Below are 106396 nucleotides of genomic sequence, written 5' to 3'. Positions count from 1 at the left end.
ATGACGCGAGATGAGACTCGGGCAAACTGCTCCTACTTCAATTATGGTTCTGAATATTTTTTCAGCTGCCTTTAGAGACACAAATAACGTGATGAGCCGGGGCATAAATATTGATGTGTGCGGGACAAACCGTTGTGTCCGACACTGAAACCAAAGTCAGTCGGGTTCATAACGGGCGTCGTGATGGAACTACTCACAAGTGGAAAACAATACTGCTTACTAGTCTGCAGGGCCCCACATTAATGCCGCCCATTATGGTGATAACAATAGAAGTGGTGTTTCAGAGAACCTCTCCTTCCAAGCGGGGGCCGAGGTTTGATTCCGGGAAAATTCAGTAACCTTTTCAACCTCAATCATATCGGGGCGAGAATAATAACAATTGCCCTTTCAATTGCAACACATCATTGATCGCTCAGGGGTGAAGTCCACACCTTCCATGTGGGGGGTCTGCATGGCCATTCTGGGCCAAAGCAATAACAAAACCTGCCTGATGTATAAGCAGAATGAAAAAGGTCTGTCCTTAGCGCTGATGGCTCAGTGGTAGATTTAAAACCAGGGTTTTCTTTTCAGGTAGAAGCTCCATTTCAGATTCTAGATGAAGACCTTGGGAAATAAAGGGGTTCTGGGTTGAACCTTCCTGGTGGGTCCTTGGAGAACGTCTGGATCAAACCTCTTGTGTTTAATTGAACCGTTTAATTGGACCAAAACACGTCTCAACACATGTGAGGTGAGACACTGTAGCTTCTTATCCCCAAAAGTCATTCTCTCACGCTGCATATGTGCTGATTAACCCAGCCGTGTCCTTTCACACGATCTTATGTAATATTTAGAGAGAAGCAGCTCTGATTCTTCACTTCACTGAGAAGCTGCAGCCCGCCAACTTCTAATAGAAATGTCAAACAGAAGGGCAGCGACGTACAGCAGAGGAGGGAGGAATGGTCCCCTAATGGGGACGGGAACCTTTGTCTCACCACAACCAGACAAACTAATGTCCTCATAGCTTGTCAGGAAGATGAAACGACACCAATGAGATGTCCTTTTGATGACGAGTCAGCGCGTCCACATGGATGCACGCACACACTTTTGTAGGAACGGATGAAGTTCTCGCTGAGTATTAAAGACTCTTTAATGGAATCAGCAAGCGTTTCCCCAGCAAAACAATGGCTGCGTCTACTTGAACAAATTGAGTTCAAAGTGCTTAACAAAATAAAGGTGAGCATGAACAGAAGGAGCATGAAGAGAAGAAGCTTTATTAAAAACAGAAGAGACGGAAACAAATGCTCAAAAAACGTAGGAGAAAAACTATTTAAATGATCAACCGGATTAAAATATCATGAGGATGCATTCAAATGTTATGTTGTATGTTATTGATTTCCCTCTTACGGGCTTTTTATTGTTGTTGTATTGCGATTAACGTGCTCCAGCTCCAGGTGTTGTTAGCAGAGAGAAGCACAGAGGAAATGAGTCATGACGACGGCCCTCTGATAGCAGAGTGTTGCACTGAGAGCATCTGCTGTGCTCTCCGGAGCTGGAAACACAATCCATCAATCACACACACGCACGCACACACACACACACACACACACACACACACACACACACACACACACACACACACACACACACACACACACATTCGGTTTGAACTCACAGCCTGATTATCTGGCCTCTGCGATTCAACCCGCTGATCCAGAGCTCATTGCAGTCAAATGCCAAAAAGCAGTAAACATACAACATTTATTACACAACACCCAAATTAAAACATTTGCTCACAAAGTCAGCAGTGTTCGTCTTGTCAATCAGATCTTTGACGGGTTTGGGTCATCTCTGCAAACGGATTCTTTTATCAGCGCTATCATGTGAGAAGGCGAATGCAAAACAGTTTATTCTGCTGTGAAAATGGGTTTCATGCGAGAGAAAGTGGAAACCTTTGTGCTCTCCCACCTGCTGGTCTCTGATAACTGATAACCAGAGGTGGGATCAAGTCACTGTTAGGCAAGTCACAAGCAAGTCTCAAGTCATTGCCCTCGAGTCCCGAGTCAAGTCGAGTCAAAGACGAAGCAAGTCTCAAGTCGAGTCACAAGTCGTACCATTTTAATTTCGAGTCATTTCGAGTCATTTTATTATAGTGAGGACGGGGAACCCTGGGTGATGGTGCGCTGCCTCACAGACCTAGACTACGAAGGGAAGGGTAATGGTGGATCGACTGTGACTGTGTTATAGTGCTGTAACGCTCACCCCAATGCTGCAGCGTAAATAAGGAGGCGATGACTGGCTTGCAACTCCGCTGCATTTATTTATATAAAACAACTCAACTTCGGTCACTGTTGGCCGTCACCACGCCGAACGAACACTTCCGCATACACGGCCCCCCAAAACTCGGGTTGTCTCGCGTAACTACAGCTGGTAACAGAGCATAACGTGAACACATGCAACATCTGCATAACTGATTAACTAATAACTTTAACTCAGCTCATTACACTACTTTAAAACGGACGTTGACATAATGTTGGCGAGGATTTCCATCGGAGTCTGAATCCGGGTTCAAAAATCCCGATTTTTGTAACCATGAACGAGCTGTCTCGTTGATACGGTCAAATGGACTGCAGTGATTGGATGTCGTGCAGGCAGCGCTCTCTGCATACAGGTGGCGCACATTTTTTTGACAGATGCAGATAAACAGAGCGGCGCGGTGGTGTGAAAAAGTTTTCCCCCAGTTTTCATGGGAAGTAGCAAGTCTTCTCGAGTCAAAAGGCTCGAGTCCAAGTGAAGTCACGAGTCATCGATGTTCAAGTCCAAGTCGAGTTGCAAGTCTTAGTACGTTTTGTCGAGTCGAGTCTCAAGTCATCAAATTCATGACTCGAGTCTGACTCGAGTCCAAGTCACATGACTCGAGTCCACACCTCTGCTGATAACTGATATCTGATAACTCATAACTGATATCTGATAACTCATAACTGATATCTGATAACTGATAACTGATATCTGATATCTGATATCTGATATCTGATAACTGATATCTGATATCTGATAACTGATAACTGATAACTGATATCTGATAACTGATAACTGATAACTGATATCTGATAACTGATATCTGATAACTGATATCTGATATCTGATAACTGATATCTGATAACTGATATCTGATAACTGATATCTGATATCTGATATCTGATAACTGATATCTGATAACTCATAACTGATATCTGATAACTGATATCTGATAACTCATAACTGATAACTGATATCTGATAACTGATATCTGATAACTGATATCTGATAACTCATAACTGATATCTGATAACTGATAACTGATATCTGATATCTGATAACTGCGGTGCATCGCGTCCACAGGAAACACATACCTGCTCTCAGAGGAACGAGGGAGAAAAGTGTCAGACTCTCCTGCCGCCTGCAAAGACATCTAAGAGGCTCCAGCTGTCAGACGATTGTGGTTTTTATGATTTGAAATCTCTCGGAAAGGCTAAATCTCTGGGAGGGGGCTGATGAAACTGGAAGCTGGTGGCCTCCTCAAAGACAGAAGTCACTCCTCCCATCAGAGCAGTAAGGGAGGCAGGCGAGTGAGAAGAAGCACGTTGAGATGTGCAAACATGAAGCTCTCATCCCGCTTCCAGCCTCGTGAGCTGTTTTCCTCACAAACACCAGCTGATGTGATTGTTGTCACTGTGGGGTTCGATCCAAGTGGTAATTGCCTTCACTGGTGGGGCTGTAATCGCGGGAGAGTGAAATTGATCGAGAAAATGTTTTAAATGCATTCTCTAAGCAGGCTGCCAAGCGACAGAATACTGAAACAACAACACTTTGGAAACATTTCACTTGAAAGAAGCGGTTCACCCAAATTACAAACAAATACTTCCATATTCTGTAGATAGTTTGAGTTCAATCGTTATGGTTTTTAAATTTCAAATTGGGGACTATTTGTTTGGGTGAGCTGTCAGGGCGTCGATGTTGTTGGTGGAGTGGAAGCAGAACCCTTAGAAGCCTTAAAATAATAAAAATAATCTATCATAGCAGCAAATAGGGTGACAGCAGCCTTAAATAAACCTCTCATTCTGGAGCTTAACCCTCCTGAATTCAGTAAAAGTAAAGTCTTAATCCTTTACTTCAAAGAGCACACATCTGTTAGAAAGCCGATGATGAGGAAAGCTAAAAAAACAAAATGGTTAATGAGGGTTGTTTCTAAGGGCATGCCAAAAATTGTGTTTATTTAAGAAATCAAGAAAAAGGTCAAAAGGAAATTAAAGAATACTTCTTCAGGGACGCCAGTCACTTTACTCCCTTCAAAAGTCAGTCAAAAACTTTAATGTTGAAAAAAAGTCAAAATATTTTAAAATGTTTAAAAAAAGGTCTAAATATGTTGGATAAAAAACGGCTAAATTTGTTATCTCTAAAGATTTTCTCAAAAAAGTCACAAATATTTAAGCTCCAAAATATATTGGAAAAAAGTCACAAAATATTTTCTCAAAAACTGTCATGGGAAAAACGTCAAAAATATTTAAGCTCCAAAATATATTGGAAAAAACATCACAACATATTTTCTCAACAAATGTTTTTTTTTAAGTCACAAAATATTTTCTCAGAAAATGTTTTTTTTAAAAAGTCACAAAATATTTTCTCAAAAAATGTTTGGAAGAAAAGTCTAAATATTTAAATATGTTGGATAAAAAGTCACAAAATATTTTCTCAAAAACTGTCATAGAAAAAAAGTCAAAAACATTTAAGCTCCAAAATATATTGGAAAAAACATCACAAAATATTTTCTCAAAATATGTTTTTTTAAAAAGTCACAAAATATTTTCTCAAAAATTGTTTTTTTAAAAGTCACAAAATATTTTCTACAAAAATGTTTTGAAAAAAAGTCTAAATATTTAAGCTCCAAAATATGTTGGATAAAAAGTCCCAAAATATTTTCTCAAAAGATGTTTTTTAAAAAGTCACAAAATATTTTCTCAAAAAATGTTTTGAAAAAAATGTCATGGAAAAAAAGTCAAAATATATTGGTTGAAAAAATGTTTTGAAATAAAAGTCAAAATACTCTCTGAATATTTTCTATATTTTAAGATATAAGCTTCAAAGTTCAAAAATATGCCAGTTTGACATCACACACTCTGCATACACAAGCTTCAAATTCAAGTGACATGTTGCCTTCAGCGGGGACGATCCCTTGAGGAGCTGCTGCTGAGCACCTGTTCCGCTTCACCCTCAAACCTTTGTGGCTCTCGTTGATAAGGCCTTGCTTTTATCTGCTCAGAGCTGCGTGGGGAATGGAGAAACACAGGATGAGCCGACGTCCACTCCGCCAGGACAACACGAGTTGGAGTCTAGGCCGCGGGCTTTTGTTGTTCTGCAATAGATCCTGGCCAAGTACTTGAAAAAAACCCTAAGACAATGAGGGATGACATGTTGACTCCTTGGCAACAACAGCCTTGCAATGAACAAAATGTCAGGGTTTCCGCCCCTGCTGCCGTCTGTGTCCGGAATGCTTAAAATGTCCTCAAGAAAGACCAAGGTTCTTCTGCAATTAAAGTCGCTCCAGATAGTGGAAGCTGAAAAGAAAATTTCCATCGCAATGATGCCTTATTGGGGCTGGGCGTCGGTAATCAGTACCTTTAAGTAATTAGCCAAAGTAATTTATTAACAATAGTGAAACTGTAGTCAAACAACACCCAAAGGGAGGGTCTGTTTGGTGCTGAAGGCGCTCACTTCTCCTCATGTCATTACTCCAACCATGAAGTCACGCAACGTCATTATTAACGGAACATTTTCATCAATTGCTTCATTGAAGTCGATCTCAAGATTTCATAAAGCTACTGAGCCTTAAAAGGCCTCAGTGACTTATAACCAGACATATGATCGTATTAGTGGATGGTAAACACATTTCTGTTCCCTCACACACACACACACACAAACACACACACACACACACACAGACATTCTTTCTACCAGCTCTGCATGGTAATCACACTCTCCTTAATCACCAGAACACACTCGCACACACACGTGGAGGCGAAGGCGTCTGTGCTGACTCCTGCTACGAGACCTGCGTGGTGATTACGCTGCCACAGCGAGCGGCGCGTCCACACGCTGGTACTGAGAGTCATCTCAGATGTATTCACGTTGCTCCTTCACACCATTTGTAATCCTCGCTCCTCTGTTGACTATTGGTGAAAGGATGGAAATGAAACATTTTGGGGGGAGAAATCAACAGAAATAGATTTGTGGAGAAGTGCTGCTGTGGTGTAGCCAGAACAAGATGTATGTGGAAGCTACAAAATGAGATAAAAACCCATTTAGGATCCTCAGCTTCCAACCATTGATCTTTGATAATAATGTAAAATAGCAAAAAAATTACTTTCCAAAAGGAACTTTGTCTATTTAAATATTTGACTCTTACTACTACTACTCTTAAATTATATGAGAGTCAAGTCACCCGCAGTCTTTGAAATTCATGGTCTCAATTCACTGCTTAATTAATGGTAATTCAAAGCTCAGCATAGCTCCACTTCCCCGTCTTTACTAAGTGAACCTACTTCACTGTGAAGCCCACAACCTCCGATTCATCTCTGCGTGTGTGTGTGTGCGTGTGTGTGTTTGTGTGTGTGTGTGTGCGTGTGTGTGTGTGTGTCATTGAGTCACACAGTCGTAAATGTTCTTGGAAGCTTTGCCTCCAGGAAAGCAGTTCGGCTCCATTAACCTTTTCACCTGCAATGTTTCTCCCTAATTTATTTCAAAGTGAGATAAACTCACAAAATCCTCAGTGTCATTTAATCCTCTTTATCTTCTTTTCCCGGGTGCTTTTTCAGCACCGTGGTGTCGGGACGCTACGACTACAATACGACTGGTTCTACTAAGAGCCGGTCCTCATTAGACTAATTGACTGTTTGCAAAACCTCAATTTACCTAAAACGCAATGTCATCCCCGTGCATCTAAACTGCAATCCCATTTATGATTGGATAATTTGATGAAATTGAAGAAAAAAAACCCCACTTTTGCCAGCCAAATTTTAAATTGACGTCAATATCAGATGAAATCCATGAAGAAAATGCGTTTCCCTCCAAGCGTATTTTACGATTCAGTTTGTTTGGAGAACATCTGCTGCAGAGCAGAGACAACGACAGGAGCAGAAAGAAGACAAAAACCTCTTCACCTTTGCATGTTCGCAGAGGCTTTTTTTTGCATACATGATTTTCAATGCGTTGAAGTTCTACAGCCTTTTCACCCCATCTGTCCCTCCTCCTCCCGACACACACAGACACAACAAGAGCTATGGCCCCAAGAGATGCCTCTCATTTACCAGTTAGAATTTGAGAAGAACACAGACCTAAAAAACATAACACCACTGAATGAAGCCTGTGTGTGATGATGATGTAATGTTTCATCATGATCTCTTAATATGAAGAGAAATCAGGCGCACGAATGAAGAAATGATGAAGAAGCAGCTCGGGGTCTGTTGCCACACTTCAGCTGAACACAACATCGATTCAGTGCTCAAGACAACACGAGGAGAACGAGGATGCTTTTCTGTGAGGGCTCAATAAACGGCGGCGACCCTGCTGAGGCCTCGCGGCTCGGTTCCTCCTCGGGGAACCAAAGCAGGAGGAAGCGTGCGTCTGTGCTTCCACTCGCTCGGTTAAGTTGGAACCACCGCGTCGTCTCGCCCGATTCCCCCCCAGCGAGTTCCGCCTGTCCACTCGTTGGTTCCCAGCAGAAAGCCTCACACGCGTTGATGTCTGACGTCATTCACATAACGGCTGCCCTCTCTGAGGAAAATCCACTTTTCTTCTGATCCTCCATCCTGCTTCTCGGACTTTGTGCTGTGGGAAAGAAATGGTCATTTTTCTCTCCACATCATTTCCTCTTATATAAAAAAAACATCCTTGTGTGGCGAGGACGGTTAAAAAAAGGGAACCAGTTGCCTGTGGCGACGGAGGAGGCCTGTTGGCAGCAAGTGGAGATGTTTCTGTTTGGAGGAGACAATGTTTCCTCCATGTTTCCATCACTAATCGCCGTCTTACCCAGAGCTCCACAACAGCTGTAGAAACCACAGCAGCGTGACTCGCTCCGCTCTGTGTAAGACGCTAACAGGCTTAACTGCAGCTGAGAAGGACGGCGGGACGCTGCAGGACTGAAGACAGACGAATGCAAAGAGACGCAGAGATGAGACAGAGAGACGGACGGCCCCGCTGAGTTCTGCACATTTCCAGGAGCCTTTTCCAGGGATGCTTTCCATTGTAGATTGTGGTGTAATTGTGCAGCTGTTTTCTGCTGATAAACCTCTGGAAGAGTCCGGTCTCCGCTGGATTCTATCAGGAGGCCGTCAGACACAAAGTTCTGGCTTTTTTCCTGGTGGCGTCAGCTTTTCCTCTTTGACCGTCTGCACCGAGAAGGAGACGGAGGCAGCAGACGGAGACAGATACCAGCGCCTCGGTGTCTTCACGTGCACATGCAGCTCTTATCTGCAGCGGCCCACAGGGCCGAGCGGGCACCGACTCCGGTATCTTTAAAAGTTTTAAAAACTCAAGGTAAAGACCGGAATAGTTCAAGTCGTTTGAATGAAATGACGTACATCTATAGAGAGCGACTGGTTCCTTACTGTGTGTTGTGGAAGTGAAAGTAAAGGTCCATAAATATTTACTATATAGATCAGATATTCCACCAGGAGTTGGTGGAGACCAAAACAGAGTTTGAATTGAAATATGGCCCTTAAGTTGAAGTTGCTAACACAACTCATTATGAATGCTTTTATCTGCATGTTCAACCTTATGTTTCAATGCAGGTTTATTCTACTTAACATAATCTCCTTCTTGGTTAATCAAGCACCAGCGTGGCTCTGTGCTCAATCAAGAGGTTGTGTGTGTTTCACAAGACGCACAATTTTGTTCATTTAATGTGAACAAGTTTCCAACTCGTATTTCAGAGTTAATCTGCCAAATAATAATCCGTCACCAATCCAAAATGAGAAAAACATCCATTTATTTATACTAAACAAAGAATTACATTAAGCGTCTAAAAGTTGCAGTTCTTTTTAATGATGGTTATGAGAATAAATCCCCAAAGGTCCTTTGTATCTGCGATGGTTAAGAACCAGTTTTCAGTGTCTACTCCTTGGATTTCATTTAAACAACAATTTGTCCAAAGGATTTGACATATTTTCTTTAAGCTTAATAAACTTCACGCATTGCAAGCGAATAGTGATTAAAATGTGAATAAGCAGTGATTACAATTATTCACTAGACTAAAGCGAGACACCGCCACCTCTTCAGCTCTTCATTAAACGCGCTTTAATCATCTGCTCTAATGGGGCTCCTCTCCTAATACGTTTACGCTCCCTCCTCTCGGGGTTGGCTCAGAAGACGCAGCTGTTTGACGGCTAAAGCATCTCTGAAAGAGGAAGAGGAGGAGGGACGAAAGACCAATACTGAAATCACACAGCCAACGTATAAAATATTTATTTATGAAAAGGTTTAACATTTCAGAAATTAAAAAAACAATTAAATGATAACATATTTAAACTCATGTGTTTGTTGTTCTACTGCTGTTGTTCTCATAGGCATCAACAAATGGAGTTCAACAACCCTCTAATCTAATCCGAACACATGCAGGCTGTGGCCGGTCTGAAACTGTTGAGAGCTGAAGCTGAAATCCGCACACACACACACACACACACACACACACACACACACACACACACACACACACACACACAGTGTCTGTAGAGTCCATTAATCAATGCAGAGGACTCCCTGAAGGCTCCCTGTGAGCTGAAGCCGAAGCGCCCGTTAATCAGCCACCGGGTCCAGGCTGAGTGACAGCCGGGTTGAAACAGAGGCAACGTGGGCATTGGCCCATTAACGGGGTCATTTGGGGTAACTAAGAGCAACTCAGATATCTCTCATTTCATCAGAGTAAATCTCACCCTCTGAATCTCTCTCGGAAGCCTCCGAGATGTTGTGCCACATTTTTTTTAAATACATTTACTATAATTGACGTATACATATGCCATTTGGGGCACCCTCATGGGTGATGTCACCACAAGCACTCAACTATACCGCCTAAAAGTACCTCCCCTTAAAAGAAACTCTAAATAGAGTTGGAAATCCCAACGTGATGGAACTCTTCATCAAGTCCTTCTCAGTTAACGTTACTCCTGGGGCATTTGAAAGCGATCGCAGCACTTCAGAACCACGGACAGCGACCGCCCGGACGCGGCGGACACACATGCCTCTGAGCGTTTGTTAGCCGGATAACGAAGTCACGGGGGGGGGGGGGTGGGGGGGGCGAAGCGGCTAACGAAGTGGCCCTGTGACGACACAATGTACCTGCAGCTCCACTCCCAGAGAGAAAAGCCGCCTGGCTCTCTGAGGACGCTTGATCTGCCGCGGGTGAACGCCGATAGAAACAAACAAACAAAAAAATCCTCAAAAGCTTTGTTTGGAATCCTCGGCAGCACAACAAGTGCAAGGTCATTTCATCGCTGCAACAACAGCGGGAGGTGTGTCCGCCCGACGGGGATTGGATTAATCGGGACTTGACTGGAACTCGAAGGAGCTGAAGGACGTTCTTCAGCTAAATTCCAGTTTCAGACGAGATGAGCAGTGAGCTGTGATGAAAGAGGAGCTGTTAAAAGTCATTTCATAGACTCCAGAGACACTTTATCTGTTGTTTACGCTCTTTGTCACTGGAACTCTGGATAATGAGAAGAAAATCCCCAACAAAAGATCACTTTTATCAACATTTTGGAAACGAGTGTTGTGGTGCAAAGCTGTTCATCCTTTATGAGCTGCGATAAATGAAACAGAGTCTCTAGCTCTGGAGAACAGAAGGAGGACGGTAACACATCCCAGACCGGCTGTGTGCCCAAAGGCAGCCGGAGGCGTGTTGCTGTTCCCCTCGGGGCAAAGTCATTAACTCGCAATTAGCTCCTGCATAAAACTGTGTTAAAAACACTAAATTAAAGAGCTGATTTTTTATGAGACCATCTGATGCGTTTCTAAGTTTCGGGTCTGATACAAAATTCCGGTCTTGCAGTTCAGTTTCCTTTTGGCCAATGTCTGAAGATCTGGTGTAGAAAGTTTATTTTAACATTGAACAGTGAAAATGATCCTTGAGTCTCCAATACTCTTCTATTGTCTTTAATTGGGTTCTTCATACGTACATACATCTTGTTTCTTTTCCACACTCATGCTCCTGTCATGTTGTCACGTTATCCCATTCTCCCAAAACTCACGTTCACACGTTCTCTCTTAGATCCTCCACCCTGAGACGTCAGGAGGCGACGAGAGGAGAGAGCAGCCTATGAGTGTTTAGTGAAATGAGCGGTCCTTCCCTCAGAAAACTCAAACAAAATGAATTGGGGATTTTATTTCAAAACCACATTTAGCACTAAAGTGTCCATTTCATTTATCATTTACTCATTTAACATCACCACTGTGATGGTGAAAAGAAAATCAGCCAATAACTCAAAACATGGAAATGTGACCGTTGAAAATAGTTGCTTGTTTTTCAGCGACCGGGAAAGGCATTTAACACTGGATTCTAGGCACAGACAATCCAATTCAGAATATAAGGTTGAATCAGATGCATCCTTTGCTCTAATACACTTAAATTGAATCAATGTAGCTTATGTTGCATTTTTTTCCCTCCAAATAAATATACTTAATATTCTCTATACATGTCAAGTTCTACTCCTGCTCACGGTCCAAAGGACACAAGGACAACTCAATTTGCGACTCACTTTTTAATTTACTTTTTCATTTAAACATTTAATTAACATCATATACTTATAATTTTGAAAAATGAAATAATTAAGCAAAAATCCTTTAATACAAAATCAGGGAATTTAATGCTGCAATGTTTCTCCCCCAATCTACTCAGTAGCGTACCTTGAACATATTGAGCAACATTTTAAACACAATAAAAGTAAATAAAAATATCACCGATTGGCGTCTTTGGGCTGAACCATAGAGTAACTTGGAGCCTCTTCTCTGCTGGGTGTCTGTTTTGAAGGAATGAAGACCTTCAACTCTACACAGGTGCTCCACAATGACAATGATTGGCTCCTGGTGCACTCTGGGAAGTGTAGTTCTGTCAAGTTCTTTAGTACGTATATACAAATATATAGTATTAGTATAATCTAAGTGGAAATAATGTAAATATAAATAAAGCGTAGATTTGGTGCTCATGCTGCATTTTTTTACATCATTAACCGTTTGTTTTATTGCTTAAATTCTATTGGAGGAACCGTCAGTTATATTAGTTTTCAAAAAAAGGGACCTATAATATAAGACATAATTGTACAAGAGCAGGTAATTGCCCCATTATATTTACAATTGAACCCAGACCCCTCCCACAGTACTGCTACACCTAGCAGATTCACTTAGTACTTTACAGTTACATGATCCACAAGATCCTCTCAAGGACAAGATGTCACAATGTGTCTCTGTTAGTGCCATCATGTCATTATGATGTCGTATATTGGTATATGGTTATATTTCATTTCATTTCTTTCTGTCTAACTCTTACTTTAAACAGCACGTTTTCCCGATGAACAGAATGAACAGTACTGACTTTCTATATGCAGAGACACTCGAGACTGATTATATTTGGAATGGTAATCAAGGTCACATGTCCCATTATGAGAAGAGTCTAGTGTTTGTCCAATATGTCCATTGCACATGCACACATATACAAAAACTATTGTTATTGAGCAAAACATTACAACTAACCCTCCGCGTGTGAGTGACCATCACCACTCCGCTCCGGCCCCAAGCTGTGTGCACGTTACAATCCGCGCAAACAGAACCACGGAGATCGGACACGGTCCTCGTGTTGTTTCCACCTGCTCTTTGTAATCATCGTGACATTCCCACTGCGCACCAACGTCCCCTTTACTTCCATTTCTAGGTTCTCTAATTCCATTTTGGCTCAGTATCAACAGGAGCTTTTCCTCGGCGTCTCAATTGTTGGAGACGGGGGGGGGGGCCTTCAACCCTTGAACCGCGTTTAACGTGTGTGTGTGTGTGTGCAGCAGGTCCTTTTTAAGGCTGTGGGGGACGTTCTGCCAACGGCGCAGTGGGGAAAACATCTGTCAGCATCAGGCAGACGTCCCCCTGAGCCCCTTAAGGAGCCGCCGACACAACCCAGACCTCCATGTAGGTTTCTGTCAAATAGGACTTGGGACTAAAGCCAAAATACGTTTCATAATGAAACAGACAATGCCTCGTCATCACCGCCGTTACTCAGCTGGTGGATGAGGTGGATGAACGTGTCCCAATCAGAGATTTACGAAGTGCAACATGCAACTAAATCCGAAGCGGTTCCTCAGAACACTCCATGAGGACCTTTTGGTCTGAGGTCTCGGATTCTAAAATGCAATCAAAGTTCTGTGTTCAAAGACGCAGCTGCAACAAACTGTGGTGGAGGACGTAATCCCATCAGAGCAGATTCCGTGGTTCCTTTCTTCCTGTGAGTGACCCTCCGATGTGCAGCAGGAGGACTTCTCACAGAGCAGGGATGCATTAAACAGGCTTTCAGTGTGGGGAAACGTCTTTAATCCGCTCCTCACCGCATCCTCTTAGTGCGGGAATGTACATAAATGCTCCAATTAGAGTGCTTTATGTGATATTTAACCCCCGAATGTCCGCGTTGGACTTGCTGAGAGAGGCTACAGCATCAGAAACACGTACTCCTCTCGTTAAAGTAAATTACCTGAGGAAGTAATTACCCGAGGAAGGCGAAATGTTTTCATTTATTTACATATTGTAGATCATTTAACTTGTGTAATACTTTTGCACATTTAGTTTGGGTTTTAGAAATGCATATTTCTTCAGACCAGGTGTGTTGAGATGTTGGTAGATGTTTGTTAGTTTAGATGTTGAGGGTATTTTTTTATCAGAAATCTCTTATCATGAAAACAACACATTAAAACATCAGCCAACCTTCCTTCATGAGGTCGTTCACACAACATCTCAACACCTCGGACCTTGATTTAAGCGTGATGTCGTGCTCTTTGCACCCCTCACCATTACGTGCACAACCTTTGTGCGTCTGATTCTCTCCTCTCGCTGGACGGACAGCAGGTGCAGACGATGCTCCGTGGGCTGCAGGCGTTAAAGGTCACGATGGAGAAGGTTTACTTTTGTCTCCCTACGGCGTTCGACCTGTCTGAGAGTATTTTTGAACTCCTCCCACAGAAGAAGTTGTCGGTATTGTCAGTTTTGCTGGAAACTCGTCAACAGTTTAATTAAGGAGACGGAAGCCTTAATCCGTCTCTTGAGTTATTTTTGTAATTTCTCTCCATCAGCTGGATGTGTTGAGTGTAATCTGTGTGTCAGCGCAGAGGAATTCATCCTATTTCTAAACTTCTTTATATACAGCTACAAAATACAATTTACTTTACATGGTCCATCTTGTTTTATTGCAATTACTGTGACTGCTTGACATGAGGAACTTATGATTTTCAGTCTCGGGAGAAGAGGCATACGAGCAACGATTAGCAAGCAGGGCCATTAGCCGGCCTGTCAGGCCTTGACAAGTCCAATCAGCAAAGGCCTTCGGCCGCTTCTCCACTGAAGGGCGTAATGAGGCTTGTCAGAGCCGAGGGCGGTTCAGCAGACAGAGGAAACCATACGATTTATTTCTTCTAAACTTAACAGTCAGAGATGGAAAAAATCGTGGCTATGATGATCAGGGTAAATTCATATTTATATTTTGTTAAGCTTTTAAAGGTAAATAAGGAAGTCCCTGCGTTCTCAAGAGTGGGAATAAATCCTCTCTGAAAATACCAGGGATACGAGCTATTTTTTTTTAAACACCTCCTTCAACCTTCAGGGCCAGGACCGCCGAAGCAATTAACACGCTTTCCTTCCGTTACCTCGCCTGCGTTTTAGTTCCCTTTGTCACGTATCGGCCTTTGGACGCAGCTGAAAGGAAAGGATTGCATTTGGTTCACAAGGACGTCTTTGTGTATTTTGGGACGAAGGTCGAGGCTAAAGAGGGTGTTTGAAAGGCTGCATTTCTACTTTGTTTTTTATCAAAGGTCTGGACCAAACTAGCGTGTCTCCAGTCCCCGAGAAGAAGCTGGTTACAGCATGGGAGGCAGCTGAAGCATCAGTTTTAGCTCCCTCGTGAAGACGCTGAATGGTCGTGTGATTGCTTGACCTTTGGTAGCAAAGTGCTGATGGGAAATGAGCTGCTTAAGTGACTTTATTTCCGTCTGAGCTTTGCAGTCAGCCTAGATTGCGTCTGACCCTTGACACCAGGGAAAAAACCTTATGCTCGGGTGTGGACATTTTCTCGTGTTCCTCCTTTAAGGAACGTTGCCACACAAGGGCTCATCGGTTTGGTTTTGTGATGCCGAGTAGAATCTACCGTCCGTTTACATCTGATGGAGCTGAACGCAACTCTGGTTTTGTGCTGCAGGAAGCAAATGGGCCCCGGTGGGATTTCCGCAGATCGCATCGGCTTCTTCTCGCCGCTTCGAAGTCGCCAGCAGACGTCTCGTCCTGTTGTTGGAAGCACCGGGGAGGAGTTTGCCTTCGGGGCATTTTTCTTTTTTTTGTTTCGACAGAAAAACTCCTAAGAGACGTACTTAGTTAGGGTTTAGGAAAAGATCTTTGTGTTGAAACGAAGCCGCTCTGGCGGACAGCCCCCCCCAAAGGCGCACTTTCTCCTTTGTGCCCGTTTTGTTTTGTAACAGAAGCCGACTGCTGCATGAAATTGGCCCCCACTGTCGGTGAATCGAGGTCAAAGATTGGCTGGTGAATGCAGCGACTCTGCGGCGCTGCATTCGTCTCAGCGGTCAGCGATAGATGCTCACATCAGAGAGACGGTTCACCCCTGTGCTGTCTGCAGGAGACCGGTGAACCGGTAACAGGTGCCGGCTGTGACGGGAAGGAGACCCGCAGAGAGGATTCACACCGACAGGAAGGAAGACGGAGGGCGAGAGAGAGAGAGAGAGAGAGAGAGAGAGAGAAATGACATGCACTGTATGAAGAAGAAACTTAATCCAAATGGAGAATGTAGCCCGAGGCGGCGCTAAATGCATTAAGAAGCAGTGAAGAGCAGGAAATGATATTATCACCAAGAAGTGTGAAGCGGGTTATTAGAAATGAATAATTGTCCAAATGTATATGTGTGCAATTTCCCTTTTTATAGTTTTAGCAAGTGGAACCAGAACAGCAGAGCTGCAGTATTTTATAAAATGATTCCAACAAACCAGTGATTCAAAACCCTCGGACCAGGCCGCCCCCTTTAATCCCACATTTTACTTTTGACGGACAATGACCGTAATTTGAAAATCCATCTTCTGGTAACACTTCCAGAAAGCTTTAATCCAACAGTAGAATCGTTCAAATGTCCAGTTAGAGCAGACCACTTAGGACCAAAACCCAGACTTCAATAGCTGAAGCATCCCGAGCTCCTCTTCATCACAGCTTGTGGTCCTTTAAACGAAGGGTCTGCTTAACTTTCAGAAGGTTCGTTTCCACGGGCCTCATTGAACCAAGCTGCGGACCTTCGCCGTTTAGGTATTCGAGCTGTCGATGATGCAAGTCAACCCCCACAGCGCCCCCCGGTCCATGTGGGGGTTCTGGAGGGTGAACCCAACCGGGGGAGTGTTTCTCTGAGGCCGAAGCCGCTTCATTTCTCTCTGGTGCCTCTGTGAAGCCAACCTGAACTTGGAATTGTGTCATCATGTTGTCCACTGATCTGCGGTCAGTCACTCTGTGCTAATAGCCGGTCGAGCCCCCCCCCCCTTCATCATTTGGCACTGTTGAGGCAGCTTCTCTCTCCTGGCAGCGTTTTGTTCCAGACGAGGGGAAGCTGTCAATCACAGCTGACGGCGGTTAGGACTCTTCAGTCCCCCCCCACCTCCCCCATTGTGGAGTTCAGGGTTTAATATCACGCTTCACAACACGCCTCTGGGATCCCGCAGCTGGACACAAAGCCCCGAAAATCAGTCAGTCCAACGGTCGTTCATTCGGACCCGCGGTGAAGCTCGGGGCTAATCTCAGCCCCCACAACGCTTATCGCCCCCCCCCCCCCCCCCCATTAGTCAGGCCGACACCACAGCACAAACTCTACAGCCACGGCCCCGACGGTTTGCTCTGCTGGAACACACGAACACGATGCTTTTTAAGTGCTTTTTAAAAAGCTGAGATGTTAAAAAGCATCAGCACACAGAGGATCGTACGCTGAGCATCAGGTCCGCTTGTTTAATTCACATCGGTTATATTTTTAAGCAACATTCAGTCTACCTTGTAAAATAACTCCTTCACACCCAGAGGAGGACATAGGTGTTCTGCAGCAGCACATATTCATGCTGTAAAGCCTCGCTGACTCCATTTCTGTCAATTCAAGAGGGTTTGATCCTGCTGTCACTTGAAAAGCGAGTTTACCAACAAAAAAAAACAAAACACATGATGTTTTAAACAGCTTTTCTGGATTCGGGAGGATAAGAAACGTATAAATAGTCTTAGTCTGAACAACTTCCTGTTGAGTTTGCACTCACGCAGTCTTTCACACTGGGAGAAATGAAAGGAGCGATTCAGAGATAAGCTTTGGATCAACATGATATTTCAATGAAAAGGTATTTACCAGACACTCCGTCGCCATGTCGCTGCGCCTGACCCCAGATAAACAGTAATTGAATATCCTTCATATATTTGAGAAAGCTTAAGGAGCTCGCGTGTCTCTTATCGTGAAAGCGGCCGCGTGTCTGTCAGGTGAGATAAAACCAAACACAGCTTCAGAGGTTTAAATAATTCACACTATTTTCATGTATATTTTTTGCTCCTGTCTGACATTGTTGTGAATAGATCTAAAGATCTGAAGCACAAGTTTTACAAAGAAAGGGAGAATATTTCCATTTCTGAGACGGTTCAATTTAAATCAGATACACTTCAAAAAGGTGCAGACGTTTCATGCTTTATTCAGGCTTTGCGCATAGTTCAATACACATGCCTATAAATATTCTCTGGTAAAGAAAAAAAAGAGTTTCATCTTATTTTAAAAGTTCTTATCTGTAACGTCTCCATATTTCCACCTCTTCAGCGCCATCACTGTGAGGCTGGTTTTACGCCCTTATCCGCAAAAAATGTGCCCATTAAAAGCCAAGACGAGATATCATGTGATATCGGGCTCAGGTCGTCCCTTTGTCTGCCGATATCATTGATTGGTCGATCCGATCGGCGGAGCTAATCAATCCTCGGCCAATGACGTCCATCCACGACGGACCGTCGCCGTCTCTCCGCAGGCCGAAGGGTAATTATTACACCTCCATCAGCTGAGCTGCTGCTCTCCAATAACGGATGATGTGGAATCTGATGACACCCCCCCACAACGTTTTTTAATGAGGGAGGTGAATTGAAATGCTATTTTCAGGCTTAATGGAAGCCTATTTCCCTTTTTTTCCCTCAAATGAGTTCATTAATAGATAATGAAAGAGGAATCATTGCACAAGAAGACACAACTGTTACTGGACAATTATTTTATTTTATTCAGTTTTTTTAATATGTCTAGCTATAAAACTTATTGTAAAATCCAACATAACATTTCTGAACTATTGTGACCATATAATTGGTACTGTTGTCAATCATTGTTCTTAACAGAGTCAGAGCTTCCATATTTATATTATTACAGGTTAACGGAGCATTTAAACAACAGCTACTGTGTGTAGAATGAATGTGAGTTGTTATTTTAAACTTCTCCTTGCTTAGTCTGCACATTCGGGACCATCTGTGTGTGCTTTTAGTGCACGTTTAAGCATCTTAGCTGCTTTTTAGTGCACGTTCTGGTGTCCGAGGGCCCCGCTGGCTGTAGCCACGGACTCAACGCTCATATGGCGGATAAAGCTGTTTTTATTGAGGCGCTAAACCCCCCCCCCCCCTGGTTCTTCTCAGGTGTACATTGATAGCTGGGTCAGCACTTTGGAAAATGGAGCTGTTAGTAAGTATCTCAGTGGAGAGAAATGCTGAAGAAAGGGTCCAAGGGATTAACAGGGATGATAGCGTGTTAATTATAATGAATGGTTGTTGTCTGATTCCCTTCAAGTCGAAGCAGGGCAATAAAACGACAAATATCTCACAATGTAGAGAAAGACGTGTGATGGAGAGGACGTCAGTCAGGGAGGGGGGGAGCACTGCTCATCGTCTTTGGTACGATTTTCTCTTTGCTTCAAGTTAGAAAAATGTCAGAAAAAAAAAAAGATTCTGGCGAAAGAAGCGTTCTCAGAATTTCAAACAGCAATTTTATCGACGTGCGTCGGCTGCCAGCATCACTGCAATATGCAACGAAGACGAATCAATGAACACTTTAAGCACTTCTGCCCCCCCCCCCCCCCGACATGCCGAAGTACACGTGAGGATGCTGACTCTCATCGTCTCCGCCACTCATCGGCCTTTAAACACATTTAGATGTGCATCATCATCATCATCATCGGGCCCTCTGCAGGCCGCCTGTCAGCCGCTCGCTGCTCCGGCGCCGCGCTCCTGGCACTTAACAAGTTGTTAAATCCACTCGGGCGAGCAAACGCCGTCTGAACGAAGGTGTGCGTTGGCCGCTCCCAGCAGATAGACAGGGCCCGCTTCCACTAATCACAGGGACGGACACTGATGAAGAGAAGAGGTTGGAGACGGATGGACGGACGACCGTCTGGGCTTCAACATAAACGCCAGCGTGAACAAGTGACACTTTGAGCCGCCGAAGCTTCAGTGCACTACATTAATTCCCCACCAACTGCAAACAGAGAGCTCACAGTGGGCTTTGAGGCACTTGGATGTTCTTCTGTATTCTGCTGCCTTCAGTTGAATAATTTAAACCCTTATTAGCCCACGGAAGGATTTACACAGAACAGAATATGCGGTAAAAGCGCTTTGCTCTGGGTTTGTTTGAAAGCTCCTGTTTTCATTATTACACACAGACATGATCACAGAATCCCATATTGACATAATTGAGATCTCCCAGTATACAAAGCAGTGAGTTACCACCACTGAATCAAACATAATTACTAACAAATCCTGAGTCAATGTTTTCTCAGACATTCACAAAGCCCGAACATGAATATTTAGTTATTATTTTAACAGCGGGAACTGGGAACATTTCCACTGTTGATAATTGATGAGAAGACTCGAGGCAGATGCTGTAACTACAGATGTACGACGCAGCATAAAATCATAATTATGCCTCAGATGAGACCCTCATCACATTATTAAAACCTGCCTCTTCAAGCTGCTTCCTGCTGCCGTCGCCTCTCGTGTTCAACAAGTCGATCTGCGAGTCAATTGATGAACAAGTGCCGAATCATTTACTTATTTAGCCTGGTTCCTTCGACGACTTCAGTGACGCCGCTTGGAATCTGAGGGCATTAATTAACAGGGAAATTACTTCCACTCCACAACAGAAGACCCCCCCCCCACACACACACTTTCAAACTCAGGGCTTCTTTTTGGACTCTAACACAATAAAGCTGACAGAAAAAGCTGCATCAGCATCTCCGGTTTGCATATTATTATAGATTCGGACAGCCGGCTGGTTTCTCTGTGTGCGTCGAGTCTGCAGCTCCACCCAGGTGTGTGTGTGTGTGTGTGTGTGTGTGTTATCTGATTCTCCCGCTGTGCAACAGGTTCTTTACCCCGCGATCCCCCTGCTGTCTGCACACCGCAGGTTTCACTATCAGGTTCCCTGCCGACTCGCAGTCTGTTCCCAGGGCTTTTTTTCTTTCATCTAACCCCCCCCCCCCCCCCCCCATCCTATGAGGATTTACTGTTACCCCCCAGTCGATGGGCAGGAGCGTGCCTCCGAGCTACCGTGCTTTATTCAGGTTTTAATGGACAGCTGCATGTGTTTGGTGAGCTCGTTTTTTGTTTTGCTGAAAATAAAAGACAGGATGAAAGCCTTTGCATAGTATTGTATTTTCTATTGTGCCTCAGAGTGCATTTTCAGGTTTTAACATGGCCACTTGTCAACATTTCAATTGTCACCTTTTCTTAAACGTTGATGAGGTTTACAGGGTTCTGCAAAATACGCACTTTTTGAATTGCAGGTAACGATGGCTACCTGCAATTCAAAAAATGCCATCTTTCCCCAAACCCCGTGTGGTGAGGATCAAACACCTCCTGTTGCCTGAGATGCAATTGTTCTTTTTAAGGTCGAGTTCCAATAGAAGGAAACTCACATTCTGTAGTTTCTATTGGACACACAGATGGATGGCAGAGACGTGTATTTGGTTTGAGTCTCACTACTGGAATCAGATCAATTTGAAGTCTCTTTCCCTTCTGGATGTGGAATCTTTTCAACACGGTTAATTGAGAACATTGTGTCCATAATGTACTTGTAAAATTGTTCACCGGCCAGCCAATGAAAGTACAACATACTTGGCAGAAGAGGAACCATATGTCATTCAAACTCTCACCCAAAGTGAGTCGGGGGAGCATCAGAAAACATATTTTCCACAAAGAAGAGCCGAACAGTTCTTTGTTCTCTCTGCAATGACAAATTATGAATTACACACCTGCATACGCATAAGCCCCGCCCCTATCTGCCGGCGCCTCACAGGATGCTGATTGGCCCGTGCCGTGTCTTGTGGGACACAGACAGCCTGACTTGAGGAATGATAGGATGGATTTGTGTGTGATACGTGATTCCGGGGAAACAATCTGTGGCCAGACGTCTCCAACCCCCACCGAGCGGATGCCACTGGCCTTGTGTGCGCTGCCTGTTCACCCTTCGTGTCGTCAAGAAAGGGATTCCATCAGATCAGAAGTCAATCAAGGAGAGACAGAAGAAGGGAATACAACCTTACAACAGCCCCCATCCCACTTGGCCCTTGAATTCACACAATCCTCCGCAAAAGTGGGTTTGGCAGCCGTTCTCGCTTCCCCATCTGGTGAATTGCATTCTGATTTTTATTCATCATCGTATAAAACAGGTCTCGTGACCTGGATAGGATCACGTATGTCTCCGCGTATCTATTCTGGGCCCTCGTTATCTGCCGTAGTGCACCTGCATTTCTCTTCTTTCACTCTGCGTGCTTTCGTCAGTCAGACCGAGCTCTTCCTGTCAACAGCTAGGAGCCTCTGGGAAAGGATGGCCATGTGCTCCCAGGGACGCCTTTGTACCATCGGAGGCTGTATCTCCATTTAATCTCTGTCCATCCTTCCATCTCTGATTCTGACGTTGTGTTTGTTGTTTCAGGCTTTTTGCCTTTGGTGTCTTTGATTTTGATGGATTTGCTTAATCATAGTGGACTTTACCTCAGTATTCTGAGCCTATTGCTAGCTTTGATTACAGCAGGACTTTGTGTTGCTCTTCTCTTCGCACATGAACTTTGACCTTCAGCGGAGCGTTGAAAACAGGGAGCCACCACGAGGAGGAGGTCATTCCTGATTCCAAAGGCTGCTTCAGGGACACGTTTTTCAGCCGATCTCTCTGACTGGTGGGTCTATGAGGATGGCACTGTGGGTCAGTCGGTGCACGACTTTGGTCCAGACTTAAATACCTCAGAAGATATTGGATGGATTGCCGTGACATTTTGTGCAGACTTCAGTGATCCACCGAGGAAAACTCTTATTGACTTTGGTGATCCCCTGACTTTTCATCCACCTCCAGCAGGTCAGTTCAATTATCTGTGAAATCTCAACCTCACGAGAAATACGGGTCCAAAAAGGTTCTTAACAAGGGGCTGAAGTTCTTCCCTTCTCATCTATTTACTTATCAGGCAACCCAGAAGAAAAGGTTCCCCCTGAAACTATGATTACCAGCCAAAACAGTTGTGAGTGACGATGCACCACATCAACGCCCGTGTTCCCTGTAGAAAGGGTTCTCAGAACTCCAGAAGGTGGAAAGGTGGCAACCATGCCATCGGGTATCCCTGTAAAACCTCTCATTGGGGGTTGGATTATAACCCTTTGTGTTGGAGAGAGACATAGAGAGGGAGACAGAGAGAGAGAGAGACCACGCTCCAATCACAAAGCTGCAGAATAGCAGGAAACAACAGAGATGAACACCTCTCTCTCTCTCTCTCTCTCTCTCTCTCTCTCTCTCCCCCTCCCTCTCCATCCCTCCTCTCTCCCTCCTGTCGGGTTTGAGGAGATCTCTCTAGGAGCTGGAGAGGAGAAGTTGTCCGTCTCTCTCTCTCTCTCTTGCTTCCTCACCATGGATTCTAGGAGTCATTCTAGGAGTCATCCTAGGAGTCATTCTAGGAGTCATCCTAGGAGTCATTCTAGGAGTCAAGGAGCCGCTGGGATTATCGCTCACGTCGCGCTGCTCCTCTGCAGCTCGTGCGGGACAACCGGAGAAGGTGAGCAGGCGATGCGGCTTTTTCTTACACTTCTCCCGGGAGGAGACGCAGCGAGTCCGGGCAGCGCGCGGCGGGAGGGTCCCGGTGCGCAACGCGTCCGTCCTTCAAGGATTCTGCTTTCCGATGCAGTGATATTCGGTCTTTGGTTTAGTTTGGTGGTTATTTGGATAACGTTCGGAGATGCGCTTCTGTGCGTCTCGTTTTTACGGACCCGCGTCCAGCTGTACAGGAGAAGTACAAGTGTTTCCAGTCGGTATACGGCTCGGTATAAGGGTCTCATATCCAAATCCAGCAATCTTTGTCGCAGTTTAATTAGTCATGAATTTTCTTTCCGGGGTTAAATGATCAAATCCCCTAACGTTGAGCTCACTTTACTGTTGGTGCTCATGAAGCCATCGTAGAGACAAAAGCATATAATTCCCAAACAAACCTGTCTGAGGACGAGTTGATCCGCTGTGTGCGTAAAAGAGCCCCATCGCTTTGTTTTCTAGTTAATTTGCTGCTGGGACTGAGCCAAGGTTTCCTGTTCTAACCTGATGGAGGAATAGAGGAGAAGCTTTCCTGTTTAGTTATTTCACACTAAATGAGTGTACATCGGAAACAAATGTAATGTTGGATGAAAGAAGGATAAAGATGGAGATGATGAGACATTCTTATAAGTTATGGAAGCAGGTGCTTAGGAGTCATCCTGACTTATTGTCACCTTTCTTCTCTCTGCTTTCGTGCACGTCAACCATCCTTTCTGGCTGAGTGATACTCTGCTTCAGTCTCTCTCTTCTTTCCCTCCTCTTCCTCACGGCTGACTTTAGAGCTTCAAGGCCCAAAGCGATGCTTCAGTTGTGTCCTGCGAGGGTTTAAAAAGCATTTAGATTACAAAGGGATCCTAAGAGGCTCCACGACGCTCACACTGACCTCGTTTCAGGGTTTGCATGTTCACCCACCACGACTCTTCACTGGTCCATCCGCATGGTTCCCTGTTTGTCCTAAAGCACTGTGGTCACAGAGGAATCTTAATCTAAGTAGGTTAATGTCTTTTTTTTCTCCTGTAGGTCCAGTTTTATGGGGGCTATCTGTGGCTCTCACTGCCAGGTCCATTTTCTCTGCTTCCCCCTCACCTCTTTGCATCTGTCTGTTTATCTCGCCGGGCCTCACCCAGCAGCACACACACAGACCATAAAACCACAGCAGCCCATTAACAGCAGGCCTGCAGACGGCTCGCTGTTCACCTCGGTGCTACTAAATGATAGCGAAGCAGAAATTCATATTTAAACAGCCACAGATGGCGCTGCATGCGAGGACTTTGCGTGATGAGATGGCAGGACGTCGGCGTGTGAAACAGATGCCCGCCGGACATTAAAGTCTCTGTGCGTTTAATCTCCTTCTGACGCAGACAGCGTGACAGAGTCACATTGTGGTGGGAACCGCCTCCAGCCCAGTGTGTGCACAGAAAGGTCGGATCTCGTGGGGAGTTCAGGCGAAGAGGGGTGTATTTTGTGGCCACTAGGGGGCAGCAGAACAAGCTGGAAATAGAAGTGAAATATCATTTTTTAATATAATAAAAAATGAATATAACATTGCAGTTTTTATTTAATGTTTGATGTACTGATGAACTCTCAAAGAACAAATGAAGAACCTTGTTCACGTCCACTGAGAGATAATGGCTTTTGGTCCGCTTTTGCTTTTGTGCAAATTACAGGTAAAATACCCTAACCCTGCAGGAAACGGTGTTGTGTGCTGAATAAAGCGTCGTAGTTATGGTTCACAAGCGAGTGCTCATACACTCAGGCAACCATTTACTGCACAACTCCAAATGTGACTGTTGTGTTTCTGAGGAGTTCCTTTTTCGGGATCGCACATTATGTCACAGTAAACAAAAGTGGTGGATTAAGCTGAAAAGAGCAAAACAATAAAGCCGGCTTCATTACTCTGACAGCAGAGAGACTTCATCGGTGTCCTGCTGCGTCTCTAATTGTGCCCCTCAGAAAGTTTTGATCTCATGCGTGTTGTTTTGTTCTGCTTTATTTCTCTGGATCTCAAAGCACAATTTAGGGACAACACTGCCTCCAGTTCATCCCTACATTAATTAGTGGAGCATTTGATTATCCGCGCTGTGGCGTCTGTGCTGCATTCAGAAACTCTCCTGCTTCTTGCACCGGTTATGATGTTTCCCAAAGCAGAAATGAAGCACATCAAAATATGTCCAGCTTGGTTATGTAATTCAACACGCTGGTTGTTGATTGTTAGCTGCACCGTGACACTATGCATGAAGGCTAAAATGCACTATAAAGATCAGCTTGGAGACAAAGGTATTGATCAAAAGGGTTTGATTGGCTTGTGATGCAGCTGTAATTAAAGGACCAAAGGCCCATTGTGTTCACAAGTGGATCTAAGATCACGTTAAACAATCAGAAATCTTTGCTGTGTGATGTCCAACCCACTACCAAACATAATCAACTCTATTATTCTGCTTTACTGTGTACTTCACATATTCATTGTGTATGATGTTAGGATGATGCTTCTTAGCAATAAGCTGCTATTGAGCATCTGTGTCAGGTTTGAAAAAAAATCAAAATAAAGTGAAAGCACCAGGACACCAATGCACCTGATGTGTTAGCACCTATATGTGTGCAGCCCCGTATCCACTGCATCCTGAATTTCCCACAATGCAACTCAAACTGTTTAATGAGGCCTTCCCTCCGAGAGAGATGTCACCACACCTGAAATAATGTTTCTGTTACTGTTGTCATTGCCTCTGCATTGAGCATGGCAAAAAGCAAACTGGTCCTCCTCCTGTGTGCGTGCGTGTGTGTGTGTGTGTCTGTGTGTAACTACCCCCCCCCCCTGTAGGTTGAAATTAATTGGATTGGCCCTGGGTGTTTCAAGCAAACATGGGGTTAAAGTTTATGTAAGCGCATTAATATGAAGATGTAGCTGCCTGGAGTGAAAGAAACACATCTGACCTTCTGTTAAACAGCAACGTTGCTCTGTGGAGGAGAGACCCCCCCACACCCCCCCCCCCCCCCCCGATCTCCCCCGATCCCCCACAACATGCTTTCTCAGGCCGAGGCTGTCAATTAGAGAGTACTCCCGGTCTAAAATGCTTGCTTAAGTGCCGAGTGGCGCGGGGGGGGTGACGTGCTTGGATGTACACACAAGACGAGATGAAACGTTACTGATGGCAAATTCAAAGAATAAATAAAGTATAGAAAAAAGAGACTTAATGTGCCAACAGTCACAGACCAACACAACGCTTTGGTGACGTCGGTTCAGTTAGTGCTACTAGCAGGACTCATCATCCACACATGAAGGACACACTCCTCACTTTCCTTCATCTTCAGGTCTGCTCGGTCTTTCCTCCTCTTCCTCTCTCTTCCTCCCAGCCGATTCCGAGCCGCGGCGGTATAATCGTAGCCTAGCGGCAGATAATATCAATAACACTTAACGACTTTTAATCCCAGCCTAATGGCAGATAATACCACTTGCACTGGGGGTGTTGAGGTGTACCCCCCCCCCCCTTCAGTGAGAGAACTTTTGAAGTGTTATTACTGATGAAGGCGGTTCCAGTTGGATATTTAAACTGTGCTCGTGGGGAATGTTGGTGGCCCTAGATTAAATCTCATGAATCATAAATAATTAGTCATAAATCTTTGAGCTGACGAGTTCCCCCTCATCTGGTCCAGGATTAATCTGCTGCAGAAAATACACAGGAGGCTGCAACTTCAGCATCTGCTTCATGTGCTGCGCTGCCCTGAGTCATGTGGATTTATTGCGTTCCAGTGAGCGGACTGTTTGCAACGAGAACAACCCGTGAAAATAAAGTATTCAAATCCCCCCCCCCGTCTCTTCCTTTATGATTCACGAGGGGGCAGCATCAGAATGAGGGAAAGGGAGAGAAGCCGAGGATACCCCCCCCCCCCCTATATTTCTTCTTTAGTGTCATTTATAGAAATGTGTGCTGGCATAATGGAGCCGTGAGCAGGACCCGATGGAGTCGAGGTTCCCCGATGCCCCCCCCACCCCCCCCACCCCTGGTCATGAATCTGGATCCATCGACCCAGATGGTGAAGTGAGGGAAAAGAGTGAATCATTTCAGCCTTCTTTGCACGACCCTGTTTACACTGTGAAGACGTTAACGCCTTTGCAGGAAGAGGAAGAGCTGACGGAGGGGAGGGGGGGCGGGGTCGAAACACAGGCTCCACATGAGGTCGGGGCGAGGCGCCATCGCACAGCGCCGCAGAGCCGGACTGCTGTTGGAAGTTTGTCATATTTTCATACGTCCTCCACGCTTTAGAATAACACGTCCATCCTTCACCGCACCGGTTACCGAGGGACTCCTCTAAACTCCAGGACCCGACACCTTCTCAGACCGGCTCTGAGGGCCGACCACGGGCCCCACGCGGCCGTCGGACACCGGGGCGCCAAAAGGGGAGGACGGGGGCCACTAAAGGCGGCCGAGGCCGAGCTAAATCAAAGCTGAGCACATCGAGGCGAGACGAACGAGGGGCGGGGGGGGAGAAGTGGGGGAAGAGCGGTGTGAAGGGATGAAGGGAGAAAGGACAGAGTTTAGGAGTCGATGCGTGCAGGCTGTCTGGCAGCAGCTTTCCCATTTTATCCCCCAATGACCTGCTGTGTGTGTGTGTGTGTGTGTGTGTGTGTGTGTGTGTGTATACGGGTCACCATCTGCTTTCTGGACACGCCGCCTCACACCTTTGAGATGATTTGACTTCAGGAGGAGGAGAAATATGCAGGTATGAAAGGCAGCGAGGAGAGGGAGGAGGGGGAGAAGGGGAGTAAAAGGAGAAAGGGAAAGGATAAATGTAGAAGAGAAGGGAGAAAGAAAGAAGGACAATGAAGATAATTCAGTTGTTTCCCTCCTGTGACATTCTCAGCCGCCTCTAGAATTTCACCACCAGCTGGCGTTTCAGTGTGTGTGTGTGTGTGTGTGTGTGTGCGTGTGTGTGTGTGTGTGTGTGTTTGTGTGAGAGTTTTTTGTGTGCAGTCCCCGGTTTTGCAGAGCTCTGCAAGTTGTGCGTTTTGCAAGATTGCAGTGGCGTTAATATTAATGCCTGGCCCATAAAAGTTGGTTGGTTGAACATAGTTGAAATTTAAAGAAAGAAACATTTTCAAACTCTCTCTCTGTTTTCCTCACATGCTGCTCTCACATCATTATACGTTTTCATGAGTAATGTAGACCCAACTGGAGAATAAGGCTATGCCATGTGAGAATCACAAGCCTAAATACCTAAATATCACATCTCAAAACTAGAAATCTCCAGATTTTTCTACTCATTAAAGTAAATGTGCGTGATACTAGTCTGAAGCTACAATCCTCAGCTTCCAAATCCCCAGCCGGAAGCCAGAGAGTCTCCTTGGTGTGAAGAACGTCGTGAGTCGTTTTAACGTGTTGTCTGTGTTCGGCCTGCTGTGTCGTCCATCTGCTCCATTCTTTTTTAAATAGTAGAAAGTTTGACTATCCGTGTGTCAGTCTGTTCGTGCCTTGATGAGATATTCAGCACCACATCTCATATATCGGGCCGATGCCCTAATTGCAGTCTGTCGTGTGCCGACAGTTCAGCGCAGCGGCGCTCGTCTCTTCTGGACGGGACAGAAAGTCCTCTGTTAGTTGGTGAAAGCCGCAGCCTTTGTGTCTCCAGCCTCAGGAGAAGCTGCCAGCGGGAGAAGATGGAGAACTTCAAAATTACTTGCAGAGAAGGCTGTAAAGTGAGCCCATCGATGTGGTGACCGGCGCTCCTGTTCGATGAAGGTGTAAAGTGACTGGACCCTGACTCAGTCCTACACGAAAAGGACAAAGAAAGACCGAGCTCCATTTTAGCCGCTAAAAGGCTAACGGCTAAAAGCGTCTGATTGAAACTCACACTCGATGGTCATCGGTCAGCGTGCACTGCGTGCACACACCTCGTGTTCTTTCTTTTGGAAGCCAGTGGTGCACCAAACATCTGGGAGGTGTAGGAGGAAAGACGGCGGTTCAACGTGTCTCAGGCACCAGGGTTGAAAAGAGTCCTCTGACAGCCCTTTAATCTAAATTAAGAACACGTCAGCCTCACATCAGTGAAGTGACTCAAAAAGAGGCGCATAATCAGCTGTGTTTAATAACTCCTTCGATTGAAGCGGTGCTGATGTCCTTTTTTCTGAATTGTATCCGCAGTGTCCCGTTTGATTTAAAGTCTCACTTGTAAAATAAAATAATTGCACTAAGCTGTCTGCAGGATGTGAGTATTTCTGTGCTTTTTATTTTTTGATGTGTTGATGCTTTCAATTAAGAGGCAAATATATTCCAGACACCTACTTAGTGCAGCGGGTAGATTAGAAGGTATTTAATGAAATCTCCCTCTGGAGCGATTAGTACAAGTGATGTAGGCTGCTGCCTTCCCATTGCATAATTGTATTGTTATGATTGACAGTTAATGTTTGGGGCGGAGCAGAGTTTGTACTGCACCCTGGGTAATAAACAGCTTCTATCGATCCTCTTGTCTGACTCATTGATTTTTTTTTTTTGACACACAGGGAAACTTTCTCTATTTTCTCTGCAAAAAGGAAAACAACCCACCGCTGCATACTTTCTATGGGAATAGTTTTTGACATTTTGGGAGGAAAAAGTTTTACAGAATGTAACAGGAATGACTTAACGTCTCACTGCTTAATTAAAACCATGAAAAAGTATGACGCGTTGATTTTTCACTAGAGTCGAAATATGTTAATTATAAAACCTCAACATTGCTTATTGACGAATTTTGTTTGTCAGAACCGAGCTAAGCTAACCTGCCTCCGACTGTAACGTTATATTTAGTCTTTGTACCCTTTCTAAATATGTTTGATATTTAACAGGTAACAATGAAATAGCATCCAATTCAGTACTCACTCTCTTAAACTTTAAATCTTTGTCGTTTGTGAATGTGAACATGATCAGTGTGGTGAACGTAATTATTTGTTTCTAATGGACAGTGTGGTGGGAGGCTTTGAGTGAAGAATAGTGTCGTTTTTGGCTGAACATAAATCATGAAGTGCTCTTTGAGAAGCTATTCACAACATGCTATGGTTTCAGTTAAGAATTAGTATAATACCATTCTAATCAAAATATCAATCTACCCACCTAGGTCCAATCTTAAACACTGGTCTATGAATAAGGCTTACATGTGGTCATTTAGACAATAGTTTTAGAACATTCGTTCAGCTCAAGTCTAGAATGCTGAAGATGAATCAGAAGTTCAGGTATTGCAGGTTTAGCAGACCACTCAAAATCCACTAGAATGCAGGAAATCACATCTATATAAACTATAAGGGATAGGTTCAACACACCTTTTTAGACTCTACCTTGACTAAAACACTAGCAAACCGTAGCACTAACAAATGGCAGCACTTAAATTGTACTTATAATGGCACTTTCTATAACATGTTTTGAAACTGCTTATTTGATGAAAAATGTACTTTCTTGTTAATTGTTCTTCTGAGTTTGTATCTCTATGTGGAAATGCACTTATTGTATGTCGCTTTGGATAAAAGCGTCAGCTGAATGACATGTAATGTAATAATGTAATGTAATGTAATATAATCGAACATGTCATGGGGGGGTGGACCTTCAGCTATGTCTGCTTCACAAAATGTAACTTAACATTGTCCATCTCCAATAGGCTGCCCCTATCAATGGCTTTGTGCCTCCCCACAAACCACCAGAATACAGGGTACAACATGGGTTCAACAGCAAATTAATTCCAATTCTCTGATATATGAGCCACCAACTTGTGTGGCTGTGTGCGTGGCAGGATTTTAGTCACCCCGACAAAATCTCACTCGTCCAAAAAGTTGGCAGGTATGCAAAGGTACGTTAACTAGGTTAAAATATTTTGTTGGATTAATCGTGGCCTCATTAATCGCATAGATTAATGCATTTATGTTGACAGCCCTAGTTTTTGTTGATGGAGGAATGTGAAAGCTAAAAATGCATCTCTTTCAAGAATATGATGCTCTTTTGGTGATGTTCCCATTTTCAATCTTTCTATTAACAACGTAGTTGTTGCTGTGATTGATCCTTATCCTTGTGGTGGCCGAGTGGTTAAGCTGTTGTACTTAAGTTCCAATGTGCATTGGCCCGTGTGGGTTCAAACCCCATTCCTGGTAGAAAACCAATAATGGCCCAAAGGATAATTCCCTGTTTCTGCTCCGCCAGCTGTGATATGGTGTCATTACAGCTGGCGTCGTCCAGAAAGATGAGCACCCCCCCCCCCCCCTTGCAATGCAGTGGTGATGCTCCTACACACTTGCTCGATCTCTAAATAACAAAAACCAGGTGATACATGATTTGTGTCCCCGTTGTAGTCGAACCCTTCTTCGTTTCACTGGGTTTGAGATGTTCAGCTTCTCTCGCTGATATCCTTCTTGCTTTCTGACTCTCCTTCTTTGGTTGTAAGAAACCTCGTCGGTGTTTTTTAGGTTGGCCTTTCCACTGATTAGAATGCGCTGAAGTCGTTCACTCTGTGATGATAAATAAGGAGACCTTTTAAACGTGATTGCCGGCGTTCTGTTTCTATTAATGTCTGTTCCCAGCGTGAGGGTAAACAATCTACAGATCGGGTGACATGATTTATGTTTATAGTATTCTAAAATATGTAAATGAATTCCCCCCGGTGTCAGTGGACTGTATTCTGAGGATGGGTGGGGTCTGTAGATGGACGGCGCCATATGTTGCTGTGAAGCCAGATCAGATTCTCTCATCCTGTGCTATTAATTATGTGTCAAAGCGATGCTAATTAAACTAGGAGAGGAGAGCTGCTGCCATGTCCTTACCTTCAGGGTATTAGTTAGCAAAGTACGCTGCTCTGCATTTCAATTAATCAATTAAGTCGGGCCACGGGCAGCTCGAGAACAGATACGGGCTCCTGCTCAATAATTCAGCCGTTTTAATCAGCTTGTTCAATCCATCACGGACAGAATATCAATCCAGCGCGAAAAAAACGAAAATGAAACTGGTGTTTTTGGTTTGTTGTTCATCTTTACAGCTGACGCATTTTGTCACAGATCTTTTAATGAGGTCATTATTTCTGTTTTTCTCATTAGTTTTGGTCTAGTAGCCACCGTGGGGCACAGTCTCTCATTACTGAGGGCGGAGGCGCCTTGTGTCAATCATCCATATATGAGTTTTACTTTATTTTAACGCGTATTCTATTTTCTATATATTTTCTATATTTCAACATCTGCTATTATAATTATTTTATATTTATATTATAAAAATTATTTTATAAACAGATCCAGCTCCGCTCGCCTGATTTTATTCACCGCGGTGACATCAACACGTCGTCATCACATCCTGTCAGAATCTCTTCTGGTCGACCCCCCGGAGGTGGACATTGTGCGGATTAGTGAAATGAACACTGACGTTGGGGCTCCGCAGCGGAAAACAACCGTTTTGGCGGGAGCCTCGTTATCCCGCTCGCGGCCTCGTGCTCCGACTCGCCGAGCCACGCCGGAACCCCCCCGGGGCGCGGGACCTCCTGCTCGCTGAACTGTTCGTGGAGGTGATGGATGGACGCGTCTCCGTGGGCGCTTTGTTATTCAGAGGAACAGGAACGAAGGGGTCGGCGCTGGCGGGGCGAGCCGTGGCCTCCCGCTCCGTCTCTGCCGAGTTCCGAGTCCACCCGTCACGTCGTCAGCCGGGATTAATGGAGCTCGACGGCGCCAAGGCCTCGGCACTCCAAAGATTGTTTTTTTACTGACTTTTTACTGCCATCGTTTATTCATGAATGATAGACGTGACACTGAGGATGAATAGATGGACTCGAGGTTTGACTCTCTCCCCCTTTAAATCCTCCTCAGGTACAAGAAACGATGAAACATTCATTTGGTGGGAGGATATTTTTTTTTACATTAAAAGCCATCACATCACATCACTCAGATGTCAGGAGAACGGTTGTGCTCTTGTCAGTGAAGTTCTGCATTACACTTATCTTATCTTCGCTCTTCTCTAATAGGTCAGTAAACACCGTTTCTATCACAGCAGACTTAAAGAGACCCCTTTCACTATATTTGTCTTCTGTATTTTCATCTGACTTAATTTCATTTTTTAAGCCGAAAAGCTCTAAATTTACAATGATTATTCTTCAATATAAGTCAAACAAATTCTAAGGCCCTCCTGTTGGTTTCAAGTAATGCTTCTCAGTAAACTTCTTTCTTCAGTTAATCCGGAAGACTAAAAATAAAAATGCACTGTGAAAACCCTCCAAGTGGTTGTCTCCTGCGAGGTGAAGCTGCAGCACTTTAATATTCACAGGACGTCTCTGTCCAACGCTGCCGAGGTCCAGCAGCTTCTCAACATCCGGCTCCATCTCCCTCCGAGTCGTCTGCTTGTTCTTCACGATGTCGGCTCTTAGGGGCCAAAGCCCGGCTGAGAGGAACCGTTCCCCTCATCTCCTCAGAGGTTTGGAGAGCCGCCCCTCTCGTCTCACCTCTTCAGACTACTGTAATTCTGCTGCTCCTCCCGCAGAGCGCCCCCCCGTTCACCGCCCACAGCAGCAGGTGGGAAAGGGTTTCAGGAGCAGAGGAGCAGAGAGCTGGAGGCCTTCTGAAGGCTGCATTTAAAGCCGAGGGTTTAATTATGCACCGAGCTCAAAGCCGCTCTGTTACCAATGATAGAGATGTTAAAGGCGTGTTCATAGAGAGCCACTGAGGAGCACATAATACGCCTAGACTCGATCATACCGGATCATTTCATCCTCCAAGAGGAGCCACTCAGAGCTGAAGGCCTTCCTGGTGTTTTCAATAGGCTGGTCTGAATATTCAAAGGGTTTAAACTCTCCATATTCATGTATGAACCATTTTAAAGGCTCTTAGTGAAGTGATTTAACATCAGTACAGCATTAAGCTCCACACCTGCATATACTGTGATTCCAACCTGCTCTCACCAGATTGCCTTTCTGATGTTGAATGCAGCCTGATGCAGATCTAATGCAACTTTTAACATCATGTGAAGACATTTAGATTTTTGCCCTCTTTGGGTAAACTAAATATTGAATACATTTTGGGAGATGATTATTCATCAGTATCAGAGGATGGAGAGAGGAAGTGACGATTTTATAAATTGAAGAAGCTCTGTGATGATCTAACTCTTAAAGTGGCCTTTAGAGGTTATAAACTCAAGATAAACGATGCAGCAATGTGGTGAAACATGTTGGTTTTTAAATGTTGTTATTTTCTATCACGTGGAATCCTGCGGCTGTGGCGCACGTCGAGGGTCGGACGAAGGCCTCGTGCTGAAGGGCCGTAACGCTGACACAATAATCGAAGCTAAAAGCCTGGTTGTCAGAGTGGCGTGCTCGGATCGGACCGCCGCATGAGTCATAATAATCGTCCGCTATCTCGCCGCTGGAGAATGACATCCATTAACAGAGAGGCTTTCGGATGGAGGCTGAGAACTGACGATTCTGCTTGAACGCAACGTTTGTAACGACTATAAAGTGTAGTTATAGTCAGGGGGGGGGTTGCAGGGGCTTAATATCATTCTTTATAATTAAGACCCCATTACCAGGTTATAATTGCAACACCCTCAAGATAACTGTATGCAAACACCTGTATATCTGTCATGTACAGTCCATTTAAAAGAGGCCATTAGAAAACAAAAACAATTACGGGGCTACAGATCATTTATGACATTATGCAAATGTATGTAAATATGACTGCAGCCAGTCAGTCAGACCCGATTAAAGAGCGAAATGTGAGGGTTTCTTCTGACAACGCTGATTCGTCTCCATCAGGGTCCGCTGGTCAGGACGCCGTCCATCTCCACCCACACGGCGCGATTACTACGTTCATTCATCCACATTATTACAGCGTTCGCTCATCCATTACGACGCCATCAGAGCTGAAAGGCCTGGTCCCACCTGGGAGCCATTACACCTGCATCCCAGAGATCAGACTTCTACCCAACAGAGACGGAGCCGTGCAAACCTTCTGTCTCCGCTTTGAGGGCATTTGCTTCTCATGAATAGATGCTGAAATGCATGATGGGGGAATCAAAGGCGAGCGCTGGTGACTTTCACCTCCCAGCATGAGATCCTCAGCAGCCTCCAGCTCTGTGACACTGTGAGGTCCTCAGAGTGATTCAAGCTGCTGTGGTGATCCATTGAGATGCCAAAGGCCTGAACATCTCACGCATAACTGTGTGATTCTATTTCTAGTGTTTGTTGCTTTAAATGTTCACACACATCAGCAGCGGTAGAGTCTCCCCGGCAGCACCAACACAGTATTGTATTCCTGCCGGAGTAAAAAACACCACCAAGCAGGGTTCTTCTTTAGGACGGATCTGACTTGTGATTGACAGGTCGCTTCCACGACCTTCTGCGGCCTACAAGTGGTTTTACTGTTGAACTGTAATGAATTATGAAAGTTAATTACGTGTGTGTGGGCCTAACCGTCTAATGCTTTCTTCTTCTTGTGATTGGTCCACAGAGGTGTGCGACGGCACGCTGGTGTCCAATCTGCCGCCGGCGTCCTTCAGAAGCTCCTCCCAGCTGTCCAGCAGCCACGCACCCAGCTTCGCCAAGCTCAACAGGAGGGACGGTGAGGAATGAGTGACAGAGAAAGGGTGCAGAGTGGGAACTAAACACACATCTTACCTTTTCACGACAAGTAGTTATGCTTAAAATATGGCCCAAGTGTAACTGGTTTATAGCTTCTACCCGTTTTAATGTATTTCTTTGAAGCATATTTTTTAATGGTATTTCTTGCCCCTATTCAATGGAGACGGATAACAACAGAACTGTCTTACTACCAGTTAGATAAATGCAGCTAAACGTTATGATTCAAACTGTTTTTGTGTGTAAAGCCTCTTGTGTAAAGTCACGCAACCTGACAAAAATATTTCACTTGATCTGCAAAAGACTGACAGACTGTCAGAGGATCAGCAACATTTCTGAAAAAAAACGAAAGCAGGGAACGAGAACTAGCGGCGTTTGTACTGCAGCTTCAGAAGGATGAAAGCGTCTGTCGGCCCATTAAAGGCCCAGCAGGGAGTCTGCTGGATGTGAGATCATGGTTTTTGGTGAAGCCAACATTGTAATTAACGGAAAATGATTCTCTAGTCGTGACATTTCCCCCCATGAAAGCGGCTCATCGCACTGCACCGTGTTGGTAGATCGGACGCAGCCGGCTTCCAGGTGTTTGCCGAGGAAATCGAAGAGCGGATGAACGTCTCTGTCTCTCCTCCATCTCCCGCTGACTGTGGCCTCCTTTGACCCGCTGGATGAGCGGAGCGTCAGGGCCCCGTTGTACAAGCTGTAGGATCAATGCGGGTCTTTTCTGCATAAAGGCAGCAGGGGGGTTCTGTGCGTCCAGGGGATTTACCTGGTGGTGTTGGTGTTTACACGGTTGCTTTTCCTCTGAGATGCATCTGAAACGTGGATGATGCAGAAAACTGTCAAATAACCCCAAGGGTCTTCCTTCACACACCGGGGGGGATTGTTCTGAGTTCTGAGTGGTTCATGAGCACGTCGCTGACATTTGAATGACACGAAGGACACAAATATAATGCTTCAAAAAGAGCGACTCGTTGCCTTCACGGACCTGCACACAGCAAACAAACAGCAGAATGGGTTGATTTGTGCCCATATTTATATAAATGTATTATTACCCTTTTTCAACCTTGAAGAAGCAGCACAGAGCCGATGCACTCGTTCCATTCTTATCTTGCAACACAAGAGCCTGAGGCAAAAAAATATTTTTGCTTTTTTTCGCGTAGATTATTCGTCACCCACCTGAGGTGAGGAAAGGCCTTCCGATCTCTTTTAAACCTTTGCAGTGTTTCCCTGGCGTGAGGTGAATAAACGGGATTGGTGCATCTGGTGATAAGAGACATGCTTCAGTAGAATAACGACTTTTGTGTCCAATGCACACATTCAGTGATCATTATGAACCTGGGTTTACGGCCTCAATCTCTGCTTTCATGGCTCCATCTTACTCCTCCAGAATCAGAGATGGTGTTTCCTTGGTCTGATAGTGATTCACAGCCTTGGTTGGGACCTAGAGTATGCCGTTGTTTAACAGATTATGAAGGGCTTAACAGGCAAAGGCTTCGGCTAAGAAAGTCCTCAGATTCCCTCCTTGAGGTTCTTTAGTGCCGCACATGAAGCAACGCTTATCACACAAAGCTCACCAGTGATACATGTGTTTTTTCAGTTTAAAGCGTGCTTGGAAAATCTCTTTTATATACAGAATTTTCTGTTGAAATGTGGCACAATCCATATTTTTGCACATTATTTTGACTGGTCTGATCTGGTCCCGGGATTGGAGTTCTCTGGCAGGCGGCTAATAGGAGATTAAAGTCTCTTTCTTTTTCAGCTTCCCACCTGTGTGGCTGTAGATCCTCAGTCTTATTCTTTTTCTTTATTTCATAGCTTTTGTTATTGATTCCTTCCTTCAGCCGTCTTTCTTATTTTCTTAAAATACTTTTTTTTAAATGTTCTTTTGTAGTCATTGGCGGTGCATCATCCATCCGGCTCCGTCTCCCTGTGTGTTCTTGTCGGGCAGCGGAAGCAGCCAGCCGCGCTGCTGCAGTTAAGCCAGAATCCAATTCATAAGCAATTACTGTTCCACCGCCACCAAATTGCATCTAAAATAGCTTCACCTGTTCAGGTTGTCTGAACGGACTGCCAGCTAATTGATTCAGTCGTGCATTAATTGCTATGTTCCAGTGTTACGCTTGGAGCTCCAGTGGGAATATGTTTGCCTGCAGGAGGCGAACGATGTCTCGCAGCTTCCCGCCCGTCTGGCGCCTTATCGGCTGCCTGGAATCACCATCCGGCCTCTGTATTGTCATGCAAATGAGCAGCTCTCATTCCAGGCCTGTTGCACGCCTCCCTTTTGTTCCCTCTGCCCGTCTTCCTTCCTTCTTTCCCCCTACCTGTCCCTCGCGGGGACGGCTCGCCTCTTCCTCGCGCTCTTTGGCCTTTTCCATCCGAAGGGTTTTTCTCTTTGCATTCTCCGGCCGTGTCCTCTGTGCCTGTCGGGTGGAATATCGGTACATTATTGATGATTCTCCATCCATCCATCCATCCATCCAAGCTAGGTTCCCCTCCAGCGGTGGAGGAGAAAGGGAGCGCTGCAGCGTCCTCACCTGTGACACACGTGTTCTACTCTAATGACAAGAGCACGACAAATTGAGCTGGTTTCGGGTGTCAGGGCCCTTCGAGGGGAAGTGGATCACCATCAAGTGTCTGAGGGGAAAAGAGCAGTCGACCCATCTCAAGTAAGGTTGTTATTTGGAGCTTCTTGCAACTCAAGGCCCACTTTTTGGGAAAAAGATGAAGATTTCCAGGCTAAAATACAGTGTTATGCCTTTGTGACCTGCAATGACTAAAATAAATACATTGTCTGCAGGTATTGCATGTCTTCATATTTCCACTCCGTCCATTTCATGTCACTTCGTCCGTGGGAACTTTAACTTGCTAATAGTTGAAAAACACACCTCTACCTAACTGGCAGGTGTCGTAATGTCAATTACACACCTTATCGGGGTATGAATCTGCATGAAGAGAAACCTCAACACAATTTATTCTGTGTAAAAGGTGGTGACGTCAGATGTAAAACAAAAGAACGACGAGAGGCACCGTCTGGACATTCGAATGAAAAACCATTTCAGCACTGAGGAGAAAAAAAGAGCCTGACTCCTAAAGCGTCTGATTTGGATCTGACCTCCGTGACAGACGTCTCCGTCACTGAGCGATGCTGTAAAAACAGTAACCCGTGTGATCAAATTCACAAAGTCTACAGGCGAGAAATTAAAAAATAAATGAAATTAGCTCTCTCTCTTCTCCCTAATTGGTTTGTTGTTCTCATTGGCTGGCTGAGCAGTGATGTCACGCTCCTGACCGTCGTTAGAACACATTTCTCAGGGGCTGGTTGAACTCGCGATAGAGGTAAAACCTGGAAATCTGTTTGATTTACAGTGACAGCCGTGTCAGAAAGCGTTCACACCGCCGGCCAACTTCAATTCTGTTTCAATTGTATCCGTCAGGGAGGACGCGGTGGATCTGTGACGCTTCTTGACGTCCCTCCCCAGCTCCAATCTCCACGAGCAAAGGTCAGAGTGTCTGCTCTCTGCTGTCCTCCTGTCACCAACACGCCTGTTGGTCAACTGCTCATTAGCTGTGGCCTTTAGCGCTTTCAAAGATCAGGTTCCAACAGCCGACAGCGAGGTCTTTTCACAGGCCGAGACCTTCTCCTCCGCTCCCACCTCCACGCGTTGTTCAGAGCTTACGTTCCTGTCCCGCTCCTCTCGCTCCGGGCTGGAAGCAATTGGTCGCGCTTCGATGTAAATAAATAAAATAAATGTACAGCAAAGGTGGATCAAACCGTGAGGAGAATACCCAGCGAACCGTCGCCCCCTGCAGGGTGTGAGTGACCGGCGGCCTCACGCGACGGAGCCGGAACCCTTTGGGGAGCAGGTAGGTTCAAGCTGAGCGTGAGATGAACAGGTTCAGGATCAGCCGGTGATGGGGGCGCCGTGTTGAAGGTGAAGTTGATCTTTGCTCCGTGCTCGCAGGCCTCCTGAAGCTCCAACATGTCCTCTCTGTCCCTCATCGTTGTCCCTTGTTTGACTTCAGCTTTTTGCCAATTGCTAATGTTGAACCACACCAATTAGACAGAGTGGGACTTACAGCCAATTTCCATTGTGAGGGATTCGTGCTGCAGAAAGACTTGAGGCTCGGGCCTCTCGTCTCCTCCAGCTTCTCTTCTAAAAGTGAGCAGCTCAGGAGTGTCCCCTGGAGGCGCAGAGTGAGTCCTGCTGCCACCACATTGTGGATTCTTTTAATACTTCTCAACAATGTATAGTGTGTAGCTTCATCTGTGTTAACAGTGTGTGTGTGTGTGTGCTCAGTGGGACGCTGGTCAGCAGCCTCCTCCTTCAGCATCGTCCATCTGCCGTTGGAGCTCTGAGGCATCGCTTTGACCTGACAAAGCACTTTACAACACACACACACACACACACCGTCACCTCCTTGTGAGGACACTCAATGACATCATACATTCCATAGGCCTGACCCATAACACAAAACACAAATCGATCCATGTGTTACAGCGCTGCTCTTTATTGGGGATATTTAACGCAGAGCTGCAGCGGTTCTGTAAAACCAATCAATGCTTGGCCCCGCAACCTCCTGGTGTTGATATTGCATTTAGCAAAGGATGCAATACCGCAGGCAGACTGCAGCACTAATCAATAGAGCATCCGCAGCCTCGCAGCAGTGCTGCGTCTGGGAAAGGACCCTAATGGTGCTGCTGGATCGATGCAGCTTAACTCAACGTGTGCACTAAACGTCATGAACCCATTCCAGAAAAAATATCTCAACTATGAGAAGGTACCAGAAAATGGATCTTGTGTCATTTGAGAGCAGCGAATGTTTTATTATTTATTATTTAATATTAGGAATATTATAACATCAATATTACATTATTATGAAAAAACATATTTAAGTGATTATGGGGAAGGGGACAGGTTTCACTGGGTCTGTAGAATGTAATATAGAGGACAGCATGACGCTTCTTAAATCAAAATGGTGTTTTCACACATTGGGCCTTAAAACCTGATGCGACGTGGACATGGCAGTAGACCCATTTGATGCTGAAATAATCAAGTCATGCATGAGGTACGTTTGTGTGCTGAGAAAGTGAGTGGAACATTTGAGAAAGTCTGACAACCAGCTGCTAAACAACTCTGTGTCATTAGAAAAATAAATCTCCCTCTTAAGACGAATGTCAAACCAGCATGAAAAGCTGTGGAGGCGGCAGGTCTGTAAATTGGAAAATGTAACACAATTTGCACTGGCTTTTGTTCTGATGAATGTCTTCTTTTGATTAATGAAGACAAATAGACTGAAGGAAGGATAAAGGATGAAAGGAAACATTGAGTCGCAATTTATCTCTTTTATTTTACTTTTCCTGCAGTATTCTGGAGTGAAATCAATCACTTTTTAAATTACAACACAATAATGTGGCTGTGTAACAACGAAATGTGCCTTGCACACCCCCCCCCCCCTTCCAGGCGCCGGAGGCTGGTCTCCTCTCACCTCGGACAGGTATCAGTGGCTGCAGGTCGACCTCGGCCAACGGACCAAGATCGCCGCCGTCGCCACGCAGGGCCGCTACGGCAGCTCCGATTGGCTGACGTCGTACCTGCTGATGTTCAGCGACACGGGGCACAACTGGAAACAGTACCGGCAGGAGGACAGCGTCGGGGTGAGTCCACGGATGTCCTTCAACGAGATGTTTTTTCATGGAATTCATGTAGCGAGTATGTGTTCCTAAATACCAGTAGAACTAGAGACACATTTAGGAACGCCAGGAGACATCTGACGTCTCTAAACAGAACCACTGGTTACACACGTGAGAACTAATCGATGTAAAAATGATCCCCTCTATGGTTCATTACAATTCATTTGTTCGCACAGCCCCATTTAGTGAGGACGCGGCGTTTAGTGGCGCCGCTCCGCACGAATCCGTCCTCCCTGAGGAGATAATCACAGTCATCAGGAGCCACGGACTCTTTATTAATAATAGATGAACCGCTCTGCTGACAGTGCAGACCCAAGCACCCCGGCTGCTGTTGATGGACGCGCACACATCGCGTCACACACACACACACACATGATGATGCATGTTCATTTATGGGCTGTAAAGGCGCTTGTAGTCAGAGCTCCTGAATGTCTCAGGCGTGAGGAGGAGGACGACTCGTCACGCCTTAAGAACACGTTGGTCCGACTCTGCAGGAACTCAGCAGCCTTTCAAAGTGCTTCTGAGCATTAGTCGGGGGGAGGAAGTGGATCTGCTTTTAGCGTAGGGGGGGGGGGGGAGTGGTTTTTTTATCGGAGTGTATTAGTTCTATTTTAAGTTGAAAGGATGAGATGCTCATTATAAAATAAAAGTACTTCTCACCTCTCATTGTCAACACGTTCAATTGAGTGACTCACAAGCACCACCCAACCCCACCCTTTCTGTGAGCTCATTGCACTGTATACGGCCGATAATTAACAGTGGGAGCACCTTAAAATATGGGGATGTATTTCCCACTCACGGGTCTGAACACGCATACACGTATAATCACACACACGCCAAACAAACAACAAACTTGGCAGTGAATTTAATTGGCTCCTTTTAGCTGAAACACCAACAAACATTTTTGAACCTGGGGATCAAAAGTCAATAAATAAACGTCATAAGACCATTATCAGTCACACAGCTTCTCTCTTCTCTCATTATGTTAAGTTATATTCAGCAGTGGGGGAGCCAGTTCACCCGCGTATCGACTTCAAGGCGAATGAATGTAATTAGGACGATAGAAAGCAGAAAAGCAGACTTTATGTTTCTGGACAAACTGCTCATTTTGAATTTGAATGCCGTTAATGTTGAGGAGCCCAGCTTGAGTTACAGTCGCTTTAAACTTCAGTCCCAATGTAATTCTACAAAGAAATGATTGGTTGAAGAAACGCGCGTGCCTGAGCTCCATGCTGTCCGTCATGTTGGCGCATCCAGTCTTTTCCAGGTAACAGTAACGCAGACAGCGTGGTTCAGTACAAACTGCAGCAGCCGGCGACCGCTCGCTTCCTGCGGCTCCTCCCCCTGCACTGGAACCCCAGCGGGAGGATCGGCCTCCGGCTGGAGGCCTACGGGTGTCCTTACAGTGAGTCTCTCTTCCTCTGCAGGAAGTTTCCACAATAAGACTTTTCCACGTGGTTCAGGAAATAGAATAGTGTGTGAATATGTGACATAGGAGCCGGAAAAGGCTGGTTCGTCTGACAGCCTCCTGAAGCTGATGTTACAGATGTTGTTCTCGAAAACTATACGTGATGCATCATCTAAATACTTTATGCTGATTGATAGGGTTTCTTTATACGGTTTCCACACTGCATCACATGACACAAGGGCCTCTGTTTGGCTAAGATGCCCAGTTGACCTTAAGGGATGAACTGAACTTTGAAGGTCAAAGGTCGCTGTGTGACCTTACAAAACCGGACTTGGAATTAGACTAACCAAGACCATTTAAAAAAAAAAAATAACTAAGTAGGTGATGACATCTGGACGGGTTTGATATCCGAGGCCCTTCTGCACATAAGATGAAGATAGTCAGTTTGTTAATTTGCTCTTCTGACCTTTCGTTGTAAAAAAACGCTGACTCCCCTCTTCGCCTTTCAGCCTCCCACGTCCTGAGCTTGGACGGCAGCAGCACGGGCCTGGCGTACAGACGGAGCCCGGCGGCACCGGGGTCGGTCGGAGACGTCGTCTCCATGGAGTTCAAAACCCTGAGGAACTCTGGGACGCTGCTGCGGGCGGAGGGGGGGGGAGGACTCGGCCTCAGCCTGCAGCTGGAGAGAGGGACGCTGCTGCTGCTCACGCGAGGTACACAGCACCACGCTGCCGACCAACATGACGGGTGCTCACACTGGTGTTTACCACACTGGAGTCCAGGGTCACCTGACCCAATCCACTCTCCCTCTGAGAAATGGTTTGCTTCAAAAGCTTTCATTGTTGATCTATCCACTAGAAATGGAAAATAAAAACTAACAAACAATTTGATCAGCGAGAACTCATTTTTTGGCTCGACAGGCTTTTGGACGGTTCTGGTCTGATCACAGAAAGCCCCCCTGAGATAACTTTCAGATTGGTTGCGGTTGGGTGGGATGGTGGATACGCACGCCGCCGCCTGATTGGTTTAAATCTTGGCCCACGCTGTGCTGCAGTTGTATTTCAGTCTCGTTGCAGACATGATGGATGGTACCGTTCACTGCAGCATGTGTTCGGGCCGGAGCCTGGAGGGGGTGATGCATGGCTTACAGTCATTACGTGTGGAGGTGTGTGTGTGTATGTGGGGGGGGGGGTGGCGGGGTTTAAATGGGGTTAAAGCAGAGGTTGCCAGGCTGCCGTGCTGAATCATCGACATCTGGCTTACCTCTCAACAGGAACCCCATCTGATTGCTTAAATACTTTCTCCCTCAATTCCTTCCTTCACCTTGGCAAATTCACCTTTTTGGGTTCTACTTTTTACACAAACGCAACATTTTCTACTCTTTCTCTTCGGCTTTTCAGTTTTCTCGTTCCATCCGTTTCTCTATTCCTCTCACAGTTCTCCTCGTACGGGGTCACATGGCAACACGTCCCCTTTGTCCCCTTAACGACGCGAGGAGACAAACACCTGATTGCATCAGCTGCGTTTGGGGGTTGCACACATACAAATACGCCGTGTGTGCAGGATGGTTTGTGAGGTTGGAGGTGAAACACACAGCCGTCAAAAAGCGTGACAAGGTGTTTATTTGCTGCATTGCAGTTTGAGATCTACGACATTTATTTCCTGACTTTGTCCTCCAAATCACTGTCTCCAGAGATCAACTGATTGTTTGTTTGAAGCATCACAAGAAAAGACATTTTCAGCTCTTTTAAAGCTTTCAGCCCTTTATAATCTCCCTTCTTTATCTTCTTTGGATGCACTTCATCAAACTGTCTTCATTATTGTGGACTCCGCCTTTATCATGCACTCCGCTCTGCTCTGTTCTCACACCTCCGGGTCTGAACCGCCCCGGGGGGGGGCAGATGTCGTTCGGCTTTTATGAGGCAACAATGAGTAACAGCCCTTCAAAGCAGCAGCTTTGTCCTGCTTGAGATGAGGAAACAAAACACTCGCAGATACAAACTCGACGGTAGAATTCAACTCAAATTGAGTTCAGCCTCCGAGGCTCAGCAGTTATTCCTTTTTATACTCAACTAGAATAGAAAGTGCAATCACAACAGGAACACTCGCGTTGTCTTTGTCATTAGCTGCAGTGTTACGTCGCATGATCTGTAAAGCCTTGGTTGAATCAAGCCCATAAAGTCATCATGTCAAGGTGGACGATTGACATGAAACTCTTTCCAAAAACCACAAGAAACGGCTTCTGAATCACTTAAAGACTTTAAGCGACTAATGTTTCACAAAAGACAAACCAATTGAAGAATGAAACTTATGTGTTCCAACAGTATTTCCTCTGGCTACTACTTTAAGGGTTTGTTTGAAATCGTTTGCATGGATCACCTGAGGAGTACGACACAGCGCGTCTGTGAAAAGCTTAGAGATTTTCATTTAAAACGCGCTGGCAGCCCACTCGCTGTGGGCCATGTGTTCATCTCTTAATAAGGACACAACACTTACTGGTACTCTAAATCAGTGAGGGTGGGTCCCGGAGCCAGACCAGTTGAGAACCACTGCTCTAAATACTGCGGCTGTATAATTCAGAGGTGGGAACAAGTCACTGTTAGGCAAGTCACAAGCAAGTCTCAAGTCATTGCCCTCGAGTCCCGAGTCAAGTCGAGTCAAAGACGAAGCAAGTCCCAAGTCGAGTCACAAGTCAAAGCCAACAAGTCTCAAGTCGAGTCACAAGTCGTACCATTTTAGTTTCGAGTCATTTCGAGTCCTTTTATTATAGTGGGGACGGGGAACCCTGGGTGATGGTGCGCTGCCTCACAGACCTAGACTACGAAGGGAAGGGTAATGGTGGATGGACTGTGACTGTGTTATAGTACTGTAACGCTCACCCCAATGCTGCAGCGTAAATAAGGAGGCGATGACTGGCTTTATTTATATAAAACAACTCAACTTCGGTCACTGTTGGCCGTCACCACGCCGAACGAACACTTCCGCATACACGGCCCCCCAAAACTCGGGTTGTCTCGCGTAACTACAGCTGGTAACGGAGCATAACGTGAACACATGCAACATCTGCATAACTGATTAACTAATAACTTTAACTCAGCTCATTACACTACTTTAAAACGGACGTTGACATAATGTTGGCGAGGATTTCCATCGGAGTCTGAATCCGGGTTCAAAAATCCCGATTTTTGAAACCATGAACGAGCTGTCTCGTTGATACGGTCAAATGGACTGCAGTGATTGGATGTCGTGCAGGCAGCGCGCGCTCTCTGCATACAGGTGGCGCACATTTTTTTGACAGATGCAGATAAACAGAGCGGCGCGGTGGTGTGAAAATGTTTCCCCCAGTTTTCATGGGAAGTAGCAAGTCTTCTCGAGTCAAAAGGCTCGAGTCCAAGTCAAGTCACGAGTCATCGGTGTTCAAGTCCAAGTCGAGTTGCAAGTCTTTGTACGTTTAGTCGAGTCGAGTCTCAAGTCATCAAATTCATGACTCGAGTCTGACTCGAGTCCAAGTCACATGACTCGAGTCCACACCTCTGGTATAATTACTTGAACACACAGAGTCATGTGCACATGGACCTTGTATTTATGCGTGGTCTCTCTTCTGTGCCTCCGTCCCGTTCACCTGCTGCTTGTTAATATTCGTTCGTGCTCCCACCGGGAAGCAACCCAATTGATTTGTGGCGACCCGCATCAGGGAATCACGTGATAATCTTGCTGAAGGAGCCAGTGACGCTGCACAGAGGACAGCACTGAGTTTTCCCAGTGGGTCCAAAATGCCACAACTTCCCTCTCAAGAAACACACAGATGTGATTAAAGTCACCTCTTAACAAAAGATATGACTGATGTTTCCTTCCTCCCTTGTGAGCTGGATACTGCAAAAAAGCAGATAAACCACAGGGGGAAGTAGACATGAGAAAAAGGAGAGAGGGAGCTCTGTGTATTAAAATCAATTCAGTCTTTTCGTTTCCCTGCTCGTATTGACTCCTTTTTCCTCTTTTCATTCAGTCGGGGATCAAATCATCCAGTGAAAGAAAACCTTTGATCATGAAGCCCTCTCCTTCTCCTCTGGACCTCCTCATATTGATCTCAATAGAGCTCATCACAATAAAGTTGTTGACGGGGAAGACGGATCGTGACGTCTCCAACCTGCCGTTCTCTCTCAGAACCAAGTTGTTTGTCTCCTTCCGAGCTGCATACAAATAAACCCTCTCACCAAAACGAGCCGCATTATCACGAGTGCATTTGTCCGTTAGTCTTCAAACGGTCTCTCCTTGTCTTTGAAGTCGGAGTCGTGTCTCTAAAGAACATCGTATACATTTTTAATGGCCGACTGTGATCCCCGTCCTTTCAGATGCGTTAAGGGTTGCAGAAGTGGAGCCACTGATACGGACCTGCCGGAGCTCATCCATCATTCATGACGCCTTGCCATGTTTACGCTACACTTTTTTTCCAGTCTGGCATTAAAACACATTTGGCTTCGGCTCACAAACGCGCTGGAATCCCAACGTATATCTCATGTAATGAGACGAGGCAGGCTGACCTCGGCGGGATCCTCTCTGCGGGACACTGAGAAAGTTCAAATATTCCTTGTAATAGAGATGTTATTGGCCGGGTTGTTCACCTCTCTTTGCGCTGGCTTCGTTAGTGGGAAGTGATCTTCTCACACTCCCTCCTCGTCTCCTCCAGGTCCTGCGTCCTCTGAGCCCCGGCGCGTCGCCTCCCTCGGCAGCCTGTTGGACGACCAGCACTGGCACCGCGTGGCGGTGGAGTGGCGCGGCTCTCAGCTCAACGTCACGGTGGACGAGCACACGGAGCGGGTTCGAATCCCCGCGGAGTTCGGCAGCTGGGACGCGGAGCAGGTGGGATGAAAGACACCGCACACACAGATCGACACGTTTAGGCAACGTGGTAATGCCAATAAACATGGAATGATCACGATGACCTCACACCCAGATGAAGTATTTATTGATCTCTTTGTATCTGTTTGTGCCCCCCCCCCCCTCTCCCCCCCAGCTGAGCGTAGGGACAGTGTCGAGCCCGGATGTCTCCGAGAGGAACTTTCACGGCTGCTTGGAAAACCTTCAGTACAACGGCCTCAACCTGATAGAATTAGCCCAAAACAAAGATCTCCGAGTGGCTGTAAGGGTGAGTGGATGAACCACCTGCGGGGGCCTCAGGTGTCTCTCTTGTGCCTTGGCGAGGGACCGCAGACTCGTCATCTCGGTCATCGGGAACGTTGCACGTCCTTCTGGACGAGTGGAGAGACGCCATCGGGGTGCAGGCTGTGAAGCGTTTACCATGTTCTCCCATTAGAGGAAAGGCCCGGGCAGCAGAAAAAACATGACTAAACATCTAATTGAGGCCATTTAATGTTGGTTGGGTGGCTCTTGGGTTACTAGCCACAAAGTTATGATCCAATTTAAATTTATAATTTTAAAACAGAGACCAAATGGAGCTTTAAAGGGCTCTGTGAGGAGGCATTAACACAAAGTGAGGAAGGATCGCTGCGTCAGTGCTGAAGTCCCGCTTTAGGCTTTTGGAGATTTTTAAGTTAACTTTCTACACGGGTGAAGTGCAGCCCACTCCCGACATGAGTTATTGTCCTTCACTTTAACAGCTCCACAAAGGGCTTTTAGAGGTTGTGAGTGTTTCCAGAGCTTTATAAAGATAGCAGTCGGATGTTTCCAGGGAGAGCTGGGACTTTAATATATAACCGCTGCAGCCTTTGCAATGGACCCCGGTGTCCTTACCGCTACTCAAACGTGTTCAGATGTTGTTGTACCGTGCTTACTGTACATTCTCCTTTTTTATTTCCCTTCTTTATCTCCTTTACCTTCACGCTACGTGACTTTGGTGTGATCAGTTTGCTTTTCAAATCTCATTCCAAGCCTCGCTGTTATCATTATGATAATACCAGCGTCCTCGCAGGAGACTCGCTGATGAGATCAGGAGAGCGGAGGTCACGTCGGCCCGCCCTCTGCAGCTGATTAATATTCATGTTTAATGTTGTTTAATCTCTCTTGGAATCATCCCTCTTTCCCTCCACGCTGCATGTTTCTCTCTCTCAGGGCAACGTGACCTTTTCTTGTGCTGAGTCGGTTTCCGTCGCCGTGACGTTCCCGGGTCCCCAGAGCTTCCTCCGGTTGCCGTGGGCGACATCGTCCCTGTCGAAGGGCGTGTCCGTCGGGTTCCAGTTCAGGACGTGGAACGACGCAGGGCTTCTGCTCACCTTTGACCTGCCCGAGGGAGGGGGCGTGGTCTGGTTGTACCTGAGCGAGGCCAGACTCCGCCTGCAGATCCATAAAGACGGCCGGGTGCCGCTGGAGCTCAGTGCAGGTACATCTTCACACAAGTTTCTATCATTAGAACACTACCAGGAGTGGGGTTCGAACTCACGAGGGCATCTGCCCGTTGGGTCTTAAATCCAACGCCTTAACCACTCAGCCTGGTTTCTTTGGGGCTCTTTAATATCTCTGTTATGGAGTCTCAAAAGTGCAGCCTTATCCACTGTAAAATGAGTCAAGTCAGTAAGAAGAATAGTGCAGATAATGAGATATTGATTAATTCCTCCGAACAAGAAACAAATTCACAAAGCAGACGCAGGGGCGTGTTACTCGCTGCAGATCAATGACGAAGAGCTGACAGCAAACGCAGTCCAGCCTGAAGGTCCTAACGTCTCTGTGTTTCTGGTATTCGGCGTCCAGGTTCCGCTCTGAATGACGGGCAGTGGCATTCGGTGACGCTGACCTCCAGCAGAGGTCGTCTGAGCATCGGCGTGGACGCAGAGGAAGGAGGCAGCGCCCAAGCCGCTACCTCGTACCCTGTCGCAGTAGAAAGTCACCTGTTCTTTGGTGGTGAGAGTGGAGCCTGTCAACCGTGTTATGTGCGTTTAAAACAAATACAAACAAAAGACATCACGCGACTTCCCGCACTGACGCTTCCTCTGTCTTCTTCTCAGGTTGTCCTGCTGAGAACAACGAGCCGAGGTGCAGAAACCCCTTCAGCGTTTTCCAGGGCTGCATGCGTCTCCTCGTGCTGAACCACCTCATGGTGGACCTGATAATGGTGCAGAAGAAGCAGCTGGGGATCTTCAGCCACCTGCAGATCGACATGTGTGGGATCATCGACAGGTCAGTTTCAAAGGGCCCCCCCCGACTGTCTGTGACACTCAGGCTGGTAGAGCCTGGTGAGATGGGAGAATATGTCATTACTTTTAGATTTTCAGATTATATATATATATAAACTTCATAAAGTGAATATAGGCCCAGAAGTGGGGCTTGTATGGCCTGACACTGCACTCTGCAGGACCTACTATAGTTATATTGAATAAATCATTACATCCCGTGAATTTAAGTCCAACCACCTGAGACATCACAGTGATTCAAATATTTAATTAGTGGATTGTTCAAGAGGAGATACATCGTCTATCTGGTCTATCTCAAACCTTTTTTCTGATATCAGTTAGACAGGAAATTAGTCTGTCACTTACAGTAAAAAAACCTGAACAATATTTGATTTGGTGGATTATTCTGTCTGTTCTTCTGGAGCAGAAACCTTTCTCCTCTCCTCCATTGTTTTGTTGCACAACATCTTTTGAGAAGCACGTCTTTGTTTTTATCTATTTTTCTTCTCTCTTTGCTGACAGAGAAATGAGTTTGTGGAGGGAAGTAGAGCAGCATCTTGAGAGAGACCACACCATCACACACACACACACACACACACACACACACACACACATATTCTTCAGGGTGAAATTCACAATTATCATTCTGTGAAGACCAGAATTGTTTTCTTGTTTCTATCTGGCTCGTTTAAAATAGTTTTGATTGACATGTAGATTAATACATCAGTACATGTAGATACAGTAGTGTGTCATGTGATCACAGATCATGTGACGTTACAATACATGAAAGAGATGCAACGGAGAGATGACAAACAAACAAACCTTTTCTGATTTAGCCGCACAACTAATAAGACAATTATAACAATTATAACCGCTCCCCCGGACACACACACACACACACACACACACAGAGCGTCTCCCTTTCTGAGGTTATTAGATTATTCAGCAGTAAACGTCACATCTCACTTTTCACTGAAACAAACCCACAAAGAAAATCCTGTTTTCCAGTAAAGAGAGAAATAAATCCACCTCGTTGTCTGTGATCCTGCTGATGGTGTTTTGGGTGTTTTCGGCGTTTTGGGCCAAAACGGATTTATTCCACTGTGAAGTCAGGCGTAAAAAAGACTCAGCGGCTTTGAAATGTTCTTGTTTGGTCCAGACTGGATCTGAATGGGTGAGGGATGGGTGGGGTGGCGGTGGTGGTGTGGGGGGGTTGTTTTCACCTGAATGTGTGAACTAGGTGTTTATTCATGTCCAACCATTGCATGCTGGTAAAGGGGGGGGGGGTATCTGTGTGCTTTGTGATTAGTGCTTGATATTAAAGGATGGAAGAGTATATTCAAATAAACTTTATTGGCATGAAGGTCCAGTTAAAGCATTTCTTAGTTTAATTGGAGTGTTCCGCTCCTCCTTTTACTGTCATTGTTCATCTTAACAACGACCCCCCCACCGTCTCTGTCCTTAAAACAAATAAACAATAAACCACTTTCTTCACAACAACAGATTGGTTCCTCATTGTTGCCTCAGTGGAACCTGCACAGACGGAACGTCCCCACTAGTCACATCACTCGTGTCCCTCCCACACACACCTGGCCATTAACAACTCTAAATGCTTCCTGCCCACTTGCTGAAAAAAGCCTTGTGTAACAAAGTGAAACTCATTTTGTTTTTGTGTGTCTGAAAGCGCTGTCGTCCTTTCTGTTAAGTTGACCTCAGAAGTCACACTCGCCGACTCAGCAAAGGAAGACGCTACGGCAAACAAACACATTACAGTTTTCTCCTCTTGACACAATGGATGAAAGGTGGGGGGTGTTTTGGTGCAGACTTTGGAGAAGTGTTAAAGCTGCCAAAACAAGCAGTTTTTTTCCAAATCTGATATATTAATATACTGTATACACATAAATGGATATAAGATGTAATCTCTCTCTCTCTCTCAGGTGCTCGCCCAGTCGCTGTGAGCATGGCGGCCGCTGCAGTCAGTCCTGGACCGTCTTCCGCTGTAACTGCTCCGCGAGCGGCTACAGCAGCGCGACCTGCCACAGCTGTGAGTCAGACCTCGGTTGCCGTGGTAACAGCAGGGCCTGTCCGCCACGGATGACCGGTCTCCTTGTCAAAAGTCGAAAAAAATCTTCGGCCGATAATGGGGACGCGGGCAGCATTATGCGGCCTTCGAAATGTGATCGTTTACTATCTGATTTCCAGGAGACGTGATGGACAGAAGTAGTTGGGAACAGAGCAGGATGACAAAATATAGAGAAAAGTAAAAAAATAAAAATGAAACATTTTACCTTGTAACTTTTCTTTTATGTCTAAAAGAATGCTATCAATAGCAAGCAATATTGAAAAGAAAATCCACAATATTTGATAAACATCAGCAGAAGACTGAAGAAAAGAAGCAGGATGGACGTAGTGGTTTTGTCCGTTGCTGCTTTTATGAACATGTCAGTTCACTCGTGTGCATTTAAGAGACTTCTCAAGCTGGCATGTGGGAAAGAGGCTCAATTAATAGTTCCAAAGTTCAGCTGCCACTCATAGAAGCACTTACCCGCCATACTTACTTTTTCTCCTCTCTTCAAGTGCTGCAAACTGTGAATTGTGACAGAAGAAAAGAGGCCCGAAAAATGGTCCGAAGACATTTTTAACCCCGAACAAACCCTTGTTTTTTCTGGGCGAATCTTTTTCCAACCTCACTGAGGAATAAAAGGCCTTTGGCTGTGGAGCAAAGTGTGGGGACCTTGAGATATGGATTTGACTGGAAAGGCTTGATTCTTTGATTCTGGAGGATGCCCCGGTCTGTGTGTGTGTGTGGGGGGGGGGGGAGGGGCAGGGCTGATAAAGGTCTGAAGTTTTATTCATTGAGTCTCTGTGCTCCCGGATGATTTTCTTGCTCTGTTTATGAGACAGTGATGCAGCAACACACAATCCTCCACAGCGCGTAGTCCTGTGTGCGTGTGCCAGCTGATTCATGTCGAGCTGATCTCATTATTTCCCTCCCAGCTGTGTACGAACCGTCCTGTGAGGCGTACAAACACAACGGCAACACGTCGGGACACTTTTATATCGACGTGGACGGCAGCGGACCAATCAGACCGCAGCTGGTCTACTGCAACATTACAGGTGACGCACACACACACACACACGCACGCACACGCACGCACATCCTGTTCCTCGTATCATCGTTTTCTATAATTAAATTACTTATGAAATGCGTTCCCTTTAAGATATTAGACAAAAGTGTTACTTGTGGAAATTAAATCAGAGTTAAGGGAGAAGAACTTTGACCTTCTGACCTTCTAACATTTAAAAGCGTGTCTGTGTGTCTGTGAAGAGGAGAACACGTGGATGGAGATCCAGCACAACAACACGGAGCTGACCAGAGTCCGGCCGTCTCCGGCTGCACGCCAGCATTTACTTCACTTCAACTACTCCACTGAAGAGGAGCAGCTATTGGCCGCCATCAGCCAATCAGAGCACTGCCAACAGGAGCTGTCCTACCGCTGCAGGAAGTCCCGCCTCCTCAACACTCCAGGTAAGTGCCTTTTAAAAAAAAGAAAAATGGTTTTTAACAACGTGGCCCAAAATGTTCTCAGAGAGATTGAAATCAGCAAGTTGCGTTATTTTCTCTGAAGTGAGACTTTTCTAAACCTGCAACCAGCAAATCACAAAGAGAGTTGTTAAGCATTTTTGAGATATTTGAATCAAGAGAAATGATGCATTTTGTACAAAAACTAAACCCCCAGGAGAAAAGTACCTGCGGCTACTCGCACATCTCTTGTTGGACGGACTGTTGTGCGGGACAGAATTTGAGTAAAATACAATGAAAATAAACAACATTTTATATATATTTTAGGAATGAGACCCTTTCCTGACCCTGTTCTCATATCAGCGATGTTCACCGAGCCGAGGTACATTCGACATTGTGTGTGTGTGTGTGTTTCAGAGGGCTCTCCGTTCAGCTGGTGGCTCGGGGGTCCCGGTCCCGGTCGGGTCCAGACCTACTGGGGCGGCGCTCAGCCGGGCAGCCGGCAGTGTGCATGCGGCCTGCAGGGCGACTGCGTGGACCCGCAGCACTACTGCAACTGTGACGCCGACCGCGCCGAGTGGTACTCAGAGCTTTAGGGTCACACTTAGAAGACTAGACAAACACACGTAGGGAAAAAGACCATTTCGGCCTCATTTGGAAGATATTTCTTTTATTCGTGACATTAAACAGAGTTTTACTAATATAAACAAATAGTCATATGGATTGGATCATTAGAGATAGTCCTCCTAAGTTGTGCCCTAAACTGCTTTTCCTAGACCATTGGTGCTGAATCCGTCTGCAGGTGCACAGAAGTCTGAAGATATTTTAATTCTATTTAGTCTTCTAACTTTAAACTATCAACAGCTGCAACAAATCGATTGGGATCATTGACCAAGAGGAAAAAACAAAAGAGATCTGAGCTTCCCACATGTTGTAAGCAGTCCAGCATTTGCCTCCTTTTCATTTCCCGGTAGAAGCTATTTGTACAACGGCTACTCTATTTTTATAGTCAGAGCTCTTCAATATTTCATCACGATCACAAAGTGCTGTGCACACTCCCAGTGCTCTCTGTGTGTTTAATCAGAGCAGCCGCGCTAAGAGGAGGATTATACATATATAATATACATACATATATATTATATACAGAGCGTGAAGCTGCGATGGACGCGTCCTGTTTGAAGAGGAGCATGTTGCATGGATCGCGGGGGGAGGGGCGTTGACTGCACGGGTTCACGAGTAAATCATTCCCACGAAAGATGTCCATCGAGTCGACTCGTCCCAAGAGCGACATTCTCCAGATCGACTCCTTCTGCGTATGATTATTGTCCCGATCCTGCACCTCCTCCCTCCCTCTTTTCCTCCAGCTGAGCTTCTCCATCATCTTGTGTTCTGCAGGGCGGAGGACTCGGGCCTGATCACCCATAAGGAGAACCTCCCCGTCAGGTCACTGGTGCTGGGCGACGTCCAGAGGGCCGAGTCGGAGGCCGCCTACCGGGTGGGGCCGCTCCGTTGCCACGGAGACAGTAAGTCCAACCGCTCAGTTATAAGAAATACTGTCGACCAACTTACAAACATCTGTGAAGCTCAAACAAAACTATTCCTGTAAATAGAATTAATAGAATATAGATAAATAGAAACGTTTCCCACAGAGCTGTTTGTTTTCACCTCATTAAGTCAAAAGTCTGGCAAATTTGTTTCTGATTTGATTTCATTCAAAGAATCTCTGCTTGCGTTTGTCAGAGAACTTCTGGAACGCCGCCTTCTTCGACAAGGAGACGTCGTACCTCCACTTCCCCACCTTCCACGGAGAGCTGAGCGCAGACATCTCCTTCCTGTTCAAAACCACGGCCTCCTCCGGGGTCTTCCTGGAGAACCTGGGCATCAAAGACTTCATCCGGATCGAACTGAGCTGTGAGCAGGGGGGTTGGGGGGCAGATTTGATCCAAAGTCAACACCACCCTAGTCGATAAAAAGTTATTTTATTTTAAAATAAAAAGGCAACTCCAATCCGTTGTTTTTTCAGAAACCTTCATGATCTCTTTGACTCACCATTAACTCCTGTCCACTGATTATTTTATTAGTAGTATGTGGTGGTTTAGTTTGTCCACGTGTTAATCTGGTTACGTTGGTATCTGGAGGTTCACGTTGAAATGACTTTTACAGATGGAATCACGTACAACCTCCATAGTTCTCTCCTCTCTCTATTTCTTTCCTGCTTTGGTTGTTGTGCTTCTTCTGGTAGAAGGTTGATTTAGAAATGAGATTTAAAGGGACACACACACACACGGTGTCTCTCCTCGGGGGGGGGGGATCATCGTCTACTCTGCGCTGTCCGTGGTGCTGAAGCCCGAGCCGCTCCGACCCAGCGTCTGATTGAGGGTCAGGGCGTTGCATTCAGTCGGAGTCGTTTACAAGGAGTAATTGTGTTTTCAAAAGCTGTGATTGAATCAAATATATCTTCATCCAGCTTGAGGAAATTTGTCACAATTATTTAGCGTCTCACGTGTTGCGTCTGTACAGCAGCTTTGAGTCAAGGTCAAATCGGATCTCTGTCGGGTTCAATTCTTGGGTTCTTTATCAACACGACGTGAGATGTATGATGTACGACTCATACATTGCATCAATTAGGTTTTTTTGTGCTTTTATCCTTCACTGTCTCCCTTCACTGCCCCATTACCCCTCCCTCAGCCTCCACCCGGGTGGTGTTCTCCCTGGACGTCGGCGACGGGCCACTGGAGGTCGGTGTGGATTCGGGCGTCCCCCTGAACGACGACCGGTGGCACCGGGTCCGGGCCGAGCGCAACGTCAGGGAGGCGTCGCTCCGCCTGGACGGACTTCCTGTGGCGGCGCGGGAGGCCCCCGCCGACGGACACCTCCACCTGCAGCTCAACAGCCAGCTGTTCATCGGTATCGTGCACGCCGTCGCTTCAGGCTGCTTTGAGCTGTGGTTTAATAGCATGGATGTGTGTCCTGTGGGGGTTCTGGCCTCATTAATCTCACTGGGGGGGGGGGGGTTATACACTCTTTAGCAGTAGTCTTTAGTTTTCTCTCTTTTTCTTGTTTTTCTCTAAGCCTTGTCTCTCATCGCTGTCTGGAGAACCAGTCGCTGTCTCAACAGTCAAATATATTTTTAGTTTTATTTCCCGGCAGAAATCCAAACTGTGTTTCTTTGGCAGCAGTTCTCTGTGGAACAGACACGATTTGAGCTTGGTCTCGCTGTCTTTTCAAGGAGAACAAGTCCCTTACAAAGGGGGGCCATTGCGTCCAATAATCTTCACCAGGCATCTATGGGATCTTTCTTGTCACTCTTGGGGACTCTTAAAAGTATTGCTCAACTGGACTTGACTTCACTCTCTTCCATCAACAAACAAATGAAATATAATATTTGTTTTTTCTATATAATACTCAGTCTCCATCTAGAAAGCATAAAGAATGTATACACTGATACCAAAAACTGAGTCCTAAATGAGGAAAAGACTAATTTTCGCCATGTTGTGATAAATAAAGAGGATGATAATTTCTGTTCGTAGAGGATCCAGGGTGCATGTTGTCCACAATGTGACCCTTCTCCACGTCCGACTGGGGTTAACCCCTTAAAGGAATTCTGTGTGTTATTGGCTCACTGTTGTTGTCGGCTCGGTGTTGTTGGTTGATGTGAAACGTGTCTGTTATAGACAGTCCTGCAGCGTGCGTTGTGTATCCACTGAGACTCAGGCCTCACAGTAGCAGGTCTGACCTCTTCCTATGGACTCCTTTAACAGGAGAATAAATATTCTGTCTTAAAGTGCCACACTGCTGGCGGCTAAACGCCTTGAGCCGCTCGCCACCATTGGATGCTTAAAGCGGCGAGTCGCTGGAGCTACAGGGGAGAAAATGATGAAAGTTCATCATCTTTTCATTCTGCAAATCCTGTACCTCTCTTCTCACCTCTGAATTATCCATCCAATATCGTGTGTTAACACAAAGAAATGTGCTGGCCTCGTTTGTTTTGGTAATTCATTTTGTATTATTTATTCACATAGTGGGGCTGAAGATCAGAGAGTGAATAACCATCCGCTGTAGCCCGTCTTCACCTTTGAATGTTACTTCATCCTCTCAAATAGCGCAGCGTGTTTCTTGCTGCATAAGTGCCGGTGGACGTGTGATCAAAGATTCTCTCCTGCAGAGTTCTCTCCTCAGAGTTTGCTTTGTGTTGTGAGCAGCACACGTCGATGCTCGCTTTCATCCGCCCTCTCCAGCTCCACGCTCGCAGCATGACCTCGCAGCGTGACCTCGCGCAGGTCGGAATTCTTACTGATGTTGAACGACTCGTCAACATTTGGACTTTTTGATGTTGGCTTTAATCTTTGCCCCACAAATCCCTCCTCAAGCGTGTACAAACGATCTGACCTCCTGCGAGGTAATTCCTCTGATCGCCTGATGTTAAACCATCAATGTTTTACTACTGGAATCCTCTATTTTTCACTGGATCTGTAAAGCTTTTCAAAGTCGTAGGGTTAGGGTTGTAATTGTTGCTTCTGTATGTTAAAGGGTTTTATGATTAAAACCTACAGTAATCTTCTCTGGGTTTCCTCGGTCCTCAAAACAACCGTTTTGCTTGAAACGATGAACAAACCTTTGTGAACTTATAGCAGCAGAAACCTTCTACCTCGACATGGCACCGAATCCTTAATTGAGAGGATGAAATGACGCTGTGAGTCTCGCCTTTAAGGGCGAAAAAGGGCCAACTTTTTACTCTCTTTTCATTTCCATACACTCATATTTGATGATGACTGTCCAAATATCGTATTCTAATCAAAACGATCAATCAATCAATTAACCAATTCATCTTCAGTCGATGTAAAAAATTGGCAGTGAGCTTCAGGTGTTGCATTTGTAAGTTTTGTCGACCTGCTTCCGTGACTTAATGGGTTTACTGACTGGTGTCCGAAGCAAAGAGTCTGAACTCTTGACGCCTGTCATTCGCTCGTCGGCTGTCACAGCTCATCTGTCCCGTTTTGTGGCACAATTGATTGAAAGTGAAGGAAATTGAACGTTCTGCTTGTGTCATCTCATCTCGCCTCGACACCTTCACAGCTTGTGGCGCACTTGCGTGTTTCCAGGCGGCACGGCGTCCAGGCAGAAGGGCTTCCGCGGGTGCATCCGCGCCCTGCGGCTGAACGGCGTCGCCCTGGACCTGGAGGAGAGGGCGAGGATCACGCCGGGCGTCCGGGCCGGCTGCCCGGGCCACTGCGGCAGCTACGGGTCGCTGTGCCGGAACCGGGGCCGCTGTGCCGAGAGGGCCAACGGCTTCCTGTGTGACTGCGGCCTGTCGGCGTACACCGGAGCCTTCTGTCACACAGGTACGCACGCTGCAGGTGTCATCACGAGCACTTCAAATGGTTAGCGTGTTACTATTTTAGTTTTCAGCCGGTACCCGACCTTTTTGGTGTGGGTTACTTCATAGCAATCCAAGCTGCGGGTCTCGTATTTGCGGAACGAAAGCATCGTGGAGAACAAAGCGTCGTATTTTGGAAACAAAAGAAGACAACTCTTGATACGAGAACATTACACAAACTGCATTGAGATTCAAGAGGTTTAAATATGTCTGCATTAAAAATAAAAAGCCTCAATAAGATGCCTTTGAGGTTTGTTTTGCCAGAGCTCTGTTTGAAGATTTCTCAGCTTTCATTGTTCCTTTCTGAAGAGGCGTTACAACCTCTCCTGTCTCTTTCTCCAGAGGTGTCGGCCCGCTTCCTGCCGGGGACGACCGTGAGCTACACCTTCAGGCAGCCGCGTGGGTCGGGGCGGAACAGCAGCGCCCGGCCCTCCTCCATCTACTCCGACACCACCCTGAGAGGAGAGGACGTCTCCCTGAGCTTCAGGACCACCCAGAGTCCGGCTCTGCTGCTCTACGTCAGCTCGCACCACGGGGAGTCCCTGGCCCTGCTCATCAACAAGCACGGTGGGGAGGCTTTTATTTTGAAGGAGACTCAGACCATCTTTGCCTTCCTCATTCAACCTTTTTTTTTTGCCACTCGTCTTACTTCTTCCTCACTCACTTGATCCTCTCCTGATGTCGACCTCTCCTCCTCCTTTCCTCCTCTTCCTCTTCCTCTGCAACTTAACAGAGTCCCAAACTTTACCAGATTGTTCTTCTCCCTGGAATCACGCGTCAATCTCTACTGTTTTTTAATCTGCCCAGTGAGGCTATTCGTCATGTTTTACTCTCAAACTGATATTAAAAAGAAGAAAACCAAAAGAAGAGGCGTCTAGTGTTTCATCGTGAGGACGTGATGAGTGATGCTGAAGCTTCGGTTGGCGGGTCGATGTGCTGCTGATTAAAATGCCTGAAAACCCGCTGATGTATTTTATAACATACGTGGCATAAATATCTCGAGGCTTTCAAGAGAAGTGGAATGCACTTTGAATTTAAAGTGACATTTTTAGCATCCAGTAATCCAATGAAAATGTTCCTTTTACTGGCAGATTAGCCGTTTACTTTGTTGCATTAATGACTCAGAGGAAGCTGACTGATGGCATGTCGTTTCTGAGCCTGGACACGTCAGGTAAATGCACTTAACGGAGTCAATCCTTTCAAGAAACAACGTGTTAATTCTTATTAATCACAAAAGCACAAAGACCTCACACGGCTTTCATTGAATTTGCATTTAACTTTTTGATTTAGTTTAGATTCAGAGATGTGTTATGATGGGGAATGAAGTTCTGATCCACTAAATAAGCTTTTATTGATTCATATGCTCAACCGAAGAAGTAAAAACTACGTCTATTAAATGAGTTTGGCAAGCGAAAAAACAGGTTTTTGTGCGTTTGCGTGTGTAGATAAGCTGGAGGTGAGATACAAGCTGGACGGCAGCAGAGGCGCCGAGGTGCTGAGGAGCGCCGCGAGGAGCCTGGCGGACGGACGACTCCACGCCGTCTCCGTCAGGAGGCGGAAGGACGCTGTGTCCCTGCAGGTACCACGGCGCACACGACCACCAACCAACGCCTGGTGACAACACACACAACTGCACAATCTCAATCTACTCTGAAGGCTCTAATGGACTCGACTACTTTCATTTCAAAGTAAAAGCTCTGACCTTTTTGTGTCTTTTTGATAAGCTACGTGTTTTAGGTTCTCGTATTTGTGTATTTGACCAACTTGATTCCACAAACCTTAACAGCAAAGCCATGTACAGTTACACACTTTTGCTTTTAACCACAACTTGTACATGTACGGAGACATTAGATGTGTCCCCCAATTTAACTTGATGTAGTGAGCAGATCTGATGAACAATATATAGCCTCCATCGCTCTGTGGACTCCTGTGGGAACGAGGACAGTTTGACAATTTCCCACAATCTACCAGAGACACGTGGAAGGTCACATGTGTGTTCAATGTTAGTTAGTCATGAACAAGCCCCTCCTCTCAGAGATAATAAGGCCATGTGAGGACAGCAGCGGACTTCACATCTTTTCCTCATAACAGCAGGTTTTGGGTGATAAATGAAGTGAACTTCTTCTTCCATCTGGCAGCATGAATGTCTGATTATTTCTAAACACCCTGAGATGAAAAACAAGGTGACCCCCCCTCCCCTTGAAACATTGTAGCATTAGCGACACACCGCGGAGGGCCATCGGGGGCGGTGGGGGGGACCAAAAAGAGTTTCAGCCCGAAATCTCCACTGGCGTGTAAAAGGATGTAGTTCATGCTTAAGACGTGACGCCGATGCGTGAGGCCACAACAAGAGTTTTACCAAATTCTTATTGGCTCATTTCAGATCGACCAAAGTCCCAGAGAAGACTTCAACCTGACATCTGATGGAGAGTTGAACGGCATCACGTCGCTGGTCTTGGGCAGAGTGCACGGTGAGTCAGAGTGCACGTGAGTCAGAGTGCACGTGAGTCAGATTCAAAGTGCATGCAGGCAAGTTGAATGGAGCCACAGAAGTTCTGGTGTTCCATTACACGAGTCATTTAAAAAGGCCACTGGCTACTTAGTTTAATAAAACATCACTTTTAGGTCAGCAGCTTTAAATGAGTATCAGCACTATAAAACAATAATAAATAGAAGTAGGTAGTGGTAAAAGTATATCTTTTCATTTATTTTTCAAGGAGCCCATTGCATTTTTTACCAATTAAAGGTTAAGAAAACCTGGTTTATTTCAAACAACCTCGGATACATTTTGATTCGATCTTTCACAAGCCAGCGTTTCTTTGTATTGAATAAAGACAAATTACTATGTGAATGTGATTCAGCATTCAGGAAATTTAATTGAAATCGGTTCAATTCAAAATGGATTTGGTCACAGCGTCGGTACTTCGTTCCACCCGCTGGGGTTGCCGTGGAAACCGTGTGCGACCACCTGCGCCTGCGAGCGTTTTCACATTCTTACACGCTTCCAAAGTTCTCCACAAAAGCATCGATAATGATGGTGATTTACTAAAAGTTCAGGCTCTGCACGCCGAACACAACAAACGTAAGTACAGATCCATTGAAGTTGTGGCGCTCGTGTCTCCAGGGACGGACGCGGTGGAGCCGCAGCTGTCCCGCTTGGCGTCCCTGGGCTTCACGGGTTGTCTCTCGGTGGTCCGCTTCAACTCCATCAGCCCCCTGAAAGCCGCTCTGCTCCACCCGCACAGCAGCCCCGTCGTCGTCACCGGGCCGCTGGTCCGGTCCAGCTGCGGCTCCTCGGCTTCGGCCAATCCCCACGCGGTGGAGGACACGCGCCGCCTGTCAGGTAGGAAAAGGGGAGGAGTCACATTTAGTAGAGACGTGTAGGTGGTCGATTTATACGACGGTTACAAAAGTGTCAAAACAAGTATTCAAAGTTTACAAATCATCAGGTGCCTGTTTCCAACGTGTAGAAGCTCAGAAACGTCTGTCATAGAGTCCATACTGTTTCACTGAGTGACGTGTTCCTTCATTACCGCCGTTTGTTTGGATGAATGCACACAGAACATGGCTCCACAAGCCTTAATATAATATAATATAACATGAGTGAGTGCGTTATTCTTCATCTCCTTTCCTGTACATCTGCTCTCAGGTTCTTATGGAGAAAGCCGCCTCTTTGTTCTTTTCATTTCTGCGTGTTAACGTTGCTTTTCCACTTCATGAAGTGGCTCGTTGATCTCACTGTGTATTCTACGAGGACTGATCGGTGCTTTAATTCCTTTGGGATGCTTTAATAAAGTCATCTGGAGATGTGATCTGATGTTCTGATCTTGTTTTTCTTCTGTCTATCCCTTTCTGACCCACTTATTTTTTGGCCTTCTTCCCTTAATTACCCCCATCTTTTCTGTAATTCCTGCTTTTTTTGTCTCTTTGACATCTGTTCTGTTCCTGGTTTTATTTGTTCATGTTCTGTCTGTCTTCTCTGCTGTAGACCAGTCTGGTTCAGTGGGTTCAGGTCAGCCTTTAGTCAATTCCATCGGGACCGACTCGGCTCTGATTGGAGGTACTGAACCTTTGGTTCTTTGTTCCTCGCATTAACTTCAAATGCTATGAATGTAATGCCGAACTCTCTATGTGACCGAGTGAAGAAGATCAATGAGATTATTGCATCTTAGATTCTGTGCAGAAATCAATCCTGCAGGTTCACCAGGAACAGGGTGGGGGGGGGGGGGGGGGGGGACAGATGTTTAGCTTTTACAGTCAAACAGACTGAAAAGCTTCAATCTATAGATGGTGCAGATAATAAGAAATCATGTAAAAATGTGTCACAAAGGCCCACGTAGTGAAACCCAAGCAGGAACCGCTTGCTGATGTGAAAACTTATTTCCGTTATCTTGAAGGCAAAAAATATCATCCCATTAAAGTTTTAAATTGATTTTAGAATTCCAATTAAATGAAACTTCTTGTACTCGATAGTTTAACAAATTCAGTTTAATGTTGTTGAAAGTTTGCTAAGAATCCAAAACATAAGCATTTATGCACATTGACGGCGAGCGTCCTCCACCCGGCAGGTGTCATAGCGGCGGCCGTCTTCGTGATGGCCAGCGGCCTGGCGATCGGCGGCAGGTTCCTGTACCGCCGGAAAGAGACGTACCGGAGCCAGGAGGCGGAGGGGGTCAAACGGGAGGACAGCCAAGATTTCGCTTTCACCGACCAGAGGGACTCCCAGAGCGTCTCCACCGAAAAGCCAAAGGAGTACTTCATCTGAGGGACGAGGCCAGCGGGCGCCGCGCTGCACTCAGATACTCGGCCCGAAGGAAGTGGCCCAACAGCAGAAAAAAACACACAGAACCAAACCCACAGTTGAGTCTGCTGATGCTTTACTGTGAGTTGTGAAAACAGTGGAAACAAACAGTGCACTTATGAGGTGTTGATTTCCTCTTTTCAGTTAAAAAAAAAAGTAAATGTGCAATCAATGTCTTTGTAACAATATTCGGCGAAAGTCACTTTGTCATATTGAGAAGATGCAAAGGTATCAGTATTTTTTGGTGTATGGGTAAGAACACGTGTGAAGCCAGGACCTGTGCAGGACGTCGTCTAATAATAGTCCTCCTTCATCCTCATTCATTCATTCATTTATAAATCCTCAGCCCATTTGTTCCTTTTTTAAATCAGTCTTTGGTGGGAAATACATTCAGTAATCGAATATGTTCATGGAGGGAACATTCACTATTTTCATCAGCTGAGTTATGGATCGAGTTATAATCCGTAAACTGGATCCACATCAGTATATTTGACATCAAATGGCAACGAGGAGACAATGACAAAGAGAGTGTTTGTTGTAGAGGGACACAAATGAAGGATAATGTTACTTTGGAACTGCTCAAAGACATTGATAAAGGTGAGAAACATTTAAATATGACGAGCCTCGGCAATAGGGACAAAAACGATATATCAAGATATTAAGGTCGCTATTGTCTGGGTGACCCTTGATGTGTTAGAGAAAGATTTATACATTTCTCATGACCAGTAAATTGCAATCAGACAGCTTGAACAAGAAGATGTTCAGAAAAGATCACTTTGCTATGAAGCAGCTGGTAAAAACAGGATATTTACCTCCAAAATCTAAGGGCCTATAGTTGACCCTATAGATACAGCACAGGGAGGCAACATTCTGACTTCTTATGTGTAAGCAGCAGTTTGGGATTCCTGTCAAATGTGGTTCGGACGGATTTTTCATCAAACCATGTTGGTGGACCTGCGTCTGTGCACTGTTACAGTTGAAGTGGTGTTGTTATTTAATGGTTCCTATTGGTGAATAACAGTGAGATGCAGTGACATGTCGTGAGGAAATGAACCTCCAGAGGGTTTGAATTCTGGTTGTTTGGTTACGGACAAAATGTTTGAAGAGAATAAAGTTTTTTTCCAGACGCCGGGTGCGATTCTGATTTATTTCAGCGGACCACAGGTGAGGGGAACATGCACAAGATGAAGAGGATATTAAGAGGAGAACATTAGTCTCAAGTGTTTAACTCAGATGAGTCACACGATTCGGCTGCGTGAATCATTTAAAGTCGTGAGATGAGAGAACAGAATCAGATCAATGAATCCACTTTGACGTCATCCGTGGATCAGAGGTAGGTGCATTATGGGTGATTGTGGAAGCTTCAAACAAGGATTATCAGCATTGATTGATCAATGTTTTAAATCTTCAGTTTGTGTGACATATTGAGAGGTGATATTCCTCCACAAGTCAAACAGCACCTAATATTAAAAAAAAGCCAGAAAAATGCTGAATTCATAATGGAGACCCTCTTCTGATCGAACATGAGGTAAAGGGAATGTAAGTTATTGTTGCTGTATTTATTCTTAGACTTATACTATATTTTTGTATTTAAAACAAATAAATGTGTATCATACAAATGACCCGTTTTTTAAATTATCACTACATTACTTCTACTATAATCCTCACAAACGATGTATGGATTCACGAATGACTGTAACATTATAACATGTTTCACCTGCTTCTCTTCTCGTAGGAAACAATTTAACATTCCTCCTCGCTGTTAAACCTCTGGCAGCCATTAATCACCAGTCTGAAGGTTCACTTTTCCTCTGCAGACGTGACGGCTGCCCCCCCCCCCCGAAGACTGCCACCCCAAATCTCGTTACCGCGTCAACTGGCCGACCACTCGGGTCTCAGGATGCCTGGCCCCACGGGGCTCATGGGTAATCGCCCGTCCGGCCTCTGTTAAACAACTGGTGATAAAATGGACAAAGTCTGGCCCTCAGAGGGCTGATAATATACTTTTTGAAACTGGTCCTAACGAAGCGTGGACGAGCTGCGGAGAATGCAGAATAATAAAAAAAGTCCTGGTGCAGGTTGCTGTGGTCGTCGCTGTTTAAACTCGCCTCACATTGAAAAAATACATATGAATTTACACAACAGGGATTCTGAATGACATCTTGGCATAAACATTTTGAACTTCTTTGTTGTTTTCTGGGACTCCGCTGACTCGTGAGCACAAATATTTGAGTTCCTTAAAATGCAAAATGGTCCATTTCCTTCTAATGCAAATGAGCAATAACTAGTGCTGTCAAACAATTAAAATGTTTAATCGCATTAATGTTATAATGTTAGTTAACTCAAAATGAATCTCAATTAATCACAATTTTTTATCTATTCTAAATCTCCCTTCATTTATTTTTTTCCATAATTTTTTCTTCATTTTAATGCTCAACATGGAAAAGTGGATTGGCTTTCTTCATGCAGATGTTTTATTTTACTGAAAAACAACATTGCCAAACAGGGCGGAACAAAATCAAATGATAAAGTGCACATTTCAGGTAAACAAGGACTCAGCCTGTGGTGCAGTTAAACCAGGGCTTAATATTGAACAAAGCAGTCAGGCCTGTTCACATTTTCAGGCATCAGTCATCCATCCGCCCCCCAAATAAAAAACAAAAAGAAAACATTAATCTCGCGATTAAGACATTGACGTCGTTAAAATGGGTTTGTGTTAACGTCGTTAAACGCATGTTTTAACTGACAGCACTCGTAATAACTGCTGTTTCCTTCCTGGTTGTCTCATAAGTTGCTTATAGCAAATATTTGGCCCCACTTCCCCACTATTTCACATACAGCTCGTTGTAAACCACATCATTCCAGAAAGAGATCGAGGCCCCGCTGAAGAAAACAGTTTATCAATGATGAATGATTAACCTACTTCACTTGGTCACTCATGGATATTTAATTGGACGCGTTGGCACTGATGACGCAGCGTAGCGGACTAATGTGGGTCGCATTAAGGCGTCGGAACCAAGTGAGACAACTTGTGAAGCAGGACAGGGTTCACACAACTTTAACTGAGGGGAAGTTGATTAAAATGCACATTCATAAACACTGCTTAAAATAGGGTTATGATCCCACAGTTTGTCTGCAGAGGCATCGATGGTTTAAAAGGTGGTAGAATTAACAGCTCATTAAGAACCGGTTCTTACCCGTTGGAAACATCTGTCGAAAGAGAGCCATCTACTTTCAGCTGCTCTTCTATTTGGTTCTTTGTGCTTCTGGTAAAGGTGTTCCATGGTCTTCTAGCACCACCCGGTGATGGATCTTCATTTTGCTGCTTCAGGAGGAAGCCTCTCCTTCAGCTTCATACCTTCATTGATTGATCACATTGAGATTAATAGATACATTTTTAAGGAAAAGACCAGAGTACATTTTGATTTTGATTTGAAGCATTTTATTTCTTGAACATGTAGACATTAAAAAATAAAAAATGTAAAAATCAACATAGACATAGACCACAAAATGAAATTAGAAAAGTCACCTTTTGTTCAAGAAAAGGAGTAGAGGGAAGCAAAAGCTTATAGATACCCACCCCTATCTTATCCATATTCTCAATTAGTATATATTACTTTGAAGATTAATATCATACATACATACACACACTCTCTTACACACACTCTCTCACCCACACACACGCACGCATACTCACACTCACAAATAAATACAATTTAAATTTCCATCACTGAATATTTTCACAGGGAGACTGGTCTGTAGTTATTGTAAAGGTTTTTTTCACCTTCTTTGAAAATCGGAATTACCTTAGCAGTTTTCATTTTGGTTGGAAAGAAGCCCGTTTGAAGTGAAACATTACAGATATGTGCTAGGGGATCTGCTATATTAATAATAACTTCTTTTACTATTGTCATATCAATACCATTCCAGTCTCTTGATGTTTTTTTTTATTTTATTTGTAGTTATTAACTATAGCAATAATTTCATTTTTATCTGTGTCCTTCAGAAAGATAGTATCTGGGTTCCTCTTGCCCAAATAATGTGCTACACATCCCCCTTGCGGAAGGTTTATCTGCTCTTCTAGTTTAGGGCCCATCTTAACTTAATTTTTATGGAACCTTTCCTACTGACGAGAGGACAAATAAGTGTCAAAACCTCCACCAAGAATCAAAGTTTGGTTGTTTTGTTTGGTCTGATGTTTTTAGATGATGTTCATGTGTTGAGTGTTGATGAGAGAGCTACGAGGCTAATGACGCTCTGAACTTTTTACCCTCCTATGCATTCTGTTATCATTGGAGGGGTTTTACTGTGTGGTACTTTTTGTGTGGTTTGTTTTCTTTCTTTTATTACATTTGCAGGAGGGTTACTACTGCAGTTATTTTGTGAAATGTTAGAGGGATAATTGTATACGGTTGATTTCAAGTCATAAAATTGATCATCACCAAACACTGCTCTCTATTCAAAGAGTAGTCGAGAAATAAAGACCATTAAATATAATGTTGTGTTCAGTGTCATTCAAGTCCACCAGCCCACATATACAAGTCCCACCTGGTGTTCAATTGCTCAATGCCCACTGCTTATTTCTATTCTCTTTTTACACCTAAATCACTCTTTTAAGGAATAAAACACCTGTGTGTGTGTCCTACTGTGTTTGAGTGCAGAAGGAAGCAGAGAAGCAAAAACTAGCAGCGTGCTGTCTTATATTTTATTGTGATGGAGTCATAAAAATGGAGCACAAACAATAGAAAAAGACAGTGAGTTTACAGAGGACAGAACAAACGCTATGCGGCCTGCGGCGGTACGATGGAACAAGTTGGCACGGAACAGAAAACGGGGCGACCTCAGTTTGGCTTGGGAATAAAAAGGAGGCTTTAGAACCAGATCCTTCATTAAAACGACGACTCGTGCTTTTGCAAAATGGCGTTTGGGGATTCAGTAGCTTCAGAACGACGCAGAGCGGATGCACCTGTAACAGTTTCTATTCCTCACTTCATTCCTGTCGATTTTCAGATTTTTACAGAACACTTTTTTTTTTTGTTACAACAAATTTCAGCTCCCAGAACCACATTTTGGTTGTTTTTTCCTTTTTGTTTGTCTTGAGATTATTTTTAATACTAAAATATATTATTGTATCAATTCAAACTACAGTAATGTACACTACAATGTGTAATAAATAACCATAAAAGAAAATATAAAAATAAGACACATAAATATAAAAAAGTCTTCTAAAAACTAAACAGGTACATTTTATTTAATCTGTGAAAGGTTTCTAATACTGTTGGAAAAACAAAAAACAAAAAAACATACAGAGGACACACGATGCAACAAACTAATATCATCAACACTGTTTGGTAGAAGAGACCATGTTCACTAACGTTTGTTACCTGAAGCCACAAATCCTCTTTTTGTTTCCCCTCTGAGAACAAGTGCACAAGTTTGGCAAAATTTCAAATCGTCGCATTTTTTAGATTCCTTGCAGAGCGCCGGAGAGCCGGGTCACATCCCCCGCGGGTTTTCACCTTTCAATACTTCCATCTGCTTTAACTGAACATTTTCATTTTTTTTAAGCACTTATGTAAACATTTTTAAAACTCATGACTTAAAAACACGTTAACTTGCATTGAAAAAAAAAGTGTTTGAACGTGCGCAGGAAGCGGATCGTGTCAAGTTTACGTGTCATTTCATTTCTCAGTCTGGACCGCTTCAACACAGCGCTTTCACGGCTTCTTTTAAACTTTTTTTCAACTTCAGTAACTGGCGAAGTCAATAATTCCTCCGCATCAAAACCCTAAAACGTCCATCTCTCAACACACCTCAACCAGTCCATGGATGGGTCGGTTGATCTGCTGATCACTTCTCGCAGCAATCGTGGCAAATCTGCTGCAACGTGGGCACCAGAGGGACAAAACACCAGCTACGTGTGTGGAGAGGAAACCATAACACTGTTCAATGGCACTTTTAACAGCACACAGGTCTTGCATAAGGCTGGAGGCATTGGGGAGTGGGAGGGGGGGTGGAAGGAGGGAGGGGGGGGCCTTCACGGACCAGCTGACTCCAAAAACGCAGAGTCGGAACTCAAGTCCACCAAAAGCAGAAGAAGAAGCCGGCGAGATCATCCCTGAAAGGACAGGTGTGGTTACACCCCCCCCCCCCCTCCCAAAGAATACTTAGTTTTCTTTAAGGCTAAAAGTCAAACTGAAAAACCAAAGCAATGCTAGCTAGCAAAGACCAACACTGACGCAAACGCTAGCTAGCGCGCGTAACACTGAGGGGGCGTAGGATGCGTGAGGCGCGTATCCGCAGGTAAACCAGGAATACTGTAGTGCAGAGGTTGTTGTTCGTAGAACTCAATAAAATACTGATATAGGAAACTTCATTGGCGATAAAAAGGTATAGAAATTCTTCTCATCTTTACAGGTTAAAACAAACAATAAAAACAAGATTAGTAACACTGACCAAACTGAAAAGAAGAAAAAGAGCCACTGATGTCTCAGCGAGGGGGGGGGGGGGGGGGGTCCTGCTTTAAAATCTGTACTTCTATAAACAATTTTTAACACTGATATTTCATCTCCACGTGAAAAGAAAAAAAAGTCACTATTTTGTTTTTCTTTCTTTTCAAGTTCAGGCACACCTGGGTTTTTGTACACAGTAGTGGACCGTTAAGATCAGGCAACCACGGGGACACTTTGACACCTTTGTCTTTATTCCCCTCCATTCATCAACAGAGAGAATTACCAATCCTCCATTTGGCGTTTGTCACACCACTTCCTCGGTGGTTTTGGCGCCCGCTGACTCCTCCGCGGCGCTCTTGTCCGTGTTTGCTTCACAGTCCGGCGTTTCCTTCTTCTCTGAAGTTGTCTCTTCCATCTCTTCATCTTCCTTGTGATCGTTCCCGACCTCCACCTGCGGGACGTCACCAGCGACCCCGTCCGACACCACCTTCTCTGCCTCGGCCTCCTCTTCAGCTTTGGTGTCTTCCTCCATGATCTCATTCGCCTCCCCCTCTTCCTCCATGATCTCATCTTCCTCTCCGGGCGCGTCTTCCTCCATTAACTCCTCCCCCTCTTCCTCTTGTGTTGCGCCCTCCTTCACATTCTCCTCTTCCTCTCCTGCCGCGTCTTCTTCCTCCACAATTCCCTCTGCCTCGTCTTCACCAGTCTCGTCTTCCTCCACAACTTCCTCCACCTCTGCCTGATGCTCCCCTGTTGCTTCTTCCTCCACGATCTCCTCCCCCTCCTCCTCCTCGTCCTCAAAGTTGCCCTCGTAGATCTCGCAGTCGCCGTCGTCCACCTGCACCACCCGGATGTCGTCCATGCACATGGCCTCGTCGTCCTCGTCCTCGTCATCCTCCTCTTCCTCGCTCTCCCTCTCGTCTGAGTCCAGCTGGGAGGGCGGGGTCGTGGTCCGGCTGTCCGACTGTAGTCCGGCGCCGGGGCTGCTGAGCTCCAGCTGGGCCCCGGGGGGCCCCGAGCCGGAGCCCAGCCAGTCCTTCTTGCAGTACGAGTAGCGGTGGTTCATGTGCTGGGAGTAGGAGCCCGAGTGGGAGAAGCGCTTCCCGCACTTGTCGCACTGGTAGGGTTTCTCCCCGGAGTGCAGCCTGGAGTGCTCGATCAGGTGGTGTTTGTGTTTGAAGGCCTTCATGCAGACGTTGCACTCGTGGGGCCGTTTTCCTGCAGGTGAGAGAAGAGTCAGACGATGCATAATTGAATAATAAATTACAGTGATTTGTGTTTTTATCCCTTAACTAGGGGACCCACAAAGGGGTCATACATTAAATGTTGTAGGTTGTAAAACATTCTCGCTAATCAGAATAATCACAAATATGTGATGCAAAAAGGGAACTTTTCATTTCATCTCAGCTTTAAAGCACCGGTCTAGTCAATTCAGAGTGGAAGTAAACAGGTGAGAAACACCCAGCTGGCATAAATTGATTAATCAGGTAAAAAACAAAAATGAACTGAACTCCAAAACAGACGTTTTGCAGACGTATGACAGATGCCGCCTGTTTATGCACCTCAAGAGTCTCGTCTCAATGAAAGCTGATGTCGACTGAGCTCGTGCTTTTACAGGCCAGCTGGCCCGTAAAAGTTACTTTTGTTATAAATATAACGCATTAATAACAGATGATGTCACGGCAAGAGTCTCAAATAGTTCCAGCTGCCTGGCCAGAACCCAAACGTGTTCTCAGGTGTCCGGCCTACCTGTGTGTTCGTATTTGTGTCGGAGCAGAGAGCTGCCCTTCTGGAAGACTTTGAAGCAAAGGTCACACGGGTAGACGCCGTTTTCCAGCCGCCGCTTCTTCATCAGCGCGGCCGAGTCTGAGTCGTTCTGCTCGTCCGCCGGGGAGCCGCCGTTGGAGCTGCTGTCCGACTTCTTCTCCTGCTGCAACTGGAAGAAGAAGAAGAAGACGTCAGAGATTCCCTGTTTGAACTGTGAATGTTGAAATGACACCGCGGGCGGAGAAGAACGGACACCAGGTTACCTTGTGGCCGTTCAGTACGACGGTTTTCGCTCCGGCGGCGCCGCCGGCCGCGGCGGCGTAGGTGTACGTGAGCTGGGGGATGAGGATGGTGCGCTTCGCCGTGGCGTTGAGGCAGCTCAACGTGCCCTGACCGGCGATGGCCACCAACGTGGGCAGCTGCGCGGCGGAGATGATTCGGACGGACCTGCCGGTCTGCGGCGCGGTGACGTAGATCGTGCGACCCTCCAGCTGCTCCTTCCTCAGGCAGGTCAGGTTCAGCGGCTGCTCCTGCTGCTTGGGGGGCGGCGCGGCCGTCTCTGCCGCGGCGTGCTTTGGGAGGGAGAGGTCGAGGGGCTCGGCCTGAGAATCCGCCGGCTCGCCGTCTTCCGGTTCGCTCTTGATGATGACGAGGTCCCCGGCGCCTGAGTCTGAGGAGGCTTTGTCGGATGTTTCTCGGGCTCCGTCCCCCTCCGCCGCCGCCGCGCTGCGCTCCGAGGCGTCCTGCGATCCGCATTGCGTGGTCTCCGCGTCCTTTGAAACCGCCGCGTCTTTCCCGCGCCGCGTCCCCACGGAGTTCATCTTCGCGAACCACTTCCTGACCACATCCACGTGAATGCTGACCGACTCGGAGATCTTCGCCAGCTCCCCCTCTCCGGGGTTGGCGTTGGAGGCGAAGTAGGTCTTGAGGAGCGCGAGGAGGTCGTCCACGGGCGGCTCTTCCAGCGTCACCCCCGCCTCGCTGAGCAGCGCGGCGAACGAGGGGTCCAGAGCGGCGGAGTCGACGGCCTCCCCGTTGGCGGCCTTGCGGTGCTGGAGGAGGTGCAGCGCCTCCAGGTTGTCGGGGCAGTCGTCGCAGAGCACGCAGGTGCTGGAGCTGTTGCCCTTCGGCAGCCGAGCCCTTTGGGTCCTTCCCGTCTGCGCCATGGCCTCCGTCTGTACATCGGCGATGGCCACCGACTCTGGCTCCGCCTTCACGACCGAGAGGTCGGCCGCCGCCGGGACAGAGGGCTCGACCGTCTTGGTGGGGGTGGGGGCGGCGGCGGCTGTGGCAACGGGGACGGGGGCAGGGGCAGGGTTGGTCTTAGCGACCAGCGCGGCGGTCAGGGTGGTGGCAGCGGTGGCGGCCGCGGGGCCGATGCTGTAGTTGATGATGATCTTGGTGGTGCCGTCGTGGTCCACAAAGGCCGGAAGGCTGATGATCTGCTGCTGCGGCTGCTGCACCACGATGCCCTGCTTCCCCTGCGTCACCACGCCGTTGGCCGTGCCCAGCACCTGCCGCAGCACGTTCCCGTCCATCGCCACCTTGAGCACGTTCTGCAGGTCGCTGAGGTTGATGCTGATGGGCGACATGAGGCCCACCGTCGGGACCACCATCGCCACACTCGGGGCGGGGGTCGCGGCCGGGACCGCGGCCGGCTGTGCTGCCCCGCCGGCGGGGGTCGCGGACGCCGCCATCGCGGGCTTGCACTCGTATTCCACGGGTTCGGACTTGATCTGCGTGACGGGGAGCTGCTCTTGGAGGGGTTTGCTCTCAGCCTTCTCTTTGAGAATCACGCGGGTCGGAGCGGTTGCAGCTGGCGCTGCTTGGGTGGAGAGCGGCGGGGGCTTGATGGGCGTTCGAGGGACATCGTCGGGAGGGGCGGTGCCCAAACACTTGGTGCTGCTGATGTGGGAGCTGTAGGAGCCTGAGTGGGAGAAGCGCTTCTTGCAGTGGGAGCATTCGTACGGTTTCTCACCTGAGGAGCAAACGGAAACTGTTGCAAATAAGTGCATATATTTTTTTATTATTACTACAGGGACTGGATAGTGTACCTCTATCGGTATGAAATATCTTTCAGAATCATATTTGAAATAACCTCATCTGTTACTAGGTTTTTGATATTCTGATTTATGGTATATTTATTTATTTTCCGGTTTATGCAATGATTATTTGAAATAAATGAATAAAAGGAAAGCTTGTTTGGAACATTCAGGATTAAATCCTGACAAATGAGCTCTGATAAACTTACATCCATCGTGATTACAGACATGTAGTTCTAATAAAGCTTTGAACACCAGTTCACACAGCGCTGGTACGAGTGAGTGAGTGAGAATGGCCGTTGTCACGGCGACAGCTCACCGCTGTGAATGCGCAAGTGCTCCTTCAGGTGGTGCTTGTACTTGAAGGCCTTGCAACACTCGGTACACTTGAACTTGCGGATTCCACCTGTTCCTCCCGATCCACCCGTCGACTGGGAAACGTGCCGCTGAGACACAAGAAGAAACAGTCGATACAAGTCAGAAGTTTCCTTTTTGTTATTGTCAACACAAGATTAGTATTCAAAGAGGGTTGCTTCGACCTTTTTTATGTCAATTACAGTCACTTAGAATTGACCAAAAAAGCCATGTCCTATTACTGAATCTAACACAGAAAACACAAGTAGAACAACACAGGCGGTCGCAATCTGAATCAAAAACACATGAACTCAATTCACCAGCACCAAGCTGCACATATGTTCACATGTTTGAGGTCAGGCGGATGCTACCTGGTCCCTGCTGCCCCTGTGGTGGCTCATGTGCCTCTCCAGCTGCGAGCGGTAGGTGAAGGTGTAGCTGCAGTGCGCGCAGCTGTAGTTGTCGTCGCTGGTCTCGTGGCGGTACTTGATGTGCTCCTTCAGCGAGGCGTTGCGCTTGTAGCCCCGGGAGCAGTAGGGGCAGGTGTGCAGCTGGGGGAAGGAGTCCGGGGTGCCTGCGGTGGAGAGGAAGGCTTAACCAACAGCTTCCCAAAGCCGGAGGGGGCGGAGGAGGAGAAGTGAGCGAAGGTTACCGTTTTCATCCGCGCCCCCCGTCTCCGCTGGACTCTGCTCGTCCTGCGGGGCTAACGGGTAGATGACGGCCGTGCCTCGGTGCTGCAGGATCTCGTACGCCAGAGTGCCCTCCTCCGGCTCCTCTTCCGCTTCGGACACATACTCCTCCTTCACTAAAAACACACACACACAAAAAGGTTTGAAATCGATGGCTGAATGTCACGTGGTTTCGCAGTTGTCCCACTAGAGAGCGCCACAGGGACTCTTTAGAATTCCCTCTTCTATCCCCACAACTATTCTAAGATAGAGATAAAGAAGAACCTTTTTAATAAAGCTCCATGCCCTGACGGTAAATAACCTCATAAGAATTAAATCCACCTGCCACATTATTGATCTATTTAAAGGAACAGTCAGCTTCATATCATCAGCTGTGAGGAAGTATTAAGATCTCAATGTTAAAGCCTCCGGGAGCGGCCCAACTACGGCAGACAGGAGACGAAACTCGACCACATCTCTGTGCAAAACCAAAGGGAGAAATGCCGGCTTGTACCGATGACCTTTGTGCAAAATGACTATGCAGGCTGGGATGAATAATACAGAGATGTGGATAGCCAGGAGCTGTGGGACGTCCGTCGGGGAGGAAAAGCACCCTGAATGTACACGTTGTGTTCAGCTGGTTTGCAGTACGAGCCTCACGAAGAACCATCCGGCACTTACTCCAATTCAGCCAAACGCTGTACGAGACGAGTACGGGACCCACAGACACACCAGGGGTGAATGTCTGAGGCACTTTGTGCGCAAGAAGATGTCAACAAGTTGGACGTGAAGGCTGGAATGTGCTCGCTGCGGCATCACAGTAAAACTTACGGGGTAGAAAGAGAGCAGCGGCTTTTGTCAGCATTACGATGAAGGTGAGTACGGACCGTAAAGCATTCTCGAGCTGTCTCTTATTTCCTCCGTCCATCTGTGAGCACTTACAGGATTACGGTTTAACTGGACGGATCAACTCCGAGATCAACTTTCAGGCTGCAGATCAGACAATAAGGGAGAGATGGTAAATGTGTGAGTGACTGCTTTAAGCTGCCTTAAAGTGTGGCTCCTCACAAGAGACGGATAAACAATAAACAATGATCAGAATCAAAGGTATCTAGACTTTCAGTCTCGAGCAGCATCCCCCGGATGTGGAAGGAGAAATCAACAAGGAAGTTCCTTAAGGACAGACAAGTAGTGAAATAGAAATAAAGACTGATCAATAATAAACACACGGACTGTATGATCAAGTCCAGATGTGTGTTTCAGGGCTCATGTTGACCGTCACAAATCACGTGAACGGCATCCTACATTTCCCACAATGCCCCATTCCATCTTTCACCCCGCAACCCACCCGTCACGTTCAAAGTCACGAGCAGCGGATGGCGTCTGTTGCCGTGACGACGGTCCAGTGTTGTGTCGTATAATAATCTTAACAATAACAATAACAAGAGCGGTAAAGTACGCGGAGCTTCCTGTGTCTAAAAAAAGAGGTGAAAACTGGGTCCAGCGTTGCCACGGGGACGAAGCATTTTAACAGCAGGTGGGACGGGAGCCAAAGGCCACGCCTCTACTCGCTGCGCCTCGTCAGGTACAGGTGTGTGTGTGTGTGTGTGTGTCCAGAGAACCTGCCATACTAGCACTATCCTCTCTCTTAGTGATTCCATTTCATGTACTGTAGGTCTCCAGATTCAATAGATTAGGTCTGGTTGGCTTTCTAAAAGGCTGTGTGTGTGTGTGTGTGTGTGCGTGTGTGTGTGTGCGTGTGTGTGTGTGCGTGTGTGTGTGTGCGTGTGTGTGTGTGCGTGTGTTTGTGCGTGTGCGTGTGTCTTCATGAAGCAGAGGAACACCAGCCGCCCGCTCTGCCTCGTTCTAAACAGGTCTCGGCTTCTCATGACCTCATCCCAAAGATTTGCAGGTCTCTTTTCCCCCTTCGGAGGCAAACTCGCTCACTTCCATCGAGCCTATTTCTCCTTTGACTCGTCCTTCTTTCTCTTGTTCGCTCGTCCTTTGTCCCCCTTGACTTAGTAGTCCGTCACTCTTCCTCCTGGTCTCTCCCCTCCTCTTCCTGTTTCCCTGCTTCCTCCCTTTCTCTCCCTTTTTAAGTCCAACAGCAGTCTGCAGAATGTAGAACTCATTCTTCTCCTGGTTCTGTCTGAAATCCCATCTTTTAAATGTCCACGCAGCTGATCACAAATAGACGTGAATGACTGCAAACACGAGCTCGGGTCACTTCTGCTGACCCCGATGACGCCGGTGTGTTTGTCAACATTGTAGTCAACACGTCAGGGATCAAATAAATAAACACAAACCCCAAAGCACTTTACTCGTATTGTGATGCCATAACAAAATGAGTGGCTTGAAATAACAACATAGCGTCTGTAGGAGCGACGAAGTTACTTTGGTGACGCCTGCTGGCGAATCCTGACCTTGTGGCCTTGGAAGGCCTTGAAGAAGAGTTGAAGCTGCACACCTGTCCCAATTAGTGGGTCAGAGGAAGACAAAGGGTCCTTGAAAGAGTTTGGAAGTTGTCTTTTGGAATTGAGTGTTGGAAAGACGTGGACGTCAGCAGGCATTTGGTTGTTCAATGTAGCTAGTTTATTTGTTTGTTTGTTGGTTTATTTATAAGTTTAGTGAGATTATTTTTGTGTTATTATACGTGGAAGTTATCAATCCAGAAATTTGAATGACACAAAGGAATTAAATAACAGCATATTGAAACCCCTGAGGCGTCCGAAGTGACTTATTGGAAGGCACTACAGCGTCCAACTATTCAGATATTCAGGTTACTTTCTAAGAAAAGCAGCAAATGTATTGGAACAGAGAAATGTTGAGCAATTAAACATCCAATGTTCTATTTGTGGACAGCTCGTCCTTCTCTCTCTGACCCCTTGACCCCATTTCCCTTTCTTCATCTTATCTTTAAACATTTTAAACCCCTCCCCCACACTTACTTTCTTCTCACACACACACACACACACACACACACACACACGTGAGACGTCAGAGAGGAATGAAAACAGGAAAACATGTGACGCACACTCAATGGGACACACACTGCACGTGCACAGCTCCTGCACTCGTGCACCTTCCCGGAACATGTCACTATGTTCATAAGGCAGGATGGATTGGAGCTGCAGTGCGGCGCAGACCGAAGGGGGGGGGGGGGGGTGGGGTGGGGTAGATGAAACTAAACTCTCAACCAGAGGGACCATTTCAATACCGGCTGCTCCGACAGCACCCCCCCCCCCCCCCCCCCCCTCAAGACAGGAAGAATGGAGCAGGAGTCAGACGTTCCTGCCTGCACGCTCACTCGTTAAAGCCGGCGGTAGGTGTGGTGCACGGATGGCGTTGTGGTGCTCGGATGGCGTTGTGGTGCTCGGATGGCGTTGTGGTGCTCGGATGGCGTTGTGGTGCTCGGATGGCGTTGTGGTGCTCGGATGGCGTTGTGATGCTCGGATGGCGTTGTGGTGCTCGGATGGCGCCGTGGTGCTCGGATGGCGCCGTGGTGCTCGGATGGCGCCGTGATGCTCGGATGGCGTCGTGGTGCTCGGATGGCGTCGTGGTGCTCGGATGGCGTTGTGATGCTCGGATGGCGTTGTGATGCTCGGATGGCGTTGTGGTGCTCGGATGGCGCCGTGGTGCTCGGATGGCGCCGTGATGCTCGGATGGCGTCGTGGTGCTCGGATGGCGTCGTGGTGCTCGGATGGCGTTGTGGTGCTTGGATGGCGTTGTGATGCTCGGATGGCGTTGTGGTGCTCGGATGGCGCCGTGGTGCTCGGATGGCGCCGTGGTGCTCGGATGGCGCCGTGATGCTCGGATGGCGTCGTGGTGCTCGGATGGCGTCGTGGTGCTCGGATGGCGTTGTGATGCTCGGATGGCGTTGTGATGCTCGGATGGCGTTGTGGTGCTCGGATGGCGTTGTGGTGCTCGGATGGCGTTGTGGTGCTCGGATGGCGTTGTGATGCTCGGATGGCGTTGTGGTGCTCGGATGGCGTTGTGATGCTCGGATGGCGTTGTGGTGCTCGGATGGCGTTGTGATGCTCGGATGGCGTTGTGATGCTCGGATGGCGTTGTGATGCTCGGATGGCGTTGTGGTGCTCGGATGGCGTTGTGATGCTCGGATGGCGTTGTGATGCTCGGATGGCGTTGTGGTGCTCGGATGGCGTTGTGATGCTCGGATGGCGTTGTGGTGCTCGGATGGCGTTGTGATGCTCGGATGGCGTTGTGGTGCTCGGATGGCGTTGTGATGCTCAGATGGCGTTGTGATGCTCGGATGGCGTTGTGATGCTCGGATGGCGTTGTGGTGCTCGGATGGCGTTGTGGTGCTCGGATGGCGTTGTGGTGCTCGGATGGCGTTGTGATGCTCGGATGGCGTTGTGGTGCTCGGTCTGCGCTTCCCGCTGAAGGCGCAACTTGTAAAAACTAAACGTCTCTGTGATTTCACATCGGGGGGGAAAATAAGTGCTTAGTACCCGAATATAAGAATAACCCTAGAAACCCTTTTACTGACAAGGAAAACAGCTTGTTTTGATTGCAGTTGCAATCAAAGGACGTTGCAATAAGATGCATTAAAACATCAGTATAACATAATAAATTCTAATCATATATTCCATTCAATACCTCCCATCTGAGGATGTAATGGTTCTTCAGACTCTGCAGGCAGCGTTTGGGGGGAAAACCTGAGTCATTCATTTTGAACCGAGACGTCTGGGAGGAGAGACGGGACCAGATTGATGACTGAGGGGGGGGGGGGTTGTGTCATTGGGACGCCGTGTTCTGCAGACAGTCGGGGAGGAGTACAGAACATCTGGCAGGCGCCCCCACAGGCCGAGCCGCCTGATCCAATAATCCACCCAGGTACCTTTCTCCAAACAACAAAACATCCAACGACATTTCCTCGTTTGAGGAAACGGAGCCGCTGGCTCCTCCTGCGATGTGTGATCTCCTGCAGGATTACAGCCCCTCGCCTCCTCATCATCACGCAGTAATCTCACCGTCACGGCAAAACGACCCCAAACTGCACAGGCAGTTGACCCAGAAAACACAACGTAGGCTCTTTGTTCCTGATCTTGAGAGAAGCTTCACATTTAGTTATATTTCAGTCTTATTTATTCTTCATATATTTACTGTAACTGTTTCTATATTTATCTTCTTGACTTTGCCTGCAATTATATTACATAATTATATTATTAATTATAAATGAGGAAAGAAATGTTCTATGAGGGCAGCTAAGCGCCTGTCAGGCGGCGTGTGGGGTTTTCTGTGGACGAGCATCGGACCCCGATTATGGATTATTGAAGCGTGTCTTATTTCCTGCTTCCTGCTTCCTGGTCCTCCGTCTGCGTTTCCCCCCTCATTCCGACGCTCTCGTTTGCTCAAGTGCCCTTTGAGCAAATTACTCCTCACTTCCGTAAAAAATACCATCCGAGCCGAGCCACCTCGTCATCATTATCTAATGAACGAAGATTTCTACCTCAGGCTGCTGAGAGCACACGTCTGCCTCGGCCTTTCTTTGGTTGCCCTCGACAACCCTTGCGTGGATAATCTTCTCCGGCTGTTATCACGTGTCCAGCCGTCGAACAATAACCTGGCTGTGTGTGTGTGTGTGTGTGTGGGGGGGTGTTCTGTGCATACTTAGCTCACACCAAGGCGTCTCCCTGAGCTACAACTGGTGTGAGAAAGAGCAAACCCGTCCCTGGATCAACAGGTATCGAATCATCTCACCTCCGTTGGCTGCGCCGTTGCACTGCGGTAACAGCGTAGCCTTCGCTGTGGCCTCGGCTTTGGCCCCGTTGGCGCCCTCGGGCTCCTGCAGGCTGTCCTCCTCCACGATGTGTAGCTTGTCCTCGTCATCCGAGTCCGAACTGGCCTCCGGACCATTGTTGAAGTCTGTCACTGCGGAGAGGAGAGAGGAGAGAGGAGAGAGGAGAGAGGAGACGTTTCAAAAGAGCCCATTGCCATGGTTTAATGTGGACAGTGTCGGAGGAGCCGGGCCCCTGCAGCCGAAAACACGGGTTTGAATGTTCTTCTTAATGGGAAATCAGGAGGGAAAATGGTCAAAATGAACTCAGCAATGTGTGTGTGTGTGTGTGTGTGTGTGTGTGTGAGTGAGGTTGTGCGCTGAGCAGCAGGTATTTAATTGCTTTCTTTGCTGTCAGCATGTGTGCGAGTGGTGTCTGAGTGTGAATGTATGTGTGTGTCATCTCCGCGGGGGGGGGGTGTACCTCTTGGCGGAGGTGCTGAGGACGCCTAATGAGGGGGAAAGCTCGGGCTTGTTTGTTCACAGGTGACAGGTGCGTGCACGCACACACACACACACACACACAGGTCCCTAACCACAAAACAAGCTCTGCGGTTCTGCCGTCTGCATGAAATGTGGAACTATTTCAGGTAGCGCCGTTAACCGCGCACACACACACACACACACACACCCATGAGCGCACTCTTTCTAACACAAACGCTCCTTGCCTCCCTTCAGGGTTTGAGGCGTTGCAGACGATGCTGTTGCTGCTGCAGATGGACGAGTGTGTGTGCGAGGAGGCGGGAAGGGATCAATCACATCTGAATTCATCAGAGAGGCAGAGAGAGAGAGACTCTTCCCCCCCCACCCCCCCCAGTGTGAGCAGCGGGGTCACCGAGGGACTCCTTCTGGGACCCGTCGGGTTCTGCGTGGAACTACAAGCACAGACTTCACTTCACTTGTATGAACTGTGGTTGAATAATAATTCCTTCCAGACTTCAAACGTGATTCGTCAACGTTTGAGTCGTCTCTTCTTTTACAGATTGGGCTGCAAAGAGAAAAAAAAGTCTCTGCAGCTTAAATTCAGCCGCTACAAAAAGACGAGTCTCTTTAGGCAGATAATACTGTCATTAAAAACATGATGAAAGCGCTGCTTGAAAAGTACATTAAGCAGAAACGAACACACTCACTCCGACCTTTCACCGATCAGCTGAGCACACGTGACCACTGAAAACCACGTGCCTCCTCTGCTCTGCTGGAAGCAGTTACCATGACAACAGACAGGGGGCACCGTGGAGCAGAGTGGGGGAAGATGGTGGAAAGAGAGAGAGAGAGGGGGAGAGAGGGGGAGACAGGGAGGTCTAGACGGCAGCATTCCTCCCTTCGTTAGCGCTGACTCCTCGCTGTCACTCGTGCACATTTCCTGTGTGGTTGCGTGATCGCCCCCTTTGGGACGTCTCACGCGTTGATGCCACTGCAGGAGAGGCCGTGTGTTCAGAGGGGGAGAAATCGACCACGGCTAACCGAGTTAACCCCCCCATTCCCCACCCCCCTCAATTAAAACTAGGGACACGTTACAGACAGAAAGAGCGAGAGCAAGGAGTCAGCGGATGGAATTTATAATATCCTGTCCCCCCCGTCTGGCTTTATTTGATGTGACCTTCATTTAATCAGATGCTCAGACAGATTTGGGGGTTTTTAAGAGACCTCAGCGCGACCCCCCCACCGGAAAACAACACGGTCCTCTGAGACAGAAGATTGCATCCCCTCCTCTTGCTTTTCTTTCCAATGATTGGAAAAGGACAATAATAATTATGGCCTACAAAGTGTGAAAAACACAACAGAATACAGCAGCTGCGGTTTAGCAGAGTCGACCCAAAGAAGGCCATGTGACGGGGGGAAGGGGGAGGGGGGGTCACGTGTGTCTGCCGCACCACAACACCACCCTGGCCGGACCTCACGGCCCGGCCTCTGGGTCACAGGTCGGCTGCGCGGTGAGGCCGGTCCGTTGCTCCAGTGCTGCTAACAGGAGGCTGAAGCTACGCTAGCAGGCGGCTTCTCAAGCACCTTGACGCTAACGCCGTGCTAATCCCAGGTAAGAACACAGGGTGACATCATACGTTGGGGGCGGGCTATCAACTCAGCACCGAGCCAATGAATGAGGTGCGATGCCTTGATGGAAAGCCAAAGAAAGGCGGGCGAGCACGCCGTCACAGCCAGTGTGTGTGTGTGTGTGTGTGTGTGTGTGTACTGACACGGTGCAGCTGTGCAGCACGGGACATCTGCCAAGCCCCTAACAGACAATTCCCCCGCTGTGTGTGTAGGGAGGGGGGGGTCACAAGAGTGAACCTCACTAAAGCGGTCTGTCTGCTACTAGATGTGAGCAGACTTTAGCGTGGCGAGCAGCTGGGGGGAGGGCCCGCCCCCTTAAAGGGACAGGCACGCCGTCCCTCCTCCATGTTGTTACAGCTGTCCCAAGTTGTGGGAGGAAGTCTGTCCACCTAAAAGGTAACATGAGCACCTTTTTACAGCGTTGGGCTGTGTTAACTTCACAGAGAACGTCATTTCATATGAACTATTTTTGGGGGCGGGGGATTTTTCTTATTTTTTATAACTTTTTAAAATTACTCTTTGCTGTCCATCACTTCATGATGTCTTCAACATTTGTTTGAAAATCACAGTGACTTTGGACACTAAAATTAAAACCAGTCCTCTCGAGACCTAATGAGGTTACAGGTTTGAATAGATTAATCAAATATTTTCTGATCATTTTTTATTGATTGACCAAAAAAAACCTTTTGTGGTTTTTGACTTGACCTACATTTTTAAATGAGATAATTTATCATCAATCATCAGACGAGTCGATGCTGAAAATAGTTCAAAGGTTTCTAGAAGAGAACCTTTCCCCTGAATCCCCCTGTTTCCTGTTGACTTCCTTCCTTTCCTTCCTTCCTTTTCTAAAGAGAGTAAACCCAGTTTGAGGTGATCTTTACATGTTTCACTCTCATGTCACGTGTCATAAAGCCTCTCTTCAATGCTGTGGCTTTGTTATTGTTTGTATTTATTAATAATAACAACATTAAAGTTGGCCACAGCTCCCAGTGAAATAAAAAGCACACGTGAGGATGAAAACAGGCCTGGAAGTTGTTAACTGTGAAGAGTCTCGTTCCTCAAGTCGACATCATGAGGTCAGACGGGGGGGGGGCAGCACATCTTACTCTGGCACGCCGCATTGTGTTTCCATCCCCTTCTCTCGCCTTCACACAGCCAGCAACCTCTGGACGAGCGCGCACCAACGTGCACACACACACGTGCACAGGAAAGCCCCTCGTTTTGCAGCCAGCTCCTCCTCCATCTGCCACGTGTGTGTGTGTGTGTGTGTGTCCTCATGCAGCTTGCATGTGTGCTGCAGTGAGAGTGTGTGATTATTAACCGTGTCGTGGATCTTTATGACTCACGGACGCCTGACGTGATTTCCCGGGGTTGCGTGTTTGTTTGTTGCGTGTCCCCACACAGTAATCAGGACCCTCCAGCTGCTTCCTGCCGGGGCCCAGGTGCTCAATCAGACCCCCCCCCCTCGGACCTCCCTCTCTCTCTCTCTCTCTCTGAGTGGAAGGAGTGCGGAGTGAACGGAGCGTGGCGTGAGGTGAATTGTTTGATTGTGATTTCTAGCTGCAATTTCGTTTAATTTCGGATCTTTTAGTGTAAATGTGTGGTTGTGTGTGTGTGTGATTTTGGTTTCTGTCTGTCTTAATTTGTGCGTGTTTGTGGCCGATCGGCGTGCAGCACGCACAGATGGACCTCACGGGGCTAACGCGGAAGCACGGCTTGAAGCTCGCGCCGTGCTTCGCGTGTTCCGTGGAGGACTGTGGCTTGGCCGTGGGGGGTTGGTGGGTCACGGGAGCGTGAAGTCCGCTGCACGGATGAACCACGCGGTGGTCATTTTCGTGGAGAGCGTGGAGAAGGCGCGCAAGGTGGTGGCGAGCGGCGTGGTGGTGCGCGGCACCCTCGTGCCCGTGCTGCCTCTCGCCGAGCCGGCGGTCAGAGTCACGGTGTCAAACGTTCCGCCGTTCGTACCGGACGATGCGCTGCTCGCCGAGTTGGTGAAGCACGGGACGGTGGTGTCCCAAATGAGGAAGGTGTCCTCAGGGTGTAGGTCTCCTCTGCTGAGACATGTGGTGTCGCACAGGAGACAGCTCCACATGGTCCTCACCAGGACCCAGGCTCTCAACCTGGTGATCAAGGTGAGGATCGACGGGTTTGAATATGTCATGTTCGCCACATCGGACGATGGGAGGTGTTTCCGGTGTGGTGGAGAGGGACACCTGGCGAGGTCTTGCCCAGTGAAGACTCCCTCCTCTCAGAACCAGAACCGGGAGGGTGCCGGGGGTGCTAGGGAGGAAGGGGGGGCTGGTGAGGCCCAGCAGGTCGGTGAGGAGTCAGGTGAAGGGGTGAGTGGGACTCAGAAGGTCGGTGGGGAGTCAGGTGAAGGGGTGAGTGGGACTCAGAAGGTCGGTGGGGAGTCAGGTGAAGGGGTGAGTGGGACTCGGAAGGTCGGTGCGGAGTCAGGTGAAGGGGTGAGTGGGGCCCAACCGGTCAGTCAGGTGGGGGAGGGGATGGGCGAAGCCCAGATGATCGATCACGGGAGGGAGGGGGTGAATGTAGGTGTGAATGGGGAGGTGAATGCAGCCCAGTGGGCGAGTCTCGTGTGTGACCGTATGAAAGAGGGGACGAGTGGGGTGAGTCGGGAGAACCATGGTGAAGGAGTTCGGGGGTCGCCCGTTCGTGAGAGGGGGGTCTCCGACAGCGAGGAGGAGATGGAAGAGGGGGGGGTGGGCTTTAAGGTCCCCCACCTGAAGAGAAAGACGAGGGCCAGTAGAGGAGGCTCTCAGGCAAAGAGGGGAGGGGCGTCGAGCAGAGGGGAGGCGGGGGGTGGGGAGTCCGACTCCTCTTCGGAGTGGGGCTCCTCCATCAGTGTCTCCTCAGGTGGGACGGTCTCCAGGAGGTACGGGGTGGGGCAGGTGAAGGAGTTCCTGCATCTCACCAAGAACGAGAGGGGAGTGAAGCTGGAGGAGTACTTCTCCGATCTGGATAAGTTTGCTCGCTCCGCCCGACACGGCAGTACGAAGAAGGGCGCAGGAGACTTCACCCAACAGAAGGTCTTCAGGTTGAGGAAGCTCCTCCTCAAGCTCAACAGAGAAGGGGGGAGCACAACCGGGACAGAGTGAGGCGTCAGTCCGGCTGAGGAGGATCGTGTGCGGGGCGACCCGCGGACAAATAGATGCTGGAGGAGTGCGGCGGAGTCCAGATCGTCCAAACGGATTACTAGATAAATTTTATATTATATACCTGTCTAATTTGTATACATATTGTTATTAGTTAATGTAAAAATAAAGTTTTTTTCCAAATCAAATCTCTCTCTCTCTCTCTCTCTCTCTGAGTGGAAGGAGTGCGGAGTGAACGGAGCGTGGCGTGAGGTGAATTGTTTGATTGTGATTTCTAGCTGCAATTTCGTTTAATTTCGGATCTTTTAGTGTAAATGTGTGGTTGTGTGTGTGTGTGTGATTTTGGTTTCTGTCTGTCTTAATTTGTGCGTGTTTGTGGCCGATCGGCGTGCAGCACGCACAGATGAACCTCACGGGGCTAACGCGGAAGCACGGCTTGAAGCTCGCGCCGTGCTTCGCGTGTTCCGTGGAGGACTGTGGCTTGGCCGTGGGGGGTTGGTCGGTCACGGTAGCGTGAAGTCCGCTGCACGGATGAACCACGCGGTGGTCATCTTCGTGGAGAGCGTGGAGAAGGCGCGCAAGGTGGTGGCGAGCGGCGTGGTGGTGCGCGGCACCCTCGTTCCCGTGCTGCCTCTCGCCGAGCCGGCGGTCAGAGTCACGGTGTCAAACGTTCCGCCGTTCGTACCGGACGATGCGCTGCTCGCCGAGTTGGTGAAGCACGGGACGGTGGTGTCCCAAATGAGGAAGGTGTCCTCAGGGTGTAGGTCTCCTCTGCTGAGACGTGTGGTGTGTGTCTCTCTCTCTCTCTCTCTCTCTCTCTCTCTCTCTCTCTCTCTCTCTCTCTCTCTCTCTCTCTCTCTCTCTCTCTCTCTCTCTCTCTCTCTCTCTCTCTCTCTCTCTCTCTCTCTCTCTCTCTCTCTCTCTCTCTCTCTCTCTCTCTCTCTCTCTCTCTCTCTCTCTCTCTCTCTCTCTCTCTCTCTCTCTCTCTCTCTCCCTCCCTCCCAGAGCAGGTTGGCCCTTCGGCAGAGAATAGCAGGAACTGCAGTGGATGTGGAGAAACTTCAACTTCAAGGCGCTTCGCTCTGAAGCTCGACACGTCACGGCTGATCCTTTCTGAAACAGGTTCTCTGCTGACTGTTACCCTGCAGATCTGATAACGACTGATTTTAATTACCTAGACTGGTGGCCCGACGACCTCTTTTGAAAGTTGGTGTTACCTCGCCTGTGTAACCAGCTGGAGCTCATCGTGAGTCATAAAAACACTGGCGGGTGAGAAGGATTAAAGCTGATCTCGGATTTTACACATATAAATATCCTGCCGCCTCTCATTGATCGAGTTGAAGCGGTAACTCTGATTAAGATGCTCTGGTTACATTCGGGTGTTTTCTCAAACCTTGAGAGAGAATCTTTTACACGGCACTTCTTTGTTTGGATCGTTTCCTCACACATCATCAACGCTTTGATCCAAACGCCTGCAGCCTGCAGACGAACTGACCTCGACGTTCAGACGGTGCATCGCCGTGAGCCAATTAAAAATGTGACGGATAATACAAAAAGGATCAGCCTTTGGTTTTGTGAAACACAGGGAGAGTCAAAACATCCTTTTGTCCCTGTTGATTCTGGCGCTCCCAGTGGACGCCAGCGGTAGTGTCTCCACACGCCACGCTCCCTTTAGAACACGTCTGGTTTTAAAGCAGCAGGGTCAGAGCGGTTCCTGTGAAACCAGACCACCTCTGAACCGGTTTCACCACGCACCAGCATGGACAACCGCTATGTGGAAATACACCATCTTCTTGTTTTCTTTAAGAAGGTTATGCAGAGGCAACAATATTATGTTTAAGAAGGAGTTTCGTAAGCAGACAAGTTACTGACGAAATGTTTTGAAATAAGCACAATAAGAACAACACAAACTTCATTTTTAACTCCTTTTGTGTTTAATGCAGCAGCATGTGGTCAATAGTTGAGCCTTGAGTTGAAGACTAAATGCAAACCAAAGGGGTTTCATTTTTAAATCTCACCATTAAAACCCAAAGGATATCAAACCTACTAAAAGTAGAAGCTAATACAATTAGCTTCAAACTGAGAATATATCTAGTCATTAAAAAGGTTTGAATAAAAATGACCATAAGTTGTTGTGGCTGCCAGTTCCGGAGCATTTCCCTGCAAGCGACCTGCACTCTGACCTCTGACCCCACGGCTTTGTTTGCTGGAGAGAAAAGACAGTCTGCTCTGGTGGGTCGAGTTCCACAATTATAAAGCAGAGATTTAAAGTGATCTGCAGACTAGATGCATCTTTGACGTTTTACTGCCACACTGGCTGGAAAACACACAAACACACACAAATAGTCCACTGCGTGTGCATCTGTGTGTGAGAAGGATCCTGCTGATCCCACCCAAAGTCTCTCTGACAACAACTGGGTCACACGGAGCTGGTAGGAATACACACACACACACACGCACACACCCACACACACACACACACACACGCACACACACAACACAGCTTTGACCCACATTTCAACATGTCAGAGGCAAAAAGTGCAATAAAACTTTTCACCTCTGGTTCTCCCTCAAAAAAACGCTGAGCGCATCGATGTGCCGCCACAAACAGGATGTGACATATAGGGAAGTGGGGGGTTAAAGTAGTGAGTGGTCACTTCCTGTTTACCCCATCACATCAAATCTTTTATTGACCCTAACATATATATATATATATATATATATATATATATATATATACCTACTTTTTGACTTTTTAATTTTTTTTCCATATTCTCAAAAAAAATTAAATATTTTTCAAAATAACATTTTTGTTTCCATGACATTGTTTGAGACAACATCATTTTAGTTTTTTTCCAATGACATCTAATATTTGGACTTTTGCAAGGATGACGTTGACCAGAATAACCAGAATAACTGTGAGCAGCTCGGTTCATTTTCCCCTCTCAGGAAAGACATTCAATCACAACCTGCACTGTCATGCGCACACACACACACACACACACACACACACACACACACACACACACACACACACACACACACACACACACACACACACACTATTTCACCCACTCTGACAGGGCGTTTCCCACAGCGTCTGCAGAGGAGATTGTGCACTGTGGCTTTAATTTAATTCCATATTACAATACGCGCATTAATCTTCCGCATCACACACACACACACACACACTAATCTTCTACACCTGGATAAAAGGGGTTTACACAGTAATCTATCATGGACGATTCATGGTGTACAAAATCAAAATTTACTTTGAGAAAATGTGACTCCGCAATTCTCAGACAGGCTGAAAAATTGACGTGTTTTTAAAGATTTGTCAACAAAACAATATTTAGTCTAAAAGCCCAAACATGCATTTTCCGGCACCTTTGGTTGATCTAACTTTCTAAATATCCGCTCAGATGGTCGGACCCGTGCTTCAGGAGGCCCCTCCCACCGCCGATCCTCCACCTCAGGACCTCCTCAGAACTCCGTTGGGGGCTGAGAGCGTCGCTGATGGGTGAGGGGCCCGCAGGCCCTGACAAACAGCCGGGGGGGGAGACACAAGAGGCCCGTTTTTAAGTGGAATACCTCTTTAGTGGCCCTCTGAGTCCGAGGGCTCAGATGGAGGGAAGGTTTGAGGGCAGAAGTGTGCACGAGCAGTGTTTAAACGGCGCTGGACTGACCCGGTTCTCCAGATGTCCCTGAAGCCCAGCGGTTCTATATTCCCCACGAAGACTGTCGCTCGTACAACACAACGTCCACGCGCCGTTTAAGAGTCAGAGACGAGAGAGAAGGACGAGAGAGACACAAAGGAAAGAAAAATATCTGATAGCTTTCGGTTTCCATGCCAGGGGCCGCGCAAGAAGCCCAACGGAGCGGCTGATTCAATTTACCTAAGAAGCCCAGCTGTTACTCAGGGAGACAGACACAGGCTGTGTGTGTGTGTGTGTGTCCAGAGAACCTGCCACACTTGCACTTTCCTTTCTTTTAGTAATTCCATTTTTATGTACTGTAGGTCTCCACTTTGGCAGAGAGCAGATTCAAAACATTAAATCTTGTTGGATTGCTAAACGACTGTGTGTGTGTGCGTCTGCGTGTGTGCGTGTCCGTGTGCGTTGCGTTTTCACAGTGCTCGGGCTCCATAAATCAGCTGCATGTGACTCTCTATGTGATTTCATTATGGGCACAAATAGAAATTAGAAAGCTGCACTGGGCTCTTTCCTCCTTCGCCTCAGGTAGCCAAACACGGTTTGTGGCTCACTGTGACTCCCTCTGTCAGCAGTGTCCTGTCCCATCACCTGACATGCTCATTAGGGCTGTCAACTAACATTCTATATTTAAATACAACAGATATTCGAATGTGAAAAAAAGAAAAATCCATGCATTAAATCACATTGCTCAACATGCTAATGGTGGTTAGCTCGCCGCGGGCCTGGTTCTGAGCTGCAAACACTCAGAACCTTTCACCTGCACATGAGCCAACGATGCTTTCTGTTCACATTCCTCTCCACCGCTCTCAGCTTTGCTTCACCGGAAAAGTCCCGGCGAACCGAGGGGGGGGCAGGGGGGGGGCGTATCTCCAGAAAACACATGCACACGCACGGCCACTAAAGCAGAAAGATTCAAGGACACACACACACACACACGTGGATCTACATGAAAAGGAGAGCTTTAGAGACTCTCCTCCTGGCCGTTGCCCTTCCTTCGGTTTACTGCAAACACGTCTTAGGAGCAGAAGCTAATTACGCTCCAAAGGAGACGAGGTCTGGATCCAGGAGAAGGTCCACCTTAAAAAAAAGGACATGTGGGAATGGGGGTTTTTGTACGGTCGTCGACCTTTATCTTTTCTATTCAGTTTGATGAGCTTCCAAGACCTCCTTTTCAAGTTTAAGAGTTTAGTTCGCTGTGATGGGGCCCGAAGCCCCCCTCCCCCTCCTGAGCAGCCATGTTCCAGAGTAACACGGAGAGGAGTGCAGCCAACCGGAGACACGCTGCAGCAATCAGCGCTAAAGAGGTCGGAGAGGTCGCCGCGCGGCCACTGGTGCCCGTTGACCGGGAACGAGCCGCGGCCGAGCCCCCGAGAGGGGGGGGGGACTCTGAGCACATGGCCTTGCACCGCTTGGCACACTGGAGGGGAGGACAGGGGGGGGGGGGTGGCTACCTTGCCTTGGATTGTTCCACATTCACAAACAAGCTGAACTATTTTATTTTTTGGCGGTTTTGTTCGTCTCCTTTGGACCCGCTCGTGGGCCTGTCAGAAGGGGGGGGGGCGGGGGGGGAGTCCCGCAGTCGGCTCGTCATCTGGGCGGATTCCTGTGAAATGCGCCGACGCAACAACACAACAAAAGCGACGGGAGACGGGAGCAGAGGATGAAGACTCGGGGCTTCTGATTGTGCTCTGCAGCTCCTTTCGGGTCCCCCCGTGGTTGATTGACAGCTAACGAGCAGATCTGGGTCACCGCTGTGTTCTCAGATTCTCAGCATCAGCATCCGACCCGTTGTCCCGCCCATTCGCATCCTGCGCCGCAGGTGAGACGTGTCTCTCGCATCCAGTCTGCCGATGGATCCCACGGCTTCCCCCTTTCTCCGCCCCTTTGCTTCCATGTTAGGAATATAGTGAACAAAGCAAACTCCTTTTATTTAATGGAGCCGGTGATAAACTTCTCAAGTTCTTATGGAGTGAAAAAAGGTTTCTAGTTTTAACACTCGTCCAGGTGTGAATGTGAAGTTAAATCAATTAAATGGGAATAAATAAGACGAAGTTTGGACGACTGATTTCATATCCGTTAGGAGCTGCTCCCTCTTTCACCAGGCATCCATCCATCCATCCATCCATCCATCCATAACTACGGTGGACCTACTCTGAGCTCGCGTTTAGCTGCCCGTCCAAACGAAGCTTTGAGGATTCACGCAGGCTCATTAAGAGCATGAAACACATTTATATTAACACAACATGAGGATGCAGCCTGGTTTATTTTTTATTTGTCTCTTCTGCTCCTGGATGGTCGTGTTTTTAAAGTTTTTAAAGTCGACAGTTTAATCCGTCTCATGATTATCGTTAGAGAAGTTAAGGATGTTCCATTAAAACGGAGGAACATGTTTTGTTGAATAACGCAGTAATAATAATCACCATCAAGAAGCCTTGTCTGATCAGGACCAACAACCAAAATATAAAAGGGTGTTAATTAATATTATTCGACTTCTTCAGCAAGGTCTGTACGATAGTTTCTTGATCTCTTCTCAATGTTTGTGTTCTGCAGCAACACACCAAAGCAAATCCTCTGCATGTGAACCCCACTTAGCATCAAGAGTCTGTGTATCCCCTCAGCATCCTAATCAAACCACGGATGAAGAGCCTCCTCCTCCTCCTCCTCCTCCTCCTAACCCTAACCCTCCTCCTCCACATTTACTTCCATGTTTGCCACTGCCGTCTCCTCCGTGTCGGGACACGAGGCCTCTAAATGGAGGCCGAAGTCGGACGAAGGGGGAGAGCGACCCGGCTCGGAGTTGACGGACGGCGGGCTCAGCTGCAGCGAAATAAAGGCGGTTTTGGGGGGGTGTTTTTCTTTTAGTGAACAGGCCTCAGAAACAACCCTCCGCGTGACGAGTGAGGAAAGCAACGAGATGCTCACCTGCTCACAGGTGCGTGAGGGACAACACGAGGAAATGAAGCACTGGGAGCTTAAGTTTAAGGGTCACGTGTTTGTTGGTCCGATAAAAGGAACAAGTTCAAATAAGGAGCCGAGCGGTGGATTCACAAGGTGCGTCTAGCGGTGTCAGCTGGTATTTATGAGGCTTTAATGGGGGACGGTCACACCCGCTTGGTTCTGCTGCTTCTCTGCTGTGTTGACGCCAACGAGCAGGTGATCAAACTGTCTCCACTTCCCATGAACATATTGTTATACACACACACACACACACACACACTCGTATTGCATTTTGGATCCATCGATAAAGCTTCAGCGGTCTGGTTTTTCACTGCACAGAGAGATTCTGGAGATGATTCTCCATCATGGTGTAGAGCTACTTAACTCTGCTCCACAGTGTGTCGGAGCTCCGTGACGTCAGTGGGAAACACATGGCCTGAGAATGTGGTGCTTCCCCCCCCCGGTGGACACGTAGCTGAGATACTGAGAGATCCTAATATGGATCTGATAGCTCTCTCCCTCTCTTTCTGCTTTCGGGGGGACTGGTGACTAATGAGCCTCCTCACAAGCCTCCCTCCGGGCCGGGGGGAGATTAACTTAGTATCTGGGAGGCCTGCTGCCTGGGCGCCGGAGGGGGGGGGAAACCCGGCGGGGATGTAAAAGCTGCAGCTAATTCTCTTACATCAATAACCCCCGAAAGAGGGAAAAGTGCAGCTCGGGCCGAAGTTCTGCTTCGTGTTGCACACTCGACGAGGGCAGGAAATTAAAATAGTGCCCATCGACTTCTGTCAAGTCAACAGCTCACGCGGAGTGACGCGGCTAAAGGCAGCACTTTGAGGCTCAATCTTCAGGTCGGTGGCCGGAATCACAAAAAGGTGCTTTCTATAAACAATACATCTGGATACCTGGACTGAGATTAAAACTGTGGGTTGTGGGGTTGGATGGAAGTTCACCTGGCCTTGTGTTATGTGGTCATCAGATAATCTCACAATGAATCATTAAAGTTGGGCTCATTATCTCAGCCAAAGAGATGCATAGTGAAGCCACATAAACCAGTCTATGAAACCGTATGAACTATGACCTCTAAAAAATGAATTCTAATACACGTTCACATTGGTGTAACCAGTTAAACGGTATTGCTTTGATCTCGATTATTCCCTCAGATCTGATGTCAATCGTCACAAGGTTTTAAAAACCCACGGAGTGACTTAGGGCGAGGTCACGTGTCACCTGGGCTCCGCTTCCCTCCCCCCCCGTCAGCCCTCCGCCCATCCATCCGGTGCGGGGTGTAATCCATCAGGGCCGCGTGGCTTCCATTAGCGCCGCTCCGCAGGGACCGGCCGGCCTCTAAAGCGCAGCACTCAGGGAGCCTCGCTTTACCCGAACAGCTTCATCAGCTGTGCATCACATGACACACACACGCGCAACCTCTGGAGGGGCCAATTAGGAGCCATCACCTGTAATTCAATAACAACACTCCCTTTCTTGTTTTTTAAAGGGGGCGACTCCCCGATGCGCTGCGTCGACGCGCAAATCCAAATCCGCACAGACGGCTCGTTGGCGGCTCTGAGCGGATTCTTGATTTCAAGGAAAAGAGACGCAAATACAACGTAAACGTTGAGTCGGATCAACACGTCCGCCAACCGGAGAGATATTTAAATACCAACAACAACAATAACAACATATATATATACATACATATATATACATCTACGTATATATCTATGTGTCTAGATGTACAGCTAAACTCTAAGTAAACTTTGTGTCCAGAGCATCTTCTTAATTATATAAGAACTTAAGTGCAAAATGTCACTTTTGGTCAATTCAGATGACAAAAATTGCCCAATCGCAGTGAAGGGTTTAGTGGGTTAGGTGGGTTAGGTGGGTTAGGGTGGGTTAGGGTGGGTTAGTTGGGTTAGGGTGGGTTAGGGTGGGTTAGGTGGGTTAGTTGGGTTAGGGTGGGTTAGGTGGGTTAGGTGGGTTAGGGTGGGTTAGTTGGGTTAGGGTGGGTTAGGGTGGGTTAGGTGGGTTAGTTGGGTTAGGGTGGGTTAGGTGGGTTAGGTGGGTTAGGGTGGGTTAGGTGGGTTAGGTGGGTTAGGGTGGGTTAGGTGGGTTAGGGTGGGTTAGGTAACCCTGTGGATCAGCAGCGGCAGAGAGAAAGTGGGAGAGAGAGACTCTGGTATCAGACACACTACTCCCATAATGCTTTGCATTAATTCTCTCTCCCACTCCCACCTGTCCCGCTGCTGCTGTACCCATTGGGGGGGGGGTCTCTGGGGGGTCTTTAGTGGGTCCAGGCCTGCTGGGAGGTCGCCTCCCTGCTCCGTCTGTGTTTGTTTCATCCTGCAGAACTCGTCACATCTCACCAGGACTAATTGGTGTTACATTTAGTTAAAAACCCGCTGAGGGCCGTTAATTCAATCCACATATTCCCGGGGAAATATCATTGTGTTTGTGAGATTCAGCAAAGTTCTAGTTAAAAATAAATAAATAAATCAACTTGTTCAGAATCAGCAATCACAGAAACGTTGAAAATGGATTTAGAGTTAATGTTTAAAAGAACATAATCTCCAGTGTAGTAAAGGCTCACTGTTCATAGAAGATGAAACGTGTTCATAGAACATTGGATCCAAGGGCTGGAACTGTCAAAGTCTTTCCTCTTATCTGTCAGTCAATTAACAAAGTCGTTAAATCTTGATTCATAACGACACGCTGAGCTTCTTACTAAAATGAAGATCAATATTTCAAACGCTGAGGTCATAATCTTTTCACTTTTCTTCTTTTCATCCTCTTTGTCTCAGCTCCCCACACCTGTTCTCTGTTGGGTTCACTCCAGAGACCCGTTTTAACGGAAGCCAAATGAAAGGAGGAGGAGCGAGGAGAGGGCGGCGCCCCCCAGCAGTGGTTCTCACCGGTTCTCCTCTGAGCCCGAGGAGCAGAAAGAGGGGGGGGGGGGGGGGGGGAACAACAGAGAATGGAGAGGATATGCAAATTGTTCCACTGCCAAAGGAGATGGAGAGGAGTTTTCCACCAGCTCAGTGTGAAAAGACCCCCCCCCCCCCCCCCTCACCTCCCCCCCCCCCCCCCCCCAGATCCTCCCACACACTTTGAATGAGACTCTTTCTTTTGGACACACACACTGGCCGCCATGCACACATGACCCACACAAACAGGACAAAAAACGACTCATTTAAGATTCATGCAAATGCACAAACACGTTTACATGTAACACACACACACACACGGGATGGTCAGCAGCAGAACAAACAGGGTTAGCGCGGTGAGGAGAGTTGATGAAGGTTTTAGCTGTTAGCTTGCTGTGGGGGGGGGGGGGGGGCTGCAGGAGACGGGCTTGGCAGTTCCTCTGAGGTTTGACGCACCGGCGGCGCTGGAGGGAATTCTCGGTTCTGGTTCCACATTTGGCCTTTTTGTTTTGAGCGTGGGTGGCAGCGAGCGAGCTCCGTCGCCGCGACATCGATTTCAAACGGCCTTTGAGGTTCAGAGGAGAATTCGCCTTCTGCTTTAATTCACTGAGGAGAAATATCCTCTCACCGTTTAATTTTTGAGCGCTTTTTTGTGGCGTTTGCTTCTCAAATCATCTCTTCTAGGGTCACAGGCTGACATCACGTCATGTGACATCAACCATCGCGCTCCATGTGGCTCCTGGTGCTGCATTGACCTCTGACCCCTCCGCGGAGGCCAGGCTCTTGATGCTCTTGAGGATCCTGAAGCCCCCGTGCCCCCGAAGCCACGTGCGGTTGCGTTTGCATCGCTCTCGGTTTGGTATCGAGTCAGAGGGCGGCAGCGCTCCGCTTCCCCTAAACCTCGACTAAAAATAGCTCCCCGTACCGTGTGCTCATGAGCAGCGGGGGGGCGGGGGGGGCAAATCCCACCTGCATGATAACAAGCACGCACGCCACCAACTGATGCTTTCGCTCCTTGTTAGCGAGGCGATGGAGTCGTTTTTCTACCTCGAGCAACTCCCCCCCCCCCAGATTTTCGTATTAAACAACGCGCTTCAACTGTCCACATCTCATCCGGTCGAGGTTCCTCAGCAGGAACCAGCTGATTTACCCCCTGACGGGCGCCGTGTTGATGCATGTGAATCCAAACAAGCAGGCCTCTGTTGTTATGCAAAGCCTGGAGCAAAGTAGCAGTTTCTCACCTTGATGCTGACACACACACACACTCTCTCTCTCGCGCTTCTTCTCGCTAACACACACACACACACGCACCAACGCACACACACTGCTCAATTAGTCACAGCAGCGGCGTGGACGCACCTCCCCCTCTGGACCATAAAAGGCGATGGGAGGGGCTGATGCTGACTTGCTAAAGACATCCTGTAGTGCTTTGTCATTCCACAGGCCCATTTGTGAAGGGAAACACACACACACACACACAGCCCCAGGCTCTTGGGCAAAAGGGGAAAGTAGCGTGAATGACCAGTGGTCACGGATCAATTAGCAGCTACTGTTGACCACAAGCACAGCTAACACCATCACTTCCTTCTGACGGTGGCGTCTCCCAAATACACAACGCAAGGAACATGGGAACGTTCACCTCACGCAATAAGAAAAAGGTAACTTGAGGCAGTAGCATTTTAAAGGCTCGCTGTGGTTCATTGAGAAGTAGACCAGCTGATGTTAAGAGACAGATTTGCAAAAACTGATCCACAAAAGCTCTGCTTGTGTTTAACGGACGTCTTGCTCCTCGTTCTTTTTGGAAGGAATCGTCCATCAACAAACGCCACAGAAGAAACCTTGGTGACTCCTCGTGACTCGACGGTGAGGTTGACTTTCAGAAAGCGGGTTTGTTAATAAGAACGCAAAAGACCGCTATATCCTTAAAACGCGTGTCATGGCGCGACGCAAAGCGTCTACCCTGAGAGAGAGAGCAGGGTAAAGAGAGGACGCCGCTCGTCTGATGGCATCACACGCAGATCAAAGGGCCTTCTCGCCAAAAGGGACGCCGGCGCTCCTTTAACACAGCGATTCCCTGACCCGGTGGAGGTCACAGAAAACAGCCCCGAGATTGCACCACCAAGCGACGTAGCGAAGCCAGAGAGGAACCCCGCTAAGCTCTTCAGCAACGATGCTGAATTTAAATTTAAAAAAAGAAAGAAAAACAAGCTTTACAAATATCTTATGAGCGAAGTTTGACCTTGAGGATTGACGCACTTTGGCAGGCGACACTGACATAACATGACACCTGACCCCCTGCAGTCCTCCACAGGACGGGGGGGGGGGACGCCGGGCCCTGGCGGGTGTGGAGGTCTACCAGCAGTGTGGGAGCAGGCCCGCCGTGTTTATCCTGTAGCGGTCTGTTAACACCAGGCCGCATTCCTGTAGTCCCTAAATTGCAGTGTTAGATTACGGCCCGGCTGAGAGCACGCACACAAACACACAAACACGGGGCGCTTTGAAGCGGCAGGAGCGCCGCCGGACGGACGGAGCCGTGGCCAAGAGTGACAGCCAGGGACGACCCGCCATTGCAGAAGAACGGTAGCTAAAGTTCACCTGGGACCCAAAAAAAATGGAGCCACGCACCGTGGACGCCGCTTCAGCTCACGCCAACATAGCGGCTAACGTGCGGTAAGCGCATCGAGTCGGGATGAGCCTCATCATTCAGTGTGTTTACCGTCTGGGCTGGGGGTCCGATGACTAACACAGCACAGACCCCCAAATAAATGAGGCCCGGCATCAAACTACCGCGTGGCTAACGATGGGATCACAACGTGAGGAAATCACCCGAAAAGACATGGTTTTAGGTTTTAGAGAGTTAGGAGATGGATGTTAACACCAGGTAGTATTTCCTTTTGTGCACCGTGTTGATCTTAAATGACATGAACTAGATGTGGATAAATGTGTTTCCTCTAACCAGCGGGCAGATTATTTAATCCGCTTGGATAATGGTTTTAGTTCCTGAAAAGCAACGTGAAAATAAGAGCGTAAAAATGAAATGGAAAGCCATCTTTGAGAGTGTGGTTTGGACCAGTGGAAACCGTCCCCTGGTCTGAGGGCTCCCTTCACACATATCAAAGATACGTGTCACAGAAAGTGTGATTGACCACTTCCATCAATGCACAGCATTGATTGGCCATTCTGATCATCGATAAATTACTAAAGAAGAAAATATCAAAGGCATTCTCTGGTTCCAGGTGCTCCAATGTGAGGGTTTGTTCTACATAAATATATTATAATAAACGGATTGTCTTTTTATCTGGGAATTTAAAACATGCATGTTCACTGCTATCTGAAATGTTATAGACCAAATAATAAATAAACGTATTTAAAGAGGTCTGATTCAGGGTGAATAGGTGATCATTGTTAGGCAATGTGTCTCTATGATAACGACATCACTGAACAGAACGTGTGAACAGACTGTAAAGTGTCCTGTTGTGATTATTCGACAGAACCAGGGACCTGAAAAGAAGTGCAATCAGTAGCCTTTGTGGCGTGAAGGTTGCTGGTTTGCCACGTCACGATGACGACGCATTGGCACGGGCTAATAATAGAAGAAAAAAAAGGAGCGCAAATAAATAAGGAGCAGAGCAGGAGGCGCTGCGCGCTGAATCACGGCACCTTTTTTTCTCCTTTTTTTGCCATCTTGATTGCGCGCCCCGTCACGTGGACACCCGCCCGTTAAACGTTATAATCTGTCGGTGAGACGTTTAGTGAAAAGCAACACAACGAGAGGCTTGGGACCCCCGCCCCCTTCTCCTCCTCCTCCCCTCCCCCCCATCAGGTGAGCGAGCCTCACACCGCGGCGACGTGACGCGGGGAGCTCGGTTTAAAATACACCTTTTCTATAGGTGTTGCATCACCTTGCGTATACCTGGCTGTCTCCCCGTCCATGAGCTAAATAAATAAATAAAGCCACAGCCCCGCCTTCACTGCAGTAACGGTACCGACCCCCCCCCCCCCGTACCGTCCAGGCTATTGTATAACGAATTACCGCAACACAATAGGTGGAAACGGGAGGTTTTGACGGTGAGCTCCGAGCGCACTGGTACTGCACACGGTGTGTGTGTGTGTGTGGGGGGGGGGGGGCGAGGAGAATAAACCACCTTATGCACCGATGGTTTTACGTGCATAAACTCGCGCGGGGATGCACGAGACCAAACAAGGCGACCAATCCACACACACACGCGCGCGCGCGCACGCAAGGAAAAGCACCAAAAAAACATAAACGGGAAGGTAAAACATGCAGAAGTAGGTCAGAAAAATGCATGACGATGGGATAAATCCCGCGAGAATAACGGGGAGGGCAAGCGTCCATGCGAACTACAAAAAAAAATCATCTCTACCTGCACAAGTTGACATTTGGAGCGTTTTTTTGCGGCTCCTCACGAGACACGCAGCCTTTAGGGAAACGGCGAGCGGATCCGGTTCCGTCAACGGTCGAGAGCCGCAGGTGTTATTTCTCTTTTATTTCTAGGCCGTTTGTCAGCCCCGTTATCCGCGTTCAGGTAAACATGATGACGACGATGGTGGCGATGATGATGATGATGATGGCTCCTGAGCGGACGCACAGAGTCACCGTCGTGTCGTCACCAGGAGAGAGAGAGAGAGAGACGGAAAGAGAGAGAGAGAAACAAGGTGCTTTCCGGCCCCTCTGATCGCACACGCTGTGCCTCGTAACGGTGAATAAAAATATATAAATATATGGGTATACATTTTGATTGGCTGATACGATGCGAGATGGGGCGGGAGGGAGTACAGGTAAGAGCCGACCAATCAGAGTCTGCGGCTGCGAAGGGTTGTGTAAGTTTAAAACTGTTACAAGAGCCGACACCTGCATTGTGTCTGTGCGTCCCTTGACGTTACGTCGCAGCAGGTGGACTTAAAAATACCCTTTATCACGTGACAGGATGCTCCGACCCACAAACGGCCACCCCTGAGATGGTAGTCTTAGTGGCATTACACACATCGAGTCGATATTAGAGGATTATTACGACACCTCACCACGCATACAAATAAATACAGACTAAAAGTCCACGTTGTGTAATGAAGTGACTCGGAGCGAATGCTTGGGGACACATGAGTATATTCTTAAAGCCAAATGTGGAGGTACACATACACATTTTCAATATTGCCAAAAGTTCACCAACCCAAATGTACAAGTGCAAAGAACACGTTTCCAAACGAGCGACACGCAAAGACACACAACAACAACAACAACAAAAAGCACGCCGACCAATGGAGCTAAAGCGAGGAGGAAATGCACGAAGATGCTTCCACTAAACACTACACAACACAACGTCTCCTCTTACCTCCAGCAAGGAGACCAAATAAACACCACCGAGCAGCAGCGAACCGGGCACCGTGCAGGGAAAACAACACAAAAAACAACACGCTTCCACCATCCGGTCACCGACACGCACGCACGCGCACACACACACGCGCGCGCGGGGAAAGTCGAGTTATTTACAACGGGAGGAATGAACTGTCCCGTCCGGGGCCGGAGGGAGCGCGCAAGTTAGCATGCAACAACCTCGCCCTAAAACACACACACTTAATAATAACTACACGCTGCGGTTAACGGGCCACGTTGTTGTGCAAAAAAAGCCCCGCAACCTGCCGCCAAGTGCCGCTGCCATGGGCGTGGGGGGGGAGCGCGTGGAGGGGGAGAAGTGGCAGAAAAGTAGAGAAACAAAGCGGGGGGGGGGGGAGAGGAAAGTGAAGGAAAGTCCGCAGCGCGCGGAGCCAATGAGCGCGGCTCGCGTTGCTGTAACCGCCGGATAACGGTTCACTCCGCCGGGGCGGAGAGCGAGGAGCTGGCCAGGTATAACGGTACACCACCGCCCTCAGGACCCACACCCTCCCCTCTCCTCCTCCTCCTCCCCCCAAAAAACTCCAAACGTGGTTCAACACTCCCAGAAAGTGTCCAGAAGCAGTTCGCCGGGAGTTAAAAAGCGGCGCGGCGGCCGGGACTCACCGCTGCTCCGCTTGGGGTTCGCCTGTTTTCTGCGCTTACACCTGGGGCCATCCGCCATGATCCTCTCGCTGAGTCTGAAGCGCAGCCGCTTCGCTAGTCACCTCCTCCCTCCTCCTCCTCCTCCTCCTGTTCCCCCCCCCCCCTCACCCGCTCATCACCCCTCCCTTCTCCTGTCCGCTTTACGACATCACCTTCCCTCCCCTTGCAAAAAACCCCACCTGGTTTGCGACACACTGGCCGCGTTTACGGCGTCACCTTCTCAAACACCTCCGGCACATGGCCCCTCCTACTGGCCGCACATGGCTGGGAGATGTTTCCAAGCGGTGGTGCGCCAGCTGCGTCGGGGTCGTCCCGCGGGTCGTTCCGGCCCTGTCTCCTTAACACAGATAGAGGAGATATCACAGGGGAGGTACACCCTGTAAAGATACCGGGAAAGAAGGATTATGAGGGGAAATGAATGGGGAAACGATATTTTGTATAAATAGTTATGCTTACTGGAAGTCAAGTAGTCTTAGTTAAGATGGACCAACATTTAATTAATATTAGTTTATGTGAAACAGAATATTTACAATATTACTTATTACTACATATCGTATATGGTATAAATAGGTGGTAACTGGTTCAGTGCTTGAGTAAATGTATTTATTCACCAGTTGTTTACCCGAAACCTGGACCCAGAAATGAACTTAAACACATTCAGAAGAACTACTCAAGATTATTTTGATTAAAAGTACAGTACTTGATGACCCTCATGTTGTCAACCAGCTGACATTAAATAATAAAACACATCACTTTAAGCTCTCTGAATTCCCCCCCCCCCCACCCTCCCCCGGGCATCCAGAGGAGTCCCGTTGGCTGCTCCAGGTTCTCCAGGCGGCTGCACTTGGTGCGTCTGAACTGGAAACCTGATCGCCCGCAGGTACAAGAATAGCCCGACGGCACTGTGAAGGTCGCTCACCTGACCCGCTGTGAACTGTCACCCAACTTCTCTCCCCCACGAGGACGAAACCCCTTCAAATGCAAATAAGATTATAAGACATAGAATATTCACCGTCCCCTTGCCATTCATTTTTCCGACATCAGATGTGGTGCCTTCACCTTTCTTTACTCTGTGGTGACAGGTTTCATGCAAGATGTTGACGCTAACTACACAGCAGCTTAATCCTCATCCATTAATCAAAGCAAATCAAATAGTGATTAAAATGTAGTGTAGTAAAAAGTACTTTTCCCTTAATGCTCTCCTCTGAATGTTAAAACATTCTCCAAATTTAGGTGAAACAATGTTCTACACTGTGACAGCAATGGCGCTCATTAGAGATGCTTGTTGCACAAAGTATTTGAAATGATGCTGCGATTTAAAATGCGAGGCGGGTCTCGTTATTAGTGCAACATTAAAGGTGTGAGGCATGTATGTTCCACCTCACTGCTGGAGTCGCTGGGAAATACTGCACTTAACATGCAAGGCTATTAATAGTTCATAGAATATGATAAGCAGTTCAACTTGACGTCTACGCAGTAGTACAAATGTTCTTCGGCTACAACATTAAGATGCCTCTTGCGCAGTTTCACACACAGTGTATCAGATACACTTATTTCCTGTTCAGTGGCAGCTTTGTGTGCAGGTTCCTGCGTGTGCATCCAATGAACCTCCCGTGTCACACGTCGCCTAATTAACGAAAGAGGACGAACCCGTGGAGTCAAAACCACGAGTCTTCTCACTCACAGCCGTCACAAACGCTGACTATTTCAACACTTAATTGATGCACGGATCATAATAATCATTTCAGTTGCAGCAGTAAATTGGATGGAGGTCCCTTCCCTGGGCACCTGCTCACCCCCCGAACCCCACCAGCAGCCACTAATGCTTTAATTGAATCTCCCACTGGCGGCATATGAAGGGCTGGAGAGGTCCTCTCCTGCCCCGCTCTACATCACACAGTCTCTACAGGTGACGGCCGTCCTGCTGCCTGCGAAGTGAAAGAGGAAACGGAGGCCATTATTCAATGCTAATTTGGCATTGACATGAATGTTTTGCTCAGGAGGCTTTCTACAGGACCCCCCCCCACCCCCCCTCTTTGGTAGATTCATTTGTTTTTCCGCTGGAATATCCTTCTCAGTGAGTATTGTTCTTTGAAGAAGTGGAGAACTCTTCAGGCCAAAGGCCTCTTCATTCCTCTCCCGGCAGTTTTCCTTTGTGATGCGTCAGGTAGGGGTTCTATCGCAAGAATGAGATTTAAAAGGGAATTTAACCTCTGGATCTGTTAAGTGTGAGGGCAGCTATGCAGTTTGCATTTGTTTGAGAGCAACTAAAATACTGAGCAAACTGCGACGTGATCAATCGGTGATGTTAGAGGACAAGTCGGTATGATTCATCCTCCATTTTATGGAAATCCAAATATATATTTATGATTCTCAGGGTAGATAAATAAACGGTTGTCTTTAATCTCTTCCTAAGTTGTCTTTCTAAGTTGCTAACTCAGTCTCGTTTTACCCCGTCATTTTCTTTGTTTGAGGTGTTTGTCCTTCAAGAAGAGCACTCTGGTAAATACAATGGCAAATTTTAGAGACTGACTTTGTCAACAGTTTTTTAAAGGCTCTCGATGCAACTGAACATTAGCACTAAACTATTGTGTAGATATAGTGGAGCGGCGTCTAATCGAGCAGAGAATGGACTCCCTCTCCTTCTCGTGTGTGTGTTTTTTTTTTATCCAATCTTTTCTCCTCCGGTGTGGGATCCCCTCTTGGTTCCCCTCCTCGGTGCTGTAATCTTGATCAGGAGGTCAGCGTGAAGCTTTTGAGTGGAGAGTCAGGTACAAAGGGTGAAGCATAGATCTGAACAAATCAATTAAGTTCAGCTGTACTGTTCAGGGCTGATAAGAGAGTATAATTCATAATTTCTCTCTCTCAGCGTCATGAACAAAGAGAAGTGTCATGAACCTGAATGAAGGGCTCTGCGCTGGGACGTGTTTGCTTTATGACGAGGCTTATTCAAGGCCTCCATCTGAAGTCTTTTTGTTGAAGGTGAATCACTACTGCTGTAAAAAAAAAATGAAAAAAACAGGCATTAGTTCAACTTTATTGATTATTGAGTTTCCCATCATGCAAATCACTGTTCTATTGATTACTCATTGATTGAGAAAAGTTTGATCAGAGCTTCAGAATTTCATTTCATCCTATTACCTGAGATAAGAGCTGTGTTTGACAGGACAAAGTCTGCAGGGGTGTTCTGTTCTGTTTACCTTGTGGACAGGTAAACCAGGGTTCAGTTGGCTGACCCCTCTCCCAGGTGTGTGTGTGTTATTCTGCTTGTCTGTCAACAACAGAGGAAATTAGGTAATAGGTAAAGGGATGAAATGAACCAAACAAAACCACAATGCATGAATTTAAAATTGAATTGTCGTCCCCTGAGGCCACCCATCCCAGAATAATGGGTGAAAACAACGGGGGGGCGGCGGGGCGGGGGGGGGTTCCAGGCATTTGTATCAACAATGACTGCATGCAATATAAAACTACGGTACATTACCTGCCCATCACCAAACAGCAGACCAACAAAAGGCATTTAGCGGCCATTGCTATGGTAATGCGGTATTCTTTTTACAGGGAAGTGGTGACTTAAACACAGGGGTGGGATTAACCCAAAGACACTGAACTTCAAATGAAAGCCAATGTGGCTTCACGTGGGCCACAACAAGTAGGTAGACCTGTGACATTAGTAGCCCTGTGCCCCTTTAAGCATCTATCTCCCTGAGACTCACTCCTCACATCCCAGTGGTGATCAATGGACCCGTTTCCGGGTCAGGAGGGGGGGTGGGGAGGGATCTGTGCGGCCATGAACTGGCCTGGTTCGCTCGCAGTGATGGCGCCAGGCTAATGAGTCACATGCAGAAAAGGGGAGAGGCTGATGTTGCGTTGCATCCCTTCACCTCCACTGGGGCCAGACACGCTCTATGCATGCATAGACGTGTGTGTGTGTGTAGAGCAGTGGGTGTCCTGAGGCACTGCCGGCTGTTGGAGCCATTACCTGAAGGCTGACCTCATTTGTTGCAGCGCTGCAGCCCCCGGACACATGGAAGTCACATGACTAAGCGCCCACCCCTCTCCATATGGAACAAAAGCCTGCTGACCTTATTATCGCGGTATCCATTTGGAGCTTAACGCTAGGAAACTCTACTTCCTCTAGTGCAGGGGTTCATAACCCTTTCCCCTTATTTCCCTTTGGTCACTCTGGACCCCTCGTTGAGACAGAGGATGTTTTTTTGTGTATTTCAGTGAGTAGTGAACAGATTTCTGAGGGTAAAACGGAAAAGTATTCCACAAGAAACAAAAAGCCGAGGAGAAGGAATTTAGAACTGATGTTCAGCACAGCGTGTCTTTTTTCAAATGTCCTGCGCTGTTTGACCTGCAGTGTTTACCAGACACTGTCGTTGTCAGCGCCGTTAGCCGCTAGCCGCTAGTAGCATGTTCTCGTTAGACCTTTTTGCTGCAGAATCAGTAGCGTGCGCTACCTTTGAGTGGAAGCTCAGTTGGCATGTGAGTAGGAAGATGAAATATTCTTTTCATGAGGGCATGCAAATTGCGTAAAATCAAATCACCTACTGGGGCGAAATGTACCCACCTCAATGAAATTTAGTATGCATGAGTGGAGGTTTAATGTTTATGTAAGTTATGGCTGAGTAGCCCTTTATAACCGTGCCAGCTTTAGTCCTTCGTTTAAGGTTTCAGGAACACTTG

General features: G+C 47.2%; 2 protein-coding genes across 4 annotated transcripts; one reads left to right on the top strand and one right to left on the bottom strand.

Moving 5' to 3' along the window:
• The first annotated feature begins 23044 nt into the window (after positions 1–23044).
• LOC119209364 (contactin-associated protein-like 4) lies at positions 23045–64956 on the top strand. Of its 2 annotated transcripts, XM_037458648.2 has the most exons (24): positions 23045–23321; positions 35778–35888; positions 41368–41561; positions 42855–43002; positions 43515–43718; positions 47693–47865; positions 48020–48151; positions 49075–49342; positions 49711–49860; positions 49965–50136; positions 52067–52173; positions 53127–53246; positions 53458–53658; positions 54070–54232; positions 55048–55175; positions 55393–55563; positions 56341–56559; positions 58755–58994; positions 59372–59596; positions 60475–60608; positions 61413–61500; positions 62154–62372; positions 63018–63089; positions 63598–64956. In XM_037458648.2, the coding sequence occupies exons 1-24, from the start codon at positions 23177–23179 to the stop codon at positions 63792–63794; spliced, it is 3981 nt and encodes a 1326-aa protein (XP_037314545.2). In that variant the 5' UTR covers positions 23045–23176; the 3' UTR covers positions 63795–64956. The 2 variants fall into 2 exon arrangements, with proteins under 2 accessions (XP_037314545.2, XP_037314546.2); XM_037458649.2 differs by lacking the exon at positions 63018–63089.
• Positions 64957–68521: 3565 nt separating this feature from the next.
• Positions 68522–101784, bottom strand: zeb1b (zinc finger E-box binding homeobox 1b). Of its 2 annotated transcripts, none has more exons than XM_037458561.2 (8): positions 101666–101784; positions 80835–81005; positions 75098–75250; positions 74817–75019; positions 74411–74537; positions 72313–74027; positions 72032–72218; positions 68522–71500 (listed from the first exon to the last, which is right to left on the bottom strand). In XM_037458561.2, exons 1-8 carry the CDS (start codon positions 101721–101723, stop codon positions 70587–70589), a joined length of 3528 nt encoding a protein of 1175 aa, XP_037314458.2. In that variant the 5' UTR covers positions 101724–101784; the 3' UTR covers positions 68522–70586. The 2 variants fall into 2 exon arrangements, with proteins under 2 accessions (XP_037314458.2, XP_037314459.2); XM_037458562.2 differs by lacking the exon at positions 101666–101784 and adding an exon at positions 100035–100472.
• Positions 101785–106396: the final 4612 nt, after the last annotated feature.

Source organism: Pungitius pungitius, chromosome 15 (genome assembly GCF_949316345.1).
Source record: "Pungitius pungitius chromosome 15, fPunPun2.1, whole genome shotgun sequence".
Classification (NCBI taxonomy): Eukaryota; Metazoa; Chordata; class Actinopteri; order Perciformes; family Gasterosteidae; genus Pungitius; species Pungitius pungitius.
This window is presented reverse-complemented; position numbering and strand designations above follow the sequence as displayed.

Excerpts from the sequence above, each read along its gene's own strand:
- LOC119209364 (XM_037458648.2), top strand. The coding sequence starts at position 23,177 with ATGGATTCTAGGAGTCATTCTAGGAGTCATCCTAGGAGTCATTCTAGG. Across the intron at positions 47,866-48,019 it reads GCAGCTGGGACGCGGAGCAG|CTGAGCGTAGGGACAGTGTC; the intron begins GTGGGATGAAAG and ends TCTCCCCCCCAG. Across the intron at positions 61,501-62,153 it reads GGTCTTGGGCAGAGTGCACG|GGACGGACGCGGTGGAGCCG; the intron begins GTGAGTCAGAGT and ends TCGTGTCTCCAG.
- zeb1b (XM_037458561.2), bottom strand. The coding sequence starts at position 101,723 with ATGGCGGATGGCCCCAGGTGTAAGCGCAGAAAACAGGCGAACCCCAAG. Across the intron at positions 75,020-75,097 it reads GGGGGGCGCGGATGAAAACG|GCACCCCGGACTCCTTCCCC; the intron begins GTAACCTTCGCT and ends TCTCCACCGCAG. Across the intron at positions 71,501-72,031 it reads ACACAAATACGAACACACAG|GAAAACGGCCCCACGAGTGC; the intron begins GTAGGCCGGACA and ends TCTCACCTGCAG.